At 40.0% G+C, this 125,000-nt stretch overlaps 4 protein-coding genes across 8 annotated transcripts in view; 1 reads left to right on the top strand and 3 right to left on the bottom strand.

The window, feature by feature from the left end:
* The window catches only part of tnfaip8l3 (tumor necrosis factor, alpha-induced protein 8-like 3), a 43,311-nt gene extending 40,066 nt beyond the window's left edge, over positions 1 to 3,245 (bottom strand). The window contains exon 1 of the mRNA XM_072695903.1: positions 2,593 to 3,245. Within this exon, the coding sequence (XP_072552004.1) occupies positions 2,593 to 2,638 (46 nt within the window). The 5' untranslated portion in view covers positions 2,639 to 3,245. The remainder of the gene's footprint in view (positions 1 to 2,592) is intronic.
* Positions 3,246 to 10,248: 7,003 nt separating this feature from the next.
* cyp19a1a (cytochrome P450, family 19, subfamily A, polypeptide 1a) lies at positions 10,249 to 29,603 on the bottom strand. Of its 2 annotated transcripts, XM_072695668.1 has the most exons (10): positions 29,396 to 29,603; positions 26,238 to 26,388; positions 25,272 to 25,426; positions 24,462 to 24,638; positions 23,701 to 23,815; positions 23,206 to 23,317; positions 22,835 to 22,997; positions 21,767 to 22,008; positions 20,042 to 20,271; positions 10,249 to 10,267 (listed from the first exon to the last, which is right to left on the bottom strand). In XM_072695668.1, the coding sequence occupies exons 1-10, from the start codon at positions 29,601 to 29,603 to the stop codon at positions 10,249 to 10,251; spliced, it is 1,572 nt and encodes a 523-aa protein (XP_072551769.1). The 2 variants fall into 2 exon arrangements, with proteins under 2 accessions (XP_072551769.1, XP_072551768.1); XM_072695667.1 differs by lacking the exon at positions 10,249 to 10,267 and having other exon boundaries at positions 20,002 to 20,271.
* Positions 29,604 to 37,603: 8,000 nt separating this feature from the next.
* gldn (gliomedin) lies at positions 37,604 to 44,732 on the top strand. Its single transcript, XM_072695622.1, is given in 10 exon segments — positions 37,604 to 38,134; positions 39,771 to 39,822; positions 39,961 to 39,978; positions 40,250 to 40,348; positions 41,693 to 41,794; positions 41,886 to 42,035; positions 42,377 to 42,442; positions 42,528 to 42,653; positions 43,127 to 43,277; positions 44,258 to 44,732. Coding segments are annotated over 10 exon segments (1,770 nt in total).
* Positions 44,733 to 46,177: 1,445 nt separating this feature from the next.
* On the bottom strand, positions 46,178 to 105,505 carry dmxl2 (Dmx-like 2). 4 transcript variants are annotated; one of them, XM_072695456.1, is made up of 49 exons: positions 104,959 to 105,503; positions 90,273 to 90,398; positions 89,840 to 89,911; positions 88,917 to 88,995; positions 88,658 to 88,802; positions 86,441 to 86,507; positions 85,397 to 85,569; positions 84,921 to 85,098; positions 84,215 to 84,389; positions 83,751 to 83,957; positions 83,075 to 83,334; positions 81,226 to 81,928; positions 80,799 to 80,920; positions 80,458 to 80,547; positions 80,190 to 80,301; positions 79,889 to 80,008; positions 76,986 to 77,216; positions 74,764 to 76,440; positions 73,657 to 73,767; positions 73,290 to 73,459; positions 72,624 to 72,721; positions 72,161 to 72,326; positions 70,495 to 70,759; positions 69,434 to 69,826; positions 68,992 to 69,353; positions 67,734 to 68,024; positions 66,662 to 66,853; positions 66,277 to 66,353; positions 65,807 to 65,937; positions 63,423 to 63,671; positions 62,769 to 62,903; positions 61,855 to 61,920; positions 59,961 to 59,996; positions 58,816 to 59,009; positions 57,932 to 58,065; positions 57,653 to 57,738; positions 57,081 to 57,282; positions 56,729 to 56,846; positions 55,642 to 55,707; positions 54,779 to 54,865; positions 54,171 to 54,292; positions 53,581 to 53,716; positions 51,681 to 51,741; positions 51,017 to 51,144; positions 50,634 to 50,711; positions 50,214 to 50,305; positions 50,020 to 50,072; positions 49,192 to 49,409; positions 46,178 to 48,770 (listed from the first exon to the last, which is right to left on the bottom strand). In XM_072695456.1, exons 1-49 carry the CDS (start codon positions 105,043 to 105,045, stop codon positions 48,561 to 48,563), a joined length of 9,351 nt encoding a protein of 3,116 aa, XP_072551557.1. In that variant the 5' UTR covers positions 105,046 to 105,503; the 3' UTR covers positions 46,178 to 48,560. The 4 variants fall into 4 exon arrangements, with proteins under 4 accessions (XP_072551557.1, XP_072551554.1, XP_072551555.1 ...); XM_072695453.1 differs by lacking the exons at positions 59,961 to 59,996; positions 61,855 to 61,920; positions 62,769 to 62,903; XM_072695454.1 differs by lacking the exons at positions 55,642 to 55,707; positions 59,961 to 59,996; positions 61,855 to 61,920; positions 62,769 to 62,903 and having other exon boundaries at positions 104,959 to 105,502.
* Positions 105,506 to 125,000: the final 19,495 nt, after the last annotated feature.

The raw sequence follows: 125,000 nt of genomic DNA, 5'->3' as shown, positions 1-125,000 counted from the left end.
AGAGAAAAGAGAGAGAGAAAGAGAAGTGAGAGAAACAAGAGCGAGATAAAGAGAGAAAGGCGAGAGAGAGAAAGGCGAGAGCGAGAGAGAGAAAGGAGAGTAGAGATCAGTAACGGAGAAATGATTCACGGGTAGTTTTTGGATCAGTCTGTGGAAAAGAAAACATTAAAGATGGTAAGAGTGTGTGAGAGTGTGTGCATGTGTGTGTGAGAGAGTGTGTGACGGCTGCGGTGTGTCTTGCTCTGTCCATTCCAGACTGTCTGGTTGCTGGCATTCACAAAACACACACACACTGTAAATGTGGTCCAGACCCCACTGTACACTTCTCCTTCAGTGATTCAGTCTGTGTGATGTGTGTGATTCACTTCACTTCACATATACTACCCTAAATACATACTGGACTGTGTTACAGGCTGGATCTGTACAGGCAGAGTAACACTGCTAACAGCAGCAATATGTAGCTTTTTTACCTGAAAACAGCAGCTTTAAGTCATGATGATGCTCCACTGACTGTAGAAGGGAGAGCAGCATCTCTGTCATTGCTACTCTAGGCTCGGCACGCTGCTAACTGCACTATTTAACTCTGGTAAAGCGGCTGGGTACGCTCGTGAAAACTGCACAAGGCTGCGACCCTGTCTTACTCTTACTCTAAACGCATAAAACATGTTTTTTGTCTCTCCCTGCACTGTACATTACATTATATGGACAAAAGTATTGGGACACCTGCTCATTCGTTCTTGTTGTTTTTTTTAAATCAATAGTATTAAAAAAGACATGATGCTGCTTTTTCCCTACTGTCCAGGGAAGGCTTTCTACTAGATTCTGGAGCATTTATTTGATGATTTGATTGCATACAGCAACAAGTTACCGTTAGTGAGGTCAGAATGTTGGATAATCACCACCACACCTCATTCCCAACTTTCCAAATCATCTTAAAAGTACTGGATGGAGCACCATCCATCATTCCAGAGAACACAGTTCCACTGCTTTATGGCTCAATGCTGGGGGGGGGGGTCTTTCTACCCCTCTAGACCACACCTGGCATTAGGCATGGTGCCAATAGGATCATGCTAATCTGCTCCAGACCTACTATTGGCAGTACTTCTCTACAGGGACTGGAAAAGCTGTGTGAGTGTGTGCATTTGCACATCTGTGTTAGCAATGGGTGCTACTTAAAGTAGCTGAATGCATTCAGTAGAAGAAGTGTCCACAAACATTTGGATAAATAGGGTATGATATCTTTGTTTTGCTTTGTAGGTCAACTTGTGCAAATAAACTGAACTACACTAAAATAAACACGATCATTGGGAGCAAGGCAGGGACACCCCCTGGACCCTGCGCCAGTCCACTGCAGGGTACCACACACAACTATTCACTCTCCCCGAGGGGCAATTCAGCCAATTCACCCACCATGTGTGTTTTTGGGAGGAGGAAGGAAACTGGAGCACCCGGAAGAACTACATGGACACTGGGAGAGTTGCGAGGCTTCTGGAGCTGCAATCAGCCTGTGCTCCGGCTCTAAAAGCTCCGGCAGTGTTGTTGTGTGTTAGTTGCTGCATGGTGGCACTACACCATCCCAGATGGAACATGTTTAACTGGTTAGCACACACCATTCCACACACACACACACACACACACACACACACACACACACACACACACATACACACATACTTTCTGCCATCATTCAGTCTGTAAGTGGGCAATATGGTTCTTTTTTTTTTAAAGCTCGTGTTTATCTTCTATTCACTAGAGTAGTGAATAGAAGTAGTGAGTAGTTCTCATTCCATTTGAGAACACACATGCACACACAACCTGTACTGTATCATCTCCATAGAAACGTAAGCTAGTGATGGAGCTCCATCCAGTACCTTTAGGTAGAACTAATCATCTAACATCAGCACCTGACCTCATCAAAGCTCTCGTCATGTGGCTTAATGCAATCAAATCCTCCTCGCTGCAATGTTCCAGCATCTAGTGTAAATCCTTGCCAGAAGAGTAGATGTTGCTGGTACTGCAGCAAAGCGGGGCACACTCATTATTAATGCTCTCGGTTTCAGACCAAGCGCTGGAGGAGCAGGTGTCCACATACTTTTGGGCGGGTATATTAATACAGTAATACACACGTACAGTTAGCCAACTGGGATAGTAAAGGGGGTAGTAAGTCTATTTATAACTGCACAACTCTCTCTCTCTCTCTATTTCTGTCACTCACTCAAAGTAGAGTAATTATTATAGTCATATCTAGTTTTACACACACACTCTCTCTCTCTCACACACACACACACACTCTCTCACTCTCTCTCTTTTTCTCTCACACTCTCTCTCTCCAGTCAGAAAGACACAGCAGCAGTTTATAAACCTGCAGAAACCCCAAACCTTTTATTTCTATTCCTCCCCCCCCCCCTCTCTCTCTCTCACACACACACACACACACACATACACTCTCTCTCTCTCTCTCTCTACCTCACACACAAGCAGCTTCAGAAAACCCACGAGAGAGTGGGACTGGACGAGCAAGAGGTCAGAGACGAGTGCAGAAGAGGAGTAAGGGAAGAGACAAGCAGGAAAAAAGGCAACGTGTGTCTTTACCTGGAGACAGCTCTCCTTCACTCAGCTCCCCAGAATCTGAATCCATTTTTCACCCAGGAAGATTTCTCCTCTTCTCCTCTTCTCCTCTTCTCCGCTCAGTCTCTCCTCTCCTCTCTCTGCTGTGAGAAACTCTCTCTTCCTCCTCTTCTGGCTCCAACACGGCAGCTGTCCGTGGCTAGAATGTAACTGACACTGAGAGCGCTCACTTCTTTGCTCTCTCTCTCTCTCTCTCTCTCTCTCTCTCTCACACGCTCCCTCTTTTCCCCCCTCAGTCAGACTGCCTGTTCTTTCACTGCCGCTTCGTTGTCTTCCCTGACTCTCTCTCTCTCTCTCTCTCTCTCTCTCTCTCTCTCTCTCTCTCTCTCTCTCTCACTGCTTTTCCCTCCGTCCCTCTTCCCCTCCCTCTCTTCCTTGTCTTTTGCGTGCTCTCTCTCTCTCTCTCTCTCTCTCTCTCTCTCTCTCTCTCTCTCTCACACACGCTCCCTCTTTTCCCCCCTCAGTCAGACTGCCTGTTCTTTCACTGCCGCTTCGTTGTCTTCCCTGACTCTCTCTCTCTCTCTCTCTCTCTCTCTCTCTCTCTCTCTCTCTCTCTCTCTCTCTCACTGCTTTTCCCTCCGTCCCTCTTCCCCTCCCTCTCTTCCTTGTCTTTTGCGTGCTCTCTCTCTCTCTCTCTCTCTCTCTCTCTCTCTCTCTCTCTCTCTCTCTGGCTCAGAGTTCCTGGTGCCTAAGAAAACACCAGGAGAGGAAAAGCTCTTGTCTTTTAACCAGCTCAGCAGTGTGTGTGTGTGTTTGTGTGTGTGTGTGTGTGTGTGTGTGTGTGTGTTTTTCTACATTTTCAGTAAAAGAACCTGAGGGGGAAAAAAGAAAAAAAAAAGAAAAATAATAAAATAATAATAATATTACTAAACACACAGCTTGTCTAGTCCATGTGGATAAGTAATGGCAATAGAATAAGACTCAGGAGCAGATAAACATGAACCTATTGGCACCATGCCAAATGCCAGGCGTGTACTAGAGGGGTATAAAGCCCCCCAGCGTTGAGCTGTGGAGCAGTGGAACAGTGTTCTCTGGAATGATGGTTGGTGCCCCAGCCAATACATTTGGGATGAGCTGGGGAGTTTGGGATGAGGATCCAACATCCTGACCTCACTAATGCTCTGGTCAAATCCTTACAGCCCCAAAATGACACATATATACAGAGGATATTACCACTACATTAAATGATCACATATCTAATGTTTATGACTCCAAGTCCTGACAAGGCATAAAAACAAATGTGCGTGTTTTTCACCCACTCCAAGTCTGTCCTCCTCCTCTACCCCCGTAACACTCGTCTTTTCCGCAACTCTTCTCTTCTGTGGCTAATTACATTTGTCCAGTCCAGTGTCCAGTCAAAGCAGAGCAGAGAGCCCTTTCCTCCTGCATGACCATATAAGATTATTCAGCTTCTTTATGGGCATTTTTACTGGCTTCAGATTATTTTATTGAGTCCCTGGAGTGGAAGATCATTTTGTTTGATTGTAATAAATAATAAATAACTGAGTTTAAATTGAGAATGAATAAAACGAGCAAAGTAATGGAAAAGTATTCATATGGGTGTAAAACCCTTAGAACACTTGAACTACAGCTGCCATATGGAGAAATAGTATTAGACATGCTGCCTACGTTTAGGCTGCTACTTTAGTGTCACAGTTTAGAAATCAGCCTGTATTATTCTCACCCAAATGATTTTCACGAAGATTTGGCTAGGTGTTCCAAATGCCTTGATTTTGTCAAGACACCCACATCCACACTCATCAGGAACATCTCAGCTACTTTTTGTTTTAATTATGCTGCTTATTTACATATTCTAGCATTCTGTGACATGAATATTTGCTTGATTTTAGAATAATCAGTAGGAAGTTACGTTGTGCCGGCATTCACACTGCACTTCTTACACTTAGGTGCAGGGAGCTTCTCTTCTACTTTCTTTCTTTCTTGTCCCTTTTTTCTTTAATCTGTTTTGTCCTGTTGTCCCTCTGTGCGTCTGTCTGAATGTCTGTTAGCTCGCAGGATTCGCAGCAGGGTCACTGTGGGAGCAGATGGCTCTGTATGTCTGGCGGGCGTATGTGCGTGTGTTTGTGCGTGTGTATGTGTGTGTGTGGTCATCTATCCATCTCACGCTACAGATGGTGGTGAACTTGGTCAATCACCCCACGTCGTGGTCTATTAATGACGCTAATGTGGCTAAAACAGCTCATTTGGCTAAATTAGCTCTTGTTCTTGTTCGACTAAATAGCCTGCGTTTGACCAGTTGAGTCAGACAGCGTCTTCCACAGGTATACAGAGCACATGAACCCAGCCATCCATGCAATGTTAAAGAAAGCAGGACTCCAGGACTCGGACCAGGCCACCATCTTCCATCCCTCCTAGGTCCGGCTTTCTATTGACGGCTCTGTCTTTCAACAGCGGACAGGGGTCAGCATGGGCACTCTGACTGGTCTGTATCTATGCAGCCTCATACACAGCAGGGGGCGCTGCACTGTGTGTGTTGACACATTCCTCCTGCTGTAGCCATCATTTAACATTTTTGAGGCTTGTGGGGACACCCTTCATCACCTCTAAGACCAATACAGTAGGCACAAAGCCCTTGCCTTACCCTTGACATTCTAACCCAGTCGTCTGACCCTCATCAAAGCGGTGAGACTTTACACTGCCCATTATTCCCACATCCGAGACGTCGACTACAAGAACCAAATGTTCAGTTGCGGTTACACACATACACCAATCAGCCATAAGAATAATACCACTGACAGGTGAAGTAAAAAAACATTGATTATCAATCAAAACAATTAAATATAGTTGTTGGTATGTGGCAACAGCATGAGCAGGGGTGCTGCCAGGGATTTTGGGCCCTATAAAAAGATATTACACTGGGCCCCACAGCCCTAACAATTCAGCACTCAATTATTACTACAATTAAGACATTCTTTTAGAGTCCCTGTCAATCACAGGCCCTTACAATTGTCCTAATTTTCCTCCCCTTACGGACGCCCCTGAACAGGCCATTTTCACCTTTTTATAGTCCAAGTTTAAGATGAAATCAATGCAATTATCAATGTAATTAATGCAATTATTGTCATACATTTCTGTGACCTTAAAGCACTTTCTTATAATTGTATTTTATACATTTTATTAAGTGTGGATAATGAAAGCGATTGGTTTCTCCTGTGGTCAGCGTACTGGTTTACTCCCGCTGTGTGCACTGCAGACTGCAGTTTCATTGGTGCATGATGTTGCCATATGTCAACAAAATGCAAAGTACCCACACCCACTCTTTCTTTTTTCCAAATTTCTTTTAGGTCTCTACTAATTATGCCATTTTAACAAAGAAACGTCACAATTCATACAGTAAAGGGTTAAAAATATTAATTAAATAGGCCTTCCATGTGGATTTCATACATGCACATGCATTTAATATGTTTAACATTTGTTCAATGTTGCCAGGAATGTGTTATTCTTGGCAGACAGATATTTTAATTTGTTTACAAGGAAAATCCCACTGAGGACCAATCTCATTTCCAGCAGACAGATCCGGAATATTACACTCCAATATTACATTACAAGACGTTTGTGATTTTTCCTTCACTTCAGTGTTTTCATAAGCTTCACGCAAGGCAGCTGAAATACCTCCTGTGTCATTACACGTCTCTATTTGTATTCTGTTAGTGTGATCTCTGTGTCTGTGTGTGTGTAAAGAAAAAAGTTTTTCCCAGGCAGGTGAAACTGCTACATGGTGTTGTGCTGAGTATTGAAAGCAGCCGGGCAGAGATAAAACCACAGAGGCCGTTGGGGAATAGATGCTTGTTACCATTCCTTAATTAAGACCAGTTGCATACAATCATACACCATTAGACCATATCCTGTCTGTTCCAGACACACAAATAAGTGCACGCATCAGCCAGAGGAGTAAGCATATGCATGAGTGTGTGTGGGCATGCATATCTTTAATTGCGTATGAGAGGCAGACATTGAGAGGGGGAGATTAAAACAAAAGTAAAGTACCTTAATGGAAGTTAATTGCTGTCTGGCTCATCTTTGTAAAGACAATAGCAAAAGCAGCACAGAGCCTGAAAGAGCTGAAAATGATCTAAGACCAACTAACTCCCACTGAGTACTATAACACTGCATCACATATTTTAAAACAATAGCTAAAATGAAGCTCAAGCCATACACTAAAAATGATATTCAACCTTTATTCTAAAACTTCACTATTCGCTTTAAAACAATGTTAAATTCTAACATAAAAAATCAAGCCTTTATTAAAAATCAAATCTGTCATTAAACCCTAACTAACCCTAAAGTGAGATCTAGTACTAACATAACATAAGATTCAATCCTAACACTGAAATAAGATTCAAGCCTAACATTGAAATAAGATTCAAACCAAACATTAAAGTAAGGTCTAATCCTAACATAAAATAACATCCAATTTGATATTAAAATAAGATTAAATTCTAATATTAGCAATTAAACAATAGCAAAAGCAGCACAGAGCCCGAAAAAGCTAAAAATGAACTAAGACCAACTAACTGAGTCCACATTAGATAATGAGATGTAAAATGAGATTCAATCCTTACATTAAAATAAAAGATTCAATCCTAACATTGAAATAAGATTCACTCCTACCATTAAAGTGAGTTCTACTCTACTTAGCTGTACTCTTTGCTCTAAATCAGGGGTTAGCAGTGGGGGCCAGGGGACCTATTGCACCTGGCAATTAACAGGTGAGTTGAATCATTTGTGCTTGTGAGCAAGAAGAGCAAAATCTGGCTCTCCAGGACCGGAATTTCCCACCCTGTCTGATGGCAAAGGGGCATGCTTCAGGATTTGAACTTACACACACCTTAGTGGCACTTGGAGTTGAAGTAGTATATTATATATATAAAAAAATATATATTAAAAAAAATATATATATAGAAACTAAACGAGTGACTGTGAATTTCAGACCTATGCACTAATACAGTTCACCAGATCTCCCTATAAATGAATATATCCACACTGCAAAACCAGGCTTTGTTGTTCAGGTCATACTCCTACAGACAGAGGTGTCTGAGCTTGTGAGGAGTATGTCTTATTGGAGGTATTGTTCTCTGGAAATAGAAAATGAGCCGTTTTCTAGAAAAAATGAGAAACATCGCACCTTTAAGCCAGTGAAGACGTGTGTCGTAACAGACGACTGTCTGTTCTGCTTTTCCTAAGAACTGAGCAGAGCTAATGCAAATCTGGCGCCTCTGGTATCAGAGGGAATTTTAGAGGCTTGTCTAAAACTGGATCTCTGTTGTCTCATCTCACATTTGGCTCTGATTCACAAAAAAATGTCCTGTAAACCGCAGGGGGCTGAAACGGAAAGGGGACACACTGAATGAAAAGTCAAGTGCTCTATTTTGAGGTGCCATGATGAAAGACAAATTAGATTTCTGTAGTGCTGTGAGGGACACACTGACAAGGAGGTGAGTATAGAGAAGTACTTATTTGCAGTACAGACAGTTGAAGGTAATTCTAGTATATTGAATTCCAAATGAAACAATACCATTTATATAGTAGTACATTTTAGATAAAAGCAGAACAAATGTGTGGATTGAAACCTCTTTACTCCAGCCTATGAATCTGAATTTAGCTGAGAGATCACAATATCTACAGCTGATCTACAGCTGATCTACAGAGGTGGTTTAACCCCCTAAAAACCTAAAAAGACCGCTGGCAGACCAAAAAGATTATTACCAAATTCTATTACCAAAGAATATCCCCACCAGTTTCTACTGTAATCACTGAATAATATGCCTTAGTGTGTAATAAGCCTTTCTATGGGTGGTTTACTGAATTATGGGGTTGTAGCTCAAAAGAGCAGATAATAAAAAACATCAAACCCAAGTACTCAACAAAGTCAACCAGTCAAGTTTCCAAGAGTCCATAACCTTCTTCTTTAAGCCTTAATACTCTAAAGTAAAGGTGAAAGCATTTTAGCCTTGAGAGTCCAAACAGTGTTAACTGCTAATATTTAGACTGCTGTTACACATTCCTGTAGAAATGTGCTGATGAAAAGCATTCAGTCACATGAGTTTCTCTCACTGACTTACCTCCTTTTTCTATCAAAACAGCCTTGATTCTTCCTGGCATGGATTCCACAAGATGTTGAAAACATTGCTTTGAGATTCAGATCCATGTTGACTAAATTCCTGCAGATTCATCAGGAGCACTTTCATGCTGTGAGTCTCTCATCGTTCCACATCCCAAAGGTGCTCTACTGGATTCTGATCAGCTGACTGGGAAGAACACAGGTACACTAAGCTCATGGTCATGTTCATGTAACCTGTTAGAGACAACTTTTGCTTTGTGATGTGGTGCGTCATCACGCCGGAAGATTTGTGTCCATGACGGGATACACATGGTCAACCCTTAAGTGATGACTGATTGACATTTACAGGCCCAACGTTCCCCACACCATTACACCATGGATTCACGCTGGTGCCACATTCTGACCTTACCACCTGTGTGCCTCAGAAGAAATCAAGATGCATAAGACCAGCCTATGTTTCTCCAGTCCTTAGCTGTCCAGGTTTGGTGAGCCTGTGCTCACTGTGGCCTCAGCTTCAGTTCTTGGCTAACCGAAGTGGAACAAAGTGAACCCACTGATGAACATGTGCATGTGTGTGTTGCAAGGTGTATATTGACCACACATTTTCTATTTTTGATGCTGCAGGAAGGAGGACATAGCACACACACACATACACACACACACACACAGTCAGGGATTATCATTATAGCGCTCTGATGGTTCAGATTACCATGGTAACCAAAAACTAAAATCTTCCAAGCTGGTTCAGAAGCTGTAAATTGTCATGTTAATGCAAAGAACATGTGTGTGTGTGTGTGTGTGTATGTATGTGTGTCCATTTGTGTTTTGTGAGTTGTGTACTGACACCATTTTTTGAGGCTGCAGGGAGCAACCCTGAAAATTAAAAATCCCATTGTTGCTCAGGTGTCAGTGTGTGTGTGTGTGTGTGTGTGTTGGAGACAAAGAGTGCAAAATGTTATTTTAATCCATTACTCCCTAGATACCCATTTTAGTGATGACGCAAGGCTCCTGTGTGGCTGTATGTGTGTGTTATCTGCATGCTTAGGAAGCAATTACTGCATTCTCTACACACACACACACACACACTTTAATCACTCAGAGTTCTCTTAAGCCATTTCTGGCCTATCTTATACACCTTGAAAATCATTATTACCATCACACACACCAGGTCTCACACACCCTGTAGCTCCACCTATAGTCAGGAGCAGTAGCTCGTCTGTTTATGCGGTTTGTTGGCCATCCTCCAGCCCTCTGTCAGTGGTCTACTGATCTGCTATGAGCTATAGACACTGTTACTTATCTGTCCCTGTCTGTCTCTCTCTCTCTCTGAAACATCATTATTCTTGTGGCATGGTTAACCTTTATTGCTGTATCTGGTGATGCTGCCTTGTAAAGGTTATCATAGAAACAGACTGCAACCATGCTTCAGCAAATTGAATCATGCTGGCCACTTACGACACACAACACTTCAATACTACAGTAAGCTCATACACACTAGTGGGGAACCCTCGGGGCCTTCTAAGGCCTTCAGAGAATACCTAATGATTTAAGGGCATTAGAAAATACAGGTCTGTTAATTTACTTTTACATTTTTATTCAGTAAAATGGTGTATTTAGGATTACAACACTCTGTACATAACTTCCAGTGTTCAGTTTTGTTTGGTAACAGGGTTAAATGCTTAACCCTCCAACATAATACACAACTGACAGAGGAACCAATCAATTACTAGAGATCTGGGAAGTAAAACAAAAGGGGGGTTTTATACTTACTGGACCTGAATCTTCCAGAAGGCACTGATGGTTCTCTCAGTGTTTAAGTGCTAAAGTATTGCAAACAAAATCCTAGAGTGGATTTTTACTTTCCGAACCTGAATTTTCCATCTGTACCAATCATATTCTGATTTCCAGTGGATGGGACTAGTGTTGTGTATATGTATATAAAAAAAATGGAGGTTCTAGATTTAGGTGGGAATGTGAATTGTTAATCTAGTGATACTTTAAGATGAATTACTCTCAGTGGCCACTGATGGAACATAAATGGAAAAATATGATGAAACATATATGCTAATGTCACACGACAAATGTTACAAACTTCAAATTAATGTTTAATCTTTTGTTTTAATCTTAAACACCCTTGCCATTAGCTTAGCACCATAACCCACAACACAAAACACTTCAACATTCCCGCTTAAAGGAAGAAAAAGGAAACAGGTCGGCCTGGCCGGTCACACTGGTTAAGCCAGCTTGAATCTTGACCAGCTTACTGGTCTACCAGCATGGCCAATCTAAACAAGATAATTAACCAGCATAATCAAGCTGATTCACACACACATAAAAAGACTGGTTCACTAGAATGACCAACTTAACCAAACGAAAATGTGCTGAATGTGCTTTTTCTGTTCATTAAATGGAGTAGCAGTGTAGGAGTTGTATTGGAACTTACATGAGCTGCACTTTTACTGTTGAAACTTTACACTTACCAGACCAACTGGGAATCTAGGGGAAAAATCTGTCTTGCCTCTGCACTGTAAGCTCAGTGAAGGCGGTCTGAGAGACTTGGTCTGGGAGAAGAAGGCGGGCCTACCAGAACATTAGGTGAGTCTGGCTCTGCTTCTGCTCAGACTCTGGTTGAAAATTTGACAACATGGTGGACAGTTTTGGCTTCATTTTTGTAGAATGGAAGGGAACAGCATCCATGTTTTCTACAGTTTGCCCATAATAGCAGCAGTAATAGCAGGTGTGTAAAAATTGGAAAGCAAACAGTGTAGCTTAGCTAAAAATGTGAGCATCAGTAGCTGTAGTGGCTAGCTAGCAAGATAATTTACCAGCTAATGATAGCGGAGGCTGTGCCATATCCAAATAACACTTGTACTACTTACTGTATGTCAGCAGGGGTGCCACATCATTCCCTGGGTTGTAAAGAGTTTCATTTAAATGAAAAGATGGTTGATTGGTTGGTTGATTATTGTTTGCGCTATTATCCACTCCTGATCAACTGAGGTACAAACACAATGTTAACACATGCCTTCAGATAATGCACAATAAACACCACCACAATAATCCACAATAACACGTCCACCAGAACATACAATGCAGTATTGTGACAGTCTTTTCCTGGAAACATCCGGCCTCCAGAAGTGTGACTTTTCAGTTTTTTTAGCTTCCTCAGCTGTAAAATGCCTAGAGGTTATAAAAAGGGGAGACAGTTTTTAGTTCAAGTATAAAAATGTAAGAAATGAGAGCAGCTAAAAGTAGAGATGTTATGGCTTCTTGCTAATAGTGAAGGATGTGTGTTTACTGTCACTCTGTGCCAGATGCTGGATCAAAATGTGGTAAACTGTGTATTTTACTGATATTGTTACTGACATCATGCTAACTGATCTATCATGATTACTAATCTAACATAAACAGAAACACATGAATATGGGTGTGTGACAAGAGTGTTGTCATGGCATTAGAAGTTCTTTGCAGTGAATGTAAATATTAATATTAATATTATAGCTTATTCTAGCCAGCTAGCTCTTAGACTGCATACAACAAAGCACCCAATAATAATGATAATTGCAGGTATGGCGCCAAAGGGACACAGAAGCAGATAAGCTACAAATGTGTAGTGGTAGCTAGCCTAGTGTCATAAATATCTAGATAGCTAGCAAGATAAGTCCCAGCTCGCACTTGCTTGCCACATTTTGATCCATCATCTTGCAGGAGGGACTTAACTTTACACCATCCCCACCCCCCCACCCTCTACCTGTATTTACTTTATGTATAGAAATGACACATTTATAGAAATGACTCCCTAAAAGTTTCCCTAAAGAGCTTGAATGTGTTTTCTTGGCTCTTCTTATATTACAGTATGAGCGCCACTCTGCTGAAACGATGTTACGGCATGAAGTATGGAATCACCGAAGCTCATAGGAAACTGTCTTGGGAATTACAGGTTGGGGGCCTGCTCAAGTGAATTTTTCCTGCTCAGGTGCACCACAGCCTCAGACGACACAAAGATCAAGTATTACAGTTTTGCTTGGGTAGGGTTAGGGTTGGTTTTCCACCGTTCCATGTCTTTCCACAAATTCATGTTTACGTATTTAGCTAAAAGATTTGTTTTTCCAATCGTACAGTAGAACAACTGTAACACACTAACGCTGCAAGCAGACACTAACAGCAGTCTCCCTGTTCCTCTTCTCCTCCGTATTTTATTCTCTCCTGTTATCTTCTCTTCTCCTTTTCTCCTCCATATTCTCCTCTGTTTCTTCTCTTATCAGTCTGCTCTTCTTTCATTCTCTTTTCCCTCGTTTTCTGTAATTTTCTTTTACTTCTCTATATTCTTTCATTCTCTTCTCTTTTCTCTTCTCTTATGTATTCTCTTCTTGTTCTCCTTTCTCTTGTTCTCTCTTATTTTCTCTTCTGTATTCTTTTCTTGTGTGTATTTTCTTCTTTAGTCTCTCCTCTTCTCCTCTAGTCTCTCCTTCTCTTCTCTTCTCTCATTTTCTGTTATTTTGCTTTCATATTCTTTTCTCTTTTATTCTCTCTCATTTTCTCTTGCATTCTCTAATCTGTATGTTTTTTTCTTCATTCATTCTTTTCTTCTTCTGTTTTTTCTCTGCTTTTACTTTCTCTACTCTTTTCCTTGAATCTCTTCTCTGCTTCTGTTTTCTCTACATGTTCTTCCATCTTTTCTTTTCTATTCTTATCGTCTGTCTTCTTTTCTTTGCTCTTCTCTCCTCCCCTTTATCTGTGTGTTTTAATGGAAATTAGGGCTTGTGTGTGTGTTTGATGTAGTTTGTTTATTTGTGTTTAAGTGTATGGGATGTTTTGTGTTTGTTTGTGTGTGATCCATTGTTTAGGTGTGTGTTCATTCTCAAGCGCAGCTGTGGAGTCTGAAGGTCATATTAATTTCCTCTGTATGAGTGCGTGTTTGTGTGTGTGTTGTGTGTTAGAACACAGGCTGAGACACAAACACAAGATCAAACACAGGAGCACTTCCTGCCCGTTACAATGACGCTAAAGCCCCTCACTGACGCAGCGCAATAAGATCACAGCACCATACTGCCATAACAGTACCTACATTTAGAATTATTAATATTTACCCTAATGAGAGACTGTAGCTGCACCTCAGTGTATATCACAATACCTACATTTAGAGTTATTAATATTCACCCTAATGAGAGACTGTAGCTCCACCTCAGTGTATATCACAATACCTACATTTAGAGTGTTATTAATATTCACCCTAATGAGAGACTGTAGCTCCACCTCAGTGTATAACACAATACCTACATTTAGTCTTGCCCTAAGACACTTATTGGTGTAGTGTGTTGTTTGCCCAGCCAAGGAAACAAATCTGCCATTAGGAAAGTGGTGTTGGTACCCACTACACTACACCAGCCACAGCCATATAAATGATATGTGGCTCTTATTTTGCTGACCTTATGTTTGACTATGTTCTGTTCAGGAAGCAGCCGTATAAAAGCTCACTTTACAGCATTTGCTTTAGCATATTAGACAACACAGACAATGCCTGTTCATTGATTGGAGTGTTTATTGATGGAGGAGGATGCGTGTGTGTGTGTGTGTGTGTTTGTGTGCGTGCGTGTGTGTGTATGTGTGTGTGTGTGTCTATGCATGTGAACGACACGGTTTGTTCCCATTTATTTTGTTCAATCAACACTTCACTCTGACACCTGAACCAACAGCCTCATAATATTGCAAGAGGGGGGAGGGAGAAAGAGAGAGAGACATAGATAAATAGATGGATGGACAGATGGTTGGATGGATGATCGGACAGACAGATAGATAGATGGAAAGACAGATGGGCAGACAGACAGATAAAGCATGGATGGATGGATGGATGGATTTGAAGACAGACAGACAGACAGACAGACAGACAGACAGATAGATAGATAGATAGATAGATAGATAGATAGATAGATAGATAGATAGATAGAAAGATAGATGGATGGGTGGATTGATCTAAGAACAGACAGACAAACAAATAAATAGACAGACAGATGTATGGTTTAATGGATTTGAGACAGACAGGTAGATAGATAGATAGATAGATAGATAGATAGATAGATAGATAGACAAACGGATACAGATAGATGGATGGATAGATGAATGGATGGATGGGACAGACAGACAGATACATATACATGCGTATAATATAGAGAGGGAACAGAGCGAAGGCTAGAAAAATAGGTGTCATTGCTGCTTTGTAAACCAGCCAATATCACTGCATTACTGCATCACTACTGAATTACCTGCCGTTCTGTCATTCATTATAGAACTAAATTTAACTCAGAAGCAGAAAAAACACAGGTAGAGTTAAATAAACAGGAAGGGTGAGGTAGTGTGTGTGTTAAAGGGGAGGGGGTGATTGTTGTGAACTCAGAAGAGCAGGAGGAGTTTTAAAGTGGGCTGGGGGAGCATTCAGCCCGAGGAGACAGAAATGTTAAAAACACGAGCATCTGCTCATGACTTCAGGAACACTTCTGTTTCTAAGTAAATGACGTGTGTGTGTGTGTGTCCATCAGACAGAAGGCATACGAGACACACACACACACCCTGAAGGAGCACTGGGGCCATATGTACGACACTTCTCACAGCGCGGAGGTGCTGATCCACAATCAGCTTTGACCTTTTTTTACATAAAAGAAAAACACAAGAAACTCCAAACATCTGGACAAGCAGCTTCACCAGTGCCGTTCTCAGCTTTCTCACACAGTCCACATCACCCACAGCTCACTCTCTACAATTATGCGCTATTCGAACCATCAGTTGGAAGGTTCTTTAACGAACCAAAAGAGGCTCCTGTATACACGACCATAGAAGAGCCACTTTTGCTTCCTAAAAACCTTTCAATCGATGGTTTGTTGGAGAACCATTTTTTTATTATTTGTGTGTGTGAAGAACCTTTCTAAAAATAAAGAACCAGGTTCTGGAAAGAACACTTGAACTGATATAGAAGCTTCACATTATGTGATAAGATTCTTTAAATTCTAATGAAATTATACTCAGATCTCTACAATAAGGTTCTTTTAAAGAACCATCAATTGAAAGGTTCTTTTGAAGAACCTTTTCTTTTTTTAGCTCAGATTTTTTTTCTCACACACACACTTTAGCTTCAGACTCTGGACAGGACACACAGATGCAAAACACACACATGCACACACACACACACACACACTAACACACACACACACACACACACACACACACACACACACACAGAGAGAAACATCCAGGGGGCATTATTGGGGAGCTAGACAGGAAAAGCCTGAAGTTAAAGTTCTTAGTGTTAAACAATGTTAACCCCTGGAGATTTGTCCTCCAGCCTATGACCACATTTACTCCTGGTCACTTCATGTGGATCTTCATTTGGATCGTATCCTGATAAGTTTTCCACATGCGTCTACACTTGGTAGTAAAATGGGTGAAATCTGATAGCGGTGTGGGACAAAATATGTAAATTTGCTTGTCCCCTGACAATTATTACTAGTGTTATGGTTGTAGTGGAAGTGGTTATGGTTGTACTGGGAGTGGTTTTGTTGTACTGGGAGGGGTTCTGGTTGTACTTGGAGGGTTTTTGTTGTATTGGGAGGGGTTATGGTTGTACTGGGAGTGGTTTTGTTGTACTGGGAGGGGTTCTGGTTGTACTTGGAGGGTTTTTGTTGTATTGGGAGGGGTTCTGGTTGTACTGGGAAGGGTCTTTGTTGTATTGGGAGGGGTTCTGGTTGTACTGGGAGGAGTTTTTTGTTGTATTGGGAGGGGTTCTGGTTGTACTGGGAAGGGTTTTTGTTGTATTGGGAGGGGTTCTGGTTGTACTTGGAGGGGTTTTTGTTGTATTGGGAGGGGTTCTGGTTGTACTTGGAGGGGTTTTTGTTGTATTGGGAGGGGTTCTGGTTGTACTTGGAGGGGTTTTTGTTGTACTGGGAAGAGTTCTGGTTGTACTGGGAGTTTTTTTTTTGTTGTATTGGGAGGGGTTCTAGTTGTACTGGGAAGGGTTTTTGTTGTATTGGGAGGGGTTCTGGTTGTACTGGGAGGGTTTTTTGTTGTATTTGGGAGGAGTTCTGGTTGTACTGGGTGTTTTTTTTGTACTGGGAGGGGTTCTGGTTGTACTGAGAGGGTTTTTGTTGTATTGGGAGGGGTTCTGGTTGTACTGGGAGGAGTTTTTTGTTGTATTGGGAGGGGTTCTGGTTGTACTGGGAGGGTTTTTGTTGTATTGGGAGGGGTTCTGGTTGTACTGGGAGGAGTTTTTTGTTGTATTGGGAGGGGTTCTGGTTGTACTTGGAGGGGGTTTTGCTGTACTGGGAGGGGTTCTGGTTGTACTGGGAGAGGTTTTTGTTGTATTGGGAGGGGTTTTGTTGTATAGGGAGGAGTTCTGGTTGTACTGGGAGGAGTTCTGGTTGTATTGGGAGGGGTTTTGGAATGTGTTGTGGAGAGACGGATGCGTTTACACTGCTATAACATGTGACTCAAATGTGTCTCAGACACCCCTAAGGTCTTGAGTGAGTCTTGGATGAGTTCACAATTGCATTTTTATGTGGCTTACACTGTTACAATCCTGATACTCAAAACGTGTGACCAGGTGTTTTCTGAGCCCAAATCTGAAGAACAGTTTTAAATGAACTAGTTTTTAATCACTTAGCTCTGATGTACATTTACATCCTGCTACACAGGTAAGTTATTTTAGGAAATTTGCCCATGGACTATTTTTGGTGTAACATGGTGTATATTTCCAGCTGTGGAACTGAACCCATGTCAGCTACAGGGAAGGTGGTATTGTAATCCACTACGCTAGCTGTTTCTCTGCTCTCTCTCTCTCCCCTCTTTACTTCCATACTCTTGTCAGTGTAACTCATGCTACACTGTGCATACAAAACTATCCAGACACTCCTCTTAATGAGTGAGGTCATCTACTTTACAGCGCACCCATTACTGACTCAGGCATTTCGTTGTGCACTCACAGCTTGTTTAACTGCCATGGTAATGCATTGCCAATATAACCAATAATATATATGCCCAGTGCCATCTCACAGATAGAGGGGTATAAAGCCCTCAGCACTGGACTGTGGAGCAGTGGAACTGACTTATCTACAGTGCTGGAGCTCCAGACAGCCAATACCTCTGGGATAAGCTTAAGTAGCATCTAGAACTAATCATTCATTACCAGTACCTGACCTCACCTTAGGTTCTCATGGCTGAACAACATCAAATTCTCACAGCAATGTTTTAAAATGTAGTGTAAGGCCTTTGCAGAAAAGTACCGTCTGTTACTGCAGCAAATGAAAAACAAACTCTTTCATTATCACCCTTGATTTCAAAACCAGCTCTGGATAAGCAGGTGTCTACAAACTTTTGGACAACTGATTTTACCTTCAGAACTGAATGATATTGATCTGTTTATTTTATTTATTCAATATATGTGTTTGTATTGATAAAGGAGAGGGAGTAATAATGAATCACACTGATAAGTCCAATAAGCCTCTGCTGGTCAGAGAATGATGTTTTCAGCCTTAGTGTTGTTTATTCCCAACTGAAAAATCCAGCTCCAGACCAGTTTCTACTGATAGCTGGTTTCAGATGGTCTATGCTGGTCTATGATGGTCAATGCTGGTCATACAGGCAAAAACATAACATATGCCGGTAGCGTATGTTCCATTTCATTTTGGTCATGCTAGTAATGCTGGTTGTCCAGAGTGGTCTTGCTGGTGATACTGGTCAACCAGCATGGTCAGGCTTTGTCCTACTGGCTGTCTAGCTTGGTCAGGTTGATCATGCTTGTCAAGAGCTAACCTGGTCAACCAGCCTTAACCAGTTTGAGCTGCTCGAGCTGATGAGGTGTTTCCTTAACAAGGCCTACGGTTCGTTGTTTATTTCATACTGCAGATCTCTTTTATTTTTATTTTAGGCCACTGGCGCCCTCTGCTGTTTACAATCAACACATCAGCACCACACAGGTAAAGGGAGAGGGATTACAAAGCACTGTAATCACTGTAAAGGTAATCACTGTATATATATATATAGTTTATAATCTAAAGTATTTACTTAATTCAAAATGATATATGATATTTTAATTTTAACTTTGGCTAAGAATACATAAACAAATAAAGCCCTGCAAAAACAATCTTTGACCATTTCACCACAGTAATGTATATTTATTTTACACAGTTCAGGCAATATTTACCAAGACAGTTTCTGAGATTGCTTAAATACACAAGACGAGCATCAGGAAAACATCATCAAAATAAGCAGAGCATAAATATACACATATAGCATTGAAAATATATAATAAAGAAACAAATAAATCTACAACCACTTTATAGCAATTTGTGTCTTCATTATACATTGTTATCACTTTAAAGCGTCCATATCATAGAAAACTCAATTAGCTTCATTTTTCCAAAATAAAAGTGTTAGATAGGCTAAATGTTTAAGACATTTTAAGCAGTCGTTTTTCAAAAATGCAGCTACAATAACGTCCCATTTTGACACCATTTTTGTGATGTCACAAAACATCTCTTTATCAAATATTCCCTCGCTATAGGTCCATGGTAGTGTGTATGTATGAGGGTAGGAGGGATTTAAATATCAAGTTTGCAAGTTTGTTAATACAGTAACATTTACTCATTTACCAAAACTAATAAACAGCCTTAATAGCCTATATGAACAAATCATCTCCTTTCTATTCAACATGTCTCAACAATAAAAGCAAAATTTAAAGTTTTTATTTTAATGTCAATGTAAAACATATGAACAAATACATAAATAAAAGATAAAAGTCAAACTTATTTGTGTTTATTTACATTTGCATTAAGGTATTTTCAGCCTCTGACCAATTGCCTGGGGTGGAAAGCAGTTTTACCAATAGTTAATGCAGCTGCAAGTACATGTAGACCAACAGTGGATGTGAGAAGGTGGGACTAAAGCAGTTTGACCAATGGTTCATGTAGATACAGGTAAATGTAGACCAATAGTAGTGGCAAATAGGTGGGACTTAAGTAATTTGAGCAGTGGTTGACATAGCAGCAAGTACATGTAGCCCAATAGTAGTGGTGAGAAGGCGGGCCTTGAGTAGCTTGAGCAATGCTTGCCTAACTGGACGCATTTTTCACAAACCAAAAAGAGGACGTCCTGGAAAAAGAGGACGTATGGTCACCCTAGAGTAATGGAAGTTTAAACCTCACCGATTAGCTAGCCTTAGCATGGTGCTAACTGCATGCCTAAATCATCACACTCGTCTCAGCCAGTGTTCAGTAATCTTCAGTAATAAAACAGCTGCGAGGGAGCTACGCGTGTGTTCCAGCAGCCTCCTGCAGTGAGTGTGTGTGTGTGCTGCGGGGGATGAAGCGCACACTGAGTGTGTGTTGGTCCTCCACAGGTTGCTGGGACAGGTTGTTGGTTTGGGGGATGCTGTCCACGGTGCAGCCTTGCTCAGGACACACAGAGTAACGGGAGAGCAGAGTCACCAGGATGGATTTCATCATCACCATGGCGATGTGTTTTCCCACACAGGAGCGAGGGCCCGAACCAAACGGCTGGAAGAAGCGGTTTGGTACCTGGACGGAAAGAGAGAGGGGGACATTTTATTAATTTGTATTGTCCAAAAAAAGACCATAAGTAATGAAAGGAAGCCCATCTTTCTGAGCATAATGAAAGCCCCCCACACACCAAATGAAGTCGATCAGTCCAAGACATCTGCATGAACAACAGTACAGTCAGAATTCCACATCTAGACCATATTTAGAGATAACAGGGAGTCATACAGTGCAAAAAACCACATAAGCAAGTCTTTTAGACAGTACTTAGTCCTTAATTCTGTCAATTTCCCAAAATGATCTGCATAATTAGACCCAAATTAATCACTTGTATGAACATCATTCATGAAGTCATTCAGAGTGGTTTGGTATGAGATAGTCTGTTCTAGAGAAACTTGCCCACTCAGAATTGTTCACAGTGATGGTGAATAGATCCAGATATCTAAAGAGACGTCTCTAAAAGCTCCCTCACAGAACATTAGTACACCAAATAGTTATGAATACTCTACCTGATGCCTGTTTTAGAAGATTTTTGGTCTAAAATTGTGTAGGAATGGTGGAGGATGTGCAACAAAATGTGTCCCTAAAGAGAAGGTCTGATTTGTCACTATTTTATCATCGTCAACATTACATACAATCCTCAGAAGACACGTGTAATTCACTGGTGGTTTTAGATAGTAAGTAAATGACTGCATTTGTGTTATAGTCATGGTGACGACTGATTCCTGTCACCACCACTGTACAAAAATCTGTAAGTCTGTAAGTTCCTCTGCAATGAAGCGCAATTTTACACCAAACCCACGCTGAATGTGCTCACCTCAACCCCTCAACAACAACACACGTTTTGAGGCGAGAGTGTAGCATTTAGGCATTAAGTTAGCACCATGCTAATTCGTGTACATAATTATCTATTACTTCTTAGCTATACTATACGGACAAAAGTATTGGGACACCTTTTAATCACTGAATTCAGGTGTTTAATTCAATGTCATTCCACAGGTTTCTAAAATCAAGCATCTAGCCATGCAGTCTGTCTCTACACACAGAGTAGTGAAAGAATGGGTGGTTCTACAGAGCTCACTGAATTCCAGCATGGGACTGGAAAGAATACCACCGTTGCAACAACAAGTCAGCTGGTAGAATTTCTTAGATATTCCACCATCAGCTGTGAGTGCCATTATTGAACAGTGGAAGTGTTTAGGAACCAAAGCAACTCAACTACAAAGTGTCAGACCATGTAAAGTTACAGAGCAGGGTCGAAGAGCGCTGAGCTCAGAGCATAGTGCAGAAAAGTCTCCAACTGCAGAGCTCCAAACCTGCTGTTATAAAGTAAAGCGCTTTAAAAAGTGAACCAAATTTTGTCCATAGTGGACAAAGGTGGTGAAGGTGGAAAACTGGGCATTTCTCTGAACTATACTTCTACACTATTATTATTATAATTATTATTATTAATAAACTATTATTATTAGTTTATTACTGTACTGTATTAAAATCTCAATCAGAACAATTAGCGTACAGTTTTGTCGAAGTTGCTCAGGCTGAACTGGCTGGGGTTGCTGAAGAACTCTGATCTGTGCATGCGCCCCACGTTCAGGATGATGTTCGTCCCCTTGGACACTTGGTAGCCCTCGATGACGTCATCCTCTAGTGCCTGGCGCATAGTGAAGTCCACTACAGGGTGGAACCGCAGAGACTCGTTAATGAAGCTCTCGAGGATGCAGAGCTGGGAGAGATCAGACTGCTGCAGCTTTCTGTCACCTACACACACACACACACACACAAACACAAGCACACACACACACAGTGAGAAACAACAGTACATTTGGGTGCTGTCACATACAAAACTGATATCTCCAAAATTGTAACTTTACTGGAGAAGGAAAAAAAACTTCTCAACTTTCAATGGAAGTCAGTGTAAAAAGACTGCATTCCAGGTCATTTTGGAGCATTTCTGTTGGCCCATTCATTAAAGTTTCTGATATGCCCTTCACTGATTTCACAGATCACCGAAGGCTGCTCTGTTTTGTAGGATCTGAAATCGAATACACTGCTGGTGCATCCTTCAAGGCCTTCAATGACCCACAGCCCTTCACCACAGTCCTGCCAGTCTTTTTAAAAGACGGTGACAACAGAAGACAGCAATGAAAATCTGATGGGCATACCAGAGTAAACCTTTGTAATATGTACTGGATTAAACTGCTTTATGTACAGCTCTGTATAAACACAGTACGCAGGTTATTGTGCATTATTAATAAATCTATTCATGTGACCTAAAAACCAACAGCTGCTTTGCATTGTTTATTATTTTAAGCTGGAGTTCAGAGCATAATGCTACGCTAACTCTTAATAATGTTCGTTGGGTATTCGTGTTTGACATTATTCAGACATTACTCATATAATATATTCTTTATTAAAATGAACTCTTAACCTTCACAGGCCTGGTAACCGCCATTGGGGGTATACAAGAATAAAAAATCCCTACACCCTACAAAGGAATTCGGAGTCCTGATGGATGGACTGGAGTAGGAGTGAGAATGTTCAGCGTTTGAAAACACTCAGGACAGTAGTGAGTGTATATTCATACCGGACACTGTTTGGATCTCCTTTAGGATCTTCAGCTCTATCTCTGGATTCTGCTTCAGCAGCACCAGCATGAAGAACACACTGATGGAGAGTGTGTCCGGGGCAGCAATCACCATCTCCAACACGCACTGCCTCACATTCTCCGCTGTCAGCTCGCCATGACTCTACACACACACACACACACACACACACACACACACACACACAGTGAGACAATTTTCTACACTATTAACTTTCAGTCATTGTTAGCACAGTTAGCAGTATTGACTGATCTGTTCCTTTAAAATTATTGTCAGATGCCAAGTCGTCTGTGTATGTGTGTGTGTGTGTGTGTGTGTGTGTGTGTGGATGTATATCCATATCCATATTTACCTGTGCAAATATGAGCTCAGCAGTGAAGTTTAGATTGTCTAGTTTGTCTGCCTGAAGCAGCTGAGTCCGTTTCTGCTCAATCAGCTCCTCAATGGCATCCTGCAGTTCCTGACTGTGTACACACACACACACACACACACACACACACACACACACAGACACTGAAATCAAACTCATCAATCAAAAACTGGTTATGTAATTTTTAATTAATTAAACTTTGTATTTGTATTAGGCTGGATAGGAGGAGTTAAACTGGTAGACTGAATGGGAGGGGCTAAACTGGTAGGCTGAATGGAAGGGGTTGAACTGTGGTAGGCTGAATGGGAGGGGCTAAAGTGCTGTAGGCTTAATGGAAGGGGGTAAACTGTGGTAGGCTGAATGGGAGGGGAACAGTATGTTTTGAAACTTTAACAGAAACTTTATCTGTGTATACTTATTTTATGAAAGCGAGGGAAATTCAGTTTTTCATGATGTGGGGACTTGCAGGTCACTCACGCAGTGGCCTTGTGTTTCTCATGCAGCCACTTCATTCTGAAGTAAATATTTGGTTTGATTAGTACTGTCTGCCAGGTGTCGAAGTACTTGTGAATCTTGGACAGCAGCTGCTGCTCTGTAAGAGATAAATAAACAAGAATGGAGTACAGTGTAGCTACACATTTATTACTATTTAATTACAGTGAAGACTGTGGGTTCTATGAAGGTAAGGTTCTCTCCTTAAAGAAAGCAAGAAAGCAAGAACCTCTAAATGTAAAAAGTGCACTAATGGCTTAACTGTGGAATCATGGACAGTTAGGTAATATTGGACACTACGGGACAGCATTTTAAATGTAGATAACAGATCATTATGATGGATTATTAGTAAAAGTCTAGAAATAAGTTCAAGATAAATCATTTTTATCAATTACATAAAAAAAATATTATTAATATCCAAAATGTTTGTGGACACCTCCAGCATTGCTCCTGAATCATTAATAAGGTGTTTATACCCCTTTGCCTCAGAAACAGCCTATACTCTTTTGGAAAGGCTTAACACTAGATGTTTGAACATGGCTGCAATAAGCATTTGATGGCATTTAGCCACATGAGAGCATCAGTGAGGTCAAGTACTGGTGTTGGGTGGGCTCCATCACTCCAGAGAAAGCATCAAACTTCAGCAAAACATGTTTGTACATTTGTATAGCACAATTATCCAGCATGCATATTTGTGTGTGTGTGTGTGTGTGAGTGTGTGTGGAGGGGGGAGGGGTACTGCTGACCATTGAGAGGAACATCCAGGAACAGTCTGTTGGAGATGTCTACCACAATGCAACGGAGAAGGTTCAGGACGTCCACCTGCCCCTGCGCATCCCTCAGGTGAGACAGGTCATCCAGATGTGTGTTTGTGGAGGAGGTGCAAATCTCCAGGGTCCTCTGCAGCCCTGGACCAGTTAAAGCTGACATAAACACCCACCCACCCACACACACACACACATACACACAGGTCAGGCCCACAAAGTCATTCTGAGTAGTTTGGTGTGAAACACTCTGGTCTAGAGACAATTACGGAGTCAGAATTGTTCACAGTGGTGCTGAACGCAAACAGATGTCCAAAGTGTTCAAGGCCTCTGAAAGCTTCCTCACAGAAAGTCATTACTCCAAACGGTTACGAATACACAGACTGATGCCTGAGACACTGTATTACTACAGGTTTAAAGAGATTTGGGGTCTAAAACAAGTTTCTAAAAGCATATATCATTCCGATTGTGGAGGGAAACATGCAGGGCATTGTGCAGCAACAACACATATTTCTGATTTGCCACTATTTTACCATCATCAGCATTACATATAACACTGGCTTTGCATGGTTAATAAAATGGCTGTATTAGTGTTGTAGACATGGTGATGCCTTGCTCCTGTAAAGAAATCTGAGTTTCTCTATAATAAACCACAATTTCACACCAAACAATCTCTGAATGTGTTCATCTCAACCCCTGCATTATGTAAAGAATTCACAATTTTGCTACTCTACTAGTTATTCTCTGAATTTTAACATGGGAAAGTTGGGTATAAGACAGAGTGCATTCTACCTTTAGCAAAGAAAGTGCGGACTTTCTTCCAGAGAGCGATATTGGAGTTGAAGATGATCCCCTGCTCGTGCATGCCAAGACACTGCAGGCCCGGTGTGCTGCCAAAGCGCGAGGTGTACTGAGAGTGCTTCAGAACGTGGTACACTGCTGACGGCCTGAAAAACAGCCAACATCCGAAATACTCACTATATCCATCCTATATAGAAGAGACAGTAACAGTATACTATACTCTACACCATTTTACTCTTACTATGCTTTAAACAGCTTGTGAATAATAACACAACTATTATTACTACTACAGCAAGCTTCTACTACTAATATGATCATAATTATAAATAAATATAATAATAATAATAATAATTATCATCATAATAATCATAAAGTTTAGCTCACAATGGATACAAAAGTAAACTTTTAAAACAGCCTACACTGTAAAAACAGCAATGGATTCGAATTTAGCTGAAAAAAAACAATACATTTACAGAACGTTTCATTAAGGTTTCTGCAGAGAGACTCTGTTATTTTACAGATTTATGCTGAATTTTTATAAACACCTATTATAACACTTTACACACATATTTCTGTATTTTGTTGTTTTTTGTTCCCCATAGGGTTCCTTCGATGCACTGAGTAATAGATTAAGACAGCCTGCAGCCCATTACAGGTCTAAAAGGGCAGGTCAAATCCCTTTAAAATCCATGTTCTCAATGGTGATGTTTAAAGTTAGCCTCTCATTAACAGAAATCCACTTCCCACATGAACAGGAAGAGTGTCAAACTCCGCAGAACCAATCAGGGTATCCATTTCTTCTGGGTGGGGCAGGACAACAGACAGAGCCAAACCCAGAGATCAAACCAATCAAAAGCTCATGCCATAATCTTATGATATAAATCCGTACACAGGCAGCCTTCTAGCTATTAAATATACTGTCCACCTTTAAGATGTTTAGACTGAGTGTTTTCCCACCTGCTGAGGATGATGGTCTCCTCTCCGCTGATCCACACTCGCACTATATCTCCATATTTCTGGTTGTAGTAGTTGCTTGCTGTGCCAATCCCAGTCCAGATAAACCGACAGTACGAGAGCAGAGGACCTACACCCAGACAGAAGGAAGGGCCTAAAACACACACACACACACACATACACACACACACACACACAAGGAAAACAATGTTTCACTATACAGAAGTTCCCAAAACACAAGTCAGCCAAAACACTACAAGAGAGGGAGGATTACACTCTGCAGCATCTAGACCAGGACTAGGAGTTAAAATACTGTCTGAACCTGCCGAGACTCAGCTGCTCCCAAACATTTCCCAAATATCACACACACTGCTGTAAAGTTTTAGTCTGTCGTGAATAATGTCTAAAACAGTTGGCCCGCTAATGCAAAGCTGGCAGCCCACTGGCATTTCACTCAGTGTTTCCGGGACGGCCTGCCGGTGGTTTCCCACAAACAGTTCAATTTACTCATCTTTACTTAATTTCTCACTTTTGTCAACCTTTTCAAATTAGATTAGATAATGTATTAGATTATTATGGTATTAGATTAAAACTGTTAGATTAGATTAAATACGGTCTGAATTTGACGAGACCTGACAGTGTGTAAACCAATCTCTCAGTCTAAAGGCTCAGAATGCTTAGTCAGTAACAGGGGCGTCATTAGACCTGATTTACTGTGACACGTTACCCAGTAAAATGTTGCTGTGACCCACTAAAAAAGTCACAGTGGTAAAAAAGTCGAATTAATCCTGCATTGCTGAGCAGAACTACAGGACACAGCATGCAAATTTACTACAGGCATTACATTTCCCATAATGCCCCAGCATCTTTCTAAAAGCCTGAGCAGGTAAATATAAATAAAATAAACATTTTATGCATGTGTGACAGTATCATTACTAATAAAATAATGATAACTAGAATATTATGACTAACTTAACTATTAACATTATTACCATATTATTGTAGTTACTGTAATATTAGTTACTAGTGATATTATTAGGCAAGCAAAGAGTGGAGCTATATTTCTTGAAATCTGTGCATTCCCCGGGTACAATACGTAGTCTAGAAACGGCCCTGGTCAGTTACTGATATGCTGTTCAGAAGAACACAGTTAGAAGAACTCCCCTGATTGCACATTTTTCTTCAGTGTTTTCTGGGTGGTCTGCTGGTGGTTAAGCAGAGTATTAGACAGCAGTCCAATTTACTTATTGTTCCTTCATTTCTTAACTAGATTAGTAAATAATTTTCAGTTCCAGCAACAATTTCAACTAAATTAACTCAAGGCATTTAAAATCTGTTTGAGAAGATTAAAAACTAGCTAGATTATCTGGGTGGTCCAAGCATTGACCAACAGTGGCAAACAGTGACATGGCTATTTCTGTTGCTACACAGGCTACACAGTGATTAACAGTATCCTTACCCTTAGAAGTATCAGGTTTTATTCAGTATTTTTGGGTGATAACAGACCAGTTTGGTGGTTCAGGAGGATTACACAGAAGGTTCATTGGTAGTATTTGTAACATTTCAGGAGCACTAAAATTGCTTAAACAAGAATGGTGCAGTATGTATGAAATAACACATCATGTGATGATCACATGCAACTAGGACTGGAAATTCCCTTAGTTGAAGCAGTAGTTTGATGATGATGATGATGATGATGAGTAAAAAGCAATGTATTGTGCAGCTCTTCGCTAAACACCTAATTTACTTATATAGCTTACTTTATTTACATTTATCACTTTCATATTACAACAGTTGGTCTCTTTGCATATCTCATATAATAATAATAATAATAATAATAATAATAATAATAAGCACGCCCCTCCATTTCACAGTAAAGAGCTGTTTTATAGAATAACAGGATAATGCTGTTAAAATCGGCTGTTCATTTAGAGCCAAAATGTTTTTTTACAGTGTGGAGCTGTTTTAATATTTTAATTAAAACAGCTCTACACTGTAAAAAAACAAAAAAAAAAAAACAAAAAAAAAACACATGGTTGCATGTGTTTTGTGAAGGCTGTCTGACTCACCCCAGTGTTGGAGGCTGTAAGAGCAAGATTATTGAATATTAAATTGAATTGAATATATATGTATATATATATATATATATATATATATATATATATATATATATATATATATACATATATATTCAATTCAATTTAATATTCAATAATCTTGCTCTTACAGCCTCCAACACTGGGGTGAGTCAGACAGCCTTCACAAAACACATGCAACCACACCTAAGAGAAGGTAGCCCTGGGAAAATGGCAAAACACTGACGGTGAGTGTCAGTGACTGGGGGACACACCCTGTATGTAAATAGATGGTGCCAGGAGCCAATGGGAAAGATGTATTTGTTTTGTTGCAGAACTTTTAGTATCACTTTATCAAAAGTGTACAATCCTAATAATTCAGTCATTTGGTCTTTTTTTAACAGTAAATCTAGAATGAAATGAAATTTCATTAATAACAATTACCCTAAAATGATAAAGGAAAAAAATATTTTTAACATGTACAATAAACCTTTATGTTATTATCTGCAGGTTTAATTATAGATATTTATTGTCATTTTACATATATTTGATTGTAATTGCATCAACTGTGGCACAATACTTACAGTAACAGTTAACCCTAAGCCTAGTTACAGATCATTTTTGTAATTTTACTGTAACGATAAAAAAATAGTTATTTTCCATAACATTCCATAAAAGGATTTTATTCCAGTGCACAGTAGATGTCAAAGGACAGCTTCTACCATCAGAAAGAGACCAAAGATGTATTTTCCTGGGAGGTGTGTTATTTGGACCCAGTAACAGAAGAAATGTCAAGAACCTATACCAACTGAAGAATGGAGGTGGAAGTGTCATGGTTTGGGGCTGCTTTGCATTGGGTGACCTAACTTTTTCACCATAAGAAAACTGCATTTCTATAAATTACAAATAATATAAAATATTATTGGTATGATTTGATCAGTATGATGCAGTATTGTTCAAATGAAGATCAAGTTGTCAACAGTAAGCAAACAAAAGCCAACACATCTGTTACATATGATATTTAATTAGCTTATGGCAATATAAATATGGCAATATATGGCAATGATAAATAAATTCATCACTAACCTGGTATGGAGGATTTTTTCTCACTGCGGTTCCACAAAGCCATCAGTGCGCACACACACACCAGCAGCATAGCCGTGATCCCTCGCACACACCCCTGCTGCGTAGCCATTCCGTTCCGGGCCTGTTCCAGTAAGAGCTCCATCACCGCCTGATCGACACGCACAGGCTTCAGCGCTCGCTCACACTCCGGGAACAGCTCGGACGCCATGGAGATTGTGGGTAAAGTCATGCTGCAGCTGTGCTGGTCTCAGAGCACTCTTATACTCGCCTGCAGGAGCGAGACCTCCGGGTCATGGGAGACCAAAAGCCAAAACAAATGGCGAAACTTTCAAACAAAGCCTGAGGAACCTTGAGACTTGGCCTGCTGCCAGCTCCCCATGTCCTTGATTTTCTCACAGCAGAGGTGTGTGGAGAACCCACAGCCAGACCAAACTACATATTCACCCAGCCTGCAGACCCGAACGAACCTGAACGAACCAAAACGAATACTGAACAGAGTAAAATATGAGGAAGAACATCCTGAACAGTATAGAGGAACAGTCTAGAACAGTTTGAATGGAACAAACCGTTTTAGAAGTGAAGTGAAGGGAAGAATATAACAAGGAGAACATTCTAGAACAGTGTGAATGGATACAATGCTCTATGTATGACAGTATGAAGAGGTCATTGTAGGTCAGTGTGAATGAGGGATACCATTCTAGGATGGTTTCAATAGTGGAGAACATTCTAGAACAAAGTGAAGGACTTTAGAACACAGTGAAGGAAAGAACATGTGATGGAGAACATTCTAGAACAGTGTGACTAGGGAAGAACATTCTAGAGCAGTGTGAAGAGGTCATTGTAGGTCAGTGTAAATGAGGGATACCATTCTAGGATGGTTTATATAGGGGTGAACATTCTAGAACAGTAAAAAGGAGTCATTCTAGAACAGAGTGAAGGACTTTAGAACACAGTGAAGGAAAGAACATGTGATGGAGAATATTCTAGAACAGTGGGAATGGGGAGAACAGTATGAATAAGAGCATTCTAGGACAGTGTGAATGGGCACAATGCTCTAGAACAGTGTGAATAGGGAAGAACATTCTAGAACCGTATAAATGGAAACATTCTAAAACAGTGTGAAATGGGGGACAGCGTCCTGAAACTGAATAAAGAATAAGGAAAAAAGATTCTAGATCAGTGTGATAGGTCTTTCTAGGAGTGGCAGCATTCTAAGACTGTTGAAATAGGAGAGAACGTTCTGTAATATATGAATATGTAATGTAATATGTAATGAACAGTAATAAAGGAGTCATTCTAGAACAGTGTGAATGGGAAGTACATTTTAGGACAGGGTGAAAGGGTAGGATGCTGTAGAACAGTGTGCATAGAGAACATTTCTAGAACAATAAGAAGGAGTCATTCTAGGACCGTATGAATGCATAGAACACTGTCAGTGAAGGAGACCATTTTAACACAGCGTAGAACTGCAGAACAGTGTAAAGAGGGGAGAACACATTTGAAAAAAACATTCTAGAACAATGAAAGGAAGGAAAAATCTAGAACACTTTAGAGAGAGGAGAACGTTTAACAGTCTAAACAGTGGGAAATGGGGGAGCATTCTAGAAGTGTTACGGGGAGAACATATGAAACACATGCAAGAACCACATGAATTAGGAGAACAGTATACATTGATAGAACATATGAGAATGTTCTAGAACACATAAAACAGAGGAAAACATATGATGAGAAGTATTGCCAATAGAATAGGACTATCTGGAGCAGATAAACAGGAACCTATTGGCACCATGCCTAATGGCTAGAGGGGTATAAAGTTCAAAATCTATTAGAAAGCCTTTCCTGGACAGTAGAGACAGTTACCCCAACAAAAGCAGGATAAACATTTTTAAGTATTCTTGATTTAGAAAGAAACAATGAATCAGCAGGTGTCCCAATACTTTTGTCTATTTCTTGTATATTGAGGTTATGAAGGACACTCATCGTCATCATCCTCAGCTCCTCAGAGTCACAGCAGCAGAATGAGGGACTTTGTGAATTCACTGAACTCCAACGCACTCTACAAAAGAATGCCGAGGAATCAGACAGACAGCTTTCTGTGTGTGTTGAGACGGCTGCTGCAGTACAAGGGGACGGATTCTTTACTGTCGAGGGTGTGTGTGATGGAAAGCGTTGGGTGTGTACGTAATCTCTCCCTTTCTACGTTCCCACGCTGACCAACAGCAACAACAGCAACAGTTTCATCTACATCAAATACATCAACATCATATACATCATCACTGCCTGCAAATTAGCATATGTCTGAATCGGTCACTTCCAAGAAGAAGGAGAGCACATTCCTAACTGTAATGAGTGTTAATGCAACAAGATTTTATTCTGCATTTCCTAATAATATTAAACCCATTTGGTTGAAGAGAAATGTAATAAAAATTATTCTAATCTGCTAGTCCTGCACACCTTCACAGCTCTCAGATCATTAGGCAGAAACTATGAAGTTGTAAAAAAAAAGTTGCATCCAAACTCACTTAGAGAGAGAGAGGGAGAGAAATAAGCTCATTTTCTTTATAAAGCAGAAATTAATTATTTATACCACATTAATAAAAGCACCCACTGCAGAAAGGAGAAGAGATTTTTGACTTAGTATAAAAGGTGGTTTATGAATATGATTTATTGTGATTTATTGCAGTAGAGATGTTTTCATGTATTGGTAGGTTTAATGATTTATGCTACACATAAACCTTTACCCCTAATTGCGTCACAAAACACACACATTGTGGGGGTCCAATCAGAGACCTCCTTCATGGCTTAACGGAGAGAAAAGTGAAAACATCTGAATGCTGTGTTTTTGTCAGACTGAAACAAGACCTCTTTAATTCATAAAGGAACAGAATGTCCTGCTGTCTGAGAGACACTCAAACTGTGTGAATAACACTATTGTGGTTCAGCTTGCCATGTGTTGCTTTTAGCAGCCCTACACCAAAACATGTTAGAGTCATCAGATGTGGATGTGTTGTCATAATGTTGTGAATTCCTCTTCACCACAATTTAATAACCAACAGAACTTTATTCTTCTGCTAAAATGATACACGGCCATCATGGATGAGATGCATTATGAAGAAGAAGCAGATATATTTTAGTTTCTTCTGGAAGTTACTGGATCTTTCTGTGACTAGTGTATATACTGACTATATGACAATAGTTGCAGTTGCTGATAGCATTAGTTATGCTACTGACATCAACAGTAGTTACACTACTGACATCAACAGTAGTTACGTTACTGACATCAACAGTAGTTACGCTACTGACATCAACAGTAGTTATGCCATTGACATCAACAGTAGTTACGCTACTGACATCAACAGTAGTTACACTACTGACATCAACAGTAGTTATGCCATTGACAGTAACAGTAGTTACACTACTGACATCAACAGTAGTTATGCCATTGACATCAACAGTAGTTACGCTACTGACATCAACAGTAGTTATGCCATTGACATCAACAGTAGTTACACTACTGACATCAACAGTAGTTACACTACTGACATCAATGGTAGTTATGTTACTGACATCAACAGTAGTTACACTACTGACATCAACAGTAGTTATGCCATTGACATCAACAGTAGTTATGCTACTGACATCAACAGTAGTTACACTACTGACATCAACTGTAGTTATGCCATTGACATCAACAGTAGTTACGCTACTGACATCAACAGTAGTTACACTACTGACATCAACAGTAGTTATGCCATTGACATCAACAGTAGTTACGCTACTGACATCAACAATAGTTATGCTACTGACATCAACAGTAGTTACATTACTGACATCAACAGTAGTTACACTACTGACATCAACAGTGGTTACGCTACTGACACAGTTTATGTTCATGGCATTTAGCTGGTGCTGTTATTCAAAGCGACTTACAAGGTTGCTCGTGCTGCCCAATTGGTGTAGCACAGCATAGTAAGCCAGACCAGGAAACAAACCCCAGTCTCTCACATGGTGTGGTAGCTCACAGGCAGATATTTGTGTTTTCTGTTGTGCAAGATCAACCAGTTATGCCACTGACTACAACAGTTGTTACACCACTGACCAAAGTCAATAGTTACATCACTGACATCAGTTACATCACTTACTACAACAGTTGTTACACCACTGACCAAAGTCAGTAGTTACATCACTGACTACAACAGTTGTTACACCACTGACTAAAGTCAGTAGTTACATCACTGACATCAGTTACATCACTAACTACAACAGTTGTCACTGGTAACTGTAGTTATGCAATTGATTATAACATTAGTTACATCACTGACTACAGTAACAGTTACTTCACTGTAATAGTACACAAGTTACCTCACTGACTACAACAGTAGTTATGCCATTGACTATAAAATTAGTTTCATCACTAAAACAACAGTTATGTCACTGACCACAATAGTAGTTATATCACTGACAACATTAGTTAAGCCATTGACCACAACATTATTACTATAACACTATAGGTATTAGTTTACTTACTGACTACAAGTCACTTCACTGACTAACAGTTGTCACTGGCTACATCAGTGACATGACTAACAGCAGTAGTTACACAATTGACTCTAACATTGGTTACATCATTAACTACAAGAACAGTTACCTCACTAACTACAATAGTAATTATGCCACTGCAAACAGTAGTTACACCACTGACTGACACTAAAATTCGGTAAACCACTAAATACTGCAAAATCCATCCAAAAAAAAAAAAACACCACCACCCAAAGAGTGTTCTCCGTAGCTGATCTACCACGTTTACTCTTCCCTTGAACAACTCTCCTCTTCTGAATCCAATGTCACAAAACTACTTAAAAACATCTATGAGGCTACCATTTTTGTGGTAGAAATTCATCCATCAACGTTGGACCAAGCAACTTCTCTCAACTTTTGCCCCTTTTCTCTCTTCAGCATCTTGTCGGCGGCTGCTTCAGAGAAAGCTGAGGCGGTTAGAGGAGCGTTTGTCCAGCCGCAGTGGGAGGAACACTGTTTCTCAGAGTGAGAGCCAGACAGCAGGAGAAAGAGTGCAGTGTTAATGAGGAGAATCATCATGAAAAATCTGCCAGAACACTGCCTAATACAGCGCCAGTGTACTGGGTGTACACCTCTGTAGTCGGCGCCGTTCCCATATTAGGAATTCTGGGTCTAAACTGAACTGTAAAACTGTAGTTAACCTTACTTATAAAAAGCATGCAAACCGATTGCTTAAAAAAAGTTAACTTGTATAGGTATTGTATGTTGAATTGGCCAGTGCTTTTTAGTAAAGTTGCTTATGGCAACAGATTCAACTCAAAGATTCCAGTTGATTGTATTGAATGACTACAAATGTTCACCTCAAAATAGTAATGTGAGTAATTTTGTAATTTTGTAAACAAGAGTAATGTGAGTATTTAGGTTCTTTAACTGAGTAATGTAAACATTTATTTAAGTTATAGCTATAAGAATTTGTTCGTAGTGTGGATTTATCGATCAGAAATTATTGTCATTTCCAAAACATGTGTGTTTAGTTCAATGTACATTTTTCTTGAATTTCTCTGAATCCACTGAACTGCTCATTAAGGAGATGAAATATAAATAACGCTACATCCATGCTACAAGCTAAGTCTCCCAAAATGCACAAAGCTCACTGGCGTGGTGGATTTTTTGGTCAGTCCTACACAGTCCTAAAAAATAATGGTGCTATAAATGATTTGAGTGATGCCATAGAAGAACCACTTTAGGTTCCATAAAAAAACACGTTTGTCATAGAAATGTGTGAGTGTGAAGAACCTTTAAAAGACCCACAAAACTTTCTATTGATGTAAAGTTTTCTTTATCAATTTAAAAGCCACTTCTCCATGACAAAAATGGTTCTTTATGGAACCAAAAGTGGTTCTTCTGTGGCATAGAGTGTATGTGAGTTCAGTGCGCAACAGTGTTAGCAGTAACTTCTCATACAGTTTCTCTGCATGTTTCAGTGAAACTATGATTCAGAAATCGTTGAAAATGACAGGATTTTAGTGTTGGCTGTGATAATCATGCTCTTATGTTAAAGGAGGTGACATTAGACGACATTTTAAAGCTGTGCTAGTGCTGGATGGAGCCATAATACAGGCACATTAGCCCCTCACAGCACGCTCCCCACTCTAACATCCCCACAAGCAGCTAACATGCTGAGTGCTTCATGCTTTTAGCCAGTGACCCACAGCCTGGAGGAAGGTACCGCTCTCACACACTCCTCCTGATATCACTGAACAGCGCCCGTGCCACCTTTTATAGTAAATAGCAGATTGTTTGGGTTTGTTGTGAACTTTTGTTTGTATTAAAGGGGACAGAGTTGAACACATTCACAGTGGATTTGGTGTGAAATGGTTCTTTGTGGCCGTTTCATTTACTATCCAAAGCCTCCAGAGAAGCTGGAGTGTCTTCTGAGTGTCACACGTAATAATGGTACAGGCAAATCCGAAAGAAAAAAAATCTTGGAGGACTATTTTGCCTTGTGATGCCCCAGCTATACCCTTCCACCATGGACAGGTTTACAAAATATGTTTTAGACCCAAACTCCTTCTATGGTAAACAGTGTCTCAGGCAGTGTATTCATAACTATTTAGTGTATTAAATTAGTCTTTGAGTACTATTGGGTTTATTTACTTGATTTTTTCTTTTTTTCAGCTCAGCTGATATTATTACATAATTTGTTATGTAATAAATCATCATTTAGAAGCCACTAGGTTCAGATACTGAGCAGAGACCCCGCTCCTGCAGCAGTCTCCCCATCTACTGTCATGATCTACTGACATGACCTGTCAGCCAATTTCAGATGACATCCGTAAGTCAGATGAACAGAAATGGGTCAGTCTTGCAGGAAAGGAGGGATTCTGAGTGTTAAAGAGCTGTCTGCACTTCTTTCCTGAGGGAAGGATTCAGACCGAACTCTCTGCTGTCCTTTCACATTTAGAGATATCTGGGTCAAATCACCCCCAAAACTTTAAAACCTCCCTCATTTTTGTAGTTGACATCTTTGTCACACTTAACTGAAAATAGAGGTACCAAGAAGGGTTTATCCTAAAAGAGAATATTTTCATTCTTTAAAGATCCTTTCAAAGTTCTTTACCTCCTTAAAATCCAAGGAATTACCTGTAAGTGATTCCACACTTTCCATTCCTTTCTCTTTTAACTCCAACTTACATCGTAGTTACACAGTAATTTTTACTAAAACGATACTGAACAATTCATAGTAGAAACTTAACAATTTATAGTAGATACTAAATAATTCACAGCATATACTGAAAAAATTTACAGTAGTTACTAAATAATTCATAGTAGATACTGAATAAGTTATTAGTCATTAGTTATTAGTTAGAAGTTATTAGTAGCACTTCTTTTCTGTCGAGATGTGATCGCCTTCATTGTCCTCACTTTTAATGTGATGTTCAGAAGAACCCAGTAAGCCTTGACATTTCGAAGATGGTTTTCACAGCTAACCATTTCTCCTGCATCTCATGTTGACCATGAGAACCAACTGATGTATTAATGTCAGGATTTGTTTGATTGAATTCTTTACATATGAAGGAAACGCAACAGCGCGGATAAGTTATTAAATGCCACTTTCAGTGCTGATCTTACAAGGTTAATAAAAAACACTCTTCGCCAGCAGTAGAGCCATGCCCTGGTCAGGACTTTCTCACTCTTTTGCTCTTCCACATCATCGGCTGCGGTGGAGATATGAATTATGTCAGTCAGCCCCCAGCCTGCCCAAAGAATGGGCTCTGAATATAAATCAGGTGACTGCACAGACAAGTGTTCAGTTCTGCAGTATAAGGCCTGGACGCTGCCCTGGCTCTTTCAGACCGCCCAGAACAACGGCTGTGTTTGTGCCGCCCTCTGCGACCGCCCAAATACTTCTTATTGTGTTGGGACTGGGTCTTTATCCTTCTGGGACTATGGTCTGATTTCTTAAGGCATTTTGCCTTAAGATATTGCAGATATTTTATTTGTCCATAGCCTCTGATTTGTTTTAAGATTAGAATTTCTAATAAAATAGTTTTTCCATGAAATTTGAGGAGGATTTGTTTCTGGACCCCCAGAGTTTGGCTTTTCCTGGATTTTGTAGAATTTTTTTTTCTCCAAATCCCAGATTTTGCCTTTAATTCTGGAATCTTGATTTTTTGTTTTCCGCTCCAGATGAAAATGTTGGACCCCCTGGCTGAGGCTCGTCGGGGTGGCAGTTTGCGGTCTTGTGGCGGGCGGCTGCCGTGGACACTGCGTTGGACGTTGGGCAGCGTGTGCGTGCTGACCCTGCTGAACTCAGCCGGGCTGCTGCTGCTGCTGATCCAGAGCAGGGAGCTCGGAGAGCGGATGACTGTAGCCGAGTCCCGGCTGGAAGAGATCGCTCAGAGCTCTGTAGTGGAGTTTATGACAGAGATGAGTCGGGATCAGGAGGAGATCCAAGAGGGGCTCTATCAGTACTCCAGGAACAAGAGGAGCCAGGAAGTCAGGCAAGCGCAGACTCTGGAGCAGCTGGAGCTGGAGGAGAAACTGGCAGAGCAGTCAGGAATGGGGATGGCTGAGGAAATGAGCAGAGAGCTTAATCAAGAAGAGAATCAGGAGCGGAAGAAGCTGCAGGAGCGCCCAGATCTCCATCACTCTCAGAACCTCCACAAGACACTGCAACATGACGGAATGATGATGATGATGACTTACTCCATGGTACCGGTAAGATAACCAATGAAAGCCTCTGCGTAACTTAGCTGGCTTCGCTCTCATGGTCTTCACATTGCGAAACCTAATAACTGTTATTCCTAATACAGAAAGTTGTGTGATACACTATATGTCCAAATGTTTATGGACAACCCTTCAAATGAATGCATTCAGCTATTTTAAGTTGCACCCATTGCTGACACAATAGACAGATCCTGTTCCTATTGGCACCATGCCTAATGTCGAGCTTGGGTTAAAGGGGTATAAAGCCCCCCAGCTTTGAGCTGTGAAGCAGTGGAACTGTGTTCTCCAAAATTATGGTGCTCCATCCAATATTTTTGGGATGAGTTGGGGGCTTGTGGAAAGAGGTGGGGTGGGTTGGGGATCATCCAACATCCCGACCTCACTAATGCTCTTGTCGCTGAATGCAATCAAATCCCCATAGCAATCCTATCCAGTAGAATCCAGTAGAAATCTTTCCCTGGACAGCTACTGGAGGCAGTTTTTGTAATACCCTTGATTTCAGAAGAAACAATGAAGTAGGGGGTGTCTCAATACTTTTGTCCATATTGTGTTTAATGTTTTAAAAGCAAAAACACTCAAATTGGCCAGACTGTATTTTGTCCAAACAAAGATACTGTTAGTGCATCCTAAAAGGTACAGAACTGCTTGACTTTTTTATATCACAAGATCATTTTATTAGTAATGACTCTTTATGTTCAATATTAACTGTTAACAATAATAAAATGTTTAATCCCTTAAATGGCCAATTGGCCAAAATATATTCTATAACCACAGAATAGCCCCAACAGATTACACCGACATCCCTGTAGTTACTGAGTGTTAAAGGGTTTAAGCAGCTTAAGAGGCTATAGTTCAACTGGGTACCTTGAAGGACCGCTAGCCTTCCAGAAGAATAGAGCATATATGTGCCTTTTCAGAGCCGATGTGTTTTCACTGTATGGAAACAGATTAGAGGTATTGAAGATGTATTGCTTTCATAATTCTCGTAACACACAGTCATATCAGAATACCATGACCAACTCTGGTTTGAAAGGATCCCAGACAATTATATCAACTAGGAGCACTGTGTAGTCAGACTGTAGTCCATCTGTTTCTCTACATACGTTGTTAGCATCCTTTTACACTGTTTTTCAATGGTCAGGACCCCTCAGGACCACCACAGAGCAGAGTGCATCAGACACAGCAGTGCTGCTAAAGTGTCCCCTCACTGTCTGTTGATTCACCTTTTGGATATTTCTGGTTGGTAGACTATTATCTCAGCAAGATGAAGGCTAAAGTGTTTACTCCCATTCAACTCAACTAAACTTAACCCAGGAAAGGAAGCTAACGAAGCATGCATAGAAACAGATGGACTGGTCTGTAATTACAGAACTACCGTGATCCTATGTGGTCAGTGGAGCTGATATAATAGGTCATTCCAAACCAGGAGTAGTCATGCTATTCTGATGACAGTGTAGAAAAACATGACCATGAAAATCTAGACTTCTAAAGGTATCAGCATCAGTAAATTATCTATTGGTGCATGTCTACTGAAAATATAGATTTTTAAATGATCTGTGATAAGGAAAAGGAAAGTTTATGCCATTAAGATCTAATATTCTGATCAGATATGCTGCTGTTCTTACAGGTGAAAGTGTTGTTAGACATCTGTAACAGTACTAAAGGAATCTGTCTCACTGGTAAGAGTGTGTTCCCATTTTACTTGTTTATATTTGTTTACATTTATATTTAGTTGTTGTTTATTTATCCATTTTTACATATCCTCCAACTAATAAAGCCATTTTCTTATTAACATTGGGCTCTTTTACATTTAACAGGACCTCCTGGACCACCAGGTAAGATATGAACTGCCAGTAAATCGGAATGATGTATTGTTGTTAAAACGTATGACATATTTTGACCAAATGTACACATCATGTCCAAAAAGCACCCAGACACCCCTTTAAATTCACCACATCCAATGCCCAATGTCTTTGGGATTCACTGGGGTGCCAAAACTAATCATCCAACATCAATACTTGATCTAACTGATGTTCTTGTGGGACTAATACAATCAAATTCTCCCGCTACACAAATAACAAATTCCATCCTCTTTGGGAATTCCAGGTTTGCCAGGTAAAGATGGAATGCCAGGATACAACGGAACGGATGGGATTCCCGGACTGCCAGGACAACCGGGCGCACCGGGCAAAAGAGGGAAAAAAGGTCAGATCCATTGAAGGGTTGGGAATCTGTGTCCATTGTGTCATTCCCACTGATCCATCAAAGGGTTGGGAATTCTTGTCCATTACACTTAGTGAATGTGGAGACCGGGGTAATGCAGCAAGAAAAGAGGAGAGGAGCTCTTCATGAAAGCCTGCCCTCATTTCATGGGTCCCACCAGCCTTCATTCACTGAAGAGAACAAAGTGTTATTCCGCTTCAGTCCCGGCGCAGAACAGAAAGCCTTCTTAGCCTCATTTATGGGAAACGCTGGTGGTCATAGTTGTGGTTTTGGAGCGTTTTTTGGGCGGACTCTTCTGTAAACCCACTTGCATTGCTGGTGGAGAGAGTCATAGAGGAGATGTGAATGAAATTCTTTATGCTGCTTCAAAGCAGCGTCTGGAATTCTGGAAAACATGTGAACGGACTATGAAAACGATATCTGATGAGTGTATCTGATAAAGTCACTGGGTCACAGTTGAATCACACTTATACAGGATTTCACAGCACATGGTCATTCAGAATGAGTCTGCTGTTTGTAGTGACCACTGCTAGACAGCAAAGAACACCAGTACCAGAGACCATCACTGATACACACACTGTGGAATGACACACTTATCTTGCTTGATCTGGGCATGGATTCAGACTTGGTCCGAACCAATATGGCAGAGGTGAAAGGTGTTATGGACCATGGTCCAGACTGAAGGAACAAAATATGATCGTACCAAAAGAGGTGGTCTCTGTGCTATTTCACCATCAGCAACCAGAGCCTAAGAGAGCACAGTTGGCTATGCTATGCAGAAGGCACTATCTCTCCCCTCTTCACTCCCATAGTTATACTGGCGGGCACAGGCGTCTGTTAGCTGATGTATCAACGCTGATGAGTCAGTGCTTTCCTCACCCTCCTTTTTTTAATTTCCCCCTAGAAATATATATATATTTAATACTGCTTAATAAGAAGTTGGGGTTACACTTAGGAATGAAGTGATTGACAGCATTGGGTGGAAGAGACCCTCTGCCAGACCTTTCTGTTCATTACATGAGGTAGCTGTGAGCTGTACAAAATTCTTTGCCATTGGGAAGTCTGATGTTAGTGTAAAATGGCCAGTGTGATCAAAATAGTTGTTAGCCAGCCAGCTAATGTTGCTTAGCTACGATGTGCTGGACTTACTAGTAATTTTGCTCTGCCTTAGTCACCCCCCTCCCCATTTTTTTTTTTTGGGCCAAATACTGTTTAAAACTTTATTGTTTTCTTATTTTAATTGAATTATCACCAGTGCAGAAAGAAACAAATCCACAGCATTTCTGATCATGTTCATAATTCTTTTGTATGCATTTTGTTTGTTAGGTCCTCCTGGAGAAAAGGGTGACCCAGGTGAACCTGGTGTAAAAGGTGACCCAGGACCCCCTGGAGAAAAGGGAGAACCTTCCAATGATGTGATTGTTGAGGGTAAACTTTACAGAATTCCAGTCATAACCCATTCATAGTCTTTTTTTGTTGAGGGTACGCCACATTTCAACTGAAAATTATGCATTTCCAGGTCCGCCTGGTCCTATGGGGCCTCCCGGTCTCCCGGGGCCAGTGGGCCCACCTGGGCTTCCAGGACCACCAGGACCACCAAGACCTGGGAGAAACAGAAGTCACAGAGCACCCTTGCCCAATGGCCAGACACCTGAAGGTCAGTAAGGTAGTAATGATCAAGTAGTTACTGCATAATTATCAGTAACTACTGAATAATTCATTGAAGATACTGAATAATTTAATTACTGAAATACTTCATAGCAGATATTAAATAATTTATAGTAGATAGAGAAATTAATAGTAAATACTGAATAATTTATAGTAATTACTGAACAACCCATAGTAGTTAGTTGTTAATTAGTGATACTGAACAGTTTGTGGTGGATATGAAATAATTCATGGTGGATACTGAATAATTAATGTTAATTCATGAAGTAATTCATGAAATCATGGCAAACAGAAGTGTGTTATATAGAGTACTGACCAGTTTCAGGTTTTTCTTCACCACAGGTTTCCTTCATACAATTTCAAATGATGGGCTAGGACCAGGAAACAAGGGCAAAACCTCTAAAAAGGGTAAATAAAAAAACCCCAAAAACAAAACAGAAAAACCACATGGTCACATTCAGCTTTTACTGATTGCTTAATTTGTTTGTGGCAGAGTGTGTAATACAGTCAGTGCAGAACCCCAGTAATCTGGCTAAAATGACCACCACGTACGGAGCGTGGATGAAAGACACTGCAGCGAAGGACGACGAAAGAATCTGGGTGGCAGAACACTTCTCAGGTACGGAGAAAACTGGTTCAGAGATTCATGTGTTTAAGAGCTCTGTCGATAAAGCAGACTGACAGGATCATGCACTAGACAGTCGCTCTGGGACCAGCATCTTGAGACAGTAGGTAGTGGAACACAGGGTTGGTTGTCACATCACTACACTGGGTTGTATAGAAATGTTAGGGCAGAGGTCAATGAGGAGTGTCGTCACAGTGCTATATTACAAAGGAAAAAACTCATACTCACAGGGTCGGTTTCCCAGACAGGAATCAAGCCTAGTCCTGGACTACACAACACAATCTGAATCGAATGTCTTCACTGAGACCTAATGAGGTCTAATCCCTGTTCGGGAAACCAACCCACGATCTCATAATCAATCCAAGTGTGTGTTACATAATTCTGTAGTAAATTTACATCTGATTTACCTGCACAGACAGGCAAATGTTCATGTTCCCATGTTCGGTCTTGGCATGTGTCTGTTGCAGGCCGTATTGTGAAGGAGTATAAAAGCATAGCTGCTCTCCAGAACAGCAGCAGTGAATCCATTGATGTGGGGAAGTTCTTCCAGGGCTGCAGCCACCTGGTTCACAACGGCTGCATTTACTACCACATCGCCGGCACCTTCAACATCGCCAAGTAAGCAATTTTATTGCACTTCAAGAATCTGTACATCAAAACCATTCTCTTGCCCGGATTACTGATTAAACTCAATTACCAATTTATGTAATAACTACCTAATGTAACTTCTCAATTCATCAGCAACTGACAATTATTATTTAAATTTAATGACAATAATACATATTTTTTATTTATTCTCCAACTCCTGGAGAATAAAAAGTACTGACAGGCCAATAGATTATTTGAAAATATTTAAATGGGTCTATAAAGGGCTTCAAGTGGTCCAGCAGACTAAAGCACTTTCCACTACAACCCGCTGGTTCGAATCCTGGGTCATACTGCTGGCCATCAGCAGACTGAGCCTGAGAGAGCACAATTGACTTTGCAGATCCCCACATCACTTCACTGTATTGCTGGCCAGCACAGGTGTCTGCTAGCCAATGCATCAGAGCTGGGTTCACGGCGTTTTCCCCATTAGCAGCAATTTGAAAACAGGTGAAGGAGAACAGTGTCGGGAGCATTACACGTGATATGGGGAGAATAAAGGGTCTTTGCCTGGTTAAACCGTTCTTCAAAAAATCCTTTATTCTATTATATAAAGAATTTTTTGAAGAACGGTTTAACGAGGCAAAGACCCTTGAGTTTTCCCTGTTCTAATACAGAACTACGGCCTTTACTAAGAACCTTTAATAAGCTTCTTTGTAGAACCACAATAAAGTAAAGAATTGTTCATCTCTATTGTGAACAACCTGTAATAGATGGTTCTTTTTACAACATTAAAAAAGGTTCCACTATTGTTACAAGTCAAAGAATCCTTTTTCAGTACTGAGTAGAACCTGTGTAGATGGACTCTGACTTTCTGACAAATTCATGTGACAGTGGCTAGAGATGGAAAATTCAGGCCCAAAAAGTAAAAACAGCATTTTCTATCTCCAGCCATGGCAGCCATGCTTGTAAATACTGGGAAACTAAAATCTACCTGCATCTCAATGTTACAGATTTAACCTCCAGACTAAGCGCTTACACACACTGGCCATAGAGAATGCTCTCTACCACAACCTGTCGTACCTGCTCAACAACTCAAAGACCTATTTCAAAATGGCAGCTGATGAAAGCGGGCTGTGGCTCATCTTCGCCTCCAGCATCAACGAGAACATCATGGTGGCTCAGCTGGACGAGAAAACGTTCTCCATCACAGCCTACATCAACACCAGCTACCCCAGGAGCAAGGCTGGAAATGCCTTCGTCGCCTGTGGCGTGCTCTATGTCACTGACACCAAAGACACCAAAGTGACCTACGCTTTCGACCTGCTGAAAGAGAAACCAGTTAATGTAAGCTTTGACCTCTGGTCTCCTGCTAGTGTCCTGGCCATGCTCTCCTACAATCCGACGGACAGACACCTGTATGTGTGGCATGGAGGGTACGTGAAGTCGTACGATGTGCATTTCCTCTCTGATGAACGGGTTGGTTAAAGTCTGGAGCGGTTCATGGTGACTGGATTTAATTAGGATTCTTTAGGAAGCTACTTAGTGCTTCAGAAAATCTTACATTTTACCAGTTCACTCATGCTCTTCTGACACGCTTCGGCATTTGTTTTTGTTTTTTTTTACACAGTAGTGGAATACAGAATATTAAAATAGATAAATAAATATATATAAAAGTACACTCTTAATAATGAATATTATTCCAATGTGATCATAATTCCAACACTTAATCCAAAATGAATGCTGTTAAAAACAAACAACTAACAAAATTGGGTTAAAAAAAAAGAAAACAAATACAAAAAACAAATTGTCTGTTTTTTCTTGTTTGGGTAAGATTTACAACTTTTTAAAATGTGACAGAAATCACCCAGTAAATACTCACATATATCATGATCAAGTAGTGGAAACAACAGATCACTGTTTTAGTAGAGTTACTGTTCTGTCTATTTTACAGTCAGCTAAGATTTTAGTATGAGATTAACATTCATAAAACAACTAAATCAAAGTCCAAGCAGAGGGCGAGAGTCTTAATGTACAATGTTCATGTATTGACCTGTACTAGTCTCATGTTATGGATGCTGTTCCCCACATTACCCTGCTTGTGTACAAATTATGCCAAATTTTAGTGGATCCATAACCTGATATTATTACAAACCCTGGATAGACGGCTTCTCTTCCTGCAATGATTTTGTATCCCTTTGTGTGTTTTGCTTCTGTTATAAATGTGTATATTTAAAATAAATCAATACACAGTCATATTAGAATATTATGACCACCGCTGGTTTGGAATGAACTCTTCACTCTGCAGTTCTGTAATTACTGCAGTCCATCTGTTTTTCTGCATACTCTGTTAACCTTTCACCCTTTTCCTTAATGGTCAGGACTCGGCAGGGCCACCACAGAGCAGGTGTTATTTGGGCTGTGGGTCATTGAGTACTCTGAGCATTCTGAAGAACTAGAGCATAACCAACACAAACTGTGTAGCAACTTATGAGCTGACTTTATATTCACAAGGTACACCAACTAAGTAGGGGTGTCTATTAGAGTGGACAGGGTTTAAATACTCCAGCAGCACTGCTGTGTCTGATCCACTTGTACCAGCGCAACACTTACACTAACATCCCAGCACCACAATGTCAGTGTCACTGCAGTGCTGAGAAGGACCCACCACCCAAATAATACCTGCTCTGTGGTGGTCCTGTGGGTTCCAGAGCATTGAAGAACAGGGTACACAAAGGCTAACAAAGTATGCAGGGGGACAGATGGACTACAGGAGGAGCTGAGTTCATTTCAAACCAGAGGTGGTCATACTACTCGGATATTACTGTAAATCTAAAACACATTCCTTAATGCGAGTCAGAGTCAAAAAAAGGCATATGCACACCTCCAGCCCAGGCCACCCTGTGTTAGCAGTAAAACAGGCTTTAAAATGGTTTTCTTGAAATAAAAAGAATTTATTTAACTTACTTACAAAGGTAAAACTTAGACCATGATAGAACAACCTGTTCTTTCACACATTTCCACCAGGGCTTTTAAATGTGCACTTCCTCTCACAGATGGCATAACTTGTTCAATAAATACACAACAGACGAGAAGCAAAAGGACGCATTGGTTTTACACTCAGATACATACAGTGGACATGGTGGCCAGCAGACCAGACACAAACACAAAGGTTTTAATAAATATCACATACATCCAACCAAATATACAACTATTCCAGCAGGTATGATAAAAACAAAACAAAACAAAACAAACCAAAACAACATCAACAACAACAATAATAACAAACTAAAAATCTTGCTTTGTTTGTACAAGCTATGTTGATAGTTCATTTGTATATTTGTATATATATATATATATTTATATTTATTTATATATATATATTCATTTAAAACTATTCGAAATGTATACTACTCGGCCACACATAGCCAGACATTCATTTGTATGTAACAGTTTTTCCCTAGAATAGCTTTTCACTATTTAATTTAAGATTTAATATAGTGTCTCCAGATTTGAGTGCAAATATTCATATACGGATTTTAACACTGAATGAAAACAAAAGGACCAAACTATTCAGTGACGCACTGTGTCCCAGATACCTAAAGAACTAACCTTACAGTGTAAAGGCAATAAGTTAAATATAAATACAGTAGTCTGTAAATGAACAAACAAAACTAACAAAAACTAACAAAATTAGGTTTAAAAAAATAAAACAGAAAAGCAACAAATACAGAAACATTTTGTGCAAAACTAAACTGAAACTGAGTGTTTCTGGTCAAAGTGAATATTTCAGTGTTTGAAAAATAAGAGTAAACATCTCAAACCACTGCTGACGGGAACACACAGCATCTTCCCAATGGAATGTTTTGCAGTGAGGCTGCTAACAGTAGAGTTTTGTAACAGTAGAGTGAGACAGGGTTGACAGCAGACAAAAAGCTTTAACTGCAAGTAAGTAGAGTGAGAGCAGGTCAGGAACAACATGGAGGGAAATGAGAGTAAAACTGCAGGTATAGGTGGAGTAAACATTTTACTGCATATGACATGAAATTGAGAGAGATGCAACAGCAGATTTAGGAGTGTAGACACAGGCGGATTAACTGCAGGTATAGAGGTGAAATTGAGAAAGGGTTAGCTGTGGGTCTTGGTGAGTAACTGCAGATTTAGAATCGGAACAAAGTGTCATTGAAAAGTTTAACTTTAGGTAAAGGTAAGAAATAACTGGGACTAAGTTGTGTAATCAAGTGAAAGATCAGATATATCTAAGATCTAATATTTCTCATTAACAGTTTGCTGTAAGAAAAAAATCATTTTACAGAAGAGAAAACAGAATAAGACTACTTCACCTATTTGTACGCACCTCAAATTGTTTAAAGTGATCATATCAAGTGAAGCGATTGTTTGGCCTGGTAAAGAAGACATTTTTAGGAAATTATGCCTGAAGGAAGTACAATGTCCTGCCAGTGCAGTGTTTATTTCACTTTTGACTAAAATGACTTCAAATGTCTATGAGGAATCATCAAAACATATTCTTAAAGCAATCACCTAATGAGAAATATTACATACATTGCCTATATTTCAAATACTTTCACTCTCAAAGACATGATTTTTTTGCAGTGTAGAGGCTAACAAGAAGGGTTTAACTGCAGGTAGTGGGAGAGAGAGTAACACAGTTTCAACAGTAGCTACATGAGAGAGAGTGAGACATTTAATAGCAGCTATGGGGTGATAAACATGTTTTTCACTGCATCCCCAAATTCAGGGGAACAGGGCTCTGTGCCGTTTTAAACTCTGCAATGTGTGAGCAGCCGAGATAATAACTTGCAGTAATAAATAAAAACGCGGATGCAACAACTTTGATTCACAGCGAATTTCACTGACTGACCGACTGGGTACTGAAGCACAGTGCTGGTAAGTTAAGATGCTAAGAAGTTATTAGCTGTGGGCACAAAATGACGACAGATACACACTTAAAACGTTTTGCTTTGAGCACTTTTACAGAGCACGATCAACAATCTTGTGAATGCACCGCAGTGACTAGTTTCAGCACATGCATAGCTTTCCTATGAGAACACTCTAACAACTGAGCTTAACGGGCCTGAGGCCGCTGCTCGCGAAAATTACAGTAATCTATTCTTTAGGATCAAGTATGTAACCTTGAGTTTGCTTTTTACACTTTGGGGAAAAATAAAAAACAGAAAGACATTTTGCAGCGCAAAGTTACTTTTGATTCACAGCTAAGGTAAACGATCAGGTTTGCTGCTCAAAGCTTTAGTTATTTTTCGACCTTCTCAGTCAGCGTGAAAACCCGTCTCAGGGTTATAGGATGTCGAAAATGCTGGCCGGGATGTTGTAGCGGTCAGGCAGGACTCTCATCTTCAGTGTGCCGTCAGCTCCGCATGTGAAGATGCGGTTACCTGGGCAGGTCTCGATCTGCATCACACCGGCACCAATGTTGCGGAAGATAGACTGCTTGGCGTGTTCAGTGCTAAAGGAGTGCATCAAACCGTGACCTGCTAACTTCCAGACCTGTAAGGGCAGACAGAGAAATCTATTAACCTTTCATAAGTTTGTTATTAATCATAATTTAGAAACTACACAGAATTAATTAAGTAACAGTTTGGTTTTGCACATTGTGTTTTAGGGGCTATAACACTGATGTTAATTAAAGAGAAAATGAGAATTATGAATTGATGAGGGTGACAAACTCAAAGTTAAAAAAAAGTGTTAAATCTGTAAGCTGGAGGTTTATCACTGGTTTTGGGGTTGAAAGTTAATTTCCAGCTCATTATTATTGGTCTACATATAATACTTTGCAGACTGTAAATGAACAGATAAATATTAATAGGCAACTTCATAAGGCACTCTATAACTACTGAAATAATAAGATGATAAAAGTAATGGCTTAATGCAAACACACATTATTTACACACACAGAGGATATCCCCACCTTCATATTGCCCTCGGCCGACCCGGTAACGAAGAAATCCTCACTGGAGTCCATAGCTAGAGCTTTGATGGCTGAGTCGTGAGCCTGGAAGGTGTGCAGCAGCTGCCTCTGCCGAATATCAAAAATACACACAAAACCCTTCCGCCCTCCGGAAATGATCAGCTGCTGCTTTGGAGCATACTGCAGAACTGTTGCACCGTTCTCATGGCAGGGGAAAGCTGCACACATACACAAGCAACAAAGATTTATGTAGAAAGACCTTCACATACATTCAATGTTTTAAAGATGACAAGAAAATAAAACAGCAATGCCCACTGATACACTTGGTAAATGGTCTCTAGGTCACTAAATCAAACTTCATTTCTTTTGCCCTACTTACATTTCAATTAAATAAACAAAATGAAGTAATTGTTTAGGCTTAAAACTGGCAGTCTCACCAAAATCCTCCTTTGTAAAAAGTGTAAAAAGTTACATGTTTGTCAGTTTTAAGTTACAGTTTGGATAGCATAACGTGGCCAATTTAATAGCTAGTTTAATAGTCGACTTGTACACAATGCTGCAGCGTCATTTCAAAGCACAAGTGTTCTCTTATGAACGCAGTATTATTCATATAATGATTTTTGATGATTTAATTTTAATGTAAAATACCTCAGGTTTGGTGCATTTTTTACCACACCTTAATACAGCAGCAATGAACACTGTTCATTGTCTGTTCAAGACGAGAAAAATGGCCTGACCTGGAGTCCAGTAACATGGGTATATAAAACCAATTCCATCATGATGTGCAACTATTACTGAGGACACCAACAACAGTGTGCTTAGACTTACCATGAACCATGGTGTTACTGGGGGAGATCAGAGTGTCCCACAGACACACATTCCTGAGGGAGAAAGAAGTAAAGCCAGTAAAGATGAGTCTCAGACAAACAGCAAGAAGATGGTACTGATATTTGAATTTTACATTTATCAGTAGTCTTGGTCTTTGTATTTTGTTTGTATTAACCAAAAATGTTTACATTTACCTGCCATCGTTGGAATGCCCTGCTGTGGCAATGAGGCTGGAGGAAGTGATAAAGGCAAAATCACCACAGGTTTTACTGTGGCACTGCCAACTCTGAGAGAGAGAGAGAGAGAGAGAGAGAGAGAGAGAGAGAGAGAGAGAGAGAGAGAGAGAGAGAGAGAGAGAGAGAGAGAGAGAGAGAGAGAGAGAGAGAGAGAGAGAGAGAGAGAGAGAGAGAGAGAGAGAGAGAGAGAGAGAGAATAGAATAAAAGAGAATAAATCTATATATTATCTAGAGGGAACAATATGTTTAATACATGCTGTTATGAGGCAATGTTATGCTGATTTTTAAATATTAACAAAATATTAAATACTTCTAAAAGAAGAGGAACTGCCAGCCCCTCAGCTCAGAAACACAGCTGCTGGCTGTCAGCCCACTTACCAAATATGGTTTTGGGTTTGATGAGGTCTGATTGACTTGCCAGAGGCTTAAAAAGCCTTCGCCATCTGCCACCCCACACTGCAAAGAGCACGAGAGAAAGAAAGAGAGAGCAAGAGTGTGACAGAGACGGAGAGGGAGAGAGATACAGAGCGAGATACAGAGTAAGAGAGAGCGAGAGAAAAACAAAAAAAAGATTTTCATGATTACGTAAGGAAAAATACGGGTGTGATATCTCAGTCTGCATAATATCATGGATACATAGATATTTTTTAAATAGCAGTACTTTATATCCCTGGATACTGCTGTAGTTATGTAGCACTGTGGTTTACAAACTTGTATAATGTCCTAAAGATGTATGCATGTACATATGTATGTGTGTGTACCTTGTTGCCCTGCGAGTTGAAATAGAGGCGTGTAACTCTAGCGTTTCCGGCTTGTCGGAAGCAAATGAGTTGCTGTGGGCGATTCCACTCAAACATCCTCACGCTGCCATCCTGAGCTCCAGTCATATCTACACACACGTGCACACACAAATATATTGTGTACATATTGAAACATTTACATATATCCATTTTGTCTGTATGCAACATATTGATCAGTTTCAGAAAGAAATGTTTTCTTTATTGGTGTAAAATTGAACAGTTTACGAATCACTGAACATTGATCAGAATCAGTGTGTGCTGCAGGATTTGGTAAATGACATTTACTAAAGATACTCACATCATTGATGGGATAATCTCATTAAGGACATTTACATTGGTTGGTGTGGCGCAACAGATAACACCACTACCTACCACTAAGTTACAACACCATGTGGGAGACTGGGGTTCGATTTCCGGTCTGAGTGACTATGCTGCGCTACACCAATAAGAGTCCTTGGGCCAGACTCCTAACACTACATTGGCCCACCTCTGTGATATGAATAACCTTGTATGTCGCTCTGGATAAGAGCGTCAGCTAAATGCCATAAATGTAAATGTAAATGTACAGTATTAGTAAACTGAATACTCCAATTGAAGATATTGTATTGACAAATGAGATACTCACAGTACTGGTAAATTGGATGGGATGTCATTCTCTTCACATTGTTCAAGTTCCTCTTTACAATCTGAGGGACACATGAATAGTCATTCACCCTAAAGTATTGCAAACAAAGGTCCAGCAATCACGACAACGCTGTAAATATGACCAATGCTGTGCAATTAACTTATTACTTGGCACATTGGATGTTTCACACACACACTCAATTTAGCCTCACAGGCAGCTCTCAAAAGTCCACCTGTTGAGCGTTTGCTTTGCCGAGGCCCACTGCATTTTTTTTTTTTCATCGTAGCACTATGGCAAGCCACAAACTCAAAGAGCTCATATAAACACTATATTCTAACACATTCTTTTTAAAAATGGTAGGTTGAGTGTTCCTTGAACATTTATAACATTAGTTCTCTGAAAATCTCTTTATAATCAAACAAAAAATACTGTAACTGAAATATCCCTAAATGAATTGATATTGAATTAAATCGAATCAGAAATCAAACTGAATTGGGACCTTGTGAATCGGAATTGAATCAATCCGGGAAATTAGTGGTGATACCCAGCCCTACTGATTCCTCTGCACAACTGTTATATGGTATAATGTACTATAGAACTGGAGTTATCATAAACTGCATTTCTATAACTTTATGCCATCTTAGGACACATACAATATGATTAGGTAAAAATATATATAAAATATAACATTTTTTACATTAAACATAATACATAAAGTAGTGTTACCATTACCGGGATAAATTATGCCAACATGCACCTAGAACACAACACCAAATTATGAAAACATAAAACATAAAAACATTTAAGTTGGTTCAGAACACAATAACAAAAGAGGTATTTTATAATATTTTTTTTCAATACATGCTCTAGTTCTACTAAAAATGTGCAGTGATCTCTGGAGAAGATAAAATATGTGTGTATATACTGTGTGCATACAAGTGTGTATATATAATTTATCTGTAATGAACTGAGGGCAGACAGTAGCAGTGTTGGGGACACTGATGACGCAGACTGCCACCTTGGTCTTGTGTTTATTGTTCCTCATCTCTATCCTAACAGCACTTTGTGTGCTTATCTCTGCTTTAATAGACTCATCATAGAGTATGTTTAGACCACCCGTTATTGTTTGTGTTATATTGATAAGAGTGGAAAAGAAAATATACAGAACGCTCCTTCTCTCCCTCCTTATCTTTCAAAATGGAAGAAGCCTTTTGCAAGAGCCATAAATAGACATAAAGGACATTAATAAGACTGTTAGGAAAACATTAGGACATTGTGACATAATGGCATCATTTAAGGTATACTGCCTCAACTGACTCTCCATATGCACACACACTGTGTTATGACACCAAATAAGCTATACCCTAACAAGGATCCACAAGCTTCCTCAAATGTTACTGTCCAGACAGCAGCTACTTGCGCTTGATACATCAGTAAAGCTACAATTAGTATTTATGTTAAACTATGCTATATGTGTAATATCCATATCCTTACACTGTTTACCGCAACTTTGTCTTATTTGAACTTCTGTAAATCTCCCAATTGGAGGAGAACAGTTCAGTTTCTGTTTGGGAGAATAGAATGTTCACCAGCATTCTGTTAAACCTGTGCAGCCTCACAACAGTAGCTACGAAAGAAAGCAAAAGGAACTGAAAATAAGGTTTTGAGAAAACAAAGTGACATGCAGTACAGTGCTTATGTGAAGAGCAGATTTTGGATAAATATGGATTTGACAGTTGGTTTCATCAAACTATTGTTAAAAGAACACCTGAAAGGTTGGTGTGTTGCAGAATACTGACAGCACATCAAGGGGAGAACATAAACTTCTAGATTTGACAGCCTGTCCAAATGTTCCCAATGCAATACGTCTTCTCACTCACAAACACACACACACACGTACCACACTGGCGCCCATGCTTGTTTGTCCGCTGCCAAGCCAGGGCATAGAGGCGGAGACTGGCATTGGGGGTGGGGCAAAAGGCCCGGTGCTGGCCGCAGCGATGTTGGTGTGGGATGAGCGGTAGTCATCATCAGAGCTGAGAAGGAAATTTTGAAATATTTAATTGTTTTGTGTACTTGACAAACATAGGGCTGCCATAATAAGTTAAATGGCCATTTTTGTCTCAAACTATCATTTAATGTCATTTCTCATTAAATGTAATGCTATTTTTGTCATCGTTGTAGTAACAATAACTATCTTGATATTTTCGCCTTTAAAAATACAGCCCTTGATCTATAAATACAGATTATATCACGAAAGAGAGCTATACGTTGTGTCAGCAGCCATTCTGAAGCCTGAATTTTGTCTATACATTTGTTCATTTTGAACAATGCTAATTGGGGGGTATGCTGAGCTGCTAGATTTGGTGAGTTAACAAGATGAGCTTTAAACCTCTTGTAGAAAACAAGATGGGTAAATTTAAAATTATTTGTCACTACAACATTAATTTAATATTATTTAACAAGAATTCAAAACAGAAACATATATACCTGCGTGACTCTTTGTCAAAGTCTTCTCCAATCCAAGTGAACGGCTGGGCCGCCAGCAGAGTGGACACATCCACCTCCTGGACATCATGAGTGGAGGCCAGCACTATCTCACTGGGATTAGCCTGCATGTGGGCACGCGCAAACACACACGCGCGCGCACACACACGCGCGCACACACACAGGTTAACATTTGTAATTAAAGAATATTTTTTTTACATTTAGGGTCACCAGGAATATGTTGTTATTATACCAGTAAAAAAAATCAAAACATTTTTGACCCCATTTACACCGCGGCACTTCATGTGACTAATATCTGGATTACATTCTGACAGAATTTTAACCACATGCATTTACACTTCAAGTAAAATGCAATTCTGGTTAGATTAGATTCCGGTTAGACACTCAAAACACTTGAAGTGACTAGATGTTAACAGGGTCTTTGTGACATTAGGCAATAAAGGGACCATATCTCTCCTGAGAAAGGCAATATGTATAGGAAGAGATAAACTACTAGGCTAATTAGATGGAAAATGTAAGTACTGAAAATATTTTTATTAGTCTTATATTAATAATAAAAATTTCTTCCAAATGCAATGTCTCCAACTTACCTTATTAATGGCAAAAGCCATGATGATGTCTGACTCCTTGTGAATAATTTTAGCCTTGCCTCCGGGATAGCCGAGATCAGCCTCCACCTACACAGAACAAAAACACACACGCACACACACACACACACACACACACACAGTCATCCCACATGTCTGGTTTAACTACAGAGTGAGCTGGCTTTACACACATGGTTTGCCTTAGCACATTGTGAGCATGCCACAGAACATGACAAAGCAGATTGGTTAATTAATTAATTACTATTGGATTCCCTTATCCATGCCCCACCCTCAGATGCATTCTTTTTTTTAGCAATTATTGCTTCAACAAGCCTTACACTCTTTGCAGCTGAAGCACATGACCTTTCGGGTTAGACTATTAGTCCCAAACTATACAACTAAAAACTACAACAAACATTTGTAATCTTTCACAAACATACAAATCAACAAACAACAATAATCTAAAATGAATAACACAAAATATAGATATATTTTCATGCAACAGTAGCTACAAAAGCACACACTTGGGGTGCAGCATGAATATGTAAATTGGGTAATTAGTTAACTTATGTTTCATTGGTTACATGGTGTTGAATTGGGTAAAGGAGGTGCCTTGGGCCCAGGGGTTTGGCCTTGCAGACTGGTTCAGGCTTGATTTACAGGTGGACAGCTGTTAGTGCAGATGCAAGTTAGTGTAGTGTAGACCGGAGAAAGAACACTGCAGTTAGGGCTTGTGGGTGTGTGTGTGTGTGTGTTTGAGTGAGAGAGAGAGATATAGAGAGAGAGACTGTTGCAGGTTCAGAGAAGAGAAGCCCAAAGCCTGGAAAAACAGTGGCAGAGCCTGAGTCCCACATATTCAGTTCTACCTTGTTGCCATTGCGAGCTCCTGCTACGCAGTTTTGTGTGAGGTAGTCCACATGGTTTTCTAAAGACTGAACAATACACAACACAATGCACCATACACACACATGGAACAAACAAAAACACAGCACAACACACCAAACACATGCCACAAACCACAAATGGAAGAAGGAGAAAACAATAAGAAACAAAACTTAAAATGAAACAGGTTTTTGTGACACTAAGAGAGAACTCCTCACTTCCTATCCTTATGTCATTTTTTAAATTAGCTTTATGCAAATATACACAACTTTCTGTATAAAGGAAAAGGTCATTTTTCAACTTAATCTGCATCATCATTTTCTGGTGGTTAAAGCTTATATAAACATGTTGGGAGTGGTCTGCAGGAACACCCTGAAGAAACTGGTTTTAAATGACTAAGATGACCCTTGCTTAGACACCATTTTTCACTTTACAAATGTGTCTGCCCATTTAAGGAAGAGGTGTTTTTCTCATTTACAGAGACATTCTTAAAGACATTGGAAAGCTAAATACAACGATCAATCAAAATTACAAATGTAACAGAGTGCATAATTTAAAATGAATTTTAGATGATTAGAATATACACACTTCTACACATGACCAAGTTACATGTGTATACATTCACATCCACAAAGACACTCGTCTGCAGATTCTAAAGCATAATTACTGTTTATTCCCCTTAATGTACCATATATATTTACCATATTGCATGTGCAAAAGTAGTGGCACATTAAATACAATGTTTTACCCCCCCTCTCAACATGTTGCATTAAAAAAACAGGAATTGTGTCTAAAACTTTTTTTATGTTTGTTTCTTGTTTTATATTAAGTTAGTTTCACTTATTGTCACTTACAAAAACTCAAACTTTTGCATAAGAATATTATAATGATCAATAATCATATGTTTAATTATGAATACACTGGTTATTATAATAACTTATTTAATTTAACTGGTTAATTTTCTGTCTCTCTTTGTGTCAATGCAATGCTGTTTTTGTACATGGGCCCTCTGGAGGCTCTGCAGAATGCACAATTTAAAAAGAGGGCCCTGACCTTATTCCCAGTCATTACCTCACTCTGCTTCCTCTTCTTAGTGAAGATGTAGCGGATCAGGGTCTCTTGCAGGATCTCCTGTTTCACCAGAAAGTGCCACAGGCGGCGGGCAGGGAATGACAGGTGGTGCTTCGCCCTACAAATAAACAAAATTTTTTACATCTAATATCTACAGTTATGTTAATAGCCAATTTGACTAAACCATCAGCAAATAATTTAATTGAAATACCTAAATACACCTAAAACCAACACTACTCCACTGTGTAAGCAGCATTAGGACTCGTTCTGAGAAGTTGTAATAAACTACAGGAAATGTAGATTATTACAGAAATATAAATGTAATCCAATTATGCAGACTGGCGGTACTGACTTAAAAGGAGTGTTGTCAGGCTCCAGCATGGCTTTGTGGCGAAGTATAGCAGGGCCCCCTCCTGCGCTGACATCCGTTGGGTAGGTGTTGATGTAGTTTGGTGGAGGACCATCAAACTTGTTCATTTTCTCCAGCAGCAACTGCTCCCAGTTCTCCAAACACTTCAGCACAGCGTTACAGAGTGGAGACGTCACCGGCAGGTCTGAGAGTCACAGAGACAAGGGGAGTATACATATATAAATAAGTGCAGACCATACAAAAGTTAAAGCATTAAAATTCATACTTTGGCCTGCAGAGTGTGTGTGTGTGTGTGTGTATATATATATATATATATATGTATGTATGTATGTGTTCGTTAGTGTTACGGAGGAAAACAAATTTTAATGAAAGTCAAAGCTAAAAGATTTTTACCAAAATCTAGTTTTCCCCCCATTTTGGATCATTTCTACTAGTTCACTCATCATGACATTTTAACCGAACCTAAAAAATAAATAACGTCTTTGCGTGATCATATGCATGCATTTGCCTCTGGTATAAGTTTGCTGCTGCATATGTAGACAGTCCAGCAGTACCTGTAAAGTCCAGTCCTGCAATGGGTAGGAAGGTCTTGACATTGTGTAGAGCGAGTTTTACCATGACCAGACGGATCAGAGACCAGCTAGAGAGGGAGAGAAAAAGACTCTGTGTCTTCCTCCACATTTACACTTATGTTGAGTAACTAAGTACTTGTTTATTTGAACACATTCATTACACAAACATAAAACACCAGAACGTCTTTATATTTCTACATATCATTTATTTGGTGAAAAGGTGTGTCATTCTGATAACAGATGCCTATTGGTCATGGTTACCTGTATGAGTTCGGGTCGCTGTGCTCAGTCATCTGAGTGTCTGAGAGGAAGGCATCATCATCATCCTCATCATCACTGGCTCCACTCTCATCTGAGTCATACAGTGCTCCACTGTCTGACAGAGGAAGGAAAGGCTGCGAGACACACAGAGACACACGAACACTGTTATATATGGCAGCAGTCATCATGAAATGATCACACAATGTAAAGTGCAGCAGGCATATTTAAATTTTCTTTTTTTTATTAGCAAATTGTAAATGTCTTATCTTTAACTCTGTTAGTAACTCTGTTAGCTATTATTTATTTATAATAGTTATTATTTTTATTTTATTACAATACTGAAGAAAGGATTGCGCTCACTGTTCTAGCAGTCAACAGGGTTGACCACCACAGCACAACACAGACTTCAATACAACTAAATCTCACTAGTTACATAACAGAAAAATGACTCAGAATGGGTCCTCTGACACAGCACTGAACACTGAATAATTGGACATTACTTAACATTGAGAAAACTACTGGAAGCTTTCACAAAGCTAATTAGATTTTTAAACACACTGATAAAGTACACTATTACAATGAATCTAGGCTAAGCTTAATGTTTTCTAAAGCATAAAAATACAAGACAGATATGAATCACTAAGACAGAAAATATTTTTTCAGTACAAAACTCCGCCCCTTCAAAAGTCAATGCAGCCCAAGCAGTTGTACTATTGGTCATTGGCCAGGTCCAGGTTCAACCAAGGTGAAACTGAGGGGGGAGTTTTGTGCACATTTATTGCTACCACTGTATTCAAATAATATCTAGTCAAATGTACGTAATTTTGTCCAAAAAAAAGCTAGTGTTGCCATGACAGTAGCAGCAGTGTATTGGACGTTCTTACTTTGGCCACGAAGTAATCCCACATGCTGAGCTCTGGGGGGATGAATTTCTCCTTGTAGGTAGGGCGCTCGGTGGGTATTGGTGGGGGTGTGGCTGGAGTCTCTTTAACAGGCCGGCCAGGCACCAGCATGCGCATGTTAAACCGCCGGCGCTGGCGATCCACATCTTCAGCAGGAGGAGTTGGAGGAGGGACCGCTAGAGAGGTTTTGTAATAAGAAACACCAATGTTGCATTATCACTTCCAAAACTGAACAATACCGATGCAAGAAATCACATCAAAAAAAATTGCAAACTGTTAACTGATGTTCCCGCAGTGGTTGTTTTGCGATGGAGCAATACTACTTTCTCATTTCGCTTTTTCCAGAGTTGAACTTGGGTGGACTTATCTGAAACAATTGCGGGATTCTTACTCTAACAAATTAAAGGGTACATTTTAGTGGATCTTAAAAGCTGTTTAACAGAAATGAGCAGCAGAGTTTAACATATTCAACTCTTATCTTCAGTTTGTGAGCATCTGAATCCTAAAAAGAGAGAAGGGCGAAGCCAAGTAATGAAAGACAGACTGAAGATAGAAGACAGACAGAGAGAAAGATAGAGTGACAGTGGGGGTCTCCATTATTTCAAATTACAAGAGGATTTCTATCTGAGGGAGAGTCAAACCACAAGCTTTAATGGAGAGGAGGATAAGAGAGTGAGAGAGAGAGGGAGAGACCATTTCCTCAGCCTCTGCACTTGAGGAAAAGTGAGGATGAGGAAATTACAACGTTCTACTCTCTCTCCTCCAAATACACAAACACAGACACAGTTCCAGCTTAAAGGGCCCACATCCAGTTTCCTTGCTTTTTGTTTTTCCCTGAGGTGTTTTTTACCAATACTCAATACATGATTATTTAGCAAACTTCAGTTGATGCTTCAGAATAAAACAAGCTGTTTCTGTTACTGTGCCTTTAAGCTTGGTCTATGCAAATGCCACTAAAACCACTGTTAAACCAGAAACTTCAATATCAGCATTAACTTAGTTTAGAAAGAGTGTTTGTCAAATAATTCTCAACAGTTTAATTATAATAATTAGTAATTATTGTTTAAATAAATGACAGGATCCCTAACTAACACACACACACACACACACACACGCACAGCACAAACCTTCACCATTATTCTGTTTCACTTGATCAGGGGCAGCTGAACGCACAAATACACAACAGGAACAACAAAAACAAACACTTTGGTATGAATACTGCCTCACAAATCATAACCAGTCATTTTGTTTTGATATTTATTAGCAAGTTATTTCTCAAAATGTTTTCTTAATAAAAATGTGACAAACAACTAGCTAGTTAATGTAATATAACAATTAAACGCACTGGTCAGAAGGAGTATGTTTAGAAGTCCTTACTTCTACTTATTAAACAGGAGTTAATAACAAAAGTACAATGAAAAGAACAATGAATGTCACTACATCTGACCAGTGTTTTTCCAGGGTGGAAATTGGATCAATCTAAAATTAGGGAAACATTTGGGATAAAATACATTTTACAAAAGTAAAGTAATAAAGATCACTCCATATTTTATAATCAGTGGTTTCTGCTTTGTGCATACGTGCACAAATGAAGCTACTCTAAAGCTCCAGCTTTAAAGCACCGCAGCCAGCGTAGCCATATCTGTTGTATCTGGTGTTATTATCATTATTATGACTGAGGGGTGCCGAGACTGATTATGAGGTTAATAAAAACATTGATTTCAAAAGGCCATGTAATATCAAAGCACTCCATGCTACTGTACACAAACGGGTGAGGTGGCCACAAGAGCATACAGGGACAAGTCAGAGCTGTAATAGGGAAGTGGAGGGTATAATCAAATGCAGGGTATAATGGGACATTTTAAATTGGTTCAATAAATGAGCTACGTCATCTTTAAATTTTGACTGTAAACGTTTTTCCATTGTGCTTTTGATTACAGAATTTTGCATTTTATAACCTAGAATATCCCTTAGACTTCATGATTCAAATTTTTGTAATTTTCCGAAGAAGACTAGAGGAATACAAAAGACTCTGCGTCATCACTCTTGCCTTAGTAGTGCCAACATATGGTACACACCAGGGGTGTCCAACCCCATATCTGCAGGGCCAAGGAAAATACTGATCTTTCCTTGCAGGGTTGGAGTTTGAATCGCCTGGTGCAGGACAGTTATCACATCCCTTAAGTTGCAGTTTTCATGTGGCCAGTGAAGGTTTTAAAGCAGATGCTAGATGCGGAATCCTAGCACCACATACCTGATTTAACTCATCAGTTAATTATCACAGCTGTAAAAATCTGCAGAACTAATAAGCGTTGTTCTTGGAGTCCCACCTCTCCACAGTCTCAGGCATTTAAGTTCATTAGCATTTAAAAGCAAGAGTTGTTTTTGTTCGTGCCTTTTGGCATTTAATTATCTGTTCATCTCAGCTCTTTTTCTTCAGAAGACATTCTGAGAGCTGCGTCACACTAGAAAAAGCTGCTGAATACCAGACGTATTATCTTTCTCAAACATCTGAGGAACGAAATCTGCTGGAAAGATTGGACTCCAGCATAATCAAGAAATCTGGTGCATCCGGCAATGGAACACAAAAGACTTGGAGTGGTCTTCAAATGCTTGGGAAAGAGCTAGTGAATTGCCATGAAAACGTCACTAAAAAGTAAGACAGTCAGTCAGTTTAATCACAAAATATTTCAAGATGAAATAGAAGAATACATTTACCTGTAAAGAACTTAAACTTAAACTGACCTGTCCATGCTCCACCTACAATTTTATCCAGCAAGGACTACTTGAAGCTGGTGCTGGAATTTGTTGCTCTGAATGCCGTCTTATACCTGACAGCTGTGTGCCTATTTAAACTCATTAGGATAAGAAACGATACAAGCCTACAAGACGACGAAACAAAGACTACTGTGACCCAACGCAGCTGCCCATAATAAGAACTCTTTTCTCTCCATATCTTCCAATACTGATAAAGAAAGAGCGAAAGAGACAGGGGGTGGGGTGATGTGGGTAAGGGTGTACCTGGATCTGATTTATTCTCGATCTGCTGCTCTGTTGGCTTCTCTGAGTCCACACAAGTGCTATCAGCTGCATATTTACATAAAATATACACACATGCACATAGAAAAGACACATGAATGGGGACATGAATTCGAACAAACACAAATGCTGGAAAACAAAAACAAAACAACCACACAAACATGCTGATCTACAATTTGGCCACAGCGAAAACAACATGGTAAGAGGCACACATGCAAGCACAGTGATAACATGTAGAAAACACACACACACAACCAAACACACTTCTAAACCTGCCTTAATTTGATTTTCCAGTGCAAGCTAAGCTTTTTGAAGTAGAAATGTCTCCAGTCCAGCTGACCCCACTGCACACTAAAAACTCAGGCTTCCACACACACAAACACACACTGAGCTACAGAGTGGTGGGCACAGTTCAGAATTTCAATTTTCAATAGCTTTTATAAGATAACATACTATAAGAGAGTGTAAAATAAATCTGAAATGATTGCAAGATGCCCACAGTGTTTGGAAATGTAGCACAATGCACTGCAGAGCAAGAACCAAAATTTAAGTGCTTTCACTGTATTTTTTTTATTCAGCCAATCTGCCTTCTAGATATTAGAATACGCATACTAAATAAATACAACTTGAGTACTGAAATTTCATACAGTTTCATACAGTTCTATAAAAATACAGAATTTCAATATGAAGCCCCAATCAAAATTGGAAACCACTTGGCAGTAATAATTTGTTGAATAGTCTTTTAATGAATTCTCTATAATGTTCATACATGATCATTTTGTTTTATCTGTATTACAGACAGTGTTACAGAAAACAGCTAGAACATCCACCCATTCTGCTCTGAGCTCAGTTAGAATTCCTGTGTGTGGGGGTGTGGCCTTCCTTCTCTTACTCACAGCTCTCCGTCTGTGCATCAGTCTCCACAGTGAGATCACCATGGTTACTGGGCTCAGGGTTATGGGGTGCAGGTGTGACCATGAGGGTTGGAGGGTTGACCTGAGGATCCTCTGGAGGAGCTGCTTCTAACGCAGCTGACAGAGAATGCAACATTATACATGCACACACTTTCTAATGTGCATACGTTCTCTTACTTACACACGTATAGAAACCCATCTGCTTAAACACGCACGCATGCAGTCACGCACGCAGCTATGATCTAGGAGGTTAAGCTGAACTGAACAGGTATCCTAATATAGCACGAGCACCAGTACAAACCCACAGGGAGAGGTTATTAATCAACAGAAGAAATGCTACACATCTGTCATGTCAATGTTACTGGAATAAGGTGCGTAGCATTTTGCGCATGTAAAGGAAGTCCTTCCTCCAACACGTTCTTGAAGGGGTTCTTTACTAAAAAAAAGAAATTTACACAATTTTCTCCATAGCCTAAATGCACTAAAATGGCCAAGACATAGTTGGTGCTTAAATCTTGCTTGCAGATCCGGTGCAAAATTAAAGAAGCAAACCTTAAGACACCTGCATTTCTGTTGTCTGCATTTAAAAAGTCAGTAATTTTACAATTACACAAGTTTCAGCCCAGCTTGGCTCACCTGGGGCGATCTCCGGGGGTCGCTTGGGTTTGACAATGAGTTTCGCTCCTCCGCCGAACACTGCAGCCCACATGCGGTTGTTGAGTGGGTGCGCAGCCAGTCGAAACAGCTCGTTACCAGAGTGCGTGCCGAGGCCATGGATAAGCAGACTCAGATATACAGCCACCACCGCCTCACACAGCATCACATTCAACCGTGGTTGGTCCTCACCCTGAGCACATGCCAGCAGACTGATCAGAGAGGCTACACCTGAGGGAGAGAAAGAAAAAAAGAGAAAGAGGGATAGAGCAAAAAAGACAGCTATTTAATATTGACTATAAATGATTCAGTATCTACTATACCTGATCCAGTATCTACTACAAATTCAATAAATCCTACAAATTATTCACCACTGTGAATTATTCAGCATCGTTCTTCTGTAGTTGTGTGAGAGGAACAGAAGTGTGGATATCCATACAGAGTGTAAGATTTATACTAAAACCAGCCTAACTGAAAAAGTACCTTTTTATTTAAGATTAAGGCATCAACAGGACTTCCCTTATTCCCAGCTAAACACAAACACATTATTGGGTTATTATCTCACTCTCTTGTAATCATTCAACCTTTAGTCTTCCTGCTAGAACCCTTTATAGCAGGATAAACACAGGCAGCATCAATAGCTGTCATTTTCCTTTTCATCTAGATATATAATTTAACTGTACCTAATAAATAATTGAAACGTGCCTTTTGCATATTAAAAATTCATGTCACTCCTGAACTTCACACTAAAACCATTATATAAAAAAGAAGAAAAAAACAACATGTTACAAGAATGGAAGTGGCAAAGACACAAAATAGTATATATTTTATTTTAATCACATTTTCTTCACCAGTAAGGTGGGGTTATGGAGTTATCGCTATGCAGCAGGTCTGAAATTCCTCCACAATGAACATTCTTACCACCACTTTCCGTTCAACTACAGACAAAGAAAAAAATCTTGCAACTTTCACCACATTAGAGATGAGAGTTGAAACTGTATATTTGTCTTATACATATTTTTCAGTGAACTACACATTTATTTTACTAACAAATGATGAACAGTGACAACAGAAATGATTGTCCCAGCTTGGATGCACAATTTACACTGCACCTGCACTGTTACAGGCCTACAAGCCACAAGTCTGTCTACTGTCGTATGAATAATCCCCCACTGCAGATTAGCCACAAAAGCTTACTCAGTGACCTCTAGCTGACCTTCAGAGGAACTCCTGGCCTTCACAGTGCCAGCTCTACCTTGATTTTATCTTAAAGGAACGTAGAATTTGTTTGATGCAAGACTTTGCTGAAACTACTTGTATAAACGTCACCTCATTTTATGGCTTGTAATTTAATTGCTTTACAGAATTGGATTCTGACTCCAGAAAATGCAAACGTAAACATGCAGTATGACAGTAAGTTTAATGAGAAGCACTCCTCCATAAAAGACTGCAAAAACAAAATCATAAACATTTACATCGCACAGAACTTTAATAATTCATATAATAAGAGCAAAAACACATATCCCTAAGTCAAGCACTGTGTTTCCTGTCTGTTTTATGTCTCCAGATGTGCCAGGCTAAGCACAGTCAAGCAGAACAACACTCATCACTCTACATTTAATTATCTAATTATAATGAGCTCCTGTGTGCGTGTGTGTTTGTGTCCAGCAATCCATCAAATTGCCCCTCACAGGCTTCCAGCCTAATCACTCATCCTCATTCTCTCTATGTCCCTGTCAACGCCAAGGGTGTAACAAATATGCTAATCTTGCTAACTTGTTGAAACAATAGATATAAGTTTCTATTCACAAAAAATTGTGACCCAATCTTTTGAATGCCACAATACACTGTACAATCTTAAGTCATAAAAAAATTGTCCAGGACAACAACAACAAAAAAAGTTAATGTATTATATTAAATGTTTATGAAACTCTCTCACCCATCTTTGCACATGTAAAGAAAGAATTTGCATGCAGTATGAACAGTGCTATTTCACACGCTCTCTGTGTGTCTGTGTGTTTTTCACACATTACCAAGCCGTGACCCAGTCCCATCTGCTGCAGACTGCCTGCTTCTGATGTAAAATAACACCAGGACAGGCCCGTAATAGATTATATTAATATTGAATGAACTACATGCTTATTGTTGGGAATTATAATCTACTATACTTTGCAAACAGCTCCTCCAGGTACATTCTGTGTATCGAAAGTGTTTCACAAAACCAAATCTGAACTCCGTGTATCCAACGTATTTCACAAAACCAAAAAATCTGATCCTGTAATCAAAACATTAGAAGGCACAATGGCAATCACACAACCAAAATAAAATAAATCACAACTGACATTTCTGACAGAGTTTGTTTGTACCTGGCCACTGTGCAGGTGCAGTGGTGGGCGTGGCATGCTCCTCAATACTCTCTGTGCGAAGTCTCCGCCTTTCACTTAGAAGCAGTCCTTGATAAACCATCCCTGTAAACTGATTAGCCTCCGTCTGGCTACTGTGGATAGACAGGTGTGTGTAGGAGTGAATGTGAATGTTAATAAGTAAGTGAATGTGTGCAAGTGTACATAAGTGTGGGTTTGTGTTTGTGTGCAGGAGAGAAAATAAGCGTTACATAAAACAACAATAAATTTTTTTGCTACCCAAATCTTTATCTCATTTCTGCTGTGCTCAATAATACAACATCATCACTTCTTCCCATTATGTAAATTCCCTCTATTCATACACACAGAAAGCTATTAATAAGGATCATTTTTACTCCTGCACATTAAACTCTCTAAAAAAAAACGAAAAGTTGCAGTCTGGACTGTGTGAATTTGTGCATAAGTGTGTGTACCTGTAGCTGTGGCTGTCACACAATGCTTGGTAAATGCAAGCAGAGAGAGAAGCGGCCAGAGTGTGAAGGGCATTCACCTGAACCATTGAAAAAAACAAAAAAAACAAAACAAAATCAGTAAGTGACCTAAAAGAGAATAAAATACACTGCGAGAGCACATTCTTACTTTTACTAATACACACAGCCCTTGTCCTTCATAACTACACCATTATATTTATATTTAATGGCCTGAACACTTCAGTGAAAAGAATGTTTTGTCTACATGAGCAACATGTGTAAGTGTAGGACCTCACACTTAATTCCACAATGCAACGAAATCATAAAAGCAGATTTCAGACATAAAAACAAGAAATGTGCAATGTAAGTAACTGTGTGTGTTTCTTACCCTTTCATCTAGGATGCCTGGGTGTGGTGTGGTCTCCATCTGGACAATGGTATAGAGGATGTCGTGGATGTGGTTGCAGAGGTGCATCACTGGATTCGCAATGACAGTCTTGGTGGGGGCAATGCTAGCCGAAAGAAGGGGAAGTGTTGTTGGCAGGGGCAATGGAGACTGCAACTGCTTCACCGTGGTCTCCTGAGATGAGATATATATATATAAAAAAACACAAACAAAAAAATATGTATTCATTATCATTCCAGGTCTGAACCAAGGTTTTCAAATTTCAGAACACTGTACCTTCAACTACATGCAAACAAGATCTGTGATATGCGACATATTTTTTTCTGGTTTTGTGGAAATGGGATTGTGATAATTCTCTTGAATATTATTTTACATTTTGTTTTGATTATTGTAACTTATACCAAATGACACTTATGTTTGTGATGCTATGTCTTTGTCTTATCATCTAGTTTCTGCAATCTTACAACAAAAAGACAAGAAAGTCTACGAGAAACTGGTGTTAGGTGTGAGATGCTTAAAATCTGTATAGCCTCAAGCTTCCCATCTAAAGAATCCAGAGCACACCTGATTCCACTTGTTTAATCACAGGGTCTCTGACTGCCCTCATAGCAACTGATAATGTGTGCTCCTGCTTTGGCAGAATGAAAACATGACGCCACACTGGCCCTGTGTGGATAAGACTGGACACTCCTGGTCTAAAACATAAACTACAGGCGTAACTATAACAACATAACCACTCAAAGTGCCAACATTTGGTGTTCACCCAACAGTGACAGCTTAAACCTATTTTAACATAGCAACTTTAACTTCTATATTCACTTGTCATCAAAATGTTAATTCCATATTGCATAATAGCAGTGCAAGTTTGCTTGTCTGCACCTAACACCTGGTTTTAAAGGAGATGTGGTGAAAAAAAATCACAATCTAAAGAAACATACAGGAGTAACAATGCTTCACATACACACCCCAACAGACCCACTCGCACCAAATACAATACATTGTATGGCCCTGCTTCACAGACCAAACACTTTTATACACAGAGACACTCTCTGACCTGCTGAGACTCCTGCAGTAGGAAGAGCAGTTCCATCCTGACAGAAGTGACCCCTCCGCCCTTGGCGCCATGAAGGCTGCAGTAACTGAGGAAGACTCTGAGCAGTGCCTGGTTCTTTCTCAGCCAGGCCTTACGTCGTTCCGCGTGCAGCTGTTTTGCCTGCAGCCTGCGTCTCTCCAGTTGGTGGCGCTCATAAGCACCTGCTTCACTCTTCTCCTGCGATTCTTCCAGATCAATCGAACCCTCTCCGCCCCATTTCTCAAGCTCGCTCGCTGCCTCTTTACCTTCCACCTGAGGAAAACACAAAACAGACAAAAGACAGACAGACAAAAATAATTAAATGAGTTCTAATAATAAAATATTCTCTGAAGACACACAAAGTATCTAATGTTATAGTTACAGATCAATTTAAAAACTAAATTAAGCTTAATATATAAATTAGTTAAGTCAAGAGACAAAAACACACCTCATTTCAATTTGATTAGATTAGATTGACATCACTCAAATGACATACAAATGTGACTAGAAAAGTGGTATGTAAACAGTAGCCAGGTTTCCATACACATACTATAATGGGTATTTTAATACTAATTAAGAGTAAACTTTAAGATGACAAACAATATAATTTACATAAAAGCTTTTATGCTCACTACCTAATGAAACAAAATTATTATTACATTATTACGGAAACACATGAACACAAATTGTGTCCGATCATGGCTACCAAACATGGCAGAAGGAAGCATTTACCAGTAGAACGTGGAACAATTTAAGCACAGCACAGCTTTTGTTAACAGGATAAAGAGAATGAAGTAGCTAGTGAATAGACATTTCTAGAGTCATTATGTTAGCCATACTCTTACAATGTAAAATTCCATTTTTAAGCTTTTTTTGTTAGGGTTTTTTTTCTTTTACCAGCGTGACAGTTTTATTCTCTTGTTCTGATGTATCAGAACATCTCTCTGTAATTGAAATAATTTCTGTAACATTTCAGTTAATAACCTAATCTCAATTCAACAACTGAATGGAAAACTGGCTACTGGAAGCAAGGTTTTCTTTGTGTGTGTGTATAACATTACAATTACCACCAAATTATCACACAAAACAGCTATATTAATACAGCTGGCTCTCTAGACAAATAACGCTACTGGAAGTGTTTAAAAGATTAGGGACAAAACTGCAGCACAAGAGAAGTTAAACAGAACCACTCTCGTAAATGCTGCAGAATGCAGAAAAAAAACAAAGGGGGAACACCAGCCTTGTAGTTGCAGATGCGATGCATGGCCTCAATCTCCTTCTCAAGCCAGTTGTAGAGCTGAAAGCGGAGTTTACCGCCATCCACCTCGTATCCAGTGGCCAGTGTTCGGAGCTCTGTCATCAGAATCTTCAGACATGCTCGGAATTTCAGCTGTTCTGCGATCACGTCCACTTCTGACTCACTGGCAGAATCTTTGCGCTGAAGATTTTCTGCCTTCTCATTTGGCTCTGCCTCAGGCTTCTTCATAGTCAGTCCGCCATCCTCCTCCTCTTCCTCATCATCACCTACATCCTTGTCGTCGCCCCAGTCCAGCTGCAGTCCCTCATCTTCGGTCTTTATCAAGGGTTGGCTCCAGTCCAAACCTTTAATTGAATTCATTTAAACTTTAATGACTCAGCTGGGCTAAATATGAAAAAACAGAAGTATAAAGATAACCACAAACCTGCAGACGTATCGGCACCCCAGGCTTGGGTTGGCACTGGAGCACTCCAGTCCAGATCCGATGCCCGGCCGCCATTTTCCTGTGGCTGGGACGCACTAACATTAGCCTGAGACGACCCTTTGCTGAGAGATTTTTTGGTCACTTTAGGGATTTTTGACAGCACTTCGAGGGCTAGGACAGGGCAGCCCACTTTGAAGTGAGCGTTAGCAGTGGTGAAAAACAGTTTGCGCTCAATCAGATTGATCTCGTCTGCACTGCTTCGCTCGGATGTCAGGCCCACTGTGGCCAAAGAGGTATCAGGCCCTGCAAAGTGCCTTCGGATGATCAAAGGGTGCGTGCGCAGGTAGTTGTAAAAGCTGAATACCATAGGGTTACAGGACTTCACCATTATATCTAAAACAGAGAGACCAAAAAAAACTTTTACTATTTTTATCAGTATCATTGCTAATCATTGTTAATTTTTCATAACAGAAATATATTTTTTTAATACTTTAATACTTCATGCATCACAATTATCCCTCATAAGACCAATTGCAATAGCCAGTATGAATTGGAAGAAATGGAATGGAAGAAAAGTCCACAGTGTCAACTTAAGTTATAGATGTTAATAATGCTTGTTTTTCTTTTAATTATCAAAAGAAAATATACAAGACTTTCTTACAAAAGGAATTACTTCAGTGATTGATAATTTTAAATATAAATAAATGCAAATTCTACATTTCATCTTTAACCTTCCTAGGTCCCAATGATGCACCTACACATGGTATTAATTATTTCTCTTGTTGTATTAAATGTATTGTAAAAAAAAATTTTGTATTGCAGTATTAATACAAACACACGCAATTACAACCTTATGTAACCCTAGATATCTAAGGACTAAGGACTCTTTATTGTGCAGAACGTTTAAGTCCAGGGAAGAAAACAGCATACAGTTTCCTTTGTTGCTCTACCCAACAACTTTTCACAGGTTAAAAATTTCAGGAAAAAATAGATCTGGTTACTGGGAGCTGAAAGTATTACAGAGATGAGAAGTAACCACACTTGCTGTGATTGGTTCTAACCTGGGTTTTCATCATCCTCTTTGGGCGTTTGCTCCAGCAGAGTGTCCAGAGCTTTGGTGTAGTCCTTCATGATCCAGAATGCAATGCTCCTGAGGAACGGATCAGGGTGCAGTTTGGTACAGGAGAAGCCGGTACCATCTCTCTTGCAGCCTAGCACCTTCTCATTCAAGATTCCCTGACAGGTGGAGGAACTCTCAAAGTCGGCCTCATACAGGCGGGCAACGATCATGGCCAGCTGAATATCCTCCATTTTTTCCAAACAAACCTAAACACAAATGTTTTTTTTATTCAGTTTTCATTCAGGTACTTTAAGGCTTATATGATCTCCACAGAAAGTCACTGACCAAAAGGACAGCATGTTATCTAGCAGCTGCACATGAACATTCTATTAACCGATGGAGCGCCATCAAACACATGGAGTGGCAAAACTAAAATCATCCCTACCGGACCTCATTAATGCTCTTGTTGAATGCAATAAACTCCTCATAGCAACGTTATAGCATCCAGTGTAAAGCATTTAGACATCAATCTCAAAATCATTCTTCATTAGGCAGGACCAAAGCAGATAGGGGACATGCTACCAGGTGCACAGTTGACCTTAACTCCCCCTATATTCAGTGTGTGTGTGTGTGTGTGTGTGTGTGGACTCTCCGCACTGCAGCACTTGTTCTATCTGCATGTTTTGACTGTGTGTGGTTGTATATCCAGCCCAAGGTAAACTAAATGACTCATACATGCAGTAAGTGCAGTTTATCTGCTGGTTTAGACACAGGCAGGACAGTCCAGGACTAGAAATACACACTTTTAACAGACGTACCGTGATTTTATTTATTTATTTATTTATTTTTTTTAGATAATGTGGCCAGAGATGACAGTATTAGAAATATTTTAATAGTAAATGGTTTTATACAGCTCTTCATGAAGCCTAACAGGAATATCAGGAATCCTGAATCAGAACAGGACCATATAATCTGTGTGCACAGCTGACTATCCATCAGTGCATTTTTTAATCAATACTACAATAGTGTGCTAATTAAAATGTAGCGACGTGTGTATACACACAGTATTATTTCAGCTCAGGTATTGTTTGTTAATCATTATTACAATGCTAACTTATCAATATTGATACTGCAGATGTGGTTGGTGTGGCGCAACAGATAACACCCCTACCTGCCAGTGAGCTACCAAATCATGTTGAAGACTGGGGTTCGATTCCCGGTCTGGGTTACTATGCTGCGCTACACCAATAAGAGTCCTTGGGCAAGACTCCGAACACTACATTGGCCCTCCTCTGTAATACATATACCTTGTAAGTCACTCTGGATAAGAGCGTCTGCTAAATGCCGTAAATGTAAATGTAAATGTAAATGTCTACAATATGCAATTAGTCTTTAATCAAATAAATGTCTTTACTGCATGCTGTGAACACCCTGACCAGAATCAGATAATGTGGATAAATTCTGTAGGTGTTTTGATTAAGGCCAGTAATACAGTAAGCCCAATCATTTTGGTCAAAATATCACAAGCCAATCACTGTTACGTTTACTTTGATGCAAAAAGCTACATAACTTTATACTATTTTGTTGATATTCTACAAGCCTAAATACACTGGCATTCCATGTGAGACCATCAAAAAGAGAAAGTGAGGGGGGTAGGGGATGCAGACCTCAATGGCATCTTTAAGAGATCCAGCAAGCAGAAAAAATGCAGCAGACTGCTCAAAGCGCTGTTTCCCCAGCAGAGAGAAAGCGTTCTTCAGGGCTGCTTTCCTCCAGCGGTCTTCACTGAAGTTATGGCTGAAAAACTGGGTCATCTTCTCATCGTGCCGAGACCTGCAAAAATGAGCAATTATATAAATAAAACAAAGCAAATAATGGCACAGGGGCATTTCACTCTTCGAGATATTAGCTAGAATACCTTTATATTTCCTGCATGTGATTTAATGCACTACAAAATGATCCACAGAAAAAAAATCTGAATGTGGTGTTTTAAGTACACTTACATTGTAATGTTAAAATAAATTATTTACACCCCTTACTAAAATCTGAAAAAAGCTTTTTTGGAAACTAGTGTAAGACTGTAAAGACCTATGCACGTATTAACCGCTAAGGGGAAGACTTCACAAACACCTGAAAAGGCCCCAGAGCACTGCCTTCTTCTTCATGGCCAAGTAGAACAATGCAGCATCAAGAGGATCATTATTCCTCTGGAACGCTGCTTTGGCAACCTGCCCAGAGACAAAGAAAGAAACAGATCTTAAAGGAAAATGTATAGACTGCACGATCATCAGTAACTGAAATTATTAGTTTGCCATAAAGGTTAGTTCCTGACAACAGTAATAATGGGTGGGGAAAGTGTAAGGGAGGGGACTCTAATATACTATAATGTTCACATCATTCACTGACAGACTGTAATACATTTAAAGAAGGTTAAAGAACATTCTATTATGCTATTACAGGATGCACATGTGGCCATAAGGAGATATGTATATATTTAATGCTTTTATGATCACAAGGTCATTCTGACATACTGTAATATACTACAGAAAGTGAAAGGGACTACATAACTGAATAAAGCAATTGAGTCATAACTATTGCCTTTGACGCAGAGGCCGAAAAAATTATATACATCCAAAGAAACAAACAGTAATCTTTCTCCAACTATATAAAAGCTTCACAGTGATACTTCAAAATGTAAAAAAAAACAAGAGTAACTATAATTGTATTTGGGAACAATACTGTGTTACAGCATTATTATTGTTACTGTGTTATTCAGTGTTACAGAGTGTGCCTCACCTTCTCCACCATGCGCCTAAGTGTGTTAATATTTCGGATCCACCAACCAACACCAACAGCACGAAGTTCAGACCACTGTGGGTCACCCCTCTGCATGGCTGGAATCATGTTCAACATCTCCTCCTCCGCCTCAGAGTGAAACGCCCACGCAAAGTGACATGTAGAGACGCCTACGGGGCCGCAACACATACAGCATGTGATGAGTTTGTCAGATGAATAGAATTCATAGGGGTGTGCCAAATAATAAATTGGATGAAAGTAAAGGTTTTAAAAATGGTAAATTAATAGATTACTACATTTTTTAGCAAACTATTTCAAGGTGAAAATGTGAAGAAAGCAAGTGGTTTTGAGAGGCTGCTTATGTTACCTTGGTGCAGTAGCTGGATTCGGTAGAGAGGGGGCAGTGAGGTAAGCAAACAGGTGTGCAGTCGCATTGCCAGCAGGTAACGCAGACCGCACTCATCTAGAGCTTCCCCACCTGGAGCATGAATACACACACGCACTATTACAATGAGTAAACATCTCTCAGCACACCACTCTGTCACGCAATGCTTCCCCAGCAGGCTTTACTGGCCTTCACATACAAACACACAATTTGTACCCAGTGAGTAATGAGCTTGTATTGCTCTTGGACAAAAAAACGACAACGGTCAACCATCTGTACTGCAAAACTAAACAAGAGTTCAACTAGTTTAGTACTAGTACTGATTCAGGAGTATTGTGGCAAAGGTTCAGGAGAAGTAGTGAAGAGCATTTGGGGAAATAGAAAGACAAAGTGGGTTTTTATGGGAATTGGTGGTTTGTATGGGGAGATGATAATGGGTATAGGGGAGGTGAAGAATGTAAGGAAAATGGCATATTAGAGATGGTGAAAAAAGCAAAGGAGGTGGTGAAGGGCATAGAAGAACTAAAGGGAATGGACAGAAATTAAGGGTATACGTGGAGAAGGGTGTGAAGGACGTTGGGTAGATTTTGATGGTGAAATCACCTCTCCTGAACCTCCTGCGCTTCATTGTCTGCTTACTCAGGGTTTGGAACGCTTATCTCAAATCCATTGTTTACCTCCTCTAATAGACTAAATAAATGTGATCTGATCTGTTACACCATAGGTAAAAATGACAAAGGTCTGCTTTTTTAAAAATAATCTAATGTCAATTATACCTTATAGTTCAAACAATGCAGTCAGATAACCAACATGATAATATGGCATTAGTACCATTTAGAAAGATACTTAACACACACTGGGGACAACATAAGGATTATTTTTATATATTTTTTAATTCTTTCATTTATGGCATTCCACTGGATTTTTTTCTATAATTCTGTATCTTTTTTTATTATTTTGTAAACGTATAATAAAAAGAATGTCATACAAATCTGTATTTTATGAATCCATCCATCCATCCATCCATCCATCATTAAATTCTATTAAAACAGGACAAGACACTAGAGAACTTGAGCAGGATGAACTCACCTGTGTACTGCTTATCTGTGGCTCCTCCCACTTCAGCACTGGTGGTTGCCACAGTATCAGCAAGCGCCACTAAGAACATCTGCTCAAGGCGTGTGAGTCCAGGCAGACTGGAGTGCATCAGGTGAGAGGAGAGTACTTGGGCATGCTCGGGGCCGAAGTAGGTTGGCCCATACTGGGACAGATTTATTACACGTGTCTTCTTCTCTGGCTTCTCAGACGCGAAACTGACAAAATCGTCCGTGGTGACTGCCTGAACTTGGAAGAGGTCGGCGTACTGATCTTCTGAAGACTTCTGCACCTCTCGTTCTTGACCTTTCCCCCCTTTTCCCGGCTCCTCCCCTGCTTTGTAGGAGGTGTCCAGGTCAGCGGAAAGTAGAGCATAGAGAGGGAGAGGTGGGATTGAGTTAATTTCGGTATAATCTCGCCCACCATCTCGTCCAGCAACAATGGTATCTTTGGCTGTGCTTCCGGTTACACTGATGGTCCTGGACAGGTGTCTCCTTGCTCCGCCTTCACCTGCCTCCACATCTCTGACCACAGCAACTTCCCCAGCTATGCACTTGACCAGATGTGAGAGGATTGCTTTTGCTCGCCTGACCTTGCCCAGGTCCATCAGCTCCAGCAGCTGGGTTGGGTGGTATTGTGGAAGTGTGGGTGATAGTGAATGGGCCGCTTCAAACAGGCCACCATCCTGGATCACTGCAGGAACACGGAAGACATCGTCTATCCCAGTACCACTCTCAAACACACTCTTAGATCGCCCACGGCTCTCAGCTGGAACGGATGCAGAGCGGCTGCCATCGTCGGGAGAACTGACGGCATGGTCTTCAGCGTTACCAGGTTTTTTATCCTGGCGCCACTGAGCATAAACATGCATTTCACAGTCCATGCCAATCACTAAAATACCATCACGCACCCAGGATAGCGACACTGGTAGAGATGGCGTCCCATCCACTGATGAAACCAAGTCCACTGCACGTAAAAGAACCCATCTGGAGCGAACACCCTGCTTTACACTGCCCCCTAGTGGCAGAGTGATAACCGCCATGCCGTCCTTGCCCCCAGTCTGCTCAGTGACGATTCCTGAGATGCGGCCATACATAAGAATATTAGACCCCACTCCGACGGTCAAGATATGGGAGCCATCCTCCTTGGACAACCAATCAAGGTGCACAAAGTGCTTAATGTTAGGACTGTCTTTGGTCACAAACAGGTCAGACTTGCTGTACACCACCAGGTTGCTGTCCACACTCACTCTGGAGTCCAGGGCGTTTGCAGGTTTGCTGAAGTCATCAAGGTGGATGGTTTGTTCTAAAACCCACTCTGAACCACCAGTTGACTCACACTCATAGATAGACACATGCATTGAAAAGTCTTTAGATGATGTGCCTTCACTGCTAGGGACCAGCTGCTTAAACGCCACAGCGAGACGGCCAGTGTATGAACAGCTGACGGCCACAGGGCGGCCGGTAACAGTGAGTGCACTGTTGTTGTCCTCCTCCTCATTCAGCAGGCACCAAGGCTCCCAGCAGTACGAACGTGACTCCTCCGGGTCCGGGGCTGACATGTCAGTCTCTACAGCACACCTCCAAAAACGAACACGACTGTCCGAACAAGTAGTCACAAGCAAGTATGGTGCCAGACACACTGGGTAGATAGAGGAGGAGCTCAGGTGACCTGATGGAAGAAAAACAAAACAATAATTTACAGTGAATTTCAAATATTGCAGAACTTCACATTACCAACCCTCCATGTCCCTACATGTTTATACACTCTGAAACACAAACTAATGTCATTTTCATGTCTTTTTTCAGTTCTGTCTAAATTTTTAGTCTATCTACAATGGGCAATCAGAACTATTTTTTTTCTGATTTGAATTTGATGAAAAGCTATTGTTGTGCACACAGTTTAAGCAAAAACATCCTTAAGTGTATCCTTTTTTGACATTGAAACCAACAGAAGTGCTGACTTAAAACTCTTAATACAGAACACAAATTATAATTGTAATTTGATATTTATGTAACTAGGAATACAATTACAACAGTAAAATAACTACATTAATTTTCTCTTATAAAAGACAGTAACTGGGACATAAGGATTTGTCATAAATGTATGTCATTTGGCCAAAGGTGCCCAACCTTTTGCAAGTTTGTGTGTTTAATACTTTTTCATTTTTATTAACAAACAATATAATATTGATCTGTAACCAATATTGTCCATACCTGCTGAGGGAGTTGCACGGATGACCTCCACACCTAAAGGGAGCTCTAGCCTCTGGCTGTAGACGAGTTTAGAGCTGAGAATTAGTTTGCTGGCAGACTGCAAATTAGCAGAGGAAGAGGAGCGAGGAAGTGGGCTGTGACCTGGAGTTGTTTCTGGAGATGAGTCAGCGTTATTGAGGGCATGTGGAACTGTCAGCTGGTTTTGGAAAAATGGCTCATGGGCTGGCTCCTCTGAAGAAGATACAGAATAATTAATTTAAATCATATGGTAGCTGTCATTTTCAGTTTTGTGTATTTCTTTTTCCACTGGAAAACACCAGCTGTTATTTTCACTGAGTGAACATTTCTTAATGAATTCACCAGACAATGTTGTTAAAAATTATTCCTTTGATTTAAAGTCCCACCCATGTATATCAAGGGACACATGAGTTTCTGACAGGCAGCTAACTGCAATTAAAACATTCTGTTACTAAATAGACTTCATACTCAGGTCATCAAGCTGGCAATTTTAGACTACATATCTGAAAAAAATGGACATAACTAATACAAACCGGATTCCAAAAAAGTTGGGACACTAAACAAATTGTGAATAAAAACTGAATGCAATGATGTGGAGATGACAAATGTCAATATTTTATTCATAATAGAACATAGATGACAGATCAAAAGTTTAATCTGAGTAAATGTAACATTTTAAAGGAGAAATATGTTGAATCAAAATTTCATGGCGTCAACAAATCCCAAAAAAGTTGGGACAAGTAGCAATAAGTGGCTGAAAAAAGGAAATTGAGCATATAATGAACAGCTGGGAGACCAATTAACACTAATTAGGTCAATTGACAACATGATTGGGTATAAAAAGAGCTTCTCAGAGTGTCAGTGTCTCTCTGAAGCCAAAGATGGTAAGAGGATCATCAATTCCACCATTGTTGCGCAGAAAGATCCGCAGCAATTCCAGAATGGTTTTACCCAGCGTAAAATAGCAAAGACTTTTAAGTTATCATCATCAACCGTGCTTAACATCATCAAAAGATTCAGAGAATCTGGAACAATCACTGTGCGTAAGGATCAAGGCCGTAAAACTCTACTGGATGCTCGTGATCTCCGGGCCCTTAAACGTCACTGCACCTCAAACAGGAATGCCACTGTCAAGGAAATAACAGAATGGGCTCAGGAATACTTCCAGTCAGTGTACACAATCCACCGTGCCATCTGCCGTTGCCAACTGAAACTCTACAGTGCAAAGAGGAAGCCATTTCTAAGCAAGCTCCATAAGCTCAGACGTTTGCACTAGGCCAGGGGTCTTTTAAAATGGAGTGTGGCAAAATGGAAGACTGTTCTGTGGTCAGATGAGTCACGATTTGAAGTTCTTTATGGAACACTGGGACGCCATGTCATCCGGACCAGAGAGGACAAGGATAACCCAAGTTGTTATCAACGCTCTGTTCAGAAGCCTGCATCACTGATGGTATGGGGTTGCATGAGTGCTTGTGGCATGGGCAGCTTGCATGTCTGGAAAGGCACCATTAATGCAGAGAACTATGTTCAGGTCCTAGAACAACATATGCTCCCATCTAGACGTCATCTCTTTCAGGGAAGACCCTGCATTTTTCAACAAGATAATGCCAGACCACATTCTGCAGCAATCACAACATCATGGCTACGTAGGAGAAGGATCCAGGTACTGAAATGGCCAGCCTGCTGTCCAGATCCTTCACCTATAGAGAACATTAGGCGCATCATAAAGAGGAAGGTGCGACAAAGAAGGCTCAAGACGATTGAACAGTTAGAGGCCTGTATTAGACATGAATGGGAGAGCATTCCTGTTTCTAAACTTGAGAAACTGGTCTCCTTTGTACCCAGACGTCTGTTGAGTGTTGTAAGAAGAAGGGGGGATGCCACACAGTGGTAAAAATGGCCTTGTCACAAATTTTTTGGGATTTGTTGACAGCATGAAATTTTGAATCAACATATTTCTCCTTTAAAATGTTACATTTACTCAGATTAAACTTTTGATCTGTCATCTATGTTCTATTACGAATAAAATATTGACATTTGTCATCTCCACATCATTGCATTCAGTTTTTATTCACAATTTGTTTAGTGTCCCAACTTTTTTGGAATCCGGTTTGTATAAGCAGTAATGTTTTTCTCCAATAATAAAATTTTTTTAATACATATTTTTTAAATCAGTCTTGTGTGAAACAGACAGCCCAGGCGGCTCTGGTGCCCCACCAAGCTGCTGGATTCAGCCCAGCTCGAACATCATTTATTGCTGAGAGAAAACTGAAACGAACAAATTCATACAAGGAGAAACCATGTTTGCATTTCCCCCAGTTGTTTCATTTTCTTTTATTTAAACAAACTGTAATACAAATCCAGTCTACAATATCCAATTCCAAAATAGAACAGAAACAATTACCACAATTTGTCCTGATCTGAATTATTTAAATACGGTTTAACAACACACATTCTAACATATAGCACCTTCAGAAGGCAGTCATTAACTTTATAGAAAATATACAATTACAAGTAAAGTAATTTTGGGGCATTACTACTAGTCCATTTATCATTATCAAACTGTATAAGATGTGTATATCAAATAATATAAGATGTGTTTAAAATTATGCAAAAATATAGAGCAAAATGTTTATATTATCATGATAAACATTTTAATTTAACCCGCCTCTAAACAAATTCTGATGGCTGTGAGACACTAGACCCATGAGTCTAAACAAAACATACATTCCGCTCTATTTAAGATGTAATCCATGCTACCAGTTCACTGATTCGGTTGACAATAGGCAGCATGTCTGGGATGTTCCAGTGACTAACATAAAAGGATTTGGTGTTCGTAGCATCCACGCAATGTTAAAAAGAGACTGAGTGCGTGTTACACTCACCCACACATGCCTGGACAGACTTCAGATGCAGATGCCACATCTGCAACACAGAGTTTCTATTCTCATCCTTCTCAATCACTACAAGGAAGAACTTCTCTGAGAATGGAGGAGGGCGGTACTCTGTTACACAAAAAAAACAAAAAAACATCAGTTAGAAGATGAGAAGAAAAACATTAGTGGATAGAAAAAAAGATAACAGAAAAAATCTGGATCAGATAAAACAGAATAGAGATAAGAGAAGAAAATGGAGGAGAAAAACAGACAAGAGAAATGAGAAGAAAAGAAAAAAGGAGAAGAGCACCCTCAGCAGAGTGGAAGTCAGCAGCGTTTATGTCAGCGATGTCATCATGAGGTTTGTATCCTAAAATAAAATCCTCCTGGAAGACATGAAGCAGCTGTGTGTTTGAGCCACACTGCAGAGAGAGAGAAATACACAACCATGAGTCTGCAAAATAGTATTTTCACCTGCCTTATACAAACAGAAATGCTGTACTTTAACCCATCTGCTAGTACTTTGTAACCCCACACAAACTCTCGGTACAGTAATCTCACGGACAGACAGAGCTCACCTGGTTGGTGATTACATCCAATTCAATGATGCAGCCGGGTCGAGCGGTAGATTGCTGACTGACAATGTTGAACACCTCACCAACCAATTTCTGCACACACATAAATCACTCTTTTTTTTTTTTGCCCTGGAATTACAAGGTAATGTAGCCAACAAGTAATGGTAGCTTTTACCCCTACCAATTAGGACGGCGCATGCCTGCATACCTAAATCACACACTCGCCTCAAAATGTGTGATGCTAAGTAAACTGCTTATGTGGTTTCTGACACTGTACAACTCTATAGTATGGTCAATAAAAATGGACAAATAGCTATAGAGCTCTGGAGCTAAGGAACACTCACGGAGGTTTCTGGATCAGAGAGTTCGTCCAGCAGCTTCCTGGCATCCACCACTGCCTGGTACAGTCGCAGGTTCTTCCCATCCGAGGCCACAAAACAAGCACTTGCGGAGTTACAATATGTGCCTTATCAAGAAAGGGAGAGAAAAATAAAAAAATGGAAAGTAGAGAGACCTTAAACGTTTCTCGTTCCCATTCCTAATCAGAGTTTGCATCTTACGTTTTGCACTGGAGCTCTGAAACAAACATGGCTAACAAGTAAAGAATGATCCAAATGTTATTTTTTAACAAAACTAACTGAAGAGATGACATGATTAACTGTACTTAACGTGAACCTCATTTCAAGTTCAGAGTTTAAATCTGTACCCTTTTTTCCCCCCTTTCCCCTTGTACCCAATCATTCCATGTATATGTTCCCTCCTGCCTCTTACCAAGTACAGAGCTGGGGACCAGAGTGGGCAGCCAGGCAACGTTGGAGAAAGCAGATGTGTGGAGGGAATTGATGCGTGCAAGCTCGGACACGCCCCCAGTGCAGGAGAGCGGCCCAATGTGATCCACACGCCACAGAATCAGCTCACTGTAGATTGCATTCGGGTCATGGAACGTACGAGTTGCAGCATTACGCATCTGTTTCTGGGGGAAGCCTCTCATTGGCCGGACAGGTCGTGTGGGCCCGCCCTCCTGGTCTCCATCAACACTGCCTGAACCAGAGGGTGGAGTCAGTAGGGCGTTGTGGTGTGATGATGTCAGCAGAAGTGGAAGGACAGTGTGGCAGGCCAGGTCATTGAGATGAAAACGGTGTCCGCAGTAACGGAACTTGTGTGAAACTGTGAGAACGTTGGAGAAAGCTGACTTTTCGGCAAAGGTGACAGCCCACTGGTTGAGGGATCCATCAACATGCTTGGACACCATCATAACTGCAGGACCAATTACAGCAGCAAGGGAGTGGCCGAGAGAGCTGAGGCCAGCGGATGCTGATGCGCTCTGGGGAACCTGGCGCTCCTTCTTGTCCGGCTCCAGAGCTCCATCACTGTCCCGCTCAACAAAAGTGCAGGCGTACATCATGATATTCTTACTTAGAGAATTAGCATCACCCGTGGGGAAAGCTACAGGTATCCGGGAGGAGAATGCCACCTGGGACAAAAGAGTAAAGGAAACCGATTACTTACGACAGCAACATTTTCTAAGAGAAAACAAGTAAAATGTTTATGCGTGTTTAGTCCATAAAAACAAGATTTGTTAAAAATCGAATAGCAGACTTGTTTCAAGCAAGTTAACCTTTGATTTAATAAAGACTGCAAGCAAGCAGAAATTCTGTCTAAAAATAACTACACAATATGTACAAAAATGTTATGTGTAAACAAACTGCTAGATATTGTAAAGATATGAGCTAACTTAAAATTAGGGATGCACCTATACCACATTTTTCTTTCTGATACCAATACCAAGTATATGCCGATACAGAGTACCGATACCGAGACTTAAATACTCTATTAATATCAGGATTTCTATATCTATCGTGTTTCACTTTTTTAAGTTGTACTCTTATCCCAAATAAGATATAAGGAGCTTGACAGAACATCCTTTACTGGTTGTGTAACTGCATGTTGCACATGCAAGTTCCAGTGTTATGAAAAAAATGCCACAATGCAGAAACATGTACAATTAGGGAAGCATAATCTTGCTCAACCAAACAGCTTTTTAATTGGTGTTTAAAATTCACTTTTCAGAGCAGTGAAAAAAAGACCAGTGTAGAAACTAAAAAGTGCTTTTGCAGCAATTTCACAATCAAGTACACATCTCTATGTAAAAAGGAACTTCAGTGTGTGGCCTTTGCACTTTGTGTACAGATACTGATACAGTATCGGTGTAACACTACTTAAAGCAATAATGAAGTTTTATGAGTATAAGTAAATATGTAACAAGTACAGAAAACACATGTTTAGAAAACACAAAAAACATGTTTAGAGCAGATAATAATTGCAATATTCAAAGAGCTTAGTATACAAAACCACTTTCCCAGGACTAAAAAGAGCATCAATGTAACAACTTCTTTCAACAAATAGCTATCAACTTACCCCTTATTTTACCAGTCTTATTACACATTATATCCTAAGGCTTATAGGCCTCACAACTATCCTTAAGTTTGAGGAATAGACCTCTCTTGGCCCCTAAAAAGCTGGTAACTCTGTTTTCACCACATGTACAATAAAATTGTTTTTTTGTGCTGGCTACTGTAACCCTGCAACTCCTGAGTTCATGACCTTCAGGCAGTCGTACCTGAACCTGGCGGAAAATGCCAGGGATGAACTCATCCAGATATTTGACGTGCCAGACAAGAAAGGAGCCGTCAACTGGGTGGATGGTGAATAGCATGTCGGGACTCTTGTTCCATTCCAAGGTGAGCGCCTCCATCTTGCGGTCGAGGAGGACGGAGGGCTGGGGCATGCTACTGCTTGAGCCGGGTGACGAGGCCTTTGTGCTACCCTCCTGCTCACCCTCATCATGCTCTGAAGCCTTGTCAGACATTTCGTCCAGATCTGCAGCAGGTGGGATATAACCATACCCATGAGACATTTATCAGCTTACATTCATGCTGTAACAACCTGTAATACCTAAATTGTTCAGTCAGCAGGGCACAGCAATGTGTCAATTGTAAATCATATCAAACAAGCACCATAAGAATTTAATATTATTTGATATTATATATTACTTGATCAGAAAACACAAATATTTGTATAATGTAAACCAAATCTAAATTAAGTCTTAAGGGCATCACTGAATATATGCCTTGTCACTAAATATTACTGCACTTTAACACATACAATGTAAATCAGAAACTAAATATCCTTTAAATGTCTCACGGAGTCATTAAAGCAACTCTTGATGTCAGTGTGGTGTGATGAATGTGTTTGTCTGTGAGAATTTCTGTGTGTTTCTGTGTAAAAGGGAGTACCGAAATCAAACTTGGCAGTGCCATCCTGCCTAAGTTCGTCTGTAGTGTGCTCGAGATGCTGCTCCGAGAGCTTCCTCAGCTGCTGCATGAACTGATCCATCGAGGAGGTGAAACTCAGATCTTTATTATTCAGCCAGTGCACCACAAAACCCCCACTGCCATCAGTTGGAGAAAAGAGACCTGAACCAGCCAGTGCCGCTGGGATATCTAATACAGAGGAGAAAGAGACATAGAGATTAAGTATGAGGAAAAGAATGAAGGAATGAACTAGCACATATCCATTAGTTTAGAAGCACTATTTTAATACCATAATTCATGAAGCTACACATGTACAATGTACAAATGAATTACAATTTTGTTACAATTATAATTAACATAATTATGATAATTGTTATCATTACAAGTGATTACACACTTTTAATTGGTAAAAAAAAAGACACACTCAAAGACCCAAGAGTGCATACCTGTATTGGGGTTGATACTGGCGGAGATGTGGAAGTGGCACAGCGCGTTGGCATGGTGTGTGATGTGCCTGTGTGTCTCGTGTGAGCCGAGCTGGCTGGGTAGCAGCTCTGTGTGAGCCACCAATGCAGAAGATCTCCTTCTACCCCGTCTCAGCTGCTTCAGGTGGTGGATTGACTGGACACATACAAAAACACACAGAAACAAATGTATACACTGACTATTACAGCTAGCTTTCCAAAATGTTAAACTATGTTCACATAATCAGTTTATAATCAGTATATAATAATTGACCACATTAAAGATTATTTAAAGGGAAATACTAGTGACAGGGTTAGCTTTTGAATAAGGTCACATGCAAGTTTACAGATTTGTCCCCTTTGTTGTGATGTCAGCATTCATCAGCACTTAAACCTTCCAGGTGTTAAATCCACCTTTGTGCCAAAAAGATGAAAAGATTTTAATCTGTTCTTTTATCAAAATTGGAAAAGTGGAAATGTGTTGCTGATTTATCATCTATAAACTACTGCATGTATATGCCTGAAAAGCAAGAGGGAGTGCCAAACGAAGAGGCAAGAAAACAAAAAAACAAACAAAAAAAAAAAAAACACAAAAACAAGCTGATGTCAATTATCCATAAAGAGCACAGTCATGTGACATACTGTGTGTGAAAGTGTTTTTGCGATGCTCTGTGCCTATGTGCCTGACCTCTAGAGCATGCTGGATCTTGTCTTTCTGGCCGCTGTGAGGCAGGGAAGAGCTGTAGCTGGTGCTGTTCTCTGTGATCTGACCCCCCAGTAGGCTGTCCTCCGGCAGCAACGTCTCGCTCCACAGCCGGCAGATACCGTCCACACAAGAGGTCAGCAACACGTTACACACCGACCCCCTGCAGCACAGTGAAAAAACACACTTAGTTTAACAAACGGGATACACACACAAGACACACACATTTTACACTAGGACTGCAACAAACATTTTTATTAAATGAACCTCCATTTAGTGTAAAGGTATACTAATTGCCCAAGGTTTGTCTTTCTACATACAACCATTTAGGAAGCCTTCCTTTTAAGAGTCCAATCTAACTCTGCTAACCTAAAACTGGGTAAAGAAACTTTAGCTGACTAATGCAAGTTTCTATAGAGAAACCAGTGCTTCGTTAGTGAGTGTTCGTGATCCTGACATACTTGGGCATGTACTTGCTGGTCTTTCTCCAGGAGAATCCTGTAACAGTTCGAGGGTGAGCCAGGTAGACAAAAGAGAAATGCACCAGAGGAGCCTTCCTGTCCGGCACCTCTGGGATGACCATTGCTGACTTCCAGCCTGTAGTTGGGTACCACACCTTCAACAGACAGTCATCCTGAGGGAGAGGGAGAGAGAAAGAGAAAGACAGATGTTTTTCAGTGATGCTTTAGCAATACTGTTAAGTAAACACATAGTAATCATTACTGTGAAAGTGGGGTACACACAGTCATTTAAACATATTAAAAGCTGTAATGTGTCGACCACAGAAAGTGATTAGTCTTCTGAAGAGAACCCTGTTTGTAAATTGCCTACTTACATACCGTCACACATTTTACATCTCCAAACTTTTGCAGGGAGAAAGAAAAAACTACTTAACTTTCAATTAAACTAAAAGAGTTATTTTGAAACATTTATATTGGTCCATTCACAAAGGTTTAACACAATGTAAAGAATAACTGCCAGATTCAAATTATATATGCAAAAATGAAAAACAAGATGGCAAAAATAGAGATACAAAGTTTTTGGACGACAGAGACAATTATACCGGTTGAGACCGGTATAAGCTTTATTTGGACTCTTCTTGCTGACCATCTCGTTAAATAATTCACTTTGCTTATGACTGTACCTGTGCCATTTTTAACTTGAGAGTAAGCCAACTTGATTTAAATTTAATTTTACCTGTCTTAATCAGAGCCAGAAAGATGTGATGAACTAAACCACTAGGGCATGTCCACAAGAAGTTGGATGTCTTATTTCTAATGAAACTTGCTCATAATGAGCAGCGCCCCACTGATGTCCCACAGCGTTCTAAAGCTCCTCATTCACAGCATGTGTTCGCCAGTGTGTGTGATTAAGAACTGCTCCTGCCAGGAAATCTCAGTTTTCTTATCTTTATTACCGCACCTGAGCTATAGCATTGGAAAGCTACAAATGCAGTTTAGTTTGCCAAAGGCAGTCAGTGAGTGTGTGTGGGCATGAAAACACACCTTCCCCACAGTGGCAAAGTATTCCCCATCTGGAGACCATTTGATCACAAGTACAGCAGCAGCAGTCCTGCAAAACGCACAAAGGAGAAAAGCAATTAAGTAATCATAGGTCACGTTCCCCAGTCTACCTCTCACACTCCCATCTAGTTACCTTAAATTGCACAGTAATAACTAATAAGACTGGGAGATATGGCAAAATTATAATATTTCAACATCCTATTTTTTCAGAGGTTTGCAAACAAGTTGTAATTAACATTTAGTAAGGTTATGTAAAACAGCTCATATTTATGAAAGTATAAACAGACTTTTTTGAAGTTTTAAGAAAAAAAACAATTGAATAAAAGAAGATAATGGTTAGGGCTACAACTCTAGAAAGCAGACATGGATCAAATCAGTGTTTTTGGGGCCAGTACCAATAAAGGGTGGGGCTGATACCATTAATCTTTCCAGGCAAACTTGTTAATGCAGTAGCAGATTAAATAAGCTTTGTATTTTTATGGGAAACTTAGTAATTTCACAAGGTGACACAAAAATGTTTTATGTAACCACAGCTTAAGCAAAAATAAACAGAAAAAAAGTTCAGATGAATAAAAAGCAGATACAGGAATTATGGTTCACGAATGTCAATAACTGAATTTGGATAACAGCATGCTCCCACTATAAAACACTAACTGCCTGTGACCTGCTACGTGGGCATTGCGGAATGTACACACTACATGGACGATTGCAAATGACGCACAAACAGCACACAAATTTCACCTATGAAGATCCACAGTCCACCTGGTCTCAAATCCATCACATGCTAACCTGGAGCTGAGACATTTGCAGTACTTTTGATTTCTGCACTTATTTTAGTAGTAAAAGTCAGAGCACAAATATCTAATTTTTTTTATATAGATAGCCTTCTCTGTTTCCTGGGTCTATACATTGTGGATGAGCATCTCAGAGGAGAAAGCTGCCGTGAATATTCACTCAAAGACTCCAAACCCGACCACAGCGGTAGAGAGCAGCAGCTTGGGTCAATAATCGCTCATCTTTTCTTCTGGATGCTTACTGAACCTCCCTGAGGGTTTTGTGTCACACTCTGATTGGCTGCTATTCTTCGGTGCTGCTTCAGAATTCACATCACAAGATTAACTGCAGAGATCAGATTTGTTAGTTTTTTTTTTCATCCAGCATTTTCTGCCGATAGCAGCTCCACACTGACCTATAACCATTCCTACTAATATTCTATATATAACAGAAATGTCTAATAAAGGCATAACGGCTACCTTCCAATTAGCTACTTGTTGGTTTGTGCAGTTACTATACTTGTTACACTACTTGTTGCTAGGCTCTCTGTAGACATTCTCTCTCTCTTTTTTATGACCAATGCAGGTCTCCCATTGTTGCCTGTAATCACCCGCCAAAAGTTCACCAAAAGCACATCTTTGAGGAAGAAATAAAAAAAAATATAAAAAGATACTACATCACAAAGCAGGAATGGTAACAGATCTTAACGTGTAAACTGAGTTGACCTCAGACACACTTACATAGGCCCTACAAGTCAGACATGTCAGATAGAAAGCAAAACTATTAGTGGTTACATGTGTGTGTGTGTGTGTGTGTGTGTGTGTGTGTGTGTGCCTGCCTTGTATCAAATTGTGCTTGTTGGGCAAGTCCAATATTGTGCTACATTCACACATCAGCTGACAATCTTCTATTTTCATTTCCTTATATTTTAGGCAAAGGTCTATGGCACAGAATTTCCACAGCAATAAAACTGTAGATTACACTAGAAGAGCCCTCAATAGTTTAAAAACATTAACAATCAATTATAATTACTAAAGTTAGTCAGTTTGCATGACAATATTTTATTTCTAAAATAATTCCTACGGTCCTAGAGTATTCCAATCCACACAGTGAACACCTTCGACCTAGAATATTACACTGCATACAGTATGAATAGCATAGAAAATCCCAGTCCATAGTATACACACTTAAGCCACTGCAGAATCTGATTCATTACACAAACTTGAGCCCAAGGATAAGTAGTACATACGGTACACACTTGAGGCATAGTATATTCCAGTTCTATATAACAAGGTAATTAAAAAAAAAACCTTTTAATATTTGCTTTTTTCGTCATCAGGCCAGTTGTTTAGTTTTGATTGGACGTGAGAAATGTGTTATATATTATATCTGTCATTTTAGAAAATGTTTTCCTGGCTGACTTACTTGCACTGCCAAATACACTTCCAGTCATTGAGGATGGGGTGTGGCTTGTCTTCAGCGAGCTGACCATCCTCTTCCTCTAGCAGCGTGTCACCGGAAGGCGGAGCCCAAAGCTGTAGCCACTCAGTTGCTGCCAGGATACGATTACCTACAGAGAGGAGATCCATTATCACACAGTCACAAAACAATTGCTTCAACATTCTGAATCAGGTGTGCTAGAACAGAGAGAACAACTCCCTCACAGACTCACTCACTTACGCACCTTGTGGGTCCCAGGCAAGGTTGTAGGTCATTGCATTAAGCAAAAACTGCCCAGTCTTCTGCCATTGGTAGTTTAGTTGCTGTAACATGCACAAAAACACTATCAAACATGAAGCAATGCAACAAACACCAACTTGATTGAGTGCATTTCATGCACTTTATGATATGGCATAACATTAAACACACTTTCAGTCCAGTAAACAGCATGGCTGAGGGAAACGAGTGGACTAGATCAAAAGAGAAAGCGTCTCATTACTCGCAGATTTGCAACCCCTCTGTGGTGCTTCAGTACTATAAATACATTTCCCCAATAGGTAGAGCTCTCTGTTTTTTGATACACAGAAACATTACTTCAGCAGGCAGCAGCTGATGAGTTGTAATTTGGGGAGAATGGAGGTGGCTACACTATAGTGCACACAATATTCAAAATGAAGGGTAAAGTGAAACCACTGGGGTATTCTACTACAATCAGATTGACTTCATCACTTCACGGTCATCGAATGTACTCATCTTAATTATCACAATCATATTCAAAATGATTGTCAAGAACATGTGCAGCGCCATCATTTATGTTCATCATCAAGACCATTAAATGCAACATTAACTATTAGGACTGAGTGACATACAAATATAATATTCACATGAGATAGACCACATGTTTGTTACTTATTACAAAAACAAAAACAGAGGTGTTTTCTGTCAGCCATATATGCAGTAGGAATTCAGTTTGACAGTTGAACAGTTAAAGGGAACCAAATATGGCATGTTTATAATAGTTTTCAAAACATTAAATTAAAGTAGTCCTCTCCAATTCTCCATTAATTTTGTTTCCCACCATAAAGAGCAGGTACTTGTTATACTTATGGCAGACAGATCACATTCATATTTAATGCAATTAACCAACAAATAAAGTGCAATGCTCACCTTGTGCCTCTTGTTCAGGTTAGTAGAAATAGGTTCAAAAATACAGACAGTATTTCCATAGGACGCAGCAATCTAAACCCAACAACAGCACAGGGTTGAGACACAAATCAGGCTTACTGTATAGCTGAAAGGTTGAGTCAGGCTCATGAACTAGACTTACATTAAAACAACCTCAATTAGGTTTTCAGTAGGGCAGCAACAATTACTTCATAAAGATGTCATGTTATAATTACAACAAACACAGATGTGGATTTGTACCACTAACACAAAAATAGAGTCTAGTATTAACCAAATAACATCTACAGGCTAATCAATAATATAAATAATAATTCATCCTCACATATGTTGCTTTCAATAAAGCATAAAACAGAAATATCAGGTTTGGGGTAATGCGGAAAGTTTAATTAACAAGTAGAATATAGGTAAGGCTTACCCGTCCGAGTTGGTGTGAGCATTCCACACAGCCCACCTGGATATTGCCATTTTGAGCTCCAGGGATGATTTGCACACACTCAAAATCACTAGCCAAGATCACTATATCACATCCCGAACCATATGCCTGCAGAAACAACACACACACACACACACACACACAAGATGTGTAGCATTAACAGGCTGAACCACTGGCATGCACACAGAGAAAGAAACACATCATGAAAGAAAAAGTTAATTAACACTTTAATCCCGATGGGAGACAGAGAGGCATTCACACTCACACAGTTCACTGAAATGGGCTGAATACTTTAAGCGATAAAGACTCAGAGAAAACTGCCATCTTTGGGATACAATGAAATGGTGGTTTAAGTTCATACTGGCTGCTACACAGAACCACAATGATTAATAGTTTAGCCGTATTGTTAATCCCTTCAGACCACACTAAATATAGTATTTAAACAAAACATAGTAAATACCCTTTTCGAGAATACCCTTTTTTATTACTGTCATCTGAATGTGTGTTGCGACAACAAGTGTACCAGTGTATCACTTGCAAATATGCCACGGTATGGAAAGTGAACGTGCTATGTTTTCCCTGATACTGATAGGTACTAATAGACAAGCATGAACAAAACTGACCGCTCGATTCATTTCACTGAATTGTTGACCTGTATATTTTCTTGGTGGCCTCCCAAGACCTAGAGTACCAGCACAATCCCCAGCTTCAGCTCTGCATTACTGCACTGAGGTACAGCAGGCAGCCTTGTCTACTGCGATCTTCATCTCTAATTTCATACATCTCTTTCTGTGCTCTTCAGTAGAGAGGGGCACACACACACACACACACACACACACACACACACACACACACACACACACACACACACACACACACAAACACACAAACACACAAACACAGAGTTGCCAGGAGCGACTAATCAGTCCGGACTTAAGAGCTGAATATGGCACCTGTTTAGTACAGTGTGCACGTGCAGGTGTGTGTGCCATCCTCACTCCTGACTTATTAATGGAAGCAGAGCAGGAGGGACGTTCTGAGAGCAAGCAACTCAAACAAATGCTCATTCAACACATTATGATCATGACTGGACACACATCCCTACAGATAGAGTGAACATATGCAGATATACAAGGAAATAGAGAGACAGGGAAACAAAGGGCAGTGGAGGGGGGGAGAATGAGAGAGCAAGACATCGAGAGAGCAAGAGAGAGCGAGAGCAGAGCGTGTGGCCACAGTACAGATATATTACTGTGGGAATTAAAAGCAGTCACCGTCACGCACAGGCCAGCCACATTTAAAATAACTCCCACATATTATACCCATCAGTCCAAGACACACACACACACACACACACACACACACACACACACACACACAGGACAACTCCAAGAACCAATGATTTAAAAAATACTCTTGTTTAGTCAAAAGTTGGCTAAATGGACAAGTCGAAAGACAATTAAATGGACCAATGCCAACAGGCTAAGAAAGACAGATTAGCTAGCTTGATAGCTTTTGGTTATTCTGGTCGAGTGCGCTTCTGCTTGCTAGATAGCCTTTGCTTCATAAGGTGCTGTGATGCAAATGTAAAACAGTGGGACACTGAGAAGAACTCTGCTTACATAAGTCTTACCCAAGATTACAACCACCCAGTTTTAGCCTAAAATACATTTCACTGATATTCTCAAATATTGTGATCATTTGGGTTTGTGGCTTTGTCACGTGCCAGTACCTCTGTCTCCACAAGTAGGCATTATCAGTATTAAGATGATTTTGTGTTTGCAAGTTGTGGAATTCAAAAGATTTATCAGAAATTAATCTAGAAATAAATATCAGAAAACTGATATATTTCAAGTGTTTATTTCTTTTAATTTTGATGGTTATAACTGACAACTAATGAAAACCCAAATTCAGTATCTCAGAAAATTAGAATATTACTACAAATACAATACAAAAAAAGGATTTTAAGAAATGTTGGCCAAATGAAAAGTATATACATGAAAAGTATGAGCATGTACAGCACTCAATACTTAGTTGGGCTCCTTTAGCCTGGATCAGTCTGTGGCACTGCTCAGGTGCCAAGTCCTGTTGGAAAATGAAATCTGCATCACCATAAAGTTGGTCAGCAGCAGGAAGCATGAAGTGCTCTAAAAATTCTTGGTAGATGGCTGTGTTGACCTTGGACCTCAGAAAACACAGTGGACCAACACCAGCAGATGACATGGCACCCCAAATCATCACTGACTGTGGAAACTTCACAATGGACCTCAAGCAACGTGGATTCTGTGCATCTCCTCTATTCCTCCAGACTCTGGGATCTTGATTTCCAAAGGAAATGCAAAATTTACTTTCATCAGAGAACATAACATAGCAGCAGTCCAGTCCTTTTCGTCTTTAGCCCAGGCGAGACGCTTCTGACACTGTCTCTTGTTCTAGAGTGGCTTGACACAAGGAATGCGACAGCTGAAGATAAGACCAAGGAAATGCTGCATCCAGCATTGTGGATGACTCCATCCACCCTTCACACAGACTGTTCTCCCTCCTGCCATCAGGAAGAAGGTACCGCAGCATCCGGTCCAACACGGCCAGACTCTGCAATAGCTTCTTCCCCCAAGCCATCAGACTTCTCAACTCACCTCAATTTCTGAACTGATGTTTTTTTTTCTGTTCCATGCTCTCTCTCTTTCCCTCTCTCCCTCTCCATTTACCCCAGATAATATGGGAAGCATTTTTGCACAACGCATTTTGCACAAATAACTTTACTACCTTGCTGGACTCAATATTTATTGCACACTGCCCCTAATTATGTATTATTCTATGTCTGTACTGTGTTGTCTGTCTGCACTTGTATTGTGTTGCACTTGTGTCTATGTTGCACCATGGTCCTGAAGGAAGGTTGTTTCATTTCACTGTGTACTCTGTATATAGTTGAAATGACAATAAAACCAACTTGACTTGAAACCCATGTCTTGCATGGTTGTTGACTTGACTCTTTGTGAATCTCCCCCACATTTTTTAATAGGTTTTGTTTCACAATCCTCTCCAGGGTGGTTATCCCTATTGCTTGTATGCTTTTTTCTACCACATCTTTTCCTTCCCTTCACCTCTCTATTAATGTGCTTGGACACAGAGCTCTGTGAAATGCCAGCCTCTTTAGCAATGACCTTTTGTGTCTTGCCTTCCTTGTGCAAGGTGTCAATGGTTGTCTTTTGGACAACTTTCAAGTCAGCAGTCTTCCCCATGATTGTGTTGCCAACAGAACTAGACTGAGAGACCATTTAAAGGCCTTTGCAGGTGTTTTGAGTTAATTAGCTGGCACCAGTTGTCTTCAATATTGAACCTTTTCACAATATTCAAATTTTCTGAGATACTGAATTTGAGGTTTTCATTAGTTGTCAGGTATAACCATCAAAATTAAAAGAAATAAAGGGTAACCTAAACCTTCATGTTGTGTGCAAGAAACAAAAGAAAGAAAGTTTGTTCACATTTTCTTGCAAAATTTCTTGTGAACTATGTAGACAGCTTTGGAAAAAATGTGCTTTGACAGGGTTGATGTGGCCGGTGCACAAAGACAGTATTTAGCTGCAAAAGCTAGTTTGAGGTAGCGAATGGACCAGACTGGACTTTTGTTGTGTCCTTGAAATACTGCTTCACCTCTTTTTTCGAGGAAAAAAAAAAAACGAATAATTTTTATGGATTGTTAATCAAGCTTGTGCCATCATGATATGGGAGTTGAATATCACATATTTGCTATAGACTGCTTTTGTCTTGTCTGCACTCAATTTGAAATGCTTCCAAACAGAGTTTCTCTGCATTTTACCTCTCATATAGTGCCATTAACCTGAACTGAGGTGTGAAGGAGGTGGAAGGAAAAAAAATATCTGAATACCAAAATTAAAAACCGAATACCTACTCAGTGAGCGAATATCCAAATACCCCAATAATAACATGATCAGACTCTAATCACAACAAGGCATCTCATTGTTTTTACAGGTACAGTATTGAGGGAAACAAAATTTACCACCCAGACCAAGTAAGTGGTTGAGTAACTCCTCCAAAACAACTGTCACAATTTAAAAAGGTAGGGAGCAAACAAGACTAGCTACCATAGCAATAATCCTTAAGCACTACAGTTCCCACAATACCATGCAAATCCAACATGGACATGCACACTTGTGAAATTAGCATTTCCCATAAAAGCACATGCTGTGTATTCTCTGTGCGATTGCATGTTACCCCCACAACATGACAGTTCTGTATGAATACATGTACCATTACACTCCTATGCCTAACTCACTGTTCCAAATCACAAAAAATAAACCTTCATTTCCCCTAGTCACTTCAGCATTGATCCATGACACACAGTAGTTATTTTAAAAGTACTACAGCAGCTGGTGGTCCAAGCTAATGGGCTTTATTTGGCTGTACATATTTAGCCAAAACCAAAAGTATGTCCTGAAAAGAAGCATCCAATACAACTATTAATGGGCACATATGGGCAGATAATAGAAGAGTAATAACTAACTGACATATTTTAGATACAGAACTAAAAAAGCACCATTAATTTTGAGCATCACACAGCACATTTTCTTAATTAGCCAGCTGTGTACCACAGAAGCAGGCAGATAATGTGTCTCTACCCAACAGTGTACAAAAAGAACATGCCAAACACAGCATTAGGTTTGAGAGTGCATAGCCTTGGAGTCTGTGCAACATCTGCATCTCCATTATACTAAACTGCATACAGTTTTGTGACTAAATTATAAAATTAACTTATATTACAACCACAAATTTTATTTAGTTTATTTAATTTTTACTACTACTACAACATGTTTAAACATGAAAATTTAAATATATAAGTATAACAAAGAACAGTCAGTTTACTTACTCTGCATTAATAAATAACGAATAACAAATGAAATGTAAAAAAAAATAATAATAATAAAAAAAAATGGACATCTGCAGCCTAAAACCCTGACCCACTGAGCGTCTCACTCACATATCTGCTCTTTCATCCTGAACATGGATGAACTCAGGAATCATTCATCACCTCTTGAGAATCTGATCTGCTTAACGACAACAGGTCAACTCAACGTGTGTGAATCACCACCGCCTACGTTGTGCACGTGTGTGTGTGTGTGCGTGCATGTCAACTATAAAACCTAACCGATCGGGTGCTAAAGGGGTGTTTAAGGATTTAGACCAGTGTGATTCCACTGGAGATCCAATGACATGCTGCTTTTATCAGATTTTAAACATGCATTAAAAGAGAAAAATCAGGGGAAAGAAAACATTTATTTCTTGACCCCACTAATTTACAATTTTGGGTAATTTCTACACGAACAAGGGCAAAACACACTAAATAGCATTACCTCAAAATAACAACTAGTGATGTAATTAGCATTTAACAGTATTTAAGTATTTAGTATATTCAACAGTATTTAAAATGTTTTTAAAATAATGAATATGTATGACAAATCAAATTTGTGTTACATCTGTAACTAGTAGACCGCCAAATAAATTCGTCGTGTCCCTGAGCTAAAACAGATTAAAAAAAGTAATAGTCTGTGGTAACTGTGATTCCAAATAAAAGAAAGAGCAAGCAAACCTGAATGATGCAATCTGCTAAATGAAAAACACTCTTAGAGATGGTAACACATCCAACAAAGCACTCTGTCTTAAAATTAAGCACTCTCTATGCGTTGTGCTGGTTAAACTAACATACACGGATAAATTAAACAACATGTATTCAATTTAAATATTAACCTTTTACTGAACATCAGGTTTATTGTGCTTTTTACAAACATTACACCTGTGTACACAACACAATCACTTATTTTTCATCTGCAGCACTGTGGAAGCTCACACAAGTTTGTATCGTCAACATTTGTGTCAATAGCGCAACAGTTAGTCAGAATAGCAGCTGCACTATAACTACCCTGAAATGTTACATTTAAAACCTTTGGTAACATTGAAAGCAATAAAACTGGAGAAGCAGAAGCAAACTGGGAGGATGCCACAGACAGGGTTGTTTGGATCAATTGTCTTTTATAGTCAAGACTGATCTAACAAACCTGACCACAACAAGTTGGAATGCTGTCACTGCTGCCTCAAACATATGTACTTGGATATTACCAACAGTGGTTGGACTGAACAGTTACAGAAATGATCAAACATAAAATGAAGCTCACTGACAATTAGTTTGTGCAAGATTTGTTTACAAATTTTGAATAAAAATCATTGTGCCTAAAGTACTTTAATAGCACAAATCAGACCAGGATGTGTTGTGTATCTTAAAAATGTCTTTAGGTACTGTGATTTAATAAGAAAAAAATTCTGAGAAGCAAATTCACTGTTTACGGAAAGCAGTGGCATACACCTCAGCTGCATTATGAACAGCTACCTCCAGGCTTCCAACAGCAACATCTACAAAAGCTGTGTGTTATTTATGCTGGTAGTGTGTTTGTGCTGCACGTGAGTAGACCGTTGGGACAGCATGAGTGTAAGTGCTTTAGACACACAGTGCTGGGGTGCTTTCTCCTGCCATATCAAATGATGACCGGGGCCTCCATACAAGCTCCCACCGACCACTCCGAACAGACCACCACACAGTCCTACAAACGCCTGAAATCATCCCCCCTTCAGATATACAGAGAAATTGGCAGCCCGTAGGCTTGATGTGTAGTTGCACAGTGCGGTTGTGATGCTGCACACAGAGAGAACAGCACCGGTTTCAGCATGCTGACAGCCTGACGGCGGGCAAAATCATGCAAGGCCCCAGCTAAACTACAGCCAGCTGCTTTGGATGTATCTAAAGGGCTAAGATAGATGAACACAACAGATATAGAAACACAAAAGTTTGCCCCATAACAATATCTACATTCTGGAGCTAAACAATCAGATGCAAAGCGGTAACAATGTAGTCAGTGAATGAAGTCAGTTTGAACACCAATCATACTACTATGTGAATCATTGTACCAGTGGGGTCTCTGAGCTAGCTGTACGTTTTCTCTCCATGACGAGCGGGTGTGGTGACAAAGGCAGGTAAAACACAATATTATTGGTTAAAGAGTACATCCACTCTGAATATCAGTGAGCCTGTTGGCCCCTCAGCACATTTGAAAAACGCATGGTAGGTGTTTGATAGGTTATGCAGGCAGGGTTTAATAAGGAGCAGCTAGTGTAGACAACAGCCAGCCAATCAGAGGCAGGAAAAGCACAAAATTGCGCAGGAATCCGGACAGAACTGCTTATCCCTGTAATAGAGGGAAAACTACCCTATATTAAACTATGTTGCAACCCGACTTACAACAGTGGAGAGACATGAAAAATCACAGGGAATGTGAAAAAAATTCTAAGGCCACATCAAACATGCACAGACTTGCTAAAAGAACTCAGCAAGTCACCAAGTTGAGAAAATTTCTTTGTTCTTGAGACACTCAAGTGTGAACTTACGCAGAACCATAAAACAGTATATATAATATTTATATTCCAATCTTATGTTCTAATTTAAATGGTGTATGGTGTGTTTTGATTCACTATTAGAGTTGAAAAATATTTTGTTGTACTTAGTGTGACACTGGCTTTTGCAATACTTATAATATGGCAGGCTGTGAAATACCAGTAAGCCCTCTAACTTCTAAACATGCAGACCACTGTTCCAGATGGGTTTCTGTGGGAGTTATAATCAATGAACAATTCATGTAATTTGACAAAAAGAAATTATTTTGTTCAAAATAAAGCATGTCAATCTTTATCTGTGTCACATTACTGATTTATGGGCTTTTAATATTGCACAAGGTGAACTGCAGTCACAATATGTTGCAACATAACAATACTAGTATTCTGGCCACTAGTAATCAAATACTCTTATATATTACTTTCAATTCAGGACCACACAGTCTATATTTGTTTCTCAGAGCACTGGAACTGTTTTTGTTGGTCTCTGTTCCTTCATAATAAGCTAAAGGAGGAGCTGAATGTGAAGGGTGAACAAAGCAAGCAGAGAAATGGTAAGGTGTCAAACCAAAGTGACGAAGAAACCGTCACACTGCTACAGCAGAGCTGTGAATTTGGAAGGCCTCGGCTTTCTCTCTCTGAAATATGGCTCATCAGACTAAAAGCCCCGTCATGCTGACTCCCACTGATTCAACACATACAGCCCATAATATGCTCAGTCATCCTACCATCAACTCAATGTCTTTATCTCAATAAACCAAGTTACAAAAAGCTTCTTGTAGTTTAATCAGCCAGGACATATAAATGTATCAGTGTAAGAAACTAGAAGAATTTTAAATATGCATTATCATCTATTAAACTGGGGGGACAATAATATTGGAATCATATCAGCATCAGGGAATAATACTTTTTACATTCTCTAACCTTAGGCTAAGAGATTCAACCAATTTTTTGAAGTAACATTTGTGGATGTATTTATTGAAATCCAGAAAAGCAGAACGTTTAGATAACGCTGGGTTACTGCAGTAAATTCTAAACTCTACTAATTTGTAACACTTATCCAGTCCCAGTTTCTACGTTCTACTGGCAAATCCCTAATGCATACTAAACTGTATCTTTTCGAAAAGGTATGTTTCAAGCTGTGTTTATTTTTAATCAAATAACCGCTACAGCCCCACAATAATGTCAGAGCAAATAAAAAAGGTAGTCTTAGTGAGAAAAAGAAATGTCAATACTGCTCTCTATACTGGGGGCAGATAATTACATCATGCTAGAATAGGCTTAAGTACATAAAGGCTGAGTGAGCTAATCATAAAGCTTCGACTCGAGGTGATGGGGTCAAAGACTGAGGGTGACAACGATCATTGCAGGTCAAATGCATCGTCACGCTGGAGGCAGGGAGGGAGAAGGCGAGCATACAACTCTTATAAAGGTGGAAGGAAGACAGGAAACAATAGATAAGTGAATGTGAAAGGAGTGTAGTATGATTAATGAGCCTCAAATTCAGCCTTGTTAAAGTATGATCATGAGTTTGCAGCAAAAATGTGACACTGCTACTTGCAGGAAAATAGCACCATCCTTTAATCAGTACAGACACTGCATCTCTATTATTAATGCTTGGGCACACTGACAGAAAACAGCACTGGATCAGATAATATTTAATCATTAAATAAAGAATTAATGATGTCACTTAGGGTTAAGTTAAAAACTTACATCAGTACTGGCACTGACATGCCCAGAATTGTTTTTGAACAAATCCCTAAATGACAACCAATTCATAGGTCACCCAACCTACCACCTCAATCATCTTAACCCAAATGCAATAACGGAAATTAATTAATATTTTACAATACATTCACTTTTTAAGGTTAATAAATGTTAAGGTAAGCATAACAACAGAACAGACCAACCATTTTAAACAGACAGAAATATCATGACTGACACTACTAATAATAAAAACAACAATAATAAAATCACATACTCACTTTTAGCTCATGGGCAAAAGCAATTGCTTCTACCACTTACAGCAAAAAACAGACCCCCCCCTATACTAAAAGAATGTCAAACCCGGCACAGCGCCTTGAAGTAAGGAAACTTACTAATTATAAAATATTTTTATGTAGGTTAATTTGAATTGTTTTTTTTTTTTAAAAACAATCCCAACCTTTCAGCAAATCACACAGTGCGGTTATTCACAAGGTCCTGAATACTACTAATTAAGTACACAGGATTAAACAACTACAAACTGCATGGCCACAGAGGCATCACACTATTATAAGCCTAATCATATAATCCATTAATACCAAGAACACTGAAAAGAAATTTTATTGTATTGGTATACATATATAAGATATCAACATAATTAGTTTTTAGGAGAAAATGAACACATGCCCATCAGTACAGGTAGCCCATAAGTTATGCCATACAAATATTTTCCTTCTTTTAAAATAACACCAAATGGGGCCTTACTTAGTATTGTAAATTGCTAGACTAACAACATTCATAGAAAGCAAACATATAATTTATATAGGTTTGTATATTACGTTAAAAAAAAAAAAAAAAAAAAAAAAAAAAATATATATATATATATATATATATATATATATATATATATATATATATATATATATATATATATATATATATATAATGTTTTACAATCTGTAAAACCTGACAAACATAAAAAAAGAAAAAAAAAAGTTTTTGTTCACTGAGATACTGTTTTTTTTTTTTTTAATGTAATGATAACTAAACCAGTATTAATGTGACATCAATATCAATACAACTACTGACAATATACCATATAGCACTAAAAATACAGCTGCCATGGTGGAAAACAGAAGCAGAATCACTGACTCAGTCCTGGAAACATACATAACCACACACTCATGTCTTTAAAGGGCCCAGATCATGGTATAAATGCCTCATGCTATTGAACACTGTTTAATTTCAAAAAGTACATTTAACTTGCCTGTCCACACACAGAAACTAAGCTGCAAAAAGTGATTTCATAAAATGTAGACGCTTTACTTAGACCCCTCTTATACCTGGTCTGCTTCCTGTGTCTTGAGCATCAGTATTATATCTGGACAAGGCCAAGCCACATATAAATGCAAGTGTATAAACTAGGAGGTGGTCTGAGACGCATCTGAGCCACATGTTACAGCTGGGTAAACACATCTGTCTATCCAAGACACATTCAACAACCAAAACCCCTTCCAGTACAACCAAAACACCAGCAATAAGTGTTGCACAACAAGCAATGTTGCACAGTCTGTCTTAGACAGCAATCAGATTTCAGTCTGACAAACCAGAGATGCATTTGACTACCAAGGGTAAATGCATGTGGCTAAAATCTTGTCAGGATACAAATAGTAAATAAAAACACAAAAATGTTCTACGTGCACATCATTAAAAAAAAATACACACGGATATGGTGGCTTGATAAAGCCTGCAGGAGAACGCTCCAGCAATTTAGTAAACTCTCATGCTAGTCAGTAGCACAAGAGGCAGCACAGGATACATATTTACAGTCCAGCTGATGACAAACACACCAAAAGACAACTAGGCCGAATTATAGCCCAGACGACACACCTTACACACTGACAGATTTATGAGAATCCAATATTGCAAGTATGGGCAAGTCCCATGAGGAAACAGCCAGGTTTCACTTCTACTTTCCAATGCAATAAATCACTGCCTCAAACTCAAAGCCGTTCATTAAAAAAGGACAAGAAGAATTAGTCGTCATGGCTTATTTGATTAAATCAGGCAGACAACAGTTAGAGGAAAGGCCATAAAGAGTCATTATTAGGGGAGGGCAGGGGGGTATGAGTGTTCCATTTTGAAACCGATGTTAGGGCTAATGTTTAGTAGTAGGTACTAGGGGTATGTGATATGGTAAGTATAATATCACAATATTTAAAGACAAACACACACACACACACACACACACACACAAGAAATAGTAGTAGGACTAGATCTGCTATCCATCTCTCTTAGTACAACGATTCATATTCTACTTAGAGCGTTAATAATTTTTTCAGATATATGTGCTCTCTAATAAAGCGTGCAGTATTTTTAACAGTATCCAAAATATGTTCAGAAAAGCATACTGTAAAATGTATCACAATGACAAAATATAATAAGATTTTCCACCTCTTGAAGATATAAATGTATTTTGTTTGTATTTTGTTTGAACTTGCAGACTGTAACCTTAATGTTACCACCACGGTAGCTAGTGTGTCGCAGTCTCTTAAGTTTCTTTCTGGAAGCCAGAGCATTTTTCATTGACTGCCATGAGGCCTGGGTTTGTAAAACATTGATTTACTGTCAGTGGCAGATCAGATAACATTGAGTATAAAACAAAAACTAATTAAAGTTTAGAGTCGAGCAGAAAAGACAATCCTTGTTGCTGGAGTGTAACTGAAAGGAGAATGTGATGTTATGTCAAGCGCACCATCAGCTTTCTCGACAGGCAAGTCCATTCTTCACCAGCAGTAACTCTTTCACTTGTGCAATATTTACCACAGCTCTTAACAGGGGGACTGTTAGGGCTCATGTGGATGCAGATGGAGGTGGGCCAGTAATCTTCAATCTGTCTGACTGAGTGAAAAACAGACATGCCTACACAGAATCCTCTATAGTAAAAATCCCATATCATGGGAAAGGGCGTTCCCTTTTATACCGGGAATCTAGTAGCAATATGGAATTATCTCCATATGGTTCAGCCCTACATTGCACAGTCAGTCACACACTTCATCTCAACATTAAGGCCCATGTTGCTGATGCCAGCCCCCACTGGGCACATCACATACAATCGTCCAACATTTAGGGACCAAAGGGGTGTTTAATATGCACACAACACTATCCAGCTGAGCCCTTTTGCCTTTGGAAGCCACTCAGAACAACACAACATTATTCAGCACTGTTAAGCACTGAATTTAAAGACACTAGTTCATACAACACTGTCTAACCAACATTATAGGCTCCTGGACTCTTATATTGGAGTGTATGTAGGTTTACCCATAGGTAATGATGACTTACTATGTAGCCACAATCATTTGCCTTTAGTAACTCTTGTCGTTTAATTTTTATTCCTGTGTTTTTCTACTCTGTAAGGCCACCCACAGCAACAAAACCCACATCCAACAATGTCATGGCCAAAATTAAAGCACACCACTGCATACTACACTACCAGTCCAAGACTGCTTGCTTTAGGAAGCTCATAATGCAGTTTGTGCAAATAAACTAAGCTCTTCGCTCCGTAAGGAGACCCAGAGCTACACTACCAATATTCAGCACAGTTCAGGACTGAATTAAGAACATAACTCTACCAAATCAAAACTGTTTGCCTTAAATAGCTCATTATCCTGCATTTTGTTTGTGCACATATTGCTTTTTCCCAGTCTGTGAAATAACCAACAATAACAAGGTACTGTCAAGGGATGAATTAAACCATCCCGGTGCATAAAGCCCTAATACTATCTAACTAGGATCATTTGCCTGACACGTCCCATAACACTGTATTTTTCCAAGCTGTAACATAACACTGTCCAACCAGAATAATAAGCTTTTTAGCAGCACTTTAAAAAATAAATTGCCTCTGTAGGCTGACTCATGTCAACATAACCAACATCTAGCAAGGCCAGGGGCTGATTTGAAACAATTTATAAACCATGTTGACTATTTATCTTTAGCAGCTCATAACACTGCATTATATTTGTGTGTCTGGTCCATTTCCTGCTCTGTAGAATCATCTGCCTTTGGAAACACTACCAAACCAAGACAGCTTGCCTTTCACAACGCATCACGCGGTATGTATTTTTCCCCCACTCTGTGAAGCATTGCACTTCCTAACCAGGGCCATTTGTCTTATAAAGCTTATGTTTTGCACTTTCTAGGTACCATGGGTTGAATTAAAACACTAAAAACACAACCCAAACATATAAACCCACCCAATCAAGAGAATTTGCCTTTATTTGCCTAATAACACTGCATTGGTGTCCCACTATGTAACACTGCTAAATAGCCAGCACAATGCAAAGCATCCTAATGCTTATAGGCCTAACACTCCTTAACTAAGATCGTTTGTCTTGACATTTCATTATATTGCAATGGTAGGTTGTCGAGGATTATTTTCTTAGCTCGTAGCACTGAATTTGAGCCACATTATGCACTGTGTAGCAAACATAACCAACATCTAGCAATGTCATTAAAACGCTCCATAACACATGCAGGATTATTTGCCGTTAGTAGCTAATAACATTACATTATAATCGTGTGTAGGGTGCACTTCACACTCCAGGAGGCTTAACACTACTCGATTAGGATCATCTGCCTCAGGAAACACCATCAAACCAAGATCACTAGCCTTTCATAGCGCAACACACTATCTATGTCCATTTCCACCACTCTGTAAAGCATAGCACTACCCAACCAGGGCCATTTATTTGTCTTAGGAAGCCTCTAGCACTGCATTTAGATACTCTATGTAGCTATCCTCACATCAACACAATTATAAATTAGCACTGTTCAGGGATTAATTAAAATATCCCACACATATAGCTAATACCATCTGATCGTTTGCCTTTATTTGCCTCATAACCCTGCATCTGTGTGCATCCCACTACGTAAGCGCTACCAAACATCCACCACGGTGTGAGGCACCCTAATGCTTACAGGCCTAATACTAGCTACTTAACCAGGATCATTAGTCTTTACATTTCATTATATTCATTTGGTAGATAGATTTTCGTGGATTCTGCAAGGCAATCCATACGAGCTTTCGTGGAAGCTCGTAGCACAGCATTTTTTGTTCATGTTTTGCCCTGTGTAGGCAACATAGATAACCAACACCGAGCACTGACAAGCGTCCCATTGCAAATGACACCAACCAGTGCTAGATAGCTATCCAAGCTGGATTATTTGCCTCTGACAGCTCATAACGCTCCGTTGTGTCGGTGTGAACGGTGTACTCCCCTCTTACGAAAAGCAACGGGAGCCCATAACCTTGACTGGATCACGTTAGCTAGTGCAAAACAGTATTCACACGTACAAACGCTTCATGAAGCATCACAGCTACAGCTAGCCATTATGCTCTATATCTAGCTAGCTATAATGATGTGCTGCGGTTAGCTAACCTGCTAGCCTGGGAAGAGCATTAGCGGACGGCTTTGACATTAAAAACGCGCACGGCTGGTTGTCCTACCGTGAAGGGGATGTCGTTGACGCTTCCCACCGAGTAACAGCAGTCCCCCGGGTTCACGGCTCCAGTCAGCACCTGGTGAAGATGCATCTTTTCGGTGCTGTTGTTCTCTGAAGCGCCGCGACGGTGATTATCAATAATTCACAGCGTCGTTCGGTTCCTCCTCCATGAAGCTGAAGCTAATGCTAGCAAACCGGGAATTCCATCCATCCGTCCGTCCGTCTCTGGCCTGTCACACACACACACACACATACATACATGCACACACACACAAACACACACAAACACACACAAACACACTCCCACTGCTCTCTCAGTATTTCTGTGTGGGGTAAATCTGTCGCCGTCTGAACACGAGCAGCGAAGAAAGCGCGGTACCGGGCAGAAACTCGACGGTTAAAACCTCGGCGGCCTTTAGAGCCGTTACTGTTTACGCTTAAAAATTCAAATGTTTAAATATTTAAATTAACGGCTCCTGCTCGCGCTGGTGCCGCCGCTGCTGCTACTACTGCCGCTTGTACTGAACTCAGCCCGGCTCGCGGATGGATCACCGCAGCAGCTGCGCGCGCGCAAGCGCTAACCAGCCACGCGCACGCGAGCGCGCACCGAGGGAGGAAGCGGAGGGGGTGACGCGCACGACACGAAGCCGACAGTAGAGGGAGTACAGATCCGCACACGATAGAGTCCGAATCAGTGAAACCGGTTTTACCGGGTTTTCGCGACTGTTGGAAAGATATTGCCTCTGTTTCTGTTTACTGGGCGGTCTAAACACAGTCAGGCCGGACAGGGGCAGATTTAACTGTTCAGACTGATGACTGTCCGAGCTATGTCTCATACGTCTGTGTTTTTCATATGTAGCTAGCTAGCTAAGTCATCCATGACTTCTGAAAATACATGTGTTCTGCCTCACTGAGACCTCGCCTAGCCCTGGTCACTTCATGTGACTAGTTTCTGGGTTGTATCCTGATGAGATTTTAGCCCTATGCGTTTGCAGTCTAGTGACTGTAATCCCACTGTTGTGTGGGACTGGAGATGCAGATGCACTCATTGCACTGCAATTATTACTGTTTTTACTTATATACATATATAATTTCAAATCCAATTTGGTTCTGACAGTTAACCCACCACCTCGTGACTCCCCCTAGCACTAGCAATGCTCCTGACATATGAAGGGTCAGGCGGTCTCTTCGATACACACGACGCCAGCTGGGCACTAGGAGCCCGTGTCTAGTGTTTCTGTTGTACTGGGAGGGCTTTTGGTTATTGAATGTGTTTACACTACATAACATGGCCATAGAGGGAATAGGAGTAGGAATACTCAACATGGCGAGGGATAAAGTAGGCCTACGCCAAGTCGGGACTGGTGTACTAGGTAGAAAGGACGGGGGAACGGTGTACGGTCATTTTGCATTTGGAACAGCACTGTGGTGCGTAACGCATTATGGGATATCTGGCTATGCCAAGTCCAGACATGTCACCTCCTAATGCATCCTCAAGAACACATCCGGGTATTCGGGCTAGATGTGAGCTTTTGAACAGGAACACCTTGCTGGAGATGCCCCGAGTGGAGAACCACCACCCCCTTGATGTGGTGGTAGCCAGAACAAGAGGAAAAATCATGTCTTTTGTGCAGTCCTGAGCAAAGTGTTACAATCTATTCATGAGGGTTATTTTATCAGATTTTATCAGTGGTTTAAAATCTGTTTTGAAATGGTAATTTCACTTTAGTTTTGAATGTTTTGTGTCTTTCCCAATTATTGAGATAGAGGCCTGGTCTCGTTTGACTGGAAATAACTGCACGGCGGCAGCGGTAGCGTTGCAAAGGTGGCCGCAGAGTGACATCTCATACCACCTCCGGAAGCTCCTCCTCACTTGTCATTTAAATGCGTCCCCAGTGTGACCAGATCAGATCCAATTTTACTTTCCTGCATTAAAAGCATTTTCATTTACTTGTAAAGAGCAGTTTCCTATCAGCATTGTCCTGCTTTGGAAGACTGTAAACAGTTTAGAGGACGTGATGATTCTACAACGCTGTGGAACAATAGATTAGATAGATTCTCTTATTCCTGTGCAATCCGAATGTGATCCGATCACCAAAAGCGCATGTTCTGTGTGTTAATCTGCCTGTTCTTTATCCTTAAATATCCTAAAATCTCCTTCTAATTCAATGTGACAGTGATATTTTGCCATTTTTAAAATATAATTATTGATTATTGATGTTTCTGTTTGATGTCTCTGCCTCATTCCTAAAAAAACAAAAACCAAGTCTGTCTTTGTGTCTGTGCGTTCTACATCTGTAGCTGATCTATACATTTTAGATCTATGTGTTCTACATCTGTAGTTGATCTATACATTTTACATCTATGTGTTCTACATCTGTAGCTGGTCTATACATTTTACATCTATGTGTTCTACATCCATGTGTTCTACATCTATGTGATCTACATCTGTAACTGATCTATACATTTTACATCTATGTGTTCTACATCTGTAACTGATCTATACATTTTACATCTATGTGTTCTACATCTGTAACTGATCTATACATTCTACATCTATGTGTTCACATTCATTACATACATTTATGAATCAGGTATGTATGCACTGTATGTTATTTATTTCAATAAAAAGGTGCACGTATTTGTCACTGTACAGTGTACAGCGAAATGTGTCCTCCGCATTTAACCCATCTGGTAGTGAACACACATGTGTTAGGGGCAGTGAGTACACACACACACACCCAGAGCGGTGGGCAGCCAACTCCAGCGCCCGGGGAGCAGAGAGGGTAAAGGGCCTTGCTCAAGGGCCCAACAGTGGCAGCTTGCCGAGCCCGGGAATCGAACCCACAACCCTGTTATCGACAGCCCGGAGCTCTAACCGCTGAGCCACCACTGCCATAATAATTAAGAACATGGTCCATTACCATAATTAGAAGTGATATATAGCTATAAATGGTATTTGTTGCTCATTCATTGTTTCTACCAAAATGAAAGGCATGAAAAAAAACATTATCCTGCTTTTGTTGGACTAACTGTCTCTGCTGTCCAGGCTTTCTTCTAGATTCTGGAGCATTGCTGTAAGGATTAGATTAAATTAGGCGACAAGAATGTCAATGAGGTCAAAATGTTGGATGATCACTACCTCGCCTCATCCCCAGCTCCCCAACTCAACCCAAAACTCATCCAGTACTGGATGTAGAACCAACCATCATTCCAGAGAAGACTGTTTCACTGCTTCACAGCTCAATGCTGAGACTAGATAAGCTGACTGCATTCATAAGAATTAGTGTCCACAAGCACTTGGACGTCCTTGACTATGGATAAGCATTTAAACATTTCTCTGATGGAAATGTTTATAAAACAGGAAATCAGTTTACAAGGTTCTCTATGGAACAATTTTTCCCAGCATGGTCTGAAACTTGTTTGAGAGCTTCAAAGAACCAATCAAAAAACTTTAAGGATCTTCTGGGAACTTTTTTGAGGTTTGATGCTACTGCAACTTTTGCAACAATTGACATTGTATTTATTGCATAATCTTACTAATGCACAATTTCCTGATGCACCTCCTGGCAAGAAAGACCCCTCAATTAAATAGCCTCAGCATTTCTCTCTCATACTCGTTTTAGCACAGCCCTGATTATGCACTATCCAGTTTTCTGCTTTTGTAAGAGGTGACCTGACAATAACACGATAAGGAGAATCTATGATGCACACAGTGATAAAAAGATGATGCATAAATAAACATTAAAATCTATATCCACAAAAATAATATTTTGTAATATTAAATGTACTTTCTTTATTAAAGAGCCCATATCAAGAAATAATATGGTTAGTCCGTACTTGGAAACTGAGATGGCAAAACAGGTTGACGATATCTAGCTGTCTATGCTGTCTCATGAGTCAGTACCTTAGAGTACCTTAGTATTGTCACAAAGGTACCTACAACCAAAACACATTTGAGACGCACTTCAAAGGCAGCAATACGTCATGACATTGCCAGGTACCAACAGCTACTGTCAGCTGTCGGCATAACTAATTACTTCTACTGATAACTAATTAACTTCGTTAGACATAAAAGCCAAAATCTGTCTATTATTCTGACAATTTCTCCTTAGAAATAAAATATTAAGGGATCAGCGCTAACCCAGAGGATCATGGGATACTTAAGGCAGCAAAGGACATATCTATGCTGCCTTCACAAATTGGCAAGATGAAGGTACCTTAGCAGGCAGCATTCTATTCAGACACTCAATTCAGACATGAATCTGTACCTCTTGCCTTCATATACTGCCTGAGCAGGCAGCATTTATTACATTTCTGACACAGCCATTTACACAAGACCCTCTATTCCATCTACAGCAGTGCAGCCCCACCAATTCTCACTGAGAGATATTCTGAAGCCAGTCAGTAACACACTTATTGGAGAGGAAGAAATTAGGAAAGCAATAAACCTGAATCTTGAACTCCAGTGTGTGTCAACCTGGACTGCTTTTAAAATGATTCACAATACAGGGCAACCAATAAGAACAGAGCTCATTTACATATTTCAGTCTCTGTGATAAACAGATGTTAGCTTCTATCATTATTACTGTTACTGTTATTATTACTATCATTACTATTATTACTGTTTTTGAACATGAAACATGAACGTCAGTAGTACAGTATAGCACATACTGTGTAATGAGTGATGAGTCTAATGTCCGAATGCTGAATAGGCTTTTGCCCTCTGGACATGAACTAATGCTGGACACTGAGTCGACACAGAGGGCTTCACAGCTCCCAAACCTTAAGTGCCTGTATAAAACTTTAAGTTTTTTTTATACATCTTTCAATCTAAAATTCACAGCACTAAGAATAACTGCTGTAACAGAGTATAACTGTGTGTGTGTGTGTGTGTGTGTGTGTGTGAGATGCCTCTGTTGTGGGTGTAGCTATAATTTAAGAGCACTGACAATGACAAAGCAATTTTCAAAGCTGGCCATCTTTCATCTCTTCTACAAAGAAGAGCTAGGGCCGGATCCCTCTCTTTCACAGTTGTACACACACACACACATTGTGTAAATACATAGGTATATCAAGGTTCCCTGATTTATATATATGTATATATATAATATATAATAAATAAATAATATATATATATATATATATATATATATATATATATATATATATATATATATATATATCAACTGTTCCATTACCAGTAGAAAGGAAATGGTCTGAGGGGAAAGCAGCACTGAGGCCTTTGTATCAGCAGTTTAATGGCAGAGCCAGTGAACATCACTCTTGGCTATGACCCCCCTTCAACACTGTCACAGTGTTTATATGATGTTCAGTAATTACATATGACACATGTATCCACAATCACAACCACAAGGCTTTAAGCAACGCATGATGAAGGAGTTTAAATGTCTTCAGCGTTCCTCAATACACTCACATGGGAATGACTCACTTTCTGTTCCTGTTTTACTCAGCTGTCAAACCAACGTTACTGACAGTTAGGGACCTCTACGTCTTTAACAGATAAGGTATCAGCTATTTTAAGCCTGAGCCACATTCAATCCTTTGTTTTTGCCACTGTGTAGTAATAGCTCCATACAGCAGTAAGGAGCCTTCCCAGAAGAGGCAGATTCACACGTCTTCTGCTTTAGTGTTCGGACTGCATTTGTGGAAGCCGCCCTTCCTCCAAACACGGCTGTGTAAAGTGGGAGAGTACAATTTTTATGCAGCTGTTTGTCTAATTTCTAAGTTTTTTTCTGAAAATCCATATGTGAATCATTCTCCCATCCAGAGGTTGCATTTGACTTTCTCTTGGTCTGTCATTTTGACAAAATTCTGTCACAATCTATTATTACCTGTCATTATAACAGTCCTTTTTAAAATTTCCATTTATTTTCATAGTTTATAAGTATTATACAGAGCGTGCTTATGAATTGGCTATATAAAAGGGCATGGAGAGAAAAGGTTAAGAGAGACACCGACCATGTAATCACTTCAAGCTGATGCTCTGAAGAGAGTCAGGGAACATTTCTTCCAGGACAGAGAGCGAGTCAACAAGCCTCTCCAGAAATGGGCTTTCTGAATCCTGCAAACAGTCACTTAACCCGGAGAAAATCCTGCTGAATGCACTCCTTCTGCTCCAGTGTGTGCACATACCGTTTTATTAATAGTGGTACACAAAAAAGTATCCTTATTTTGTTTCTTATATTACGCTTATGGTGATTTTGTATAATCTGTGAACCATCCTAAGTCACTATATGCAGGAAATATTAAATAAAATATGTACTTATATTATTCTTGGTGGTTTGTGGTATCCTATTATTAATTTAAAAAACTTTACAGGGAGTTTTTCCATCACACTCATCATGAAAGACATCAGTGGAGTAGCACAACTAGCTAGCTAGTACAAAACACTAGCTATGCTAATGAAAGAACGACAGCTGTTAACTCACCTCAGCTTGTCTTCTACAGTCAGTTAACTCCTATAGGCAACAGAATAGTCACTGCTGTAAACAGAGCAGCATCACTGTCAGTATTTTGGCTCTATAGGCAGGGGTAGTGAACACATTTGAACACATGGAGCTGCAGGACATTAAACTGAACTGACGCACAATGAATGAGAGCGGGTGACTGAAAATCCCCCTCACAGAGAACACTGATGTTGCTGTCTGTGTCACTCTCTCTCTCTCTCATTACATCTCTCACTCACTTGATCTGTCTCACAGATCTTTCACAGAAGGACTTACATATGGTTTCAAAAAACATAAATTCCCTGTAAGGGGCATCTGGACCCTGCATCCAGAAATCATAACTTCACTGTTTTATTTTTCATTGAAGTTTTACCCTAGGGTAGGGTCTACCCTACTCCCTGTTCCTAGGCTATCCTGGTGGTGCACTGTGTAATGTGCTGAGCTGAAGTCAAATCCACCTCCTTGCACCCCCTGTTACACAGTACACATATCTGAAATTAATTTAACACCTGATTAAGAAATATGAGGAAGATGACAGTTGACTGTTAATATAATCGTTTCCCTGAGAATCCACACTTTTGCCGTTTGGGCCTGTAGGTCCGCTAGGCTTTCTAGCCCAAATCTACAGCACTTGCTTTAATTAGTGTGTACCACAGCAAGTGACCATTAAAGGATGGCTGCAGTTTCTGGTCCAGCGGGTTCTAACACCATACACGATTACAAGATTTGAATTCATGAAAAAGATAAATGAAAACTTTATTGCTCAGAGGCCGCCCCAAATCAAAGTGTAATAATGTGCTCTGGATATCTAGCATGATGGATTCAGTCGCTGCTCTCTCACGCTATCCATCTCCGGCCCGCTGTGTCCTCGCCTCATTCACAGCAGCTGGTGTTCAGTGGGTGGATCAGATATGGTAGAGTGCAGACAAAGAGAAAACAGGCACCTCTAACCATTACTGAGATGGTGACTTTATTAGTACACATCCTCCGTCTACTTTATAAGAAACCCCTTCCTTCTGTTTCCACTTCTGGGTTTTTTTTTAGAAACCACTGCCTTGTCCTTCCATTTACTGGTCAAAAAATCTTGCTTTACACCTCCACTATATAGCTGTAAAGGTACAGACTGTATCCTACCGTTTTTTTTTATTAGCCCCCCTTTAACCATTCTTTACTGGTCAGCTTCGGACCACAGGACAGCTAGTGTTCAGATATAATTCACAGCAAGTCACAGCAGTGACTCTGACATGATAGTGTCCATGGTAGTGTGACCACAAACTGTGCATTAACAGATGGGACATATGATGGAATATGATTGATGAACTTTACACCAGAAAGTGGAGCTACAGGGGAGCTGTTTCTGATAGAGTAGTGGGAGACTGTGTGTTAATCTCAGAATTTGCCCTGATTTGGATGTGGTGCAGTTTCAGCAGCTCCTGATTGTCTGTCAGTCTATCCATTGGTCTGTGAGTCCAATTGTCTGTCTATCTATTGGTCTGTCTGTCAGTCTGATTATATGTATGGATGTATGTCTGTCTGTCTGTCTACCTTTGTCTATCTATCTATCTATCTATCTATCTATCTATCTGTCTATATTTTTGTCCATCTACAGTTCTATCTGTATGATCTGATCTGTCTATCTGTTGGTCTGTCAGTCCAATTGTCGGTCAGTCTACTGGTCTGTCAGTCTATCTATTGGTCTGTCTGTTTGACAGTATGATTGTATGTATGTCTGTCTGTCTATCTATTGGTCTTTCTGTCAGTCTGATTGTCTGTCAATCTATCTGTCTTGTATCTAATGTTTTGTCTGTCTATTGATATGTCTGATTATCCATCCATTCATCTATCTGTCTCTGTCTATGTAGCTGTCTATTCATCAATCTGTCTATCTATCTGTCTGATTGTAAGCCTGTCTGTCTGTCTAGCTATCTCTATTTGTCTGTCCATCTACAGTTCTGTCTGTATGTCTGTCAGTCTGATTACCTGTCTATCCATTGGTCTGTCAGCCAGTCTGACATGTCTGTCTGTCTATCTGTCACTTTCTTTTTGTCTGTTTTTGGTATATATTTCTATCTACAGTTCTGTCTGTCAGTCTGCTAATCTGTCTGTCTATCTATCTCTCTATATATCCAACTATTTATCTATCCATCTATCTCTCTATGTGACTCTTTCAGAGATTAGATTAGAACTGGGTAAGCAGAGAGAGTATTAGATGAATATGGTTGTGAGAACAGCATTCAGTGTTGGTGGTTTTGATAAAGTATCACAATAACAGAAATAACGGCCTCTGTCTCTCTGTCTCTGTAACAGATGGGTCTGTGCTTTCCCCTCTCTTCCACCTCCGCGTGTTTATAATAATTCACACTCAGTGGATATTACAGTGAGAGGAGGAGGATGACACTTTGATCAACTGCATTGATTTTGGAAGGCTAGAACCAATTAACATCTATCATAATAACAGTCAGCATTCAAAAGTATGCACTCATTTTCCCCCAAAATAAATGAGCAGGCTCATTATTACACATACAAAAAAACAAAACACCCACAGCATTTAGATGAAGAGCACAGATGAAGTAAATAAACAGCGGTGCATGTTTAACATGATCAACAAGTTCTGTGATATATGTTAGGTGGTAACTGACAGAGAAATGGTCATGAAAGACGGAACTAAAAAGGGGTGTGAAAACCCTAGCTTGTTATGGCCAGACAACTGGGTCAGAGCATCTCCTTTACAGCCAGGCTTGCAGGGGGGAGTACCTGCTGAGAATGGACAGACCACGAACCAGCTTCAGGGTGTTGGGCGTTCGAGGCTGCATTATGCAGCTGTTATGCAAAAATGGCAACTTTACAACAGTATTTTATTCCAGGTCGTTTTGGAATGTTTCTATTGATCCATCATAAAATTCTGATACAATGTAAGGAAAAATGTCAGATTCACATCCTGTTAAAAGTGAAAAGAAAAACAGCTAAAATGGCTTACATTATTGAGTTTCTGAATGAGCGTGACCAGTCTGACACATGCTGACACCTGTCCACCGTACCTGCAATGGACACTCATGTTTTTAAAGTGGACCCCAGAGTGATGGAAGAGAGTCGCCTGGTCTGATGAGATATCTTTTCTTTTATATCATGTGGTTGGCTGGGTGCATGTGCTCTGATTGCCTGTGGGAGGTGCTGGGCTCAGCATGCTGCCAACTGCACTGTGTAACTTTGGTGAATATTCTTGCATAATGCTGCTACACGATTTTAGCCCTGATTCACAGATTGTTTTTGGAAATCATCATCAAAAGCCTCAGGTTGTAGGCAAATTGGCGTTCGCTCAGCCCTGGCTCAGTCGCTGTCTGAACTTGGTATCCAAATCTTCCCAGTTTGATTAGAACACAATCATTTATGGGTTGTGAGACGTTTGGCTGCTCTCCTCCAGGAAAAATCTCTTTACCCCCCAAAACTGCAGCTACACACACTCTAATACACCCTACTGCAGCAGCTTTTACTCCCTCTCACACCAACGGCCATGAAAGCACTGCACTCACACACACTAATACTCAATACTGTGTGTGTGTGTGTGTGTGTGTGTGTGTGTGTGTGTGTAGCTAAATTAGGCTCGTCTGTGTCGTCAGTGGAGACTCTCCTTGGATGGGAACAGATGGCGACAGACAGCAGAATCCTGAGGGATACACCCCTAGTCCAGTGTGTTTGTGTGTGTATGTATTTGTGTGTGTGCGAGAGAGGGAGAAAGAGCCCATGCGGGGATCAAGGGCTTGGCATTGTGCCAATCGGCCAACCCTCAGAGATCTCCTAATCCTGCACATTGTTGACAGGTCAGTGGGTTGCTGTAAAAGTGTTTGTGTGTGTGTGTGTGTGTGTGTGTGTGTTTTGTAGATTTGACTGGAGGCTGTTTTCTATCAACAAAAAGACTGCAACTTAAAAACCATTACTGTATATGCATGTGCGTGTGTGTGTGTGTGTGTGTGTGTGTGCTCATATTCCCTGCAGTTTATAGTGAGAAAGTGATCTGCACCAATTTTGTCTCAAATTTACACAGGAGTCATATCACAACAATGAATATGTCACATTTAACAGCAGTTTAGCCCCACCTCTTCAGCCTACAGTAGGTTAGCTCCACCCATTTAGCCTATAGCATTATAATCATTCTGTATACTGGTTTAAACCCCACCCATTCAGCATACAGCGGTTTTGCCCCACCATTCAGCCTACAGCAGTTTAGCTATTCTGTATAGGAGTTTACCCTAACCATTCAGCCTATATCAGTTTAGCCCCGCCTATTCAGCCTATAGCAGTTTAGCCCCACCCATTTAGCCTACTGCATTTTATCCCTTCCCATTCAGCCTACAGCAGTTTAATTCCACACATTCAGCCTTCAGCAGTTTACCTCCGACCATTCAGTTGTGTCTTTCAGCCCATTTAGCCTACAGCAATTAGCAGCAGAACGTAGCCCACTCAGCTAGCAGCAGTTTAGCCCTGACCAATAATTCTGCAGCAGTTTAGCTCCGCTCATCCAGCCTACAGCAGTTTATCAGAAGTAATAGATGATTCAGCCAAACGGAATGAAACAATATGGGTTAAAAGGCACAGAGATTGAACCTGCAGTATCATTGGAGAACAGACCTACTGAGCAATTTGTAGTGCTGGAGAAAGTAAAAAGTAGAATATGAGCCCTTTCAGCGGGTACCACTTTCCAAACTTTCCCTCCAGTATAGAAATGTTTCTGGCTGTTACATTTGTCTAGAATCAGAGGCCTGCCTTTCTCTCACTCTCACTGAGCTGGCATGACTTTTGCATGGCCGTCTTTGCCCCCAGCTGACCCTGTCAGGCTGGGCTAATCTGTCCAGTCTGACTTGGGGAACTTAGTGCCCTTCGACTGACCACTGTGATCCAACCTTACACAGACTGGAATTCCAGCAGGGGTTGCTGTTTTGCAGCAAACGTTTCATTTCCCTGCACTCACAGAGCTTGATAATTAGCCTCTCCAGGCTCCGCCCACAATCGCATTTTTTCCCCCTACATTTCACCCATAACATTTGTATTTGTATAACATTTGTATACATTTGGATCTACCTTAAACGCTCAAAATTCATGTTTTGCAACCCCTCTATATCCATTGAAATTGGACACACTCTTTTTGTGCCTTTAAGACTGATATATGTAAATCAGCTTTGTTCTGAATGGCTGTTCAACATTGTGCCTTGTTTATAAAACAGTCTGGACTTAACCCGAGTGTGACTGGATGAGGCTAAACTACTGTAGGCTGTGGCCCCAACCTTGTGCTTCCACTCACTGGCCACATTATTGGAAACACAGACCTTGTGCTTCCACTCACTGGCCACTTTATTAGAAACACAGACCTTGTGCTTCTACTCACTGGCCACTTTATTAGGAACACAGACCTTGTGCTTCCACTCACTGGAGACTTAATTAGAAATGTCTACCTTGTATTTACACTTAATGGCCACTTTATTAGAAACACAGACCTTGTGCTTTCACTCACTGGTCACTTTTAGAAACACAGACCTTCCACACAGGCACAGCAGTGTTTCAGGGGTTGTTGCACACATCAGTTTCACCCCAGCTGCTTTTACACTCACATTTCTTATTATATATAATGTATATATGTAATTCTGTAATTCCCTACTACAGACAAGTTAACATTCTGGAGTGAGGATGTTTTGCTTTGACGGTGAGGATATGTACATCGGCTCATATCCTGTGTAATTCAGATAATAGTCTGTAATGAGTCATATCTGAGTCGTGTTGCAGCTGAGTTGTGATGCAGCTGCGTACTGAGACCCTGGAGGTCAAGAAAGAAGCCGTGAGTGAAAAGGTCATCACAGTCAAACTGAAAGTACAGTAACATGACATCTAATGACTTCCTACATAATCACACTCAGTCACATCTGTCTAAGGCCTCTGCTGTTCATGTGTGATGTCGTGTTATATGCCTTATATAATTCCCCACTTCTTTTATATCCACACATGACCCAGATATCTCCTGAACAGGCCCAGTTCTGCCAGAGCCATCTGTGAAGCCTCTGCTGTTGATGAGGAATCTAGCTCAGGTTTTATTCAGGGAGGGAAGACAGACACAGACAGGAAGATATCTAAATAATATAATGTTCAATTATTATTATAAATGTCTATATACCAATCAGCCATAACATTAACACCACACCAGGTGAGGTGAAAAAACATTTCAAAAGGGGGTACTGTTACATCCTGTATGTTTTCTGAAGTACGTCTTAATATTTATGTCTGACCCCTAGAGGATATAATAGCTTGGTTAGAACCAGCAACCCCATGAGCGCCAGTCCAGCGCCTTACCAGCTACAGCACAGGCTGACCCCTTGCAGGGTGTTTTGTGGTCATGTGCTGACCAACAGACCTGCTATCTAAAAAGGTAATCCACACTTTCAAGCAGAAGGCAAAAGGAAACACTTCCTGAGCCGTTTGACAAACTACACCATTTAATTACAAGGGACAACTACATTGTCCTTCTCAGATGTGTCTGTATACATGGCAAAGTTCACAGGCTTCAAAAAAGAAACCTATAATTTGTCATTACAGTACTCCGAATTTCTTTCATTTACTGGAGAATCATTGTCATGTTGCATGGTCCACCCCAGTTTGGGCAGATGTCTTTTCTTCATTTACCCTTCGATACAATAATTATTTCACAATGTAGTAACATACCCCAAAGTGACCGAACTGCATATTTAGTGTACTTATGAAACTTGTTCATATGCTTAAATAAGGAGGAAATGTACCTTTCAGCCAAAGTAACACTTTTGTCTTAGCTTAAATTAAAATTATGCTAACCAATAAAGACCAATAAAGTTTAATACATTTTTGGAAACATTAACAGTATGACTCTTTATAAAAACACAAAATGTCAATAAGAGGACAAGTCTTCCAATTACTCCCCTTTTAGCATCAGTCTGGGGAAAGTGGTAACCTACTTTGGGGAGAGAGGAAAAAAATAAAAGGACTGAGAAGCCTATAACCTCCACAAGACCCCTGCCCATCTGAAAGATCCTAATCAAATGACTACAATTATACTCAACCCCTTCATCCTATATATATATATATATAAACTTATAAAATGCCTACAAGACAAGCAAACATGCAGAAAGCAAAACAAGACGATAAAGCTTGAATCTATAAATAAACAGAGAAAATATGAGTAAATAACCAAGAGGGGAAAGCTAGAGGAGTCAGAGTTACAGATGCACAGATCCGATATTAGGATCGGATATCGGTCCTGGTATTAACAAAATTACCTGCATCGGGTATCAGATAATTAGGCCGATCCATGAAAACGATCCTTTCACTTTAATTGGTTGGTGTGAGACTCACTAAATGTTTACATGTTTGCAATTTTTGATTGCTGCCTGTATATTTAACCAAGTTACTTATTTATTTCCAGGTTCAGCTGCTAGATTTTATTTTGAATTACTCTAAATATTTAAAAATAAGATTGATTACTGTTTGTGTGTTTGACCAAGTGAATACCTGTTTTGGCTGTTATATTTTATGTATTTTAAGTTTGACTCCTTTTTATTTTGAATTTGAATGCTGTGTCAAGGTCCTGCATCATTTATATCTATATGTTAATTTGTTATATTTTGTTTTGCAAAGTAAGTTTAAGTCAGTCCTGATGCCTTAAGTCTCTCCCACATGGTGAGGTATACGGTTTATTAATTCAACAATGGTATCGGACTGGTATCGGGTATTGACTGATATGCAAAGTTTATGTATCTGTATCTGTATCGGAACTGAAAAGGCCGGATCGGTGCATCCCTAGTCAAAGTGTCGCTTTAGCGGCCTATAACAATAAAATTGCTAATTAATCAGCTACTTAATAAGAGAGAGATACAGCTACACTATAGATATAGATACACTACAACTACAGCAAGCCCTCTCTCTACTGCTTCCTGCTACATCATATATTTAAAAAATAAATGTATTTTTAGAATATATTTGGTATGTTAGGAAATACATTCTGAAATACAATTTAGTGTGTAAATGTATTTTAGAATTAAATGAAATATTGTTAATATATTTGAAAATGTATTTAAAATTCAGAAACTTATATTTCTTATAATTCTACATTTTATTTCCACAAAACTAAAATGTGCTTTAAATAAAAATGTAACATTAATATTATGGAGAAATGTAATACTGTTTATACATGTAGGACTGAATGTGAGTGATCCCTGTGTTTGTTCACTGACTGACTAACAGGCTGATGTTTAGACATGTTTATGTCTAATGACTGATTAATAGACTGATTAACGGACTAAAAGACTGTAAAGTAAACAGACTGTAAAGCTCCGGCAGTACCTGTAAGCACTCTGTAGGTGGGGGAGTTCAGACAGCTGCTGAGTTGTGCAGTAGACTGTTTGGCTGGCTGCTCTGTTGTGAGTATCTGCCCAGTGGATGATGTTTCTGCTATCATCCCTGCTGGCCACTGTCACCGAGGGGGTGGGGTGGGGGTAATAGAGAGATGATCAGGGGCAGGGATACAGCTGCAGGCCAGGAGAAGACTGACATGTGACACAAAGGTGACCCCTAACACAAAGCCTAGGGCTTACACATGTGACTGCATTGGTCAGTGTGAGTGTTTAAGTACAGAAAAGCCATCACACAGGCAGTTTTCATATCAGGTTCATATCATATGACAAACACATGCTAATTAAGTCATTCTTTTCTGAACACATTTACACCGATCAGCCATAACATTAAAACCACTGACAGGTTAAGTAAATAGCATTGATGATCTGGTTCTAATGGCACTGATCAAGATGTGTATATTTATAAGGCACAGTCAGGTCTAGAAGCTGGCAGAAAAAATGGGCAGGTGCAAGAGTCAAAACACAAGGGTCAATTTGTAATGTTTAGAAACTTAAACGAGCAGAATGTGTGGCTAGGTTCCTGTATGTGAAAACTACAGCAATTATAATATATATATGCTGAATATTTCCATATCTGCACATCCCTGCAGTTTATTTAACGTTTAATCCGTGACATCAGTGCTGAAGGCCCAACTCAGACTAAAAGGAGCACTGAGCTGATCAGGCCACCAGATGGCAGCCTAACTCTAGCTATCACAAACAAACATATCCAGAAGCACATATCCAAAACACATGTAGAGGAATACACACACACACACACACACACACACACACTAGGCCTGTAACAATAATTACTCTATAAACCTACTGTACCATATATGGATAGGACCACAATAATTTTTGCTGGTTTATTCACCATAGAGAGCCTATTAATGTGAATGAGGCAGTATGCTGTCTTTATTTAAAACAGTGTATTTATCTTATTTATGGTATATTTATTTAGGTTAGTTAATTATTATTCATGTTCCAAATACAATGGGTGAATATGCTTATTATTCAAATTTGAATTCAAACTTGTTAAAAGGGTGTAAATGCATCATTGTGCATTTGTTAGTATAAAATGGTCTTAAAACAATAGTTCGTAGCTTCCTCTAGTCATGGTAATGCTCCCAACACTAGGAGGGTACCATTGCCAGGTAGTCGGCACGGTCAGAGGAAGAAGCTGGGTTCCCAGCTCCAAAGCACCTGCTAAAGACACCTGTGCAGGTCAACATCACTTTAAAAGTAATGAGGGGAGAGAGCACCGTCTACCCACTCAGAGAAAGTGGGGCCAATTGTGCTCTCTCCGACTCCGGCAGCTGATGGCAAAATGACATGAGCAACACCAGGGCCACTGTGGTAGTGCATTAGGTGCCAAAATTATAATATTGTTTATTGCAATTATTTTTGGGCCAGTAAATCATCTAAAACACACCTGGAAACTGTACACACCAGACCCGTAGAACACATGAAAAGCTAGGAGTTTTTTTCCTTCTCTTGTAAAGTTACTGTTTTGGAGATGGTAATAGTCATTGGTTCACTCTGTCTCTAAACGCACCTCTGCAAAATATAGCCTTATGTCTCCTTCAGTTGTGTGCAGCAAAACTCGCTCCATTAACTTCTTCCATTTTCTTCAGTGCAATTCTGATGAGTTTCTACTTTCCTGAGTGTTTTAGAAAGCTAACACTTTTGCTTCTACTCCAGTCTATCAGTGAGGAAATTAATTTAACTTTCCTTCAGTCCCATTTCAGTCATCAACATTTAGCTCCTAATTCCTTCTCTGGCTTTAATTTCATTCTCTACAGTCAGTTTATCTCCTGGACTGCTTTACTATTGATCACACCTCTCACTTTGGGGCTTTAACACTTGAATTAACACCATAAAGAGAAGATTCCTGGGTTCCTGTGTGGCTTATCATTTGCCAGGTTATAATTTGAATTTCCCGGAACAGCTGCACCATTTAGGTCGGGTGACCCTACCATATTTGTTTCTACACATTCAAGGTCCAGTTCAACTCGCAAGTACAAACTTCTTGAGGACGGTCGGCACTAAACTTCATTCCACGACACAACAACAGTAGCATTTTTATCATTATACTGTACCCCAGACAGCATAAAGAATCAGCCCAAACTCGGCTCGGCCATGGCAGCATCAGCTGAAACTCATCGTTGGCTACCCAGAATTGGTCCAAAAATGAGTTGTACAAGGCAACCGTACAGTTGGCAAAAATGGCTTGTGTTGATTCCCGTAGTATTCTCACGTCCTCACAGATGGAGCAAGATCACATCTAAGTATTTGCATTGTACTTGGCTAGATGCAGACTTTTGAATGGAACAGTACTGCAGCTGTGACTGATGTTTCACAGTGTTCTGTGTTCAGACAAGAACACAGCTTTAAACAAGTATCTTAAAGGACCAAAACGAGGTTATTTGTTTGATCATGTCATTTCCTAGACACAATGTTACAAACCCATTTATATTACCCTGTTATGTAGCCTCAGATTGAAACACTCTGAAAAAAAAGATTTATTTATTAGTTATTATTGGCTGGTGTATAGCCCACAGCAGCATTTCCTAGCGTGGATACGGGACAGTGTTGTTGTGCTCTTTGGGTCTTCTCAGTGTCTAATCAACACGATGTGCAGTTAGCTAGCAGAAAAGATTGTAGTAGGGTTGTAAGGGGTTAGCTTTTAGTCTAGCACCTGCTCACTTCACCGGATTTCATGCGATGCTTGGCTCTATCGCATCTGTCAGAGGTGCTTCCACCAGTCAGCCACTTCTTTCTGCAGTGCTTCAACTAATCTTCAGCCTTGTTTCCATATTCCACCCTAGTAGCCGTTGCGTTTAGTCTTGAAACTGTCTGATGTTATGTCTGATTTGCTTTTTAATTAGACAGCAGCATTTGAGGTTTGCAGTTTGTCACTTCCAGGTACCGAACTCTCAGAGCTCGACTCTGCCAAGGTTTTCCATTCCAGAGCATTTTTCACGTAATTTTAAGAGCTGCTGTTCTTGTAGGCTGGATTTTCTTGTACTTAGGTTGGTGCTTTTACTGCAGTAAATATTTTAGCAATGTACCAAAACTTTTACTGGAGAAATATTTAGGTTACTGCACACACTTCTGTCTGATCTGTATGTCAGTACACATGCAGTCTAGTACTTGTTAGCCGATTACCGTAGCTTCAGCGTAAAACCAATGGAGCCAACTTCAGACACCAAACCCTGCCTCTGCTCACTAACTATGTTTGAAATTTCGGGGGGGGGGGGGGGGGGTGCTGAGTACATTCGATTTTTTTGCCAGAGTATCGCTTCAAAGAGCCAGCTGGAAACTTCTGGAAGGACCCAAGCGTATCTCTGCAGCAGATCTCACCCTGCTCGCCAAGATACTTCATCGACTTTGAATCTCAGTGATGAGTTCGGCTTCATTCGGTGATCAATTCCAGCTTTCCAAACCCTTACTGAGCCACACACACAAACCCTCACAGAGCCAGTGCTGTTGATGCTGAGTGTGTGTTTGTGTGTGTGTGTGTGTGTGTGTGTGTGTAGACTTACAGAGGCCTGTTGGCCAGGGCAGAGCATAAACCACAGGAACACACACACACGCACGCACACACATGGAGAGAGGAAATGAACCTGCCATATGCTACTGTGCATCTCTGCCCTACACATATGCTGTTTTACACACACCCTCACACACATATGCTTAAGCATATGTGCGTTCACTTTCTGTTCCTTCTGAAAATGGTGGTTTTACAGTTTGAATGGGAAACTCCCCAAAATTGACCATAAACCAGCTGGACAGTCACGCGACAACCTTTATGCTCCCCCTCCCCATTTCACCTCGGATGCAGTCAGCCAGCCATTACACACATACATCTTAGAACTGAGGTTAACATAGACTACATGGATTACAAGTAAATTGGGACACCTGCTCCTTCATTGTTTTCTCTGAAATCAAAGGTATTAAAAAGACTGTATCCTGCTTTTGTTGGAGTAACTGTCTCTACTTTTACTAGGTTTTGGAGGACTGCTGTGAGAATTTGGCTGCATGCAGCAACAAGAGCGTTAGTGAGGGCAGGATGTTGAATAATCACCACTTCACCTCATCCTCAACTTCTCAACTCATCCCAGAAGTATTGGATGTAGCACCAACCATCAAGCCAGAGAACACAGTTCCACTGCTCCACAGCTCATTGCTGGGGGGCTTTATACCCCTTTAGGCCACACCTGGCATTAGGCATGGTGCCAATAGGTTCATGCTTATCTGCTGCCTATTCTATAGTGTCCTATTCTATTGGCAATACTTCTCCACAGGGACTAGACAAGCTGTGTGTGTGAATTTGCATATCTGCATCAGCAATGGGTAAAACGTAACGTAAGTGAATGAATTTATTAGAAGGGGTGTCCATTAGAATTTGCTTGTTTAGTTGTACACTGGCACAGTGCTTGTTAGCGACATTAGCAACTTGTTAGCAAGGCTAATTTGTTAGCTGGAGGGTTTAGTTTAGGAGCTGTGTTATTTACTGTGGTTTATGGTTTGAGTAATAGAGCGCAGATTGCTAGTGTGCCTGTTACAGACTGTGGTGAATGGTTGTTAATAGGGGGTTAATAGTCAGCCTCTACTTTTCTGGGAAGGCTTTACGGTGCTGGGGTGCTTTTTCACCCTCTAGCCCTTATTCAGTAACCTTATGGCATTAACACACCTATAGTTTGTTTGCTCTGGGGTCCGAATCTGTTTGCAAACCTGTCTGACAGTAAATACAGAAAGAAGGTCCTGTGTTCTGGACTAGTGCAGATTTTTGTGCTGTTTAACATGGATCATTAGCTGTAGTAATTATCTGGGATATAAACCAGGTTAAACTACCGTGGGTACCGTTGGGTCACCTGCCCAAACAAGGGTGAAAAGGAACCAAAATTCATTGGACTAAAAAGTTAAGGTGTGAAAACACTCTTAGGCAGTTCTATTGGATGGTGCTTTTCACACATTTCACACATGCACAACTGAATTCAGCGACCATACTATGGAAAACTGAAGAGGACAACCCCTCAACCCCAAGCCCCAGTCCATAAGTCCATGTAGTCCATATATGGAAATGAACTTTCAAAAGAGTTTTTTTTAAGTCATAGCTTTTGTGATGTCACGAGAAGCAGCAGCTTGGCCACGCCCATTCGTGC

This window comes from Salminus brasiliensis, chromosome 13, assembly GCF_030463535.1.
Source record: "Salminus brasiliensis chromosome 13, fSalBra1.hap2, whole genome shotgun sequence".
NCBI classification, from domain to species: domain Eukaryota; kingdom Metazoa; phylum Chordata; class Actinopteri; order Characiformes; family Bryconidae; genus Salminus; species Salminus brasiliensis.
This window is presented reverse-complemented; position numbering and strand designations above follow the sequence as displayed.

Excerpts from the sequence above, each read along its gene's own strand:
- cyp19a1a (XM_072695667.1), bottom strand. The coding sequence starts at position 29,603 with ATGGCGTCCGAGCTGTTCCCGGAGTGTGAGCGAGCGCTGAAGCCTGTG. Across the intron at positions 26,389-29,395 it reads GAAAAAATCCTCCATACCAG|GCCCTTCCTTCTGTCTGGGT; the intron begins GTTAGTGATGAA and ends TGTGTGTTTTAG. Across the intron at positions 23,318-23,700 it reads GAGAAACACAAGGCCACTGC|TCAGGAACTGCAGGATGCCA; the intron begins GTGAGTGACCTG and ends GTGTGTACACAG.
- dmxl2 (XM_072695456.1), bottom strand. The coding sequence starts at position 105,045 with ATGCATCTTCACCAGGTGCTGACTGGAGCCGTGAACCCGGGGGACTGC. Across the intron at positions 80,921-81,225 it reads GGTCCCCAGCTCTGTACTTG|GCACATATTGTAACTCCGCA; the intron begins GTAAGAGGCAGG and ends TTTCTTGATAAG. Across the intron at positions 73,460-73,656 it reads AATCCAGCTACTGCACCAAG|GCGTCTCTACATGTCACTTT; the intron begins GTAACATAAGCA and ends GCGGCCCCGTAG.